The 127,897-nt window shown below is 44.4% G+C and overlaps 3 protein-coding genes across 4 annotated transcripts; 1 reads left to right on the top strand and 2 right to left on the bottom strand.

The window, feature by feature from the left end:
• Positions 1-24,598: 24,598 nt before the first annotated feature.
• Positions 24,599-65,969, top strand: DLEC1 (DLEC1 cilia and flagella associated protein; the record flags this gene model as incomplete). Its single annotated transcript, XM_082014965.1, has 38 exons — positions 24,599-24,631; positions 25,276-25,416; positions 27,069-27,225; positions 27,756-27,866; positions 28,972-29,165; positions 29,420-29,640; positions 29,925-30,006; positions 30,392-30,479; positions 31,288-31,461; positions 32,239-32,375; positions 33,291-33,387; positions 34,610-34,696; positions 35,634-35,796; positions 37,800-37,992; positions 39,302-39,360; positions 39,907-40,081; positions 41,872-41,965; positions 42,200-42,330; positions 42,637-42,795; positions 44,582-44,721; positions 44,975-45,128; positions 46,572-46,682; positions 48,133-48,263; positions 50,305-50,490; positions 50,972-51,039; positions 52,229-52,380; positions 52,971-53,074; positions 54,026-54,096; positions 54,969-55,186; positions 56,224-56,358; positions 58,203-58,325; positions 59,100-59,194; positions 59,286-59,370; positions 59,889-60,089; positions 60,973-61,134; positions 62,341-62,494; positions 63,094-63,214; positions 65,846-65,969. The coding sequence occupies 38 exons, from the start codon at positions 24,599-24,601 to the stop codon at positions 65,967-65,969; spliced, it is 5,031 nt and encodes a 1,676-aa protein (XP_081871091.1).
• Positions 65,970-68,295: 2,326 nt separating this feature from the next.
• ACAA1 (acetyl-CoA acyltransferase 1) lies at positions 68,296-80,260 on the bottom strand (the record flags this gene model as incomplete). 2 transcript variants are annotated; one of them, XM_082015306.1, is made up of 12 exons in its annotated part: positions 78,843-80,260; positions 78,077-78,170; positions 77,723-77,780; positions 76,811-76,890; positions 76,339-76,381; positions 74,046-74,144; positions 73,538-73,618; positions 71,404-71,594; positions 71,128-71,307; positions 70,275-70,330; positions 69,344-69,489; positions 68,296-68,371 (listed from the first exon to the last, which is right to left on the bottom strand). In XM_082015306.1, exons 1-12 carry the CDS (start codon positions 79,188-79,190, stop codon positions 68,296-68,298), a joined length of 1,452 nt encoding a protein of 483 aa, XP_081871432.1. In that variant the 5' UTR covers positions 79,191-80,260. The 2 variants fall into 2 exon arrangements, with proteins under 2 accessions (XP_081871432.1, XP_081871433.1); XM_082015307.1 differs by lacking the exons at positions 71,128-71,307; positions 74,046-74,144 and having other exon boundaries at positions 78,843-80,256.
• A 2,068-nt stretch (positions 80,261-82,328) lies between these two features.
• LOC309402668 (mitogen-activated protein kinase kinase kinase 3-like) lies at positions 82,329-126,212 on the bottom strand (the record flags this gene model as incomplete). The annotated part of the gene is made up of 16 exons (XM_081996528.1): positions 82,329-82,557; positions 83,827-84,004; positions 84,608-84,737; positions 87,399-87,530; positions 88,110-88,258; positions 89,070-89,264; positions 90,274-90,366; positions 92,351-92,418; positions 94,433-94,506; positions 97,254-97,387; positions 104,964-105,075; positions 106,583-106,696; positions 112,729-112,828; positions 113,854-113,897; positions 123,699-123,855; positions 126,148-126,212. The coding sequence occupies 16 exons, from the start codon at positions 126,210-126,212 to the stop codon at positions 82,329-82,331; spliced, it is 1,974 nt and encodes a 657-aa protein (XP_081852654.1).
• Positions 126,213-127,897: the final 1,685 nt, after the last annotated feature.

The following is a 127,897-nucleotide window of genomic DNA, read 5'->3' as shown; positions in this document are numbered from 1 at the left end:
TGATTCCTGCAAACGGCTTAGGGACAAATTCTCCAACCCTTATTCACCGCAGGTAACACCTGACTGGGTCCGAAGCCTGCAAACACTCAAACGTGCCATTTTACCCATATGACCAATCCCACTGAAATCAATGGCACTAGTCACATGAGTGAAGTTATTCATGTCCCCGTGCCCAGGATGGGGGCTGTGCTAATCATCCTATCGATTCCAGCTGGATTACTCACGGAGCAAATGAAAATCGATGTGAACGAGGATGTCAGAATGTGGTCCTGAAGTTAGCAAAGTGCTTTAATAACCAGGAAAGAGGCACTTGAGATAGAAAGGCTGTAGAGTCTCGCAGGAAATGGGCTATGTGATAAAACTATTAATGCACAGGCTGCTCTTCAGACAGTTTTCCAAAATGAATTAATCTCCATCACATCCTTATACAAAGGAGCTAAGGAAGCTCTATTACCACTTCACAGACGAAGAAGCAGGTTGGTTTTGAGCTCTTTGGGGCTGGACCTGTTCTCCCATCACCGCCACATTTGGGAAACACCAGAAGTGGTACAACCCTGATACTGATCATAGTCTCTTTACACCACACTGACACAAATGACATGACAGATGTCAGCTGCTGATTTGCCCAGACTTGTGCTAATTTAGGACTGGAACGAAAATACCTATGCTGGTGATGACCTCACCACTTCCCCATTGCATCATGCACATCATGTAAATTACTCTGTTATGACGAGTAATGCCTGGGCAGTTACATAACAAATAACAAACATCATGTTATGGGGAGATTTTCCCACTAAAGAGGCCAAAGGTTGTGCCTCACTCTGTATTTCTTACCAAGAAGAAAAAAATTAGGTTTATTTTACATGATGCCATTCTTTGAAGAAACACTGTAATTTCACCTTCCCTCCCAGGCTCTGACAGTGAAATTCAATAGAATTATTTTAATAAGAGTAATAACATTATCAAAATATCACTGCTCATTAATGAACTACAATGTCTGTCCCTACATATTCCTAGTCCTCAGCAAGCGTGAGACCATTCAATCCAGGTGAACTCAGAATCAATGAGAGTTTGGAAAAGCTGTAGTTCAGCTGGTCTGTAGCAACGCAAAAACCTTCCATCACTTCTTAGGGTGATGGAGCGCTCAGAAACTGAAGTTCCTGATGGTAAATAAAACTTGAGGATTACTTTTGCACACCTAGTATGAGGAGCAGTGTCAGTGCAGCAGCTGCTTGGAAATGAGCACTACCAGCTACAGCACTGGGCAGTGGCAGCTGTTTGGAAAAGCAGAAAACCTGTCAAGTGACAAGAGTTTAGTGGGTTTCTCCAGCGCTTTTGCAAACCACTGATGTCACCTGTTAAGTGCCTCTGCAGAGGCCCCTTTTGTCATCTCCCATCACCCCATGATTATATCCAACTTGGGTTTTATATCAGCTCTTCAGCAGCCCTGTGCCTGGGATCAGTGTGGTCCCAGCAATGGCAAGCTGTCTTCCAGCTGAGACCCTACCGGAGGAGAGGACAGCAAGGCTCCTTCCACGTCTACAGGGCCCCACCTGCACAGCCTTTCTCTTTGGAGCCCTCTTTTGGAGTGCTTCGCTTCATTCCTGCCCTCTCACAGCCCACCCGTAGACACCCCGCTCTTTCTCCTTCCTTGCCACCTCCAGGACACCACTCGCTGCTTTCAGCTTTATTCTCCCCAGTTACACTGCACGCCCTCGGAAGACGAGGCCTTGCTGCTGGCACAGCAGACCTTTGAGAACAGCCAGTTTCTCACCACCAACAAAAAATGCCAGTGGCTCCTCCACATCAGCACTCCCCTTTTTGCTCCCTCCCGGGGAGTGGGGACCAGGGACTGGGTGCTAAGACCAAAAGCATTGGTGCATCTCTGGCCAAAGATGCTGCTTGTCGACAAGTGGGCACATCTCCGGTGCATGTGGTATGTACGAAGTTCCACCTTGTGGTGACACTGAGAATGGGCTTCTCCACAAAACCCGTGGCAGCATCAGCAAACCTCCTTCTCTTCCTTACATTGGCTTTTCCTGCCCACTCCACTTCCCTTCTAGGGTGCTTGAGAAGTCCTGCTGAGCCGGGGCAGGGTGACCTTAAAGTTTCATATAAGAGGAGTTCTCCCCAAGTTTCATATAGGAGGAGTTCTCCCCAGGTATCGTGTTGTGGCTGCCCTTCACATCACTGCCTAAAACCTTCCTCTGATGGCATGCTGGCGAGAAGCCCATGACGGGTAGGTTTCTGGTGCACTGAGATCACCGCTGTCACCCTGCCTAATATTTTTCAGCCCCACTTTCTCTCTGTATTCTTTGGCTGTTTCATCTTGTCTGCAAATTTTCCGGAAGAAGAACGGTTCCTCCTCCAGCTCTGCTCTGATCAGTCCACACAGCCCAGCCATCTTTCCCCAAAACAGGCTGGCTATGTCCAGACTGCCTACTGAGAAGGACTGCAGGCCCATGCCATGGGGGATCACGCTATGTGCTAGCTTGCTAAGGACCAAAACCATGCTGGGGAATGCGCTAGCAGTTAAATGGTGCAGAGCCCTGGCCCTGGTTTGTACAGACGAAGCCAGGCTGCCAGCTCAGACATTTCACAGACAGTTCAAATTGTGACCTTTATATGTGAAAATCTTCACAAATCTTTCTGCCCGTCTGGGTCACTCGAAGGGAGCTTGGATCCGTGCATGGCACTGGCTGTGACCCATCACAAGCTACTGCCCTGCGCTCTTGACGAAATCCAGGTAAAACACCTAACTGAAGTTCACTGCACTCGGGAACTCAAAACCAGACCGAAGGTTTGGTTTGGTCCTTCCAGTGGTCCCTCCGTCATGGTGCACATAAAGATTTGGCTGCAGAATGAGAGGCACTGAAACAAACACTGGCTTGCAGTAAATTACAGCTTTTCCAGTAGTTGGTGTGAAAAGAGTGGGAAGAAAGTAAGAGAAAAGAAGGTTATCAACTTGATGGATAGGACCAGCACCAACAGCCAGGAGCACTCATGCAGCTTAGTTGCCTAACTCCTAAGTCATGTTTCTGGGCATGTGCTGATGAAAATGTTCTGTTCACTAAGCCAAAGTCAATTGTAGGTGGGTCCCACCTTCATTTTTTTAAGGCCACTTAGCAGCTTTTCTTGACATTTTCTTCAGGAGCTGAAATTTCTTCCACAGATGAAATGCAGGTCACTCTCACCATTCTCTAGCAGGGCAAAATTTGTGCAATAATTAAATTGCACAATTGAATTATGCAAAAGTAGAGGGAAAAATCCTTTTTTTTTTCCCCTAAGTGATTTATCTGGAATTTCAGCACTCTGTAACTTTAGCCAAAACCAGCCAACAAGACTTGTGGTGTGGTATCTCAATACAGGGCTTTAAGAGGTACCCATATGAGGGGCAGCCCGAGGTGTGAGAACTTCCACACACACATTGTCCAAACTGGCTCATTTAAAGTGTGGAAGTATCTTGGTTTAGAATAAACTGTGGCAATTTCTTCTCTACCTGCATAAATAAAAAGAGAAATCTTTGTGTTTGACCAAGGTCTGCAGCCTTCCATTCTGGTGGGCTTGACTGAGTAAGGACTGAGACTCTCCACCCGTGGTAAGAACCAAGGAGACACATGGACTGGGAGTTAGTCTCGCAGTATTTAGGTATCTACTATGCACTCAACAAGGGTCCAGGAGAAGACAGGGTACAATTCACCTGTCTAAGTCCCTGTAAGCCTAAAATTTCTTGCAGATACCTACATTTAGCCAGCTGAATTCCACCCTGGATGACCAAATCACCAAGTATTTGTCTGCAGCTTTCCTTCATAAATACCCGGTTATATATTTCAATCTCCCTGTAAAGGAAATTATGCTTTGCTACCAAATCATGGACACCTTTGGCTCCCAAAGCTGCCTATCCAGTCAGCTGAGTTTCTGGATCTTGCACAAACCATCTCTTCCCCACACACCTCTCCCTCTTGCTTTTCCCTGTAGTTGGGTGTATCCTTTCATCTCTGCCACCTGCAGCAGTTTTCCAAGTGACTGCATTTCCTTCTTCCTCCTCTTTCATTTCCTCATTAAAATCTGTTTTTCCTCAAGCATCCTCTTACCCCAAATTTTGGGCCTGATGTTGAGGCTTTGCACTGGCACCAATCTCAAAACCAACAGGTAGCTTTAGTTTTAGTAAAAGACATTGCTCAGATTGGAAATTTAGCAGCTTTTGTGCCAAAATAAAAAAAAAGGCACAAAAATCATTTTAGTTGTCCTGTCTGAAAAAGGGACCAGTTGCATGTTTAACGCGCTGAGAAGCACCAGTTCTGCAAATTCTCCTGCACTACTGGAAACACTATGGCTCAAAAAACTCCCATTTAACGCATCAGGCACAACCTGCACCAAACGGGGTGTGTGAGGAGCATTTTGTCTGTAGGAAAGGAGAGCAAAGTCACCAGCTGCTTCAGAACAGGTGATCCCAAGTAGCATTATCTCCTCCCACGGAGGCTGAAGCCCAGAAGAAGCCTCCCCAGTGCTCCCAGCTAAGAAGGGCAGGTGGAGATGATTCATTTGTAAATTTAGGTCTAGAAGTTAATCCTCAGGACTAGCTGACAGAAGAAACAAGGAAATGGCCTGTTTTGTAGGATTTTACTATCCCTTCCCTGCTGATTCTCACCCTGGGCTGTGGCAGAGGGCATTCCCGTAGCGGGGCTGTGGCATTCCCTGCACAATGTACACAGTGTCTTGGATGAACAAGTCAGTGTGTAAGAGTAAAGCATGGTACAAATTAGTTATTCTATAATCTGTGCAAGCACAAGGGCTCCCAGTTCAGAAACAAACCAACTTCATGAGGCAAGAGAAAGATTATTAATAGCCCACAGAGTCTAGCAGATTCATTGCATACTAAATATAGATGACTCCTTATAAAATAATCAACAAAAGCTCATCCAGCTAAATCAAACACATTCAGAATAAAAGGCACAGACCACTAAATTGCAGCAGCTACTTTGGCTGTGTGGACAAGGGAGCATGCTCAGTTTTCTTCTCAGGACTCAGATCTCCATCCAAAGGCAGAGTAAACAAAACTATACAAACTTTTCAGAAACTCTCATCTACAGTAATACCCACTTCTGCTACCGAGAGGTATCTCAGGTGTCTCCTACCGACTGTCAGATACTTCACTGAGACTGAACTACGTGCCTGTGGTTAATTCTGACGTGGTAAATACAGCTGCTGTTGTATCTATGCTGGAAAAAAAGAGAGAAACTGAAAGAAAGAAACGGAGTTTCAACGTACAGCCATGGACAAAACATATCTATAAACCACAGCATCTGAGAAATTTCTGACAAACTACATAGCACAAGTCTGATCCTGCTAACAAACCAACATGTGAGCAACTTTTCTTATCTAAGTAGTCTGGCATTCAGAGTGACTTTGGCATTTCTGTGTGTTATGTGTCAAGGAATTTCAGTAAATACTTTTTTAAAAGCTTGGCTCATTCAACACTTGTATATTTTTCTGCTTGAGACAAGAAAATAGATTAAGAAACAGCCACTGAATTCTTCTTGGTTCCTAACCCCAGAAGAATAAATAATATTCACTGAAAAATGACCCACGGGCCAGAATATGAAATATTTTAACAGTTCCAGATGTATTTTTTAGCTTTCTTTCCCCAGTGGTTATATAATGAATGAGATACCTACAAAAAGTATAATGTTAACCTCTGTTTCACCTTCCTGTCAGATTTCTAGCATCTGGGAAAATCAGAGGGAAGATTTCTTGAGCCTGGGGGAATCTTTTCACATTTCTCCTGGTAATGGTAAACTGATTATGTTTATGGTCAATCACTTATTGCTCTATTAGTTTATTTTTGTGTATAGCTCATCTATAGTAAGAAAGCAGCTATCTTCTTAAATAAAAATAAGCACTGTAGCCTTTTGCAATTTCTGTGGGATCACAATATCTCATTTCAGTCTGTAGCTATCACAGCCCTGACTTGTTTCTGCTCATCAGAGTAAGTAAAATACAATGAAGAGGGAACCAAGCAATATATTAAATTCAGGCAAGGGAATAAGGGATATTTCATTACCCTGTCTATCAGACAAGCCTCCCAGTCTTGGTACCAACTGAATCTTCTTAAATCTTACTTGCTGGAAGGGCAGAGGGGATTTCTTTTTTAGAAACATTATTTATTTTGTACTTAACATTTATAGAGTCTTGAGCCAGACCCTGAGCAGAGATGATTTATGCTGTCTTCACCAGAGCCCAGAGAGTTTACTCAGTTGAGCATCCGTCCCACTCTCAGTTTCACCATGAGGGGGAGGAGATTTGGATCAACTTTTCTGGACTTGCAGATACTTATCCTGACAAGACACCCTCCCTACCAACACAGCTAATTAACACTTCTGTTAACAGAGAAAAACCTGTCATCTCTCTCTGTAACACCGATTAAATGCTGCACTACTTCCAAATGAGAGAATGGGGAGGCAGAGGAAGGGGAGAAGAGAGGAGGAAAAATAAAGCTCTTGGACAAGATAAGAGAGCTGAAATGCAAGGACATTTCTACAGACTTACTGTTGCAAGCGAGGAAAGCGCCATTTGATTCCATTGCTGCAAAGCAAGACGAAGTGCAGCAGCAGAAAGGGCTCCGGGAAACAGCTGTGCCCAGATGTTAGCGCTGGCCCGGAGTGGAAGCCAGACCCGCGAGGCTCCCCCTGCTCTCTGCTCCAGTAATCCCCAACGTCAGCTCCCTTCGGAGAGGCCTGCTCCTTCCCCTTGGCTGGAAATGCGTCTTCGCTATGACTCCTCATTTATTTCTCTCCCGCATCCGCACGCCACCGCCTGCCCAGCACACTGACTGAGGCCAAGCGCCTGAGCCCCAGCGCCGCGCTGGCCCTGGCTCCTCCCCACTGAAATCTGGCGTCTTCACCGCTGGCCCAGCCTCCTGCATTTTGCTACCGCTGCAGCTTGACAATGATGCCTCTTTTCCTGTTGCTGGCACATTTTCACGATCCGCTCCTTTCCGGCAAGGCTTCCAGAAGACACCAAGTGCTGCAAATCTGTCCTTTGTGGTCCCCAGATCAAGGAAAGGCCCTTAAACAGATGCCAGTGATCAGAGTCTAGGTCTAAAGAGCTTTTAGACACTGGTAGGGGCATATTTCTTTTCACAAGGAAAAAAAAAAACAAAAAACCCAGGTCAGAAATTGCCAATGTAGAAATAGAAGCTGTAACCACAAATGTTCGCAAAGGCATGAGCTTACAGCAGAAGAAAAGTTACAAGTTTTGCCTTTGAGACAGCGAGAGAGAAAGCAGAAAAAACTGCATTGTCCTGAGGCTTTTACTGAGTGGAACTGATTTCTTCCACTCTGTCCCCTACTCTTGAATTAGGTATTTTTTAAGGGTAGAAAGACAATGCTGGCAAATGGAGAGGGGCAAAGAAAGGAATCCTGTGTGGGAAAATAAAAGTTTCCCTCTACTTGAATGTTTGGGCCAGGTTTTTGGGTATTGTTTTTCTGTTGTTTATTTCTGTTTCTGGTTATTTAGGTTATCTTGATGCAAACAATTGATGGAGTTGCTGGCAGATTCAAAGCCCTTGCTCCTCAGATTGCACCCCACAACTCCTCAAAGTCCCATCCTTCTATCTCACAGCCACCAGCATGGCATAGGGGGGGCTCCTCTCCTGCTAGACATTCTGAAGGACCCACGATGGAGCAACCCTTTTGCAAACAAGGAGACATTGACTTGGGCAGGGGCAAACTGGAAGCAAGGCCAGTTTCTGGCAGGCAGGATAGCAGCTGGAGGCACCCAAGAGATTCCTCATACAACCTTAAAAGCCTCAAGGCAGGGCGATTTCCGGAGGACACCACCGTCCCCCTTGCAGGTGATGGAGAAGAGTACTGGAGGGAGTGTACAAGACGCTGGTGGATGAGTCAGCCAGACTGGAAACTCTGGTAAATCTGAGGTGATAAGGACATTACGGTTTTCACAAAGGAGGAAAAGTAGAGAAGGGCAGTTTGAAAGTGGTGACAAGAAACAGCATTATATTAACTCCTTTGCTCTTCCCTCTATCACAGCCCGTTGCATCCTCGCACTGCCTAACACAAGCCCTTCACTTAGAGACGTATGGCCAGTATCTCTATGCCCTCTGTGGCAAAGAGGGGAGATGTAAGAGAGCTATGTCAGTCCCAAAAACAATGAAGACCATATTCTGGATAGAAGCCCTTCACAGTAGCGCAGGGCACAACAGCACCAAGACATGACCATCGCTCCGCTGCACTGCTGTGAACACCACCGTGATTGCACTGACTGCCTCAGGCTGGACACAGCATCGCCAAGCGAGCAAGACGGAGTTTCTCTGACATCATCCCTTGAGATTTGAAGATGATCCCCTGCATTTACCCCTTCATGTCAGCCCACTGTATCTTCTTGTGCTTCCTTCTTGCTGTGTTGCATTCTCCATGATGACAGCAAGTGGCAGCAGAAATGGTGCCTGTAAGGAGGACTCACAAAACCTTGCCCAACTTTTCACTTTTCCCCATTACACTTAACTGTACCTGCTTCTATACATGTCCAGAAGCATCACCATTCTGGCTGCTTTGAGTGCTTTGGCGCCCTTCTGCCACCCTAAGCTAAGTCATCACTATTCCTAAATCCTTGATGGGCTTGATGTTGTCTGTGTGCTCAGAGCAAGCCTGTCACTCGCAGACAGCCTTGCATTCCTTGCATTCATCAGAAAGTACAACAGTCACCATCACAGCCGATGATGTCCTGCAGCAAACACCCAGAAGCTGAGATTGCACAGCACAGGTGTCATCAGAGCCTTGTTTCAGAAGGCAACAGTCCTTTTAGCTATATTTCTGCATGCATACCATATGCGCTTGAACTCCCTTTTTTCTGCGTTGCTGAAACCAATGTATGTCCAGAATAACAATGAAACCAAAGTGACATGAAGAGCTGGGCTCCTTCGAGCTGCAGAGATCCTACTAGCAAACAATATTCTAAGAATAATACAGCAGTTTAAGAATGTCATATGAATCAAGTCTCTAATCCCCATTTTCAACCACTGCACTTACTGTATTCCTTCCTGGTTTGGATTTTGGCAGATCCTGAAGGTGCAAGGTGCGAAGGAAGATTGCCTTCTGCGTCGTTAAACCAGCATCACACCTGAGTGGCAAGTTTAAAACTGGTGACAGAACTGCAAAAAGTCAGCATTCATCTCTATTCTGTTCTATTGCTACTAATTTCTTACTTTTGATAATAAGTTATTGCTACTAATTTCTTTTTACTTTTGATAATAAAAGTCATTTGGGGTAAATGGCATTTGACCTCGTTTGTGTCTTAATCTCGCTCTTGGGATCATATCGAAACCTCCCCTGACATTGGAGGGAGTTCCAAATACAGCCCCTAAGCTCTATCCAGCAGCTTGCTCACAACCAGTTTTGTGGCTCTTGATCTTTGAGATCAAACCAGGATTTGAAGGGCAGAGTTCAGTATGATTAAAATTAAACAGCACTCCTTTGTGCATGTTGTCTCTACGCACAGCAGCAATATTGCTGCTAAGGGTCAAAGTTAAATACATACAATTTACTCCGAGCAGATGGGTCCCAGCATCCGTAAGGTGGCATTTCAATACCATTTTTAGGCACTGTAGATTTGTCTGCTCTGCTTTAAAAACTAACTTTTACAGTGAGATAACAACAAGACCATAAAATCTTTTATTGCAAGGTAACTGAGCGAGGTAATTGCATACTCTCTGCCCATGCTGATTTAGCTCTATTTATTCCTTGATAAAATTGCCTCCTCCAGGATTTTACAGCAGGCAAGTTAACATGCACTGATTGTTTCACAGGAGGAACACACCTTTTTTAGCAATGAAGACAAAACCTAACAGAAAAACCTGCTTTCCTGAATTCCACAAATATAGACTACAAGGAGGGCTGGATTTATTCCCTCTGGACTCCTGTGTGCACCACTCACAAACAATGACTTCACCGCTGAGCCCAGCTTGTGTCTCCCAGCTTTCTGCACACCGCAGATTATTACATTTAATGGTTCCCAGAGATTTAGGAAGTCGCTTTATTTCCCTGCCTTTGTTGTCATGGATTTTAATCCCCAAATCATCCTGCCAGGCTGAAGAGGAATGTGAGGAATTCCCCGTGGCATCTCAGCCACACCTGTCGCAGGCAACTCCTGTTCTCCACCTTTCCGGTGTTCCTTGGAGTCAGGATCCTGGCTGCCCACGGCTGTACCTGGACGTAAGCTCCTCCTCACTACCTTCCCAAAGGAAGGCAAAGCTGGGCTAAAAAAGTAGGTTACCAATAAAAATTAAAACGATAGGATAAGGGCATGTAAATCGAGGAGAGGAGCAGGCAGTTGTTGTAGGGCTTCTTGGCCTCAATGCACAGGGTTTTTTCTCCCTGTTTGCATGGAGAGGAGCTATAGGATGGGACCCATATGCAGAATAATGCATTAAAGGGAATATTTAGAAATGCCAGTGCAAGAGGGAGAGGATAGGAAAGGACCCAAAGTCTAGGTCACAAAATTTTCTCAGGTGTGAAAAGAAACACGGCAATGATTCAAGAAATAAGCAGCCCGTTATTTTTTGTTCCTTTCTCTGCAGTCTTTCCCCTCCAAGGGACATTCTCCCTTGAGGCTCTGGCACCCAGGAGGGAAGGCAAGCACAGCTCCTCCATCCTGCTCCCAGCTCTCCCCTCCCCATGGCCACAGGAGAGGACTCTCAAGGCTGCAGGAGGGAGCAGGACTCCCATTTCCCAGTTGCCCCGGAGAGGGGTGCAGGGAGGATGCATTTCTTGAGCAGGAATCTCTGAACAGGAAAAGGCCAGAGATGCTGTCAGATCCTCCTTGGGGCTTCTCTTAAGACTACGTGCATATGCATTTGCTGCACAAACATGCCTGTGGCAGCAAGCTGCTCTCAGGGCGGGGAGATGAGGCTCCTGGGAGGTGGAGAGGGGAAGAGAGGACATATTGCAATACATGCATCATCCTCTGGACTATCACAAAGGGCCTTTGCTCAGTCCCGAGCTTCAGGCTTCTGCCAGTGCCAACTCTGGTACCCCAAGATCTTGGTTAAAGGAGGCACAAAGGCCTCACAAAGCCCTGTGCTCTACAGCCCCTTTAATTTGGCTCAGCCACGGCCCAGACTTGGGCTCAAAGACCTCCCAGCAAAGAAAGACAGCGAGAACCGAGCCACACTCTTTGCTGCAGCTCTTTGAGACGGGCCTTTTCCCTGCATCAATTCACCTTCCAGCCAAAGAGACTCAACCACCAAAGTGCACACCATCAGACAAAAGCAATTACATTGCAAATGAATAGAAAATCCCAAAGCTTGCTTTGGGCGCCCTGCTTTTTTCTTGTCCGTACCATCATTTTCTGAGGTGAAAACCCTCAGAAGCAGAGCCGGGGCCTTTCTAGGCCTGGAGACGGGCTGTAGGATTGGCACCGCTTTCCCGAAGCAAAGCTGCCACCTAAAGAGTACAAGGTCAGCGCTTTTTACTTTTTACCAAGGGACAAGTCCTAAAGCCAGGACACACCTTGATTAACCCACTTGCTCTCTAACCATGTAAGTGAGCTCAAAAGGAGTTAAACGCCAGCCAGGCTGGGTGAGGAGCCTGCCTCCCTCCGTCACCCACCCTCCAGTGCAGCATGCCAGAATCATCAGCTGAACTGGAGTTGTGCAAAGTCAAAGAGAGCTCCCTTTTCTCGCACATCTACGCCCCTTTGCATTCTCCTCCTTTGTTTGTGCACACACAGCCCAGCCCAGGGACCAAAGAGCATTTGCAGAGTTCAAAGCCAAAAATGTTCACAGGGTTCAATTCAAAGGCAAAGAATAAATCACAGCAAACCCAAAGCAAAGCAGTTTACCTGTCTCCACTCCGAAAGCATGACTCAAGTGTTGATTTAATTGTACACAGTGGAAGGAGTAGCTTTTCATCTCAGAGGAATGCTACACCGCCCAATCAGCGAGTATTTCCTATGGAGAAGATGCCTCCTGGCTCCCTTGGCCATTTCAGACTCTCACACACACACCCTCCTCGTCACACACAAACGTTCCCAACTCGCCTCTCCCAAAGATAACAGCAAAGTGCTCTGTTTGCTCTGCAAAAAGGAGTCAGGATTTCTGCTGCTGTGGTGCAGCAGGAGTGTAAGAAGCATTTGGGGCTTCTATGGCCGGCAGGGAGCTTTCGTAGCCACATGCTATTTTTTTGTCAGCAGGCAAATTACTGAAACCAGCACAAAAGAAAGTGTCATATTAAATTGAGTTCACGTCATTGCAGAAGCAGGACTGGAATTTTTCAAATGCTTCTGTTATGGTCTGGCTGTTCATTGAACTGTTTTTTTCATGTCTTTTCCCAATTTGTTTACTGTTTTAGATGGGGTGACTTACCACCCTCAGATCATCTGGTCCCTCTGCATCCAACTGTCATGTAAGTAAGTCAATAATAGATGAGGCAGCATAATGTAAATGCCTTTTACATTTTGGGAACTGCTCAGGGCCCTTATTAAGCAATCTAATCTATATATGAGTTTGGAGGGCCAGCTCCAGTCACCCTGCTGACTCACCTCTTGTAATGGTATAAATTACTCTTTTGTTATCAGTATCTTTCATTAGGTGAACGTAGTTCTTGTTGATAACAGGTTGCACTCCCTGCCTATGCAAGATTTGAGATTCAAAGGACTGATAGTGCCACCCAACATTTACCTACTGGTGAATTTTCTCAACACTGCCAGGTTCCTGGCAGCTGCTGGTCCTTCACCTGCAAGAAACACGTTGCAGTGTGGGGAAGAGCAACCTCATGGCTTGGCAGGAGCTGGCAGAGCTCAGCACCTTTGGAAATCAGGTTCCCTTAGGAGATAAATTGGAAAAAGCACTGGAATGGGATTTACAACTCTGCAAGAACAGTGAGATTATTGGGTTTGTGGACAACTCACTGGACAAAGTAATTCACTGTCATTTATAAACTAGGCTGGAATGGAATTAACACAACACAGTATCACAAAGTTCAGCGAATGGGTAGGGCAGCCAGATGTCTTGTTTATCACCACAGACTGCTGTGCCAAAATATCTTCAGACTGAATGATGTTGATGTATATATATGCATTCAAACCTTTTATTGCAACAGTTACTCCCACTCAGGAGAGTGGTACATGGTCACAGGAAAAAGAAGTGACAGATGCTGGGATGTGTAAAGCTAAACCTGCTGCTGGCATAATCCCATTCAAGTCCCATTAAAATTAATGAGGTGTTTCTGCCTGAGCAGAATATAAATTTGACTTACTAAGCCAGAAATACACCTACCTGACTCTGTATATCTTAAAGCATTTGGAGGGCTTTTCCCTCCACTTAGTATAAGGAACCAAGAGCAGTTCTAACCACCAAATAAAGCAATAAAACAATCCAAGGTCACAATTAAAGACTTAAAGAGTTACCAGCTCAACAAGTCTCACAATGATTTCAGACTGAAAAATTGTGTGAAAATAGAGGAAAAAACAAGATTATGCATAAGATTTGAGAACAAAAGACCTAGGTTTCTCTAGTTGTTCCAGAAAGCTCATTATAACTCTACAAATTCTAGTAAAAAGGGAGACACTTTAATAATTTGACCTCTGTCCAATAATACTAGGTATGATTTAGACATCTCACTAATTTTGTATTCAGACTAATTTTAATTTGTGCTGAAAGTTTTATTTCATATTTGTTTACCTAATTTCTGTCACTACAGGATAGATTTATGAGTACCTGAGAATCATTTTTGTGCATTTCTATGCTTCAACAAATTTAGGTTTAAGTGAGCCCTCTAATGTTGAATTCCCTGGATTTACATATTTTGATTCTGGGATAATGCAAATGCCTTTACCAGAGAGCTGTCAGAAAACTGCATGTAGTCTTAAACATTTATTAGCAAGATTTTTTAGGGGAAAGGGACTCCAGGGACTTCTTTTAAAGCTATGAAGAACTCATCCATTAACAGAGAATGAGAAGCTCAAAGAAAATGTCATGTATACATTTCATCAACTTCTCAGTCCAGTGCATCAGTAAACAGCTCAGATCAGCCACACAATACTAGATAACTACATACGATTTATAACTGTGTGAAGGATTTAGTAAATCTGACCGTTAATATGAAATTAATGTTGCGTGAATGAGAAACAATAACCTAACAACTGGGGAATCTAGTACTGTACTAGATTTACTGGTATGAAAACATTACTTGGAGTGATTATCACTGTTAGGAAAGAAGAACAACTGGAGACTGGTGCCAGGGTCCCGCCACTGGTATCCATTAATGGCTCCTTCTGATATATCCCAGATTACAACGGAGCTGAGACACCAAGCTTCAGAACGACTAACATCCAGCTTAGCAAGAACAGTTCTAACCTTAAAAGACCAGAGTCATTAGGCTAAGTCATCTGCTGTCGAATGCTTGACACGCGTCTCTCCTTTCTTGTACCATTGCTGCTTTACAGCCAGTAGCACTGGGGTATACATGTTAAGTACGGAGGAGGGTTGATGATTAATGTCAGAATGGCTCCTTTTAACATACTTCATCTGTCAGCTTAATTTGCTGTAACTGGGATAATCACAACAATTAGATGCGATTGTTCATATCATTACCTAATTGCACCTTTTTTCAGTGTAGCCCATTAATCTGAATTTTAAATGCACAGAAAATACGGAAAGTCTGAATTACACATACATTTTAGAAAGTCCTATTATGTATAAGATTGCCCCACAAGTTTAAACTGCACATGAGGATCTTGTGATTCCACAGAATGCAACAGAGGTAAGTGGTGATGTTACAAGTAAGGCATTTTTATTTCTGATCCCAAAGAGTTAAACTACAATTCACACAAGCTCAGTGACATCAGACCTCGCTCCACTCGCATCTGAACGGTTCATGCAGAGTACAAAAATGTTCTTGAATTGCTAACATCTCCACAGCAGATGTTTATTCAGAAAGTATGCAAGGAATTCCTGTGTCTCCCAGAGTCCTGATGAATGGCCAGCATTTTTTGTGTTAATTTATAATCAGCCATGCTCTTTGAAAAGCCAGACATGAGACGAAGAGAAAGACACACACTGAAATCATTTAGGACCAAAAAAAAAGATCAGACAAGGTGACAATTTACTACTAGATTAATTTTTAGATTAACATATTTCCTAAATAAATAAAAGGATGAAATTGTAAAATCTCATCAAATGTGTTAAAAAAGAGTATTTATAACCTCCAATTTAGCTTCTTTATTATCTAGTTTCATTTCATGAGATGAAAGTTAGGAGCACAGTTCAATAAACTGTCACTGAAAAGAGTGAAGTCTTTGAAAAGAATGAAGAGGGACAAATTAAGATGCTGAAGTATCTCAAAATAGAGTAAATACCCTTCAGAGAGGAAGTGTTGCAAGTCTGAGATCACATGCTATATCTTTATTACAAAGGGAATAATGAAACTCTGCTTTAAGTGCAAAATAGAACTCAAGTTTATATATAAAGGTGCAACTGCTGCTTCCAAAACCTTGCATTTATACTCCTGATAGAATCAAATGCAGCCGCATTTCTCTGGCTGGTGGTGTTATTTGGATTTGTGAAAAGAGAACACCGAGAGGATATCAGGGTACAGAAAGAACGATAAAAGTTGCCCATTGAGGACGTGTTTTATTATTTTTTGGTGCCTCCTCACCAGTTCTGAAAGCCTGGTGCAGCCAAAGCAAAAAGGTTAAGTGACTCATTTCCTTCCTGCTCCTGCTGCAGGGCACCTAAACCAGCAAAGCCTTTACACAGATACGCAGCCCCCCCCAATTGTAGGAGACCTGGTTTGTGCAACTGCATGTAGACGTGCCTGTGGGAACAATACTCGGAAACTAAAACACAGAGCTATCCGATTGCTATTAATATTTACTAGTGGGATCCCAGCTACGAGCTTTTGGGCCATACAAGAACCAGAGAATAAAACCCCGAAGCTGTGGTCTGGGCCTTGCCTTTGAGTTTGTGGCTCCCCAGGGCTTTCCTCACCTGCCTAGTCCAAATGATGCCATCAGCTACCCCTGTGCCCAGCAGGTGATCCTTTAATCCTGAAAACTTCACACTGCCCACTCTCTCTGGCCACTTGCTTGCTGGAGCAGAAGGTGAGAATCCCTATGGATATCTATTTTTCTACAGAAATCGTACTCGTAGCTGACACACTCCTGCTTACATCAGTGGTGGATCTCCTCTAGATGAAAGGTAAAAAGGGCTGCTCTGCCAAGACAACCCGACAAACCAGCTTTGGCTGCTTATTAAACAGTTTCACTTCAAAGTTTTGCAACTGTGTCATGTCTCAGCACAAGAACACGCCGGCTGGACACAATGGGACATGTTCTGTTTTATGCCTTATATTATTCAACCTCAACAAGGATGAAGACCTGATGCTTTTAAGTCCAAGGTGCCAGTTGCATCTCAGGTTAAAATGAGCTTTTGAAAGGTTTTGCTCATTTTCTAATGCATTTCCAGGGATAATTCTGGGCTACACGTTGGAGATGTAGGGGTGTATATTTTTCAGACCAAGTGCAACTGAAACAAAGGATACACCCTTTCTGCTGAATATGAACAAATATGGTGAAGCCATCAAAATGCAAGCATTTCTTCTTGCATTAGGAAACTGGTTGTTTTCAGGTCAAAATTAACACTGTAATGGATTCTATACTAAACTGTAGCACTAATTTGATTGTTAATCTGTCACTGATAGGCTCTGGGTGCTCCTGTGGTGGAAAAGTGCAGCTCCTTGAACTTAACAACTTTAAAAATAGTACTTGGCTGCCTAAACACAGAAGTCTTCATGTCATTTCAAGTGCTGTGGGATGTCCCAGATGGCCTTCTGCTTCTGCTCCAGAAGACTGTCAGTCCCCAACAGATCCTGCATCAATGTCTGCCAGTCCCTGGCAAATGCGTTGTGTATCCTTGGGCATCTTAACACGACAGGCATCTAAATGTAGGCAAGCACAGGCAACGCTGTCCTAAGAGCAAAACCTTCCCTTGAGAGACTTTTCCTTGCTCAGAACCCTAAGGAAGCTCCTATGTTAGAAAAAAGTCCTGAAATGTTAAAAGATCGTGTATTGAGGCCCTAGAATAGCCTGCCTAGAGATATTTTATAATACAAACACAAATAATAAGCTTATTAGAAGAGTTATTAGGTGCAGGTTACAGCAGGGCATAATGGGGAGAAAAACAGTCATTCTGGGACCTCCCCACTAGAGCAATTCCTTGCCCTTCTTTCAGTGCCTAAGGTGAAGGTCAGTTAGATGGCAGTAACGGAAGGTAAATTGAAACAACATGGTTTCCTGGGCACAGTTAAGGGTACTACTGAACACGTCCTGCCGGCCTGGGCGGAAAAGGAGATGCTGATTTTGTACGCAGGTACCAGTTCATCTGGCTGGTGAGCCAAGCTGCCTCCTCACTTTCTTTGATCCACTGCAGGGCTCACATGGAAAAGCATATGCAAGCCTGCTGGTTTGTCTGAGCTGGCCTTATCTTTCCCTACCAGCAAAAATGAAATAATACGCTGGGAAAGTGAGGTGATAACACAGCTGTACATTTTTCCGATGACAGACTCTGCATGCCCTCAGGACACTACCACCTCTTGCACTCTCCCATCCCAGTGGGACAGTTTTTCTTTCTTTCATGAGTGATTCTGTGAGTTCCCCTGACCGTACTGCTACAGACACTATTTCCAGTGACATTGCCCCTTCTGCAAGGGATAGGGTACAGTTTGGAGCTAACTTTGGCAGCAAGAATAGAAAATGAAGCTGGTCCTTAGGAAATCCAAGCCCCTTCCTTTGTGCTTCTGCTGCCAGGGCCAGCTTGCAGCATCCATGAGCCCTCTGTTTCTCTGGAAGTTGGCAGTCACAGACCCCTCTCCAGCAGCACAACCTGTGCCCTCTCCTGGAACTTCAACTCCTTGCAACAGATGACATTGTGTTTGCCTGTGATCAATTTACTTATGTCCTGTCCTACCTTTGCAAGGGCTTTGGAGGTAGGTCTAGCACTCCATATTCATGTTGTCCCAAAGTGAACTGACTCCTTGAGATGATCTTTTGGGACTAAAGCAAGATGTTCTTGTTCAGTTATGCAGCCCTAACTCAGCTGGCCTTCTGGGTCATTTGTCTGTGACCACGTTCCTGACGTTGAAAGGGATAAAAATCCATTTAAACCAGCCCCATTCACCACCCTGAAACACCATAGTCAGGAAGAATACTGTTTGGAGCTTGGCCTAAATTAGCGGTTTTCAGGGAGGTGAAAATAACTCAATGCTAAGGTAAAATTTAAAAAGCTTTTCTCCTGAGATTCATCTTAGAAACTTCTTTCTTACCTGGCCTGACATTTGTATAAGCTTCATCCCCAGTGCTCTCAAGTGGCTGCCTGTAGCTCAGTGTGCTGAGCAAGAGGGAACACTGGATTCAACAGTTTACACTAAATGTAAGCTGTCTGAATCTGCACCTGTCAGGATCCCCATCTGCTTCAAACACATTTTTTCTCATGCTCTTATTAAAGCAGAACCAAGAGCTGAGGACAAATCCAAATGACAAATCCTGAATGTCGGGGTGTTTGGATTCCTTTCTCTTCTGAATTAGGTGGCAGTTCCTCATTGCACTGCACCATACAGAAGGCACATGGTGGGTGTTTTCCATCTTCTACTCCACAGATTCAGACCTCGTCCAATCCTCTACCAGGAGAGAGCCCTGCTCAGCACATCTTCACATTACAGACATGTAGAGCACAGACATGCATGCATGCAAGAATGTTTTGCATTTTCCCCTTTGACTAATTCACTCAATGCACAAACCAGGAGAGCAGGAGAATATCTGTAAACACCTTGTGTCTGAAAGTTTGCTGACAGGAGGCTAAGAAAAAACTTACTGGATAAAGGTAAGAAAAAAGGTGTTTAATTTCTTGTGCAAAAGATTTCAAGACAAGGAGGGAAAGCCTGGTAAAGTACTGAGGCACTGAGAGAGCATAAAACAGGCCCAAGCCATGGTTTTCTGACAGCCACGGCTTGGCTGAATGAGCCCAGCCAGGTAAGTCACAAGGGGGTAAAGTAGTAGCTCTCAAGGGAGAAAAGTAGAAGGAACAGACTGAAAATTTCTCCTGTTCCAAGGTTTCTTTGCGTTTACAGAAATCCTGTCTGCTGTGTAAGGTGAAGTAGGACTTCCAAAAGAAACTGAAACCCAGAAGGGAATCAAGGGAAGAGAGAACCGTTATTTCCTACTAAAAAGAGTCAATCAGTGGGTTATTCCCAGCAGCATATATTAGCCATTGTGGAATTCTGCCATGCCATACTAGATTGCTTCCAGGACAGAGAAAGCTCACACAAACCCAGTCCATGCATATATATCCATGCAAACCTGGAACCTGCAGTGTAGGTATGGGGTACAGACATCAACGCAGTGATGTCCCTGAAGGGTAGAAGAACACTATTAAGAATCAGTTTTAAATCTTTTTGTTACTGAGAAGTCTGGAGAGGTGAAGTCTGTGGTGCACCATCATGTAGACGATGTGCCAAGAAATGGATTAATTTACCAAAAATAGCACTGCGAAGAGCCTTTATGACCACAGGAAAAAAAAAAAACAAACCTGCAGTGTGAAAGTGCTAACCTTATTCTTTAATTTGGGGAACAAAAGCATATCCAGAAGGAGAAGCCACGTATTGGGTTGCGAATATAACCAGAGGGTGCTTTCCTACTTATCTTTCACAGACTCCCTACAAATATCAGTGGACTCAATGAAAACCGCCAATTTTAACAAAACACGTTACTGGGTAAACTCTTTTGGGCTAAATGTAATAGCTTTTGACGAAAGGAGATCAGACTCCGCAGTCCAATAACACTCTCTGACCCAGGGACCTGTGAACATGTTGGTGAACATGGAGTTTGAGCCCCTTGGTCTGCTCCACTTGGGAGTCCCAGTGTCACACCAGCACTGCACCCTCGAGCTGGGTCTCTGTGTGGAGGCGTAGCCCATTTCCAGCTTAATTAGAGAGTGATGTATCTGCCCAGACACTGTTGGAAAGGAATGACTGGCTCCTTTGTGTATGCATTTTCCACATGCTTCTCCTACATGTCGGGTGTGTCTGGTTTGTAAGATCCCATGCGGCTTGAGTGAAATTACAGTGTAAGTATTTCAGCAGAAGTACGGCAATACCCACGGACATGTTTTAGTGAGGGACAGACTTGTAGATACAGGAGAGAGGTGTGGGAAACAAAGCAAAGCCTAAAGTCAGGAAGTGTAAACCTGAAACAAGTGAAAGGGTTGACTCACGTCAGGAGACAGCCACAAAATAACACCACACAAGTTGTTAAGTGACAAAATAATAAAGAATATCCAGGTGCAACTGCCAGTGGCAGGTTATTTCAAACTGTCTCCAAGAGAATTGGAGATGGTCTAAGTACAGACAGCAAGGCAAGATCTGTAAGAAATGGATAGTCTTTAACTAACTAGGACATTTAAAGAAAAAAAAACCCACAACTTTGGCAGGACAAGGAAGCAGTGCAATGTGAGAGGCCAGCTTTCAGAAACTGAGCTGTTTGGCATTTTTCACCTGAAACTGAAAGGTTATTTCTCCATTTTCCATGTCTACAAATTTTATTTGAGTTTTAAAGTCAGGCTGTGCATGCTGTTTTTAGTTCATCTTCAAGATACACATGGGAAAGATCCGCATTCCAGTGATACCTGTTTGGCTGCATCTGCAATAATTATGGGATAATCTATAGTTTTGCCAGTGTAGTGAGTAAACACACTTTACCTAATGCACTGGTAAGAGGATATGCTAGATTGCGCTGGAAGTATTTTTACCTCCTCAGCTGCCTGATCAGAACAAATACTTTCCTGAATACATAGAAAGTGTAAGTCTTTAGTAAGACCACTGGAGGGCAGCAACGTCAAAGTGAATCATTCATCAGCGGCCTTCTGGGAATCGTTTCTTGAAAACCCAAACCCAAGAAGACCTTAGCCAAGAAATACAAATAATTAAAAATAACTTTCTGCTACCCAGATGCAAATACATAAAACACTGCAATTCTTCCGGTGCAAAAAATAGTACTGCAATAGCATTCCCCTTACTTTCCCGCATCTAAAGAATGTCACCTGAAGTCTATATGACTTGTCCTATTTTCAGAAAATGCTAAAAACATCCAAAAATATGTGGAGTCTTGATGCATTCTGAACCCTATGGATTTTCGGGCTTTTTAAAAATTAATGTACAACCTAAGTTTATTTTGTATCTCTCTTTATATACATATATAAAATTTGAATTATATTTACATTTGAGATATGTATAGATACATATTTCCAAACGAATCCATATTGTTGCATTAATATAATGGGGACAGCACGTTCAGCAGAATTTTTAACTTTGATTTTTGTTTTGAAGAGTGTCCTAAATTTAATAATTTCAAAGAAACTTTTCAAATACCAAGTGAGTGGAACCAGTTTAGTGAGTCCTCCCTCTGTAAGGAAGTTCACCAACATTAGTGAAGATTTGGGGGTTGCCATGAAGATAAATGTATGAACTTTTCTGCAAGTGTTTTGATTTAGTGAAGGGATGCTATTATTAGTCCAATATTTACACATTTAAGGAATACATATTGACAATACTTTAAGATTATAGTTAGGCAAACACAGCTGTCCACTGCTTTAAAATATATAAATAAATAGACCAGCTGACTTACAGACCCCAGTCATAACATCCATCTATACTTTTGATAATATATGAGCAAGGTAAATAAAACTGCTGTGGAGCTTGCTATTTTTGTAAAAAGTGTAAGATACAGTTCCACTGTGCAATGTAGTTATGTACCCATCACCTCTTACTCAGTACTTGATCTCCCTGATTGCATTCAAATCACATCTGGCCCTTTCATATACAAATGTGTTCTGTTACTGTCAGTCTTAGAAAGCTACCAAGCAAAAGAAGGAGCTGGACTTGCCTTATCCATAGTGTCATTTGGTACCTGGATGCCTGAACAAACCACCTCCAGGACTGTAAAGTGATTTTGTTACGTTACAAAGGGAAGGACCTTTTCTGAACCTGTTACTACCAGAAGAAAGCATGGTTTTGGACAACAGTTGAACTTTGAAGAGTCCTCACAGGATAAAAAGGAATGTGTGGGGACCACCTGGGGAGTGTAAACAAAATAAATACAGAAGAGCAATACGATCCTGACAAGACACAGAGACTACTTTTAAGAGTGGAATAATCTGGACTTTAGCAGAACTTATTATTCCTCTAAGGTCTGTGACTTAGGCTACGTCTACCGTAGCAAGTAGTGTGGCGCACTAGGAACAGAACTGCAGTGCAAAAAAGTTGGTGCTCAGGAGACAATGTCCACTCTGTAGGCATTTGTGGATGTTTTATTTCAGACTAGCTTTTTCCTGGTCCTGTCCATTGAGAGCCCATTAGCTGATGGAGCACATCAGGTGAGCTCCTGGAAAGCTTAGTTTCAGATTAGTTTCCTCCAGGAGAAATGCTGTTGTGCTCCACACTGCACACAAGCATACAAAGTGGGGCCCTCAGGAGTCTCTTCAGATCCACACACCCAATCCAAATCAAAACATCAGCATAAAATCCAACCTTACATGGTACAGAGGGGAAATACAAGGTAAAATGTCTGGTAGAAGTCATACATGGCAGTTAGATAAAGTGTCTACATTTATATCTATAAATGTAGGCTAAAGTTTCTGTTTAATTTCTTTTCCCCCATTTCCTACATGCATGAGTCTCTCTTCAGCCTCTGGAAGTTAAGTATCTTAGACTGGTGATAAAGAGGATGATATATATGCAAGTTGTTCTTACTGTTCATATTTATGTCAAAACATGAATATATAAATGAATTAAACAGCTTCACAATGGGAACAGTGGCATTTATTTTTTAAGTTTATATGAGTAAATGATGACGGCATAAAAATGGAGATCTAATGAAAAATATACCAGCGTCATATGGGAAACAATTGTGTATCGCTCTGGACTGGTGTTTAAGCCCTCCCTTCTGATCTTGCATTTGACTACTGGGCAGATGGATCTTACCTTCACTTCCAGACTTCATGTCATGTTTCTGGACTGCAGCTGGAAAAAAAAAAGCAGCTTTTAAAATGAGATGATCTGCTTGGCAAGTAACTGAAAGGTAGTAAAGATGAAAGTACAGAAAGTTTCTTCCACAGTCAGTTTTCATGTACGTCTATATACTACTTTTAAAAAAAATCTGCTTTTACTGCTACTCTAAGGCTTTCTTAAAGGCTGGGAAAGTATTCTTTAAAAAATGCTGTATTTTATTAACATTCCAGTTAGCAAACAGATGTTATAATCCATTGTAATAGCACATGACAAGAAAAGTTGGAATTCTGATGGAAACGTGTCAAAATGTCGATGCTCCAACCTAATTCCAAAGGCAAGGACACACCTACGTGGCTGCACAGAAACAAAGCTGTGAACCTTTCCTATCGGAAAACACAGTTACCTGGTCCTACCCTTGTCCAGCATCAGCGATTTCTCAGACTTTCCCTAACCTTTGGAACAAGATAGTGGAGATTTGATGAGCTTTCCCCTTGGGCATGTTTACTTTTCACAGGGACACTAAAAACACAGCAGTGCCTCCGAGTCTAATTTGGTGTCTCATTCCAAACACAGACTTTGGTGAGCCGACGAACTAAAGCTTGTTGACACCTTGTAGCCACAAGCCCCTGTGCCACATGCCAACAAACACCAGTTTCTCAACCACCCCCAGGCTGCCGTGGGGCTTGCACCCCAGGCCTTTTGCTTACCTGCTTGTGGTACACCACCTGTTGGTGAATTGTAATTATTTTGGGGATGATTATTTTTCCACGAAGTACCATCAGAGGGCACTAACCTTGCCCACATCCACTTCCAAGCCTTGCAAACCCCCTTTACAGTAACTACGATGGAGCCCAATGACCCTGACAGCAATGGAGCAGCCCTGTGGCCCAGTCAGGCTCCTTCACTCTAAGCAAGACACAAGGGGGAGGAATAAAAAAAAAAAAAAAAAGAATAAAAGTAGGCAGGACAAGCAGAAAATGCTACTCCAGGATGGTTTCTAAGGAAAATAGCTGTTTCCTAAGGAAAATGGCTGCCAAATTCGTGGCCTGGCACCACAGCCCAGTGGCGGCGGAGGGGCGACCCTCCCGGGAAGCCCAAATCCCCTCAAAAGTTTCAAGTCAACATTTTATTTCGTTTCTTATTAATTCATACAGCTCCGCTTCTTTAAAAGAGCACAAAAAGTACCGCTTCTGACAAGGCCGGGTAGGAGCCTCACCGAGAGGCGGGGTGCCGCCCTCAGCCCTCCAAGAGCGCCCGTACCATGGCATGGCGGCGGGATGGCGGCGAGGGGTTGCGTGAGGGGTGAGGAAGCCCGGGAAGGGGAGTGGGGGGCTGCCCCCCTTATCCCGCTCCGGGGTGGCCTCGGACGGAGCTCGGCCCTGGGTGCCTCCACTCCGCCCCCGGGCCGGCTCCCCCGCCCGGCGGTCGGGCCCTGCCCGGTCGCTCAGCAACGGCGGCGCGGCCGGGCTGCGGCGGGAGGCCGAGGGGGCCGGGCGGGCCGGGGCGACCCCGGCGCCGGGCTCGCCATGGCTGAGCGAAGCCTCTACCGCGGCACGCAGGTAAGGCGGCGGGGCTGGGCCGCACGGGCACACCACACCCCTGCACACACACACAAACACACATAGCCACAGCCTCACACACCCCTGCGCACACACATCCTGCACACGGCCTCACACACAGACACACACACCCCCTGCAAACAGCCTCGCACACACGCCCCCCCCCCCCCCGCATGCACCCTGGGACACACTGGCACACGCCCTGCACAAAGACTGGCACACACACACGTATGCTGTGCAGCGCTTGTAACGCACACACACGTCGTTGTGTCGTCGTCCCCCACCCCGGACCCATACAGACACACCTCTGCATAAACCACGACACGCACACACTGTGTGTCCATGGAGGACCATGTCCGTCATCGTTCACCTACACATACAGCCTGCACAGACACACCGCTTGTATGCAGGCATGACCTTGTGTGCACACACGCACGTATTGACATCCAAACCGCCACACCTCAGTGTTCCCATCCGCACACGCAGCGTGTCCCCTTTCAGGGTCTTCCCGGATACCTTTCCCAGCCCTTTCCCCCCACTTTTCCTCCTCCATTTGCTATTCCAGCTATTTGCACGCGCCCAGGGATCTCTTCTGATCCTACCCCAGGCTTTAAAGCACGAACATCCTCGTTTTCTTTCCTCAGGACATCTCCCACTTGCTGGCTGGCACCTTTGAGGACCTGTACACTGGAGATGTTTTCGGGATCGACATGGAGGCGAACTGGATCACGTCCCGAGAAGGAGATGATGTTTATCATGAGAGTTTTACAGAGGAGCTTCAGAAGGTGCAAGTCAAAACCAAGTCAGAGTTTGGAGCTCTGTTCAGCTTTCATTGCTTCTTCGTAATTTCTAGTTCTTCTGTAAAATAAAAAGGGGGGAATCCTAGAACTGACATTTTAATGGGAATGTACTTGAGCACGGTTTCCCACAGAACCTTTCATATAAGTTAATATTCACCACATGCTCCTTCATGATATTCTCAGCTCTGGATGGCTTTGCAGACACAGAATTAAACCAGTAAAACTAGTAGCCCTTTAAATGCCTATTTACTGGCTGACAACTTTTCCCTGTAACTGCTGGTTGGTGTATTAGACTTCCTATCTTGCAATGAAGTATTCTTACGTGCTGCATTTTGAAATGCTGCAGATATTATTTATATATGCTTACCTTAGTGGTGCACTATGACACATAATCCATTAGCATTTGCAACACTGTTTGGGAATATTGGATTAAATCAACAGTAGAAATGCAAAATACTTGTATTAACCGTTGCTCTGATAGCTATTGTCGGTCTATAAAAGTAGAGGCCATTGCTGGCTCTACTTTGCTGGTGAGCAACAAGTATTTTTTCCATTTTGTGTCATCATACACTCTCAAAGATTATAAGAGCTGAAAAATCTGAAGTTTTTTGTTTCTTTTGAGTCATTTATGAATATACTGGTGGACACAGCGTGTTCTGAGTTATAAATGTGAATTCTTACTCCTGAAATGGGCTGCTTGTACTGTCAGTTGAAATTAATCTTATCCATGTCTAACATGTATGTTACAGCTGAAATAGTCACTCAAGGATCTCCGTATCAGCAGGAAAAAAAAAACAAGAGAAGAAACTCCAGGCACTTTTAGGGCACAGTCTATCTGATCCATTTTAGGTATCAACTTTGGCATGGGTTGGAATTGTATCCTGGATTCCAGTGACAGTGGAGGGATCCCAGAATGATCAGGAGAGGAAGAAGCACCTCATTTTAGCTGAGATGCATCCTATCCTTTCTATTTTAAACATTAAATAGAATTATTTTATTCTATTAAATGAGTCAGAAGGTTAAACTGTGTTACATAAAAGTTCTACAGAAAGCTCAGTTAGGCTGCAGATGCTCTTGAGACCAATGTCTACCCATCTCTTTTGGTGTTGGTCTCATATCTGTCTGTGCCTCTGCTATATAGTCTCTCTTTAAGTTACATTGCTACCTCTTTGAAGCAGGACTTTTCTTTTTTAGTTGTACTTGTAAAGCACTTACCATATATATTTTGTCAGAGTGATCCAAAATCTATCAGAAGTATCACTGTTGGGATATTTTGGAGTTTCAGAAACCTGCCTAGTAACCAGGAGGGAACATTCACTTTACATTTATTCTTACAGTTCTAGGCAAAATACAGTGCAGTAACTACTGTCCACAGAAAGTTTCAGACATTTCTCTTGTCCTGAGAGGGTCACCTCATCTTTCACACATTTTTCTTGGGTAGTGCTTCTTACCCAGCACCAGTTAAATGATAGGAATGATGGTATTTTAGCAGGCCAGTTTATGCTTGTAAAGTAATGATGTTTTACCAAGCTATCTCTAGTTCCCTCTCAAAGGCAAATAGAAACCATTTATCCGTAAGGAGATCTTGACCACTCAAATTACACTCATTTCTCTATGTTCACCCATGCCTGTGACAGCTTCTTGCTGAATATAAGTGCCGACTGACAGAAGCTGACATAGTAGAAGAGAACATCATTCAGGCCCAGGATCGAGCAAAAGCTGAAGAACAAAGGGCCCTAAATGTGCTGAAGGCAGATGCTGGGGATGAATTCCACAAAATGGGATTGCCACCAGGTGAGGATTCTGGAAATGCTCATGTACATGCTTACGGTACCTGGAGACTAATGCAGCATTTGTCTGAATCACTGGTAGGACTGACACTAGACTTAGCGAGCTTTTAGTTTGGCTTTACATCACTAGAGCTACTTTGAAGGATTTTGTTACTCAAGCAGAGTAACATCTGTTTAACACTGGAAGAAACAAAACCAACCAGGTCATTTTCAACGTGTTAAATTTGCAATTAATGGCTTACCACCTAACTTTATTACAAGCATACACACCTTGATATATAGCAGCAACGAACGGAGATTAAATGTTTCTCCAATGGCTGCATAGCTGGGTTTGAACTGAATTTAGAATTATGGAGATGCGTGTCCAAGTCTTGGGATTAAAATACCAGACTCTTTCTCCATCAAAAAATATTACCTGACAGCGATGGGTTATAAAGACAACATTACTCTGGATTGATCAAGATATCAATCTTGAGGGGCTATACTTTTGCATTTCTTTGTGATTTTGTTTGTTTGTTTGTTTTACTGTTGCAGTGGCATCCTCTTTCAGGTGGATTGTGGATAATGAACTTCTCAGAAAAAATCATTTAAGCTGCCCTGATGATTACATCACTGATAAATTACCTGTTACTAGAGCACCAAAAGGTAACTTTTAAAGCAAAAAATAATTTAGGAGTTTTAGAGCATTTTATGAGAGCTGAAGCATTGGAGAATGTAGCAGATCTGAGTGTATTTTTATAGTATTCTGCCAAAGCAGAAGGAACTCCAGTATTACAAGCATAAAATAGCACTAAAGGGACGTTGTCAAAATTAATTTCATAAATTAAAAATTCTCTTCCTCTAGAATTAATGGATTATTGAGTTTAAATGTGCTTAAACATGAAATTTAATGGTGATCACATACTTGCTTACAGTTCTCTCCATCTGACACAAAAACTCTATTAATTGTGACTGTTCTGCCTCTGTTCAATTTTATTAGCACAAAGCTGCAACTACATCTTGTATACAGAGAAGGGAAGTGGTTACATTAAAGTAAAAACTATTTTCAGTGAAATAAAATTGTATTCTTTATTTTGGGTTTAGAATTTTCCAGTTCTGGAAATGTATCAATTTAATTTGCAAATGAAGGTCAGTAAGAAAAATCTTTTGGGCAATGTCAAGACTTCTTTACTTCTTTCACATGTGAGCCAAGATGAAAGGTTTTAGAACCATTAAAATGAAATTTTTCAGTGAAGTCAAAACAAACATTTCAGAGTAATCAATTTAGTCACAAGTTTCAAGGTTTGTTTTTTTTTTCCCCTTGTAAATCCCAACAAAGCCAAAAATCTAACATCTCAGAGTTTCCTTTGAGGTGACAGTTTTGTTGTCTAATGATAGGAACATGGGAATAGATGGTATGTGCTGTTTATGTCAATTTTCTGGCTGTCATAATTCCATCATATAGTTCTTTTTGTAAACTGAACAGGACATTCAAAGTCCCACTCACTTGTAAGGTTAACATAGCTTTCTGAGAGTAATATAACTTTCTTTGTGTGTGGCTTGTTTAATTAGTATTTCTAAAAGCTTTCTTATAAAAGCACTAAGCTTCATTTATGCAAAATAAATTATAAATGTAAATTAAATTCTAGAGGATTTAAAGTGTATTTTTACCATCAACAAGACTAAAGTAAATTCATACACCGCTGCTTGGAATGAATGCTTGTAATTCATGTTTTTCTCTTACAAAATTAAATTTTTCTTTGAATTGCAGGAAAATCAGAACCTGGCTACATCAAAGAGACGTTTAGTTTTAAACAGCATGTTTCTTCAGGCTCGCGGGACCAGATGCCTGGAGAGATTGCACACCTACAGAAAACATCTGGTAGTTTGACAAGTGTGTCTTTATGCACGTTAACTCTGCCTTCAACTCCAGAGTCTAGCTACCAGACTAAAAAGACAAGTAAGGTACGTTTTACAGATTTATTTCTTTTAGTCTGTCAGAACTCTAGGGCCTATTGCTGTTCTTATAACAAAGGGTAAATATCGATGCATTGTTGATTTGGCTCCAGTACTTATTTTATTTGATAAGAAAAGAGAAATACAATATTTCTGTATGAGTTTTCAATGTTGTATAGCTTTAATTAGACGTGTAAATACCTTTTTCATCATCCTTAAAATTGCCATGTTTAATTTTGCACCATGGTCTTTGTTTCTCAAAGAAAACTAATACCTCACAGAAGCTGGCCTGGAGAGATAGTAAGTGCAAAGCAGAGGGAGAAAGAGACTGTGCTTACCTTGCCAAACTTAAGAAAAGGCAGAATTACTTAAAGAACCCCCGCTTTTTCCCACCAAATACTCTTCATGGAGGCAAATCACTTGTCATTTCTCAAGAAAAGGTGGAACAAACCATAGCCAGAAGAAAAGCAGAAGATAATAAAGGGTATGCAGTATATACAGTTCCTTAATTCTGAGCTGGAGCACACAGAGAGCTCCACTATATACTCTCTCTCTCTCTCTCTCTCTCTCCCCCTCCCCCCCCCCCCCCATATACTGTGGATTTGCACGTAGGTATTTTGAGATAAATGTCTGTATGGTCTCTTAGGAAACAACATATGTCTGTATGACATTTGTTTTTGCTAAAGGATACATTTTGCAATTTCTCAATTTTATCAGTATTTAAAGAACTAGGTAGTAAGGTAATGTCTCCTCTTTTTTATCTTTCAGTGATACCTCATTTGTTCCTGTGTTTCTAGCCAATCCACCTACTGTTTTGTTTTCTGATTATGAAGTTGGCCAGGTTTATGAGGTGAGAGCTTACTTCTTTGTCGAGAGTTAATTCTACCACTGAGAAGCATTATATCCTGCCATGATCTGCATATTTCACCCAATCTTTTGGCTTTCTACAGTTTAGCAGAAGTCTGAGTTTCTTCTTTATATTAATTTAATGAGTATTTAATGATAATACTCTTTCACACATGCCATTGACACACTAACCAGTGAAAACTAAAAGCAACCCTTTTCACTCTCCTCTTGGTTTTTGTAGTATCTGACTCAGCCCTTTTTGAATAAACTGAGATTTTTAAGCCAGTTGTGATGGTAAATTAGCTACTACTAGCAGAGCACTAAGGAATTGCAAACATAATGATTGATGATAAATACAATGGAGTATTTTATTTTCTTTTTAAATGAAGACGACTATAGAGCTGCAGAACATCACTTCAACATGTCATCATGTAAGACTTATCCCCCCCTCTACTTCAGCATTTGCCGTTGGGCCAGGTAAGGGTTCTTTTTACTGCCTTTAAGATGTTAACACATATGAGATCTAATTTATCTCCTTGAACAAAAATTTTTCAGAGACGTTCTGTTTGGTTCTGCTATCCATAGTGCTCGTTTCTTTAGAAACTGAAGGTTGACTTATGTCTCTAGGACCATTCACATGCAACTCATAAGCAGATTCAAATGTTCTAATGAGGACTTCAAGAAGACTAACTAACATTAAAGTATTTAAGTTAGATTGAAATGTATCCATGGAATACCTAGATTGAGTCTGATCCGGAATTCATCTAGGAACAGATGTAGTTTCCACTGAAATCATTAGGGGGAGAGGGCAAGAAATAACATACTTCAGTTGCAGCAAGGAAGATTACGTTATAGGGAAGTTAAGAAAAATATCTTTCCTATAGTAGGATAGCCAGGCACTGGGACAGATTGCCTATGGAGATTGTGGAATCTCAGTCACAACACTGGAGGAATATTTAGAAGTTAGATATCCCCATGTAAGCCTTGTTGTCTTGTGGCAGAGCAAAACTGGGTAATGTGTCTGGGTTTCTCCTCCCTCTGTTTTCTGTAGTTATGAGAAGCATATTTCAGGCAAAAAAATCTTTGAGTTCAGTGGTGGAAGATAAGTGCATACACAGATTACACTGGCAGGCTTTTGTGGTCGTTCGTTTTTATCAGCTTGACTTAGGCAGTAAATGGGGAGAGTTTACAGGCACCTTTCCAGAGGGAGATGTGATCATAAATACATATGCCAACTTTGGTAGGTTTTAATTTTTTTAATTCCCTGCATTTTGTTTTTCCCAAGGAAAATTTCCAGGAAAGGGAGGAAAGGTCGCTCCTGGGATGACATGCCAGTATACGGTCCAATTTATTCCTGAATATCTGGGAGATTATGAAGACTGTATATTAGTGGAGACTCAAGTATCAGAACCTCTTCTGATACCAATCCAAGCTCGAAGACCACCTCCAGTGTTAACATGTCAGTAATGTCCAATTCTTAAGTTTCTGTAAAGTTAAATGGACTTGGTTTTGGGTTTTTTTCATTTGACTGTCTCCAATTTTATGTCACACAATAAATGTGGACAAATTTGGCAGTGCAGTTTCTACATTTTGAGATCTATCTCATTTTCACTCATAATAGATTTATTAGTTATTAAAATGTAATCCTGTCATATTTTTCCTCAATTATTTGTTTTTGCCACATCAAGCTCATTTTTTTTCACTGTATTAGAGGAGTGAGCAAGAGCCACTTTTCTAGGTTGGTGTCTTGTCAATTCCTGGACTCCTAACTGTAATTACCAATCCTAAATATTAAGGAATTATGATTTAGTTATAAGTATTTGATGCTATTAATTAATATTTATTGCATGTTACATTAATTATATATAGATATTACGTATCTGCAGGGTTCACCTCACAGATATCTAGCCTCAACTGTAACAACCAGGATTACTTATGCAGAAACTTGCTTTGATTTTTTGTAAATTCACCTTTCCTGTTATACTGAGCTTTTTAAAAAATCATCTTACTTTTTGTTTTCATTCGGTAGAATCTTTAAGTAGGAAGCACCATTAAAATGTAAGATGAATGTAGAAATATGCACCTCATACTGTTTAACTTTCAAATGGAAAGAATTTGAGGATTTTAGGCTTGCAGCACCTAGCATATTCATATGCAGCAATATTTAAGAAGTAGCTGGCTTTGGCAGCTGCTAGCGTTCACTGTGTAGTCTGATTTTCTCTGTTACTCATTGCAGTGCCTCACGTTGTAGACTGTGGTTCCTGCCTTGTTGGAGGAATAAAAGTGATGATGATTTTGTGCAGAAATGAAGGAATGAGCACTGGGAAGTTCTGTGTAATGCCAAAGAAAGCCTGGCCACCTCCTAATTTCAGGGTGAGTCATTAGAAGGGAAATACTGGTCATGGTATGGTATAGGTGCCCTGACATGAAGACCTTTTGAGCTAGTCATGGTATATTAGCACAGAAGTCATAAGGCCTTGCTGGGGATATCGGTATTGTGCCATTCCCTCAGGGATTCACTTTTATCCTCAAGACCAATCTCCTTGGATGTCCCTATCTTCTGCTTGTGCTCTGGCTTGCCTCTGGAAGAAGTTGTCTTGCTCAGTGGTGAGGTAAACTCAGACATAGATCGGGGAAAGGACAACTGGCTGAACTTTAACCTTACCCTTAAAGTAAACAGAAATGCAGTCAGTTCTAGCATTGCTTGAGCTGATTTCCTTCCCCTCCCCAGCAAAGATACCACTGACGTTGCTGCACCTGTAGACCCTGGCGGTCCACTCCAGTATTGCTCTGTCTTTAGCTTTCCATCACAAAACAGGGTCTAAGTGAAGTGGACAAAGGAGATAAGATGTGACTTTCACACTGGCATTTTATGTGCTGGAGAAAAGGCTAATGAGGCAGCTGATGTGCCAGGTTGTCCCTCCTGAGATGCTTTACAGTTCCAAGTCAAAGTGAGTCATAAGCATGAAGAAACAGACAGAGCGCCTATGCTCAGGCATAGCTGTTCTATGAGCATGAATATTAGGGCTCCTGACACTATCATATGTCTTTGGAGACAGCACCTTCCCTCCTGCTTTCACTAAGGTAATTATAAAGCACAGAGCATTTCTTCTAATCAAGCTATATACATAAGCCACATACTTTTGAGATGTGGGAAAAAAAGTACGGTAAGAAGTAGAACAGTGATGTTGTATACTGCCTGTTTTAGGTAAATGTAATTTAAAAACAACCACCTGATCAATTAAATTTATTAATCTTTCTTTTTTTTCTTTTTTTTTTAACACTTAGGTTGTTGCCACTGATGGTTTTGTGATACAGGATCCTTTTGGGATCCATCCTGCTGTTTTTGAGCTAGCTCCAGGGCAGAGTACAACAGTAGAGGTTAGTAGCAACTGCTACAGGAAGTATTTATACTTTACCAAATAGATTAGCAAGCAAGATCATTTTAGAAGATACATCTTTGCAAGATCATTTGCAGATTTGGATTTGTGTGAGCAAAAATGCTCAAATCTTTTTGTGCAATTATGCTGAAATAATTGAAGTTGTGAGTCTTACTGGAGAGTAACTGCAACTTTGAAGCTCTGCTTAGCCACTCAGAGACCAGTCAGATTTTTCCCATGCAAAGAACCCTGTTAGAGAAAACAGGCATCTGAGAACACAGGAGTGCTTATTTCACTCCAACTGGGGCATCAAGTCTAAGAAACCTTTCCTTTCTGAGCTTCCTTGAAAAAAAAAAAGGACATTTTGGGAAAAGAATTCTTTCATTTGGAGCAGCAGGTACAAATCCTTCACTTATGCTGTGCTCTTTCCTGAAAAAGATCCTGCAGTAAGCGTGCATTACTGGTTGCCACCACTGCTTTGTCTGATGTGGGCCACATTTTATTATAGCACCACTATGGGGAGAGGAAGAGTGATATGGGGAGTATGACTAGCCTCCAGCCCTTCCTTTTACCAGTACCTCCTCCTGGCTGTTGATAAAAGGAATGGGTCAGGCAGGTGTGGATAAAGGAGAAACGTTTCTCCTCCTTTCTGTCTCCCCAGGTGCATTGCTTCAGCAGGGCCAGGCACACGTGGGAGAGAAAAAGATTTAGCATGGGTTGGGTTTGCAGGTGGTGACGGGTAACGGGTAGAAGCACCATGACGCACATTACACAGCCAAAAGTTTTGTTCCCTGACCCATTTTTGTTGGAGTGGAACCCCGGCAGGCACACACTGCCCTGCTCATGCTGTTGTAGCCCAACAGGCAGCGGTGGTATTGCTCGGTAGGTACCTGAGGGCAGACCCGATGCTGAGGGTGCAGTTCGTACAGCTAACCCAGTAGACTGCCCTCATCTCCGGTGCCTACAGAGCAGCCTCTGGTGACCGTCCAGATACACGCATGCAAGTTTAGTGACCCAGAAAACACCTATTTCTCTCTGGTCTGTATTAAGGGACTGTGATACTGTCTATTTTTTGCAAATGTAAGATTTAATTACTAATCACTAGAACTGTGAACAATTTACAGTGATTTGTAAACTGTTTAGTGAACAATTACAAATTGAAGTTTATTACTTCCTGGTGAGAAGTCCGTTACAGACACTGCTGTTTCACTTCTGTCTTTCAGGTAGTGTTTTTCCCTTCTTTTCCAGAAGTCTCACAGCAAACATACACCGTTGTTTGTGACAATTGCCAAGTCAATGATGTTACAGTCACAGGTTTGTTTCTAACACCTTTCAGAGATCGCATTTCTAACACCGTAGACATTCAGATAATGTGAGTGGTGGCTGATGGCTTGAAGTGTTGGTAACATTTTATGTCATTGGATTAAGGAAATACTTTGACCCCTCATGGTGTTCAATGTTAAGCATTTTTTTACTACTATTATTACTGCTCCATCCCAGTGCATGAAATACATGGGACTGAGAAAGTACTGAGCTTTTAACCCACTGTAGACAAAAATCCATATGTAAAATGTCACCCAGTAGCAAAAAAGAAAACCTGTTGTCAGGTACAATTCATTTCTTAGACTTTTGGATCAATAAGATAACATGACAAACTATAAAACATCAGCTTTAACAGGGCAGAAATACATTTGGGTGTGAAGCAAATTTGGGGCACATCTTGGATTAGAGTATTCAGGAGAGAGGCAGTATTTGCATTAGCTAATGAAACCAGTTGAAATTCTTGTAAATATTAGCGCTTGTCCTATAATGTAATTGTGAGTGTTATAATACTAGGCTTAACTTGTTGTCTATTTAATCACTTTATTAGAGATATTTCCTTTGGAAATTTTTAATAGTGCATTTGCTGCTTATTGTTATTTTAATATACTCCTCAAAACATCAAGCCATGTTATTACCCATTGCAAATACCCTGCTCACTTCAGTGAAACGATGCTCATGTAAGTGAGCTGAGGTTGTGGCCCTGAAACCCAAATCTGTTAAATTCATGAAGAGAAGATCTTTACTGATACATGTTGATAAACAAAGAACATCATGAAAATATTGTACAATTAACACACTGGAGTTCTGAAACTTGAGGACACAACAGATATAATCAGTAATGGCCATTGCTCGCATTTGCTGTTAATGAGTAATGTGAACAATGTTAATAGCCAGATGGTAAACAGTAATACCTACTTATTTCTTCAAGGAGTTGGACAGCTGATAGCTCTGGAGCTTGTGTTCATCACAGGTGGAGAAAGCAAACCTGAACCTGGTGAAGTTACTGATGTAACAGCACAACATTTCATACGATTTGACCCCCAAAACCCACACGCCACCGAGGAGAAGAAATTAGTTATAAGAAACTCTACGTACGTAGCTACCATTAATAGAGTAATGCTCTGCAGTCTAAACATACTGGTAGGGATCTCATTTGTGATACTATACTCTCTCAAGCTGGAGAAACCTTCATGTACATGATAAACCTTGTGCAGAAGTCTCGCTTCTTTTTGCTCCTTTGTTTAGTAATTAACGTTCAAGGATATGCTTGTAAGAGCAGGGACATTAGACGCAGATCAAACATTACAGCAACCGTTAGCCACAGCATGTGGTTCATACACTGCCAAGGTCAATATATTTGCTTCAGTACAGGTAAATCTACAACTACAAAAGATTCATAAATATGGATGTCTGCAATAAATATTTAACAGGGTCATCCAGATAAGTTTTATGTAACTTTACATGTCTACAATATATACTTGTGCAACCGAGTGAGGCACCCTATACTATTTTCTTTCTTAGTGCATGGAAATGGACTATGGTTCTCCATAGAACATGACATAATGCATCCTGGACTCCACTGGATCTCTGCTGATGAAAACGGGAGCCCAATGTAACTAACTTATATTAAAACTGTCACATGAGTCCTACTATTGAGTTCTAATAGATTTAAATATAAACTCTATTTGAAGTCAAGGGATATGTCCCTAAGTACAGTTACATTGTACTGAACGTAGTGGTGTCCTGATTTTGCTCAAAATTAGTCAGACAATAATACAAGTACACTAAGGTGCATGATTGCAGTAGTTTGAGGCTGCAGACGATCAAAGCAGTGAGAAGGTCAGTGCTGGTTTTAGATACATTAATGTCAATTGTTACTTGCTACAGTGAATTTCTGAAGTTTGTTTTGTGGCCTGGAAACCACACATGCATAATGCCAGAACAGAATGCTGCTTGGGTGAAGAAAGTGGGATTCAGTGAACTGGGTACTGTAAACTGATGAAGGATGTGACTGTGCCAATTTCCACATTTTCTTTGGGCTATAATGACGACAGCAGTCCCTGCACGTCTGGTGCCAGCATTTGTATGAAACAAAGCTGGACAGGCTGAGACTAAACTCCATAGAAGCAGGAAAGAGAAAACTTTCTGCTGCTATTGAAAGTGATACAAGAAATTTTATCTGTGCAATTTTGTTATTGATACCCACTTTCAAACGCCAGTGTCCTTCCTCACTTTTAGTAAGGCAAAGTTTTTGAGGTCAGCATGAGCAAGGTTTTAAAAACCATGAAGACATTCCTAACTAAAAGAGGGTAGGTTTAGACTAGAGATAAGGAAGAAGTTTTTCACAATGACGGTGGTGAAACACTGGAAGAGGTTGCCCAGGGCGGTGGTAGATGCCCCATCCCTGGAAACATCCCAGGTCAGGTTGGACGGGGCTCTGAGCAACCTGCTCTAGTTAAAGATGTCCCTGCTCATGGCAGGGGGGTTGGACTAGATGACCTTTAAATGTCCCTTCCAACCCAAACTATTCTATGATTCTATCATTCCATGGAATACACTTCTGCTGAAGCAACCTGGTTAAGCAACCTTTTCTGGATTACAAAGAGTATTGCAGAGCCCTTGCTATAATCTTAGCTGGAGCCACTGTGTTTTTTGACATGATAAAGACCACATCTTGCACTTGGATTAAATTCAGAGTGTTATGTAGATCATGAGCAGTGATGCAATGCAAATATACTGATATCAGCAGGAATGGTTCTCCTGTTTCTTCTTGAAAGAAGAATTGTAGAGTCTCCTAAAAGTTGCATGATATGACAAGTTAAATAAGGCAAGAAAGTGTTAACATATCTTACATGTTTATATAATTTACTTCCATATATTAGCATGTTCTTTGTACAGTTTATGTACTCTGACTCTATGCTGCCTCATCAGCTTTGTAGCTCACAAAGGCTGGTAAGTCTAACCCCTGTAATTTTTTAAGAAAGGAATTCCCTAAAAGGAAAAAGGAACTGAAAATTTTCTCTCAATATTTTACTCAAAAAATATTTTAATTTTTTAATTATAGCTTTTTTGTTGTTTATTGATCTTTTTGCAGCCATGTAGAACTTCCTTTCTACTGGCAGATAATAAAGCCTAATCTGAAACCATTAATACCAGAAGGAACTGCAGACCTTATGAAGCTCAAATACTATAGAGACACAGAGTCAGCCTTCTCCCTAAATCCTGAGCAGGGGGTTTTGCTTCCCCATGTGGATCATGAGTTTATTCTCACTTACACTCCACAGGAGGTATGGCTTATGATTCCTTCCTATCTACAAACTCCAGCTGTGTATTTTATGCAAGTCATAAAATTCTTGCTGTGCAGCTTTCTAAAGTTAATTTAATTAGCTGGTACTATGCTCTGATAAACAGTGTTCAAAATGTAGAAAGTTACTAAAAGAAAACATGTTTTGACTGCAAAATGTGAGACAGTTTCTGATCTCATGTAATTTTTGGTACTGACTGGACACAATTAATTTTACACTGAAAGTATGGACACATCCTCATAGCTGCAGCTGTGCTGGCTGGTGAAGTTACCACCCTCACCACACTACCAGCTCCTCCAAAACCTCCTGACTCTGCCTCTTCTCCTGAGTGAGCTGCTTTGGTGATGCATCCCATATCTAATGCAGTCTAAATAAGTTTAGTTAGAAAACAGTGATTACTTAAACCATTTCCAACTGTAGCTTTTTTGGGCTGAAATGGGTCCTGTGAACAGCTGTATGGTAAATTAAGGGGATAGTAGTAGCCTTTGGCAGAAAAATGATGGTATGCACCTGTGGGTAAAGAGAGGTGCAGCGATGTTTGAATGCAGCTGTACCAGTGACTGTTGTCTTAGTTTCTGCTCCCCATCTTTGTAAATAAGGAGCATGAGCTCACTGTATTTAAAGAAACTCGATCCAAAGTAAGCCCAAGAGTGGGAATATCCCGTGCTGTGGTGATTGACAGATACAGGAATACCTCCAATAAGTATGGAAGAGAAACTAACTGGGTTTTTTAAATACTTTAATTAGTTAATAGAAAAATATATTGAATTAACATATACACTTAAATTAATATCTCTCTACAAACAAATGAATCTTTTGCAAAGCCCTTCAGATTTAAGGCCTCCTTCTGTGTTCCCCCCCCCCCACCTTGGAATATAGAAGGCATCCTCTTTTCCCATGACAGAGAAAATCATATTGATGGTCAATTAAGCTAAATACCCTGGAGCAGTTAGAAGAAACTTTAAGTTAATACAGCAGTACTGCTCTTAATTTGGGGAGCCTTTGCAGATGCTTGTGTGTACTATGCAATATACTAGGGAAATAATAACAGGCATGTAAAAAATGAGTATTTTTCTTGGAACCGTACACCATGAGATCAGAATCTGGCTTAATATTTTCAGTCAAACATGTTTTCTTTTAGTAACTCTAGAGCTTGAATATTGTTTGTCAGAGCTTAGTAGTCCAATGGTGATCATTCATCCTTTAAATGTAATCTGCTTTTTCATCTTTTTTTCATCCTCAACATAACTGATTACTTGACATTAAAATCCTCTCCTTCTCATCTGTGTAGCTGAAGAGTTATCACAGTGTGATTCAGATGGTACTGAGGGACATCCCAGAATCACCTTGGTAAGCAGAGAAACGGTATTTCCCAGTAGGATGCGTAGCCACATTTTAGCTACATTATTTCATTAAGTTACTGGGATTCTTTATCTTTCTGGTGGTGATGGTCTGACAATTATAGAGGATTTTATCTGTACAACTAATAGTGGTAAAAGAGTGTCTCTGTGAACTTCCCTTGTGTCTGAAAGCATGCCTTAGCCCTACCTAGGGCTGCTCCTCTCACGGAAAAAGATAATAGTGTCACATTGTCTGTTCATTTTCCAGGCTTTCTACTGAGATTTCCAGCAGGTTTTCCTGTTATTGTTGTTTGTCACAGCAGTCTATGACTTACAGACTTGTTCATGAACAGACTGGGATGTCTAGAGTACTTTAAAGAACCACTGGAATTTTTCCAGTTTTTAATTGTCCTCAACCTGAGCTAGTTGCACGCTGGCAGTCTATAGCTGAGAAACTTTTGATGATTTTCAGTTTTGATCTGGCAATTAAAAGATGGGATCCAGTTTAAACACCAGTTTAAAATGCTTAATAATTCTACCATATTTCCTCCCAAAGTTTAGTAAAAGAGGGGATGCTTCAAAACATCCCAGAATACAAAGCAGAGGATGTAATAGCACTGGACATAGAAGTTAAAGGATCGACAGAACCGTTTCAGCTTCTTCTGGAACCATATGCCATTATCATTCCTGGAGAAAACTTTATTGGTGTAAATGTCAGAAAAACATTTAAGGTTTGTTTGCTTTTGACTTTATTGTTATTATGTGCTTTGTGTCACTGGATGTCATAGGTGTATTAGAAGATACCAGACAATCCATGTTATTTTAGTTTTTCTTAAATATTTTTAAAGGAGGCTGTGACTCCAGGAGGACCTGTGCTGAAATCCTCTAGCAGGCTTCCTTAGCCCCATACTCCAGGCAGCAGGCCTTGTTCTTTTTTCATCTCTCAAGTTTGTTACCACGGAGTATTACCCTTCTAAATGTTTTTCTGGGCCACTAACCTGGTGCTTATCGCTTTGTCACTCCTGTAGTGTAAAAGTTTTCCAGTTAGGAGGAATAGCCAATGAATGATTAAATGACTTTATAACAGAGGCACTGTTCATGCAAAGGACTACAGGCAAGCACAGAAGAGCTATAAAAGTCACATTTGCTGCAGCCTACTAGACCTTATTCTTTCCTGCAGGTCCCATAATGGTCAAACAGACATTCTGATAATTTCTATTTGACCATTCTGGGACAGACTGCTGCTGGAATTGTGCACTCAGTGTCCTCTTCACTATAGATCAGGATCCTTTTGATCTTAGGCTCACTTGGGAAAAACATGCCTGTTAGCAAGAGCAGGCAGGAAGACATTTCCCAGTTAATGATCTTCCCACTTTTTCTTAAAGATACTGCTAATCAGCACTTAGATTTATGCTTTCTCTTTCCTAGAAACTCTTTTTCAACATAAGACAGCCATTTCATACTTTCCAGTAATCCAGTATAGCTACACATGTGGTAATTAAGTCACTTACTGATAATATAATGACATTCCCCACAGTTTCCAATTGGTTTTTTAGTCTTAAAAAGATAAGAATTTGAACTGTGCTTAGAGGCAATTGTGCTTCAGAGAATAAAGTTATTTGCTGTAATTTTAAGAAATAATGTCTGAATAGCTCTGAAGAGCAGGCCAAAGATTTCAAGAGCTTACATCTCCCTCACAAACATATCCTTTGGCCAAAAAAGGCTGCTCTCAAAGGAAAGATTTGAAGTTTAAGTTTAGAAGGTCTGTTATATTTTTGAAAAATGGGGAAAAAGTTTAAAAGGTTTAAAATATGGTAATGTTCTTGGAAAGAATGGTTAATGGATTTTCTTCAAGTTTCAGAAAGCACCTTCACCTGTGTGAAGGTAGCCACTGTGTTAAATATAGTGCTTATATAATCTGAGCTACTTGTGGTAAGCTTTCCTTATAGTCCTTGGAGGTCTCATTGGCAGCATCTGGGGGTGATTAATCTCATCCTAGAGGCTCAAATAGGTCGGAGGAATTGCTCCCAGCACTCTCTAGTTGGCTTTATTTTCAGTAAAGGGAATCCTAGGAGATGAGGTCAAGTGTAGCTCTTGCATCTATTTTGCAGACACCTGAAATCCAGTCAGGTGAATCCCAATTCTTCTTGTCCTTGTTTCACATCACAGAGGAGAAGGGAAAGGAAAGGGAGGACACAGCGTTGTCATGTAAATAACAGTAGTTAGTGCATGGCACTGGGGTAGTACTGTTCAAATCAGAGGTTAAATGAAGTTCTATGTCTTTCCTCTATTACCATGCTCAGTTTATTTCAAGATTCAGGTGAAGATGTCGTAGCTAGATTCAAGGCATATTAGTAGGTCATAAAGTTTAGTGGCAATCAGGATATTGTTGGAGTTTGCAAAGTATGTGATGTAAGACTTGCAATACCTAGTTTGCAGTGATCAGTACTCTCAGCAAATTGGCTTGTTGCTATGAAAGCTTAAAGTGCATTAATGGTCTTCTTGATTTTAATTGTTTTAGATGTGGAATAACAGCAAATCATTGATCAAATACACATGGGAGAAAATCATGCTCTGTGACATCATGGAAGTTGAACCTCATACTGGCATCATAGGTAAAGTTTCTGTGACTTGCAAGCATCAACTAATGACAGAAATATTTAAATTGGTATGAGTAGAAGAGAAAAGTCACAGAGCAGTATAATGCAAGCTGCAAAATAAGACCCGATCCCCAGCCTGCTGGAGCCAGCAGGAGGCTTAATTTGGTTCCAGGAGCTTCAACAACAGGCTTGCAGCAGGTGGTTTCTTTGCAAAAGGGTGAGACAGGACACTGACTTTTTCTTTTCTAGATATGAATAAATGCTGTGAGTTTGAACTGGCAATTACTGGAAGCAAACCTGGGTGTATCAGTTGTAACCTGCAGTGCAAAATCGAACACTGTCCAGAGCCAGTTGTGTTGCATGTTGAGGCTGTCTTTAAGGTAAGGAACAGTTCAGTGCTGCAAGATGACTAGCTGTGGGGCCTGGCCATTGTCCATCTAAAGCTTTTTGCCTCTTAAAGGCATGACAAATCTAAAGCAGTTACAAACAGGAGGTATTTTTGCTGTCTAGTAACTATTGAGGCAATGTTGTCCCATGACAATAAGAATTTTTCTGCATTACACACAATGTATTTGTTTGCTGCTATTCTCTGTGAAATCAAATGTTACTCTTAGATAATGTGTGCTTCTTAATTAGGCAATTTTGGCAGAAGTGTCCATTCTGACATCTGTTTCCTGGTGTCCTAGGGTCCACTTCTTTGTATCGATGTTCCGTCACTCTGGTTAGGTTTGACTAAGCAGGGTGAGAGTGTGTTAAGAACCTTTGAGATTAGAAATCTCTGTCAGCTTCCAGCACAGTGGAGAATGCAAGAGAGCCAGGTTTGTCTAGCAGAAAGGAATGAAGAGGTAAGTCGCTGCTATAGCTAGCTATGCTCCCTCTTTAGCCATTTTTTCCATATGCTTAGGAGTTGTAATATTCATTCCAGATGTCAAAGTTCTAATTGCTGTGACTACTTATGAAGCTGTTTGTGCTAAGTTCCTTAAGTGCATGAGTTCTTTTGAGACTGAATGCTTCTTTGCAGTTTTTACTGTGTTTCCGTTTATTACAAATCCCCTGCCAGCCTGATCCAAAGGGACATGGACTATTTCCTTTATGACAGTGATTTCAGCTGCTGCTGCTATAAATAAGAGGGTAAGACTTTATCAGAACCGAAGCTGCTACACCCTCCTCCCACACACTCACATCAACATATCGGACGAGAATCTCAGCACTGAGTTGGGCCTTTTGGCTTTAAACAGTAACTTTGAAGCACACAGGTGTGTCCCAAAATAACTTCTTACCACAATGAATACTCAAACTATTATTTAGTTTTAGGTATCTAGACTGTGATGTGTCAAATGCAGTCCATTCCAGTCTTTGACTTCAGGGCTCATTCCACTATTTCATATGAAATAACTAAAGCAGCTTGGAGGTAATACTGGCGGCAAATAATTGAGGGAGAGCTGCTATCTGCAGACCATCACATATTCCTAAAATTTAAAAAAAAAGGCAAAATACATATTTTGATTATTTGTGGCACACAGTGGGCTTTGTAGCTAGATTTCCCATTGGTGTTATGCATTAAAGGGAATTGAGGAAATCCAGACTCTGGGATGAGTGCTTTTTGTTGTAATGGAAGGCCAAATTCTGCCTGTAGGGCTCATTACGTAATTAGCCATGCAAAGAATTGAGTTCACTTGTTTCATGGCAAAATTGGTCTAAATGCTGTTCAGATGTTCAACTTTCTGGACAGACTGGCAGTTTTGCAATGGAGAGAGGACCTTGTTAAGCGGGAACTTTCTATTGACCATCAGGACATGGTAGCCTGTGAGAAGTTGCACGGTATCCCCATGAGTTCTTGAGCTTTATTTTATTCTCTATGTATCATGTAGATATCTCACCAACTTTGGGTGAAAGTTGATTGCAAAAAGAAAAGATTTATGAGTGGTGGTTATGGCAGCCTTGCAAAACCATTGTGTGTGTGTGTATGTCTATCCCTTTTCCCCCAGAAAAATTACAATCAGAAATCCATGATTGGGGATAGGGGTGCCCTGGAGGAAACCCTGTCCTCACAGTCCTCGTGCCCTTACTTCTCACTGTTATTCCTTTGTCCCCTGCTGTTCCCAACAATTCCCTGAACCCCAGAGAGATTTTAGTCTTAATCTCTTGAATTTGTTATCCCAGAGCTCATTTATATCCCAGTGAAGATCTTAGATCAAATGCTCCATTCCTCCTGCATAAGAGCTATCCCTTTTCTTTCCTGAACCTCTCCAGCTCGCACCCCACACTGGTGCTCTTTCTGTTTCCTCTTGCAAGGAGGCACTGCTGCTGAATGCTTGTCCTCCACATTCCCCCTTACTCCATGCACAGGCATCCCTGTTATGCCCTTGGCTCTGACTATCCTTCTCTTAGGTCGTTGCCTTTTTGTTAGCTGTCCCCATAAAAGCAAGTCCTGCCTCCTTGTCTAGCCAGGTTTTCACAAAGCTAGCACTGTGTTTACTGAAATCAACCCAGGTGGGACTCCAGGGACAGAGAGAAAGAACATATCTGAGGAGAAACTAGACACATACAAGTCCTAATTAGATTGTGTGCCTTCAGCATTTTACACTTGCTTTGCAGACGTCAAAGAAATTTCTGTTTCCTCTCTCCCAGGTATCTCCCTTTACCATTCGGCCATCTGCTGGAGTAATACCTCCTTTGGGTATATGCAGTGTGTCAGTTCAGTTCACATCATTGCTGTGCCAGCGTCTCCAGACAGTATTGGAACTAGAGGTAGAAAATGGAGAAGGAAGGTAAGGGGGAAAAGTGGCCTTCAGCTTTGGTTTTTTCCTGACATCCACATGTGATTTTCATTTTAGGTGGTTTTATCTCCTAAAACGAAAATATGTAGCAGGAACTCAGTGTGGGGTTGTGTAACATATCAATGAACTATCCAATGGCTAATATTGCTAAATAAACATGATCATCATTCTTTCCAGCATGCTGTTTTATGTCTAGCACATTTCATTAACGATAACAATAGACCATCTGTGTGTTTATTTCCAGTCATCTTCCTGTTTTTGTTGAAGTTCAGACCCCCCAAGCATGCCTGATATCTAGTCATCTAGTATTCACTGAAATTTATACTGGAGTTCCTGCCAAAGCAACCAGCAAACTTTTTAACCAGACGCTGCTGCCAGCAAAATACTTATGGGGAAAGGTAAATGCACTTCTAATGGATGAAGCATACAGCAATGATGGAAATTGCAATTTCTATTAAAATACAAGTAATACTACTACTTTTAAAAGCTCTTCTGATGTATCTTTCAAGTAGTTTACTGCTGTTTACTGGCTTATGAGCCAAACTTCAACTTGAGACCAGCCTTTATGAAAATATTAACTACCAGCTGATGTCAATATGCTCTTACTGTCTGTGGATATCCCCAGCAGAATGGGTGGGCAGAGATGTGAGGGGAAATAGAATGTAAGTTACCAGAGTATTAAACAAAGTACCATGGCAGTTTAGGGTTTGCATTTAATTTACTAGAGCAAAGAAACAATGGTGCTTTTGAATGGTGTCTAAATTTTGCTTAAATTTCACGTTCTGGGTGGGATTCAGCTTACAGATTAGGAGCCCAAATTTAATGTCAGTATGTAAGCTATGATCTGAACTCTCTTTTCAGTCAATGGAAATCTGAACAGGAAGTCAGTCGCCAGAATATATATGGCTAGTGTTGTTTTGGGTGCTGTAGAGTGGTATTCCAGACCTTCAGGTGTCACTCAAGAAGTGTGGTCTCTTGGAAGTCCTGTCACACCAGTCAGCCATGCACATATGGCTTGGCTACCCTCTGTGCCTGTGTTTAGGCAACTGAATCCTACCCCATCTGTATAGTCAACGAGGTCCAGAGAAGTATTCATCTCCTCCTAAAACAGACACCTACTTTGGTCTGCAGAGTGTTCTCGCTACAATGCTAGTGTTGACACCCACTACACATACACTTAGGTGACTTAGTCCATAAGATGAATCGTACTGTTAGTGCCTCGGTCATTCAGATCTACTCTAACAGCTCAATTGCCTACATAAAAGCATCCAGGGCCATCCAAGATGTCCGTAGGTGCCCAAGGGATCCTAACAGGGCATGTGGATGGTACAGGACTGATAGGAAAACCTTTTGGAACAGCTGGAGGGATACCCACAGCATTTTGCATGGTACCTGATGTTCGTGCATGAGCAACTAAGTTGAACCCCTGGATTCATGCCACGTGCAGGTAGTTGCTTAGGGAAGGTGCCAACACTAGGGTTGTCTCTGTAGGCCACCTCAGTGGTCAGTGGAGAGAGATGGGGCACCTCGAGGATCCTACTCCAATATCAGATAGATTGACTTCACCCAGGAAAAGCTTGTGACTGTGAGAGGGACAACAGTGTCTCTGCTCCCACCCAGTTGCCTCAGTTGGGCACCTGAAGTCATTTTCAATTAATGTAGGCATGAGGATCTTGTCAACCATGGGGGAATTGTAAAGCAAGCCTCAACAAACTGTATATGTTGCTACCTGAAAGTGTCCTAAAACTGAGAATAACTCAGTCTTTATTGTCCTCTTTGATCTGAAGAGAAAATCTGAAAGAATTGGAGTTAGCTGAATGTCTGTCCTTTCTGTTTGGCAGCTCATTGGAAGTCAGGCAGCTTTCTGCTCTGCTGCTGTCTCCCCAGCCAGTGGCACCTTAGGCCCAAATGAAGAAAAAGAATTCTGCATAGAGCTGTCAGCTAACATCATGGTAAGTTTAAAAACTGATGCAATTTTATCAAAACAGCAACACTGGCATTCTCATCTCACCTCCATCTGGCAAAAGGAAGGATTTTTATGTACAAAACATAATGCTCCTTTTTCTGTACAATATGTCTGAAATTGCTGTGCTTGAGAGGTACCATGGTTGAAGGCAAGAATTAAAGCAGTCCACATGGTGTGCAATTTTCTACCCTGCCTCTTTGTTTCTCAACTGTTCTCGTTTTCTTTCTTTCTTGATTGCCTATTCAATTACTCTTAATGCTTATCACTTTTCTTGGAGATTACAGATCCCCAGTTTGGATTATCCCAAATGAAATGGAGCAGACTGGAATATATAATACACATTCTGTTTTCTGAATGCAACTGGGCCCATTTTGATATTTGAAAAGGGGCTGATGGGACTGAGAGCCTGCAAAATAGGGTGTAGACTGCAGAGTTCACAAACTTCAGGAATTCATCCGCAGACTTTCTAGGGACATTCAAACAGCTGATTTAATGCAACTAAATAAAGAAGCTTTCTGTAGGTATGGTGTATTAGTTCCCATTACAATCACTGAAGACCTAAGTTTCATTAATTCACTTAAAAGTAGGTGTTCAGTACTATCAGAGATGCCGTAGCAGATCTCAGATACCCATATACATCTGACATATGTGGCACAGGATCCCAGTAAACCTCAGCCTTCTTCATGAAAGCTGGAAGCTCAACAGGACACACTGGGCATTAGGAGGGGCACTTCTGCATGTGGCCGGGGAACTGAATGCCATCCGAGCCACCTACAAGAAAGGTTGTCTGCATTGTAGGTGAGCTAAATGCCCAAGTACCGTTAATGAATCAGTGGAAATTTAGAGCTCATATTTGGAGTTCACCTTTATAGATGAACTCAAGGGCTCACATCTAGAGAGTTATATTTAGAAGTCTGAATCTGGAGCCAAATCCCAGTTTATTATTTTATGCAGGTTGCACTGATTCATGTACTAATAAGGCAAAAAAGACTAGTAGTGTTGAATTAGCCAGAGTACTGGTGGTACATAATTAATTCTACAAGTCCTGCTTTAAACCCAGGTAGAAATAAAACCTTGGTTTTGGAAGATTATTTAAGCATGACTAGAAGCGATTAATGCTTGGAGCTTCAACACTTGCAGTGTAGGAAGCGTGTCAAAAATCACTAACACAGCAGTTTTAGGCTTATAGACTGATGAAGGTACAAAGCCAAGAAACAGCCGCAAATTTTTACCTTGGTACTGCCTCCTAAGCAAATCTGATGTTGGCAGAAAATGCACTTAAAACAATTCGGTAAAACTTTTCACGGTTCTATTGTAGTTCTGATTTTAGTCCAGTGAAGTTTATACAGCTTTTCTAAATCAATTTCTTAATGAGGCTGCCTTTTCTCTGTGGTGTTTGCTTCAGTCACAAGGAAATTTGAATCTTCTCCTTTCAGGGTGAGCTGAAAGACCTTGCCCTTTCCTGTAGCATAGAAGACTTGATTGAACCCCTCTTTCTGAGCATTTCTGGAGAAGTGAAAGGACTGCATGTCACCTACTCAGTACCTTATGACAGTGGAGTTGCCAGGTAAATCAAGGGTTTACTGCTGAACTGAACAAAAATTACTTCTTCCCAAAGCAAAAACATAATAGAGAAGGGGAAAAAACACCTATCTATGGAAAATTCATTCCTCCTCCTGCTATAGGCAGCAAAGACAGTAAAATGTGCTGTGGGATAAGTCACTGAAGTTGCCTATGTGAGGAAAAGATACTGAGTCGTGGTGGGTTGACCCTGGCTGGATACCATGTGCCCACCAAAGCTGCTCTATCACTCCCGTCCTCAGCTGGACCGGGGAGAGAAAGTATAACGAAAGGCTCATGGGTCGAGGTAAGGACAGGGAGAGATCACTCACCAATTACCGTCATGGGCAAAACAGACTTGACTTGGGGAAAATTAATTTAATTTATTACCAATCAAATCAGAGTAGGATAATGAGAACTAAAACCAAATCTTAAAAACACCTTCTCCCCAGCCCTCCCTTCTTCCTGGGCTCAACTTCGCTCCCAATTTTTCTCTCCCTCCTCCCGCCGAGCGGCGCAGGGGGACGGGGAATGGGGGTTGTGGTCAGTCCATCACACCTGGTCTCTGCCGCTCCTTCCTCCTCAGGGGGAGGCTCCTCACCCTCTGCCCTGCTCCAGCACGAGCCTTCCCATGTCCACGGACTTCTCCAGCATGAGTCCTTCCCATGGGCTGCAGTTCTTCACAAGCTGCTCCAGCCTGGGCCCCCCACGGGTGCCGTCCTTCAGGAACAGGCTGCTCCAGCCTGGGCCCCCCACGGGTGCCGTCCTTCAGGAACAGGCTGCTCCAGCCTGGGTCCCCCACGGGTGCCGTCCTTCAGGAACAGGCTGCTCCAGCCTGGCCCCCGCGGGGTCCCAGGTCCTGCCAGCAAACCTGCTCCAGCCGGGGCTCCTCTCTCTCCCCACAGGGCCACAGGCCCTGCCAGGAGCCGGCCCCAGCGCGGGCTGCTCACGGGGTCACGGCCTCCTTCGGGCATCCCCCTGCCCCGGCGTGGGGCCCTCCCCGGGTGCGGGTGCAGATCTGCTCCCCCGTGGAGCTCCATGGCTGCAGGGGGGAACCTCTGCCTGGAGCCCCTCCTGCTCTGGGCTGGGGGTCTGCAGGGCTGTTCTCACATCTTCCCACTCCTCTCTCTGGCTTCAATTGCTGGTTTGGGGTTTTTTTCCCTCCTTCTTAACTCCAGTCCTCCAGAGGCACTACCACCATTGCTGATGGGCTCAGCCTTGGCCAGCAGCAGGTTCGTCTTGGAGCCGGCTGGCACTGGCGCTGTCAGACATGAGGGAAGCTTCTGTCCGCTTCTGACAGAAGCCACCTTTGTAGCCCCCTCACTACCAAAACCTTGCCACACAAACCCAATACATGGGTTAACACTCTAGCCAAATTCAGTATCTTCAGAAGCCCAGGAGAAGACTGGAGAAGAGCACTGCTCCACTCCCACCATTGTTTAGCTGAAACAAATTAAATTAACAACTGTGAATTCATTAATAGTAAATCAGTGTGAAGTTAACTGCATGTTAGTGAAACTCATGTTCATGTGTTGTGTCTGTTCTCCCTTGTGCTCCTGGCTATTCTAACCTGCCAGTTGTCTTGACACTTTTGTGTACAGAGAGCATGAAAAATTACCTTTCTCCCTGGTAACTGAAGTGTGGGACATCTGCATTCCCTCACATGTTTGTGAATAACAACTATTTTCTGGACTGCCAAAAATTTGCAAGTTCAACTCTTAGATGTGAATTTAGAATTATAGAATTATACCCAAGATCCTGTATTTTGGACCATTAAGTTTTGTTGTTGCACTGAGACACATGATATTAAAGAAAGATGAATATACTTTTCTTTGACTTGGTATATCCCAAAATAAATCCTTATGTGGATAGAAGTGAAAAAAAGAAAAACAGTAAGTGCTGATGACAAAAATTACAGGCTGCATGGTCCTTTTACACTGGTCATCACAACCACATTGCATATTGCACATTTTAAAATCTACTGAAATTATCTGTGGCATAAGAAAACAAGACTGATGTTTTAATACTAATGTAATTTTTTCTGACAGTGATGAAAGACAAAGGTTACAAAGCCCATGTGATCTTCTTTTGGACTTTGGATCTGAAGTTGCCTTCAAAGACATAGTAAAGCTTCAGCTAATTCTTACCAATCACACTGGAATCAGTGCTCCATTCAAACTAGAAGCTGAATATTTTACTGGCTATTCACTTACTCCAGAACAAGGAATCTGCCCGTAAGTCTTGCTTTTCTGCATAATGACTCAAATACTAATTTAGGTCTGTATTAAGTCTGCAGTCAGGACAAAGTGCTGTTGCCTCTGTCACGAGATACACTTTCTGCAGTGCTCTGGTGGGGTGTTTTTAAGCTCTTACTCTTGACAGTGGTAATGAAACCTGCTGGTGAGGTTTCCTGCAGAAACAGGAAGCTTGCAATGCAAGGATGGAAGGTTTAGCTGGTGGAAATGGCAAAACACTCTTGTTGCCAATGGACTTAAGCTGATTTACGCTCGCCAAGGCTCTGTTGTGTTAGACTGTACACAGTCTTACAACTTTCAAGTTGATTCACTCTTAAGGTTTCTTTCAAAAAATGCTTTGTAAGCAGTCCTTCTTTAAGGTTATAATGGCCGCTAATGTAGGATTCAGATAGAGCTGTTACTTTAGCAGAGTTTCTCTCATGTCACAGAATTGTCATTGTGATTTCTTTATTTTTCCAAGCTCCTCAAGCTACCTGGTGAAAAGAAGAGGGCCCGTCACAAAACATGCAGCCAGAAGAGCACAGTCAGGTATGAGAACAGCTGTTAATCCCCTCAGTGGCGAGAAAGCAAAAGCCAACTTACTACTGTATTCAGCATTAAATGTGCCAGTTAGGCACATCATTTCATTCTTGGAGTATCTGGATAAGTCTATACTGTTAAATGACTTAGTTCCTCGGTTCATTCTTGAGTTTGAAAGCCCACGTTGCATAAGCATTAGGTCGATCTCTCTCTTCCCAGTCCCTCCCCCCTCTTTTTTTCTTTCTCTCCCCCTCTCTCCCTTTCTCTCTCTTTCCTCTCTTTTTTTCTTGAAAACAACAGTCTGAAACAAAAATGGGTGATTCTGGTGATAGTTCACTCCCAGAATCACTCCCAGCACAGAGTATGGATGACATCCACAGCGTTTGGCTATTTCCCTCTTATACAGTCTTCCAATATCATTGCAGCAGGCTTTTCTCCCTCAAACTCTGTTATATATTCTCCCCACTGTGGAAAGCTACAGCACAGCCCGTCTATCATTTCTGATGTGTTGTGCTGAAAAATAATAATAGTCGAAGCCACATGAGACTTGGGAGGGAGGAAATGGGAGCAAAAAGCTATAAAGTGTGGATGTGTCTTCTGTATCCAAAATAAAACTTGAACATATTGGTATTTTGCCATAGTGTTTGGTATCTGTTACAAAGACAGAGCTTTTCAGCTGTTGAATTAGTACTTAAGATTGGAAAAATGCTGTTCTGACAGATTCCATGCAAGCTTTTTGATTTAGAAGGCCAGGTGACTCAGAATGTGGAAAGGCTTTGCTCTTTGTAATTCATTCTTTGTGTTGAAGAGCACACGGAGGTAAACAGGCAGCTGCTAATAGAATGATAACCAGTTAGCACAAATTCCAGCTTATTTTTCTCAAATTGAGGGTGTGTTTTCATGTAACTAATTAGTGCCTTGCATATCCCAAAAAGTCCTGGATCAGGTTTTTGGAAGGGAGTCCTTCTATGAAATAATCTCTGCAAGAACTCTCAAAAAAACAGATTAAAACCCACTGCAGAAGGGAACTTGTGTAAAGTGATATAAATGTGGGTTGTGTAAATAATTCCAGGTTGGTTTTTTTTAAGCTAGTGAGGTTAGACCAATTAACACCAGCTAAAAATATGATCCTTTGAAAGACTAACTTTGTTCTGTTTCCTCAAAATTCATCAAATGCTTCTTTGCTGTGCTCCTTCAGAGTTTGCAGCAGCAGTGCTATCTCATGGGAAGGGAGTAGCTTTCCATGTACAACCTTCCACAGGAACTCTGAAAGCCTTCCAGCAGCTAATCGTAGAAATAACAGCTTACAACAACATGTGGGGAGAGTACTGGGATGATCTTGTCTGTAAGGTAGGTGAGGGTTCAGTTTCGAGTGAAGTATTGCTATGGCAGGTTTTAGACCAATTATATTTCCCAGATTCCTTTTGTTAAAAATACTTTTTCAGTTTGTTAGGATTTCTGTAAAAAATTAGGATAGATATTACTATACCGCTACCTCCAACAACAAATAAGTTGGATTGTTTGGAGGTAGCGGTATAGTAATATCTATCAATAGATTGTTTGGAGTGATTGTTTGCTCTTACAGTGCGTAGTTTAGTTTTGAGGTAACATATTTATCCCTTGGGAAGTTTTCATGTGCCTTTAAAATGAGTGGAGCAGTTTATATTTATAAAATCTGTTTAGTAGCTGGCCAGTGCACTGCTCTGCTCTATCAATACAATATATTGTGTTGTATGGAAAAGCTGCAGGAAGGCTGATGAATGTATGAGGTATTGCATTCTCCTGCTGAGAAGAGCTTTTGTTAGCATATGAATTAGATGCTGTCAAAAGAAACCAGTCAAAAATATTTGAAAATCCAACCAGTTTTCAAAACACAATTTTGTAACCCAGAGAACTAAAGTTTTATCTTGATTTTGATAGCAAAAATTCATTTTTAATAGGTGGGAGACTTACAACCTAAATTAATTCCTATGCAAATGACTGTGAAAGGCTGTCCAATCTTCCTACAGATGACAGGACCACAAACAGAGCGACCCATAATCAGGTATAGCGCAAAATACCGTCAGAGAAGTCGGAGAATTAAATACCATTAGACTACAGCCAACATACACACATGTTCCCATCTTGTCATGATATCATGAGAAGGTCAGCAAAGCGACTGTCAAAGTACAGTACCTGCTTCTGTAACACCAATACATTTGTCTCTGCCAGCATAATTAGAAAAGAATCTGCATACAAGCCTTCTCAGGTTTACCAGCAATTGCTGTTCTGGGCTTGCAGTCGCAGGTGGTCACCCAGTCCAGCCTCGTCTGATTCGGTGGAGGTGGACACTGCTGCACGGTGGCAGTTCTCCTTATCATCCACAGTTCATTTCCCCCTGTCCCTTTACCTGGACTGGGAGAAATGCAGCCCCAAGGTAAATAGGGGCAGAGGAAGGTTTAAGCCTTCTCATACAGCAAGTTGCATCTGCACATCTGGGTGGGGGTAAGCGTTGGTTTATGGGGACCACAGCACTACACACTCAGCCAGCTGCCATGCAGCATGACTCTTTCTTTCTGACTTCAGAGGAGTTAGTGTTGTGTATCATACTGCAGCCAGGAGCATTTGCAATGTTAGCTCTGTGACGGGGCATAGAAAATGGATTTCGCTATCCACCATAAAAAAAAACCCTTTTACACCTGGAAATCTGCGTCTGACACAGGTCACTCTACTGCTGTGTAGCCATTTGCTGCCACTGCCAGAGTGTTCCACAAAAGCTGACTTCACGTGTTTACCCTGAAACATCTGAGACAGCTAAGAAAACTGGGAAAAAGAGACTGATTAAATAAAGCAATATTGTACATCACAGTATAGGCCATGCTTTACCTGATAGCCACCCTTAACAGGCTGCCACCAGGGCAGCCAGATAGGTTTCCACTTTTAAACAAATCTTCAATGATATCAGATGTTCACTTTTATTTTTTGTATGTACTGATAGCAAGGTTCCCCCCCTCAGGTTTGGCACTCATGTCTCTGGAGGGTCTCCTGTCTTTCGGAGGGTCCAGCTCAACAATCCCACTCCCTTTGGTAAGAATGACTTTTGTACAGCAGACATCAACACTTGCATTCTGCTCCTTATGATAATTAACATGTTAATGGGTCCTTCTATTTTTATTAACAACAGGCCTACTTGTTTCCTAATCGAGATAGTTTTTGTAAAAATAATACTAGTACATAAGAGAGTGTCTAAGCTGTTTTCTAACTTAGCTAGTACAGAACAATAATACATGTTGTCAGGTCTTTATATGCATAATAGTATTTATCATTGTGGCATTACTGCCGTGAATATTCGCTTGCTTTTCATAACAGTAAAGCAGGTTAGCTCCAGCCAGAGTGCAGTAGAATATATGTAATTGACTCAGTGTGTTGTTACTATGAAACGGCACATCCTATTCTGATACGTCTGGGGTTTTGCTCATTGAAATGATGGGAATTCAGGATTTTTCCATCCTGTTTTTGTAAATCGCTCACAGCACTAACCCTGGTCAGTCAATCAGATGTGCTGCCTGCTTCTTAGGGGCATCATCTCCTCTACTGTGTTTAGTCTTTTTATCTCTTGAGTGAGATTTGAAGTTCAAAAGTCAATCACCGTTTTTCTTTTTTTTTCTGAATGCCACCAAACACATTTGCTTAACAAACAAAATACTCATAATTTATTTGAATGTTATTAAAAGTATAGTTTGGGACCTAGAGAGTGTCCAAGCTATAATAAAAGCATAGCACACATAGTCTTAAATATTTTAGTTTACAGCAAACATGGAGAGCTTAAGATGTGCTTTAATACAAATCCAGTTGTTAGACACAAATTCGTTACTTGATATTCTGGTTCTCTGATACCAATTAAGCGGTTAGTCTTCTTAATGATCAGAAGGAATTTTCCTTTCTCCTTCTCGATTTAGACATCCGCCTGGACTGGGAAATTTACAACCAAGAGCAAGATGATAAAAAGCTGGTGGACCTGTTGATGTTATTTGGAGACCCTTTTCCTCCTAAGGACATGGATGAAACTGAGACTGCATCAGTTGGTAGCACCTCAGAGTCAGAGATTGTGTTAGAGTTGGATCAAACTGTCATTCCCTGCGGAAGCATTTATCCAGCTTCTCAAACCACAGATGAGGTCAGCTGTTAGTCTGTTTTTTATACCGCTGCTGAGATACATGATGGGTTTCTTGGCATGAAAGGTTGAAAACAATAACACACGATACAACTTGTAACTAAGAGATAGATTGTTAAAAGAAATGTCAGCTCCTCTCACAGTCAAAAAGCAATACATGGGTAGCTTGCTATTGGTATCAGCAATCAGTTTCCAGAATGAACTATAAGCAAATAGTTCTTCAGCTTCTCCTTTTCTTAAAATTGTAAAAGAAGCTGATGAGATACTTTTTGAAATACTGTCATTGAAAAAATAACGCCATTTTTACATGAAAGTGTTGTGATAACTAAAACTCCTTAATTGGGGTTTACTTTTCTCATGAGTGCTTTATGGTGTCAGTGTGCTGTAATCAGGGTGCAGAATCTAACATGCAAAATTCAGATTGTAGCTAATGGTATGGAGGTATTTATCCCAGTGATAAAGTTAGATCTGTTCTGTTACTCTGTTAGAATATGGTAGCATCTATTACACGTGAAGTTTGATTATAATATGGCAATTTACTGTCTTGAAGGGCTGGGAGTGACAGGGAAAAGGTCACATCAACAAATATGTATATATATGTACAGGATACATATCTTTCTCTGGCAAAAGCTTTACAGGAAAGATACTGAAATCATATTTTCTCTGCTTCAGCTCAGAAGGCATAGTTGTTTTGAATACACCTCCAGCCTTTCTTGTGCAGCGAGGGAACATTACTGCCCTAGAGTGCTGGTTTGTATAATGGGGCAGCGATGTTATGGTTGAGTGCTTCTCCTGGTAGGACAGGACCCAAGCATGCACATTTTCCAAGGAGTTTAGGAGCAGTTTCAGTAGACCGAAACTATGCATGAAAATAAATAATGTACAGTACACATCCACATGTCCAGCTTTTGTGCCAGAAAGACAGAAACTGGAGCTGGCCATGCTTACTGACTAGTGCAGCAGTTCCCTGTACACTTCACTTGCATTCCTCCTTTGCAGCGTAACAGTTTTAACCATTCTCCACCCTTGTGTCCCTGCAGTCTTCAGGCTCTGACAGCAAAGAGAAGGAAATCATCACTGAAGAACCTACAATACAGAAAATCGTCTCTGTACTTATACGACCTCATGAAGGGATTCCTGCAGATAATCCCTACTCCATTACTCCAAGACAGATAGTAAGCTTTTACTTTTTCTTTGTGCTTAGGTTTAGCATATTTTCTGGAGGACAGAGGAGGCAGAGGAGGAGGATGGGATAGCTTTGGTTTAGGGTAGAGACTACTGAACAGGGAAACAGTAGGCTGGGAGGCTTTGGAGTCTTGAAGATGTCCATGAGAAGAGTTTGCAAAGTCAACAGAAAACAGGAGGAGTCCCACCTACGTTTAAGCAGTTAACTGATGACTGGAATTAGGTGTTCAGATGCGCTAAGCTCTCTAGAGTGGCATCTCTGGGCTTCTCACTTGGGTTGCTTCTGTGAAATGTGTGGCATTAAGTGGGAGGCATCCAGCCTGAAGCTTTGGAAGCATGTTATTTAAGCAGGGTAGATTTGTTAAGGAGGTGTGGCAAGTTGGAAAGCAGGCTGCTGGGAAAGGGGTGTCCTATAGACAACTCTTTTGAATGAGCAGTTTTAACCCACAAATCTAACTGGTACAAACAGGGGCCACAGTGTCACAATTCCTTAAGAAGAAGATAATGCAGACAGCAGTGGAAAGATCTAACTATGAGTGACAGTGTTGCCCAAAATATCAATGGGTCAATTTTGATTCTTAAATATTAGCAAGCTTTTTGCCAAAGGGGTTCAGTTACAAGTTAGAATGAGCTAAAGATTACATAAAAGAAATAATTACAGAAGTGGCATCTCAAAGCAATAAAGCCTACAGTCAGCTCTGGGGTAGCTGAGGCTGAGATAGTTCAAATGAACAAGTGCCTCATCGTGGAGACAGCCTCTATCAGTTGTGGCCAGCAGTGAGCCTGGCCCGTGTGGAATGGAGTTGATGCCTATGGAGCCATTCAGGTGTTCCTCTGCAGAAATGTTCTCCTTGTTTCTACTATCGCTCCAGGAAGGTCTGTTAGCTCAGGTGTTGTGCAGCACAGCTAGCCAGACCTGGCTTAAGTCCATGTCTGAGCAACTAAGCTCTCTGTGACCACAATGCACAGACCCTGCAGTGTTGTAGGACATGATGGAGCTTACTATCTCTGCTCTAGCCCTGGCAGACCTTAGGCAGAGCTTTCTTACACTCCTCACCACTCTGAGCAGGGAAATGCAGTGCAAGGAGAGCTGAGCTAGTTTTGCTTCTGCTGAACATAGGTGCAGCAAGACCAAACACTTCACCCTGTGATCACATAAGTCAGGGAGTTTGTGTCTGCACAGCATGAGCCTGAAAGCAGTACATACCACACGGCCCCTGAGCTTACAAACTCAGCTAGACATGAATTGGCTCTGTAGGGAGATGGCAAAGGTTTTTCTGCAGCAATAGCAGGATTTAACCATAATGTACATAAGGCACCTAAAGAAAGCAGAATCTGTTCAACCCGTAAATCCCAGAAAATCCACTGTTAGCTGCATTTGGTTACATTCCCTGCTGTCACGTAAAATAAAAAAATACCCAAGAGTAAACCAAAGTGTAAAATGCTCTTAATTCACACACTTGTAACTCTTAAAAAAATATTTCTTGTATCGGTGAGTGCTGGCAGTTGTGGGAGAATCATCCGAGTTAGCTGTGGAGTAAGACTGGGCAAAATGGGGTGTTTTTAAAAACAAACAGATACCTACATAAGTATGTGTACTTAGGGAGTTGGTCTGTGATTCTGTTGATGCTCAAGAGTGGCTACAGTGATACTTGCAGCTGAAGCAAGTCAGTTTTGTTGTCAAATGTCATTTTAGTGCATGCCTGAGGGTAGCCCATCCCCAGGAGATTTCATGCTGCTTGTGCAACTCAAGTTCTAGCGTCTGAGCGCTGAGGATGCTTGTGCAATCCCAGGCAACTCCCTGCACTGCTCAGCAGTTGTCTCTGGCTTGCAGGTGGTTCCAGGAGGTGGCAGCATCTCCGTTTGCATCTCCTTCACCCCACGGGTCCTGCCAGAGGCCGTGCCTGAAGCGCAATGCAAAGGGTTTGTCCTGGGTTTCATGAACCTAGACGACAAGGTAAGCTCTCGCAAGGCTAAAGGTAAGCAAGGCTAAAGATGACTAGAAAATAATCGTTTCCTTTCCTGTAATTTACGTACAGGTTGCTGTGTACCTGGCCAGTCTGTATAAACTGTCCTGTACATCCTTGCTTCACCATTTGTTTCATTTGTTGCATTTGCCTTTTAGCTTGGAAGCATTCCGGGGTGGGAATGTCACCATCTTCTCACATTGTCTGGTGCAGCAGATCCCAGACAAAAGCCCAGGGTTTGAAACACTGTCACAACATCAGGTTTTGTTGATAGCAGTAGTTAACAATGGGACTGAGACTCAGGACTGCCGAGATCTGTTCCTGGCTCTGCATCTACCTTCCTGTGTGAATTTGGACAGCGTATCTCTCCTCTGGGAAGCTTCCTCTTCAGCAACTGCAAGTGCAGCTCACAGGCTGATGTGAGGCTTGAATAGTGTTTTATGAATTTCTCTGCGATTCTCTGACATGAATCATGCAAAGGTGCAAGGTATAATGAATGAATGAGAATAGAATATTTAATAAAACACCCCTAACTTTCCCAGCTCCTGGAGGAAGAAACATCTGCGTCTGTATTAACCAGCCGCAGCCAGAGTTCAACTACTGCTTAGCTTTTGCTGTTCCTTGCATGTTGCCATCATGTCTTACAAACAGGTGTTGTCAAAGCAGAATCCTATTTTTGCTAACAGCCTCTCGGGCTAAAAGTAGGATTTCAGGTTTTAATGCTACCATTTTATACATCATTTCTGTTTTCATTTTGTTGTCAGCTTGCGAAGACAGTGCCTAACAAAGTGCGTCGCAGACATGGCTATGAAGCTCCACCGTTCCGAATAGACTTGCAAGCTTTCATAAGGCATGCTCTGTAAGTACTGTCACACTGCCGGCTGGTTCGCTCGCAGAAGGACTCAGCCTGGAGGGCAGGACTCTGACCAGCTCTGATTCTTTACACGCAGGTTAAAAGTAGACATCGATCATGACAGAGAAATGGTGTTTTATTCAATGGCAAGTGATCTCGTACCAGATCAGTCTCTGCTAGGAGTAAGTATCTCATGCAGTGATGTATTCAGCTGGTTTGTACCGCTGTGCTACTGTAAGAATTCAGAACATCTTTATCACCTGTAGCCTCATGTTGCAATTTTCCATATTGCACATAACAAGATAGGTAAGACAAAAGGACTACAAGTACTTATTATCCAGGAATAAGCAAAGCTGAGCTTAGACAATGACTATTTTATATGTCTTTCTTTTTGAAGAGGAGTTCATAAACAGAAAAATTAGTACCTATTTTCAGGACATAAAGGTCTGATAGCAGAATGAGTCACTTAAAGCAGTGTGGTCAGTTTCTGTGATCCTTGACATTCAAAGACTTTTAAACTGTCTTACATGATTTTTATTTTGCTATTTTACTCAAAGTTTGAAAAACACAAGTAAAAAATTACTGGGCTGCTTTGGGATAAAGTCCTTCAGATCCCTGGTGGTGCTGAATGGCCAGACAGACTGGCACAAACCTCTCAACGGAATTAAAACTAACCAGTTTTGAATCATTTCTCCACCAGGTTTTGACAGATTCAGTAATGACTCAGAGTGTGAAGCTCATCAATTGCACTAAGGTTCCTCTGTACTTCAGGCTCCTTCTGTCTACGCCCTTCAGCCTGTCCAGCACGGATCCCAAAAAGAGCACCAAAACATTCCACAGCAAGAAGGAGGAAAACGAACAGCAACCGCAACTTGTACTTTATCCACAGCAAAACATGTTGGTAGGCTCAAAAATAATAACCCTGTGCCAGAATAGATAGTTTAGTAATTGGTGTGTTAGCATGGCCCAGATGAACCACAAGGAAAACCACAGCCAGTATAGAAATCTCCCAATTTCAGGGGAAACAGTGGTATATTAGCAAATACTAATTACAGCAATTTTGCCTGTTATTGTGGGTACAAAATACTTTTCTGCAGTGGCCCTGATGCAGAAAGTCATCAACTCTGACCTGTTGCAAATTCCTGCAGAAAACCCTGTGGTTTTTGGAGCTCACCTAAATCAATAGCCATATTTATGCTGGACAAATTAAAAGATTTCGAAGGACTGCAGTCCCTCATTTCCTTAAATTAGATGCAGGCAGTGCAAACACAGAAAAATTTGGTTCGTTTTGGGTGTACACAATGGCATTAAAGGAAACAAAGTCTTGGAGTCACGAATTAGCTAGGGTTGCAAAGAATGAGTAACAGTTGCAGTTCTGAAGTGTGCTTCTCGTTTTTCAGTGTTCGTTTTGACAGACACACACATGGCTTAATTCTGCGTGTGTGGGAAGAAAGAAGACTTATGTGTTTAAGACACTTTGGGAATATGGTATTTGTAACCTCGGGAATTTAGAACCTTTGTCTTGCTAGAGACTGTTTCTCCCCTGTGGTTCAGAGATTAGCTGTTCATCTTTACACTCCATCTCTGTGTACTGGGTTCATAGGAAATAGCTGTGTTTTTTCTTTAATTAAATGCTTTGTTCCAGTGGGAATTTGGTTGCTGGCATGACACCTTTGGGTTCCAGTGGGAAAATGTGCTCCTGGGCTTTTGAGCAGTGTTTACTTTGGATTTCCTGCACACAGTGTCTTCTTATGTGATGGTCATCTGCATTCCAATTCCCACAGGTGAAAGTGTCATTCCGCACAACTCCGGAGTTACTTACGTATCAACACTTGCCAGATACCCAGCTGCTTCCTGGATTCCAAGTGCTCCAGTTTGCGAATGGAGAGAGAAAGCTGAAGTTTAATCAAAATCTGGTCATCGAACACAGTAACCGCACTACCCAGGTAAGATCAGAATGGGATCTGTGGGCCCTGAGAAAGGGCTATGTTTTATCAGCATCTCTAACTCAGAACGAACATGCCTTAGGATTTACTTGTCTTTGATATACACTTCTAGAGTAACTTGTGTCATCCAGTTAAAGTGGGTGGCCACAGATTTCCAAAAGGAGATAGCCCTCTTGAGATTGCAGGTGACTCTGAGATGGACAGAGCGGTTTTGGGTCGGCACCCTGGTGCTCGTACCCCAGTTCTTTGCACAGATCATAGCATCATAGAATGGTTTGTGTTGGAAGGGACCTTTAAACATCATCTAGTCCAACCCCCCTGCAGTGAGCAGGGACATCTTCAACTAGAGCAGGTTGCTCAGAGCCCCGTCCAGCCTGACCTGGGATGTTTCCAGGGATGGGGCATCTGCCACCTCTCTGGGCAACCTGGGCCAGTGTTTCACCACCCTCATTGTGAAAAGTTTCTTGCTTATATTTAGTCTAAGTCTACCTTCTTTTAGTTTAAAACCATTACCAGACCCAATCACAGTGTGACTCTCAATGTCCCTCTGAGACATGGGGTCAGGGCTGTCTCAGCGAACATGCCAGCAACTGAGTCACCAAGCGTTGCCTCCTGCAGTACCCAAGCACTTCTTGAAAGTCTCCTAACTCATGTGGTATGGTCACAGCTCACACACATTTAAAGACTGATCTCTTCCAGATGGAAAGCTATAAACCCCACACCCCCAAGTATTCAGCAGTTACAGTACACTGCAGGCATATTTTTTTTTTAATACCAGGTATTTCTGAGGACTGATCTGCAAGATCCAGGCACCATCTCTAAGATACAGTCAATTTAGTAATAACCTTGGGCAATCTGTACCAATCAAATGACTCACAGTGGGCCATATACAGTCCTAAGGGACTACAGGATGCTGTAATGTCTGCGTCTCCACGGAAAACCCCAATAACAAATCAGAATGTTCACTCTCTGTTACTTCATTAAGACCACAGTGTCTGGTTTGAAAACCTATCCCAAAACAGTAAAACAAGCAACAACTTAACTCATTCAAAAGCTGTAGAATGGAGAATTGACTCTATTACAAAAGAACACAGAACTTCTGATTCAGTATTTGAGGTAAGAATGATCCAGCTGTAACATATATTATTAAAGCACTACAAAAATAAGGTGTTGTTTTTTTTTTTTCTCCTTTCCTCTGTCTTGCAGCTGGTCCCAGTGACAGCATACCTCACTGTCCCAGTTCTGGAGCTGTCTTGCAACACGGTTGATTTCAAGACCTGCTTTGTTGCACAGACCAAGACTGAACACATCTTCCTGTGTAACAGGAGTGGCTGTAGAAGTTACTGGACTGCTCTGCTGGGTATTCTGGTTTTGTAATTGGATTCCCTTGCTATATAGTTTCACTATTCAGTGGTTTTATTTAGTAAGACTGCATCACTCACTCAAATATATAGCCAATATATGATCATCTTGGCTGCAAATGTATCAAATCTGCTTCTGTTCTCACTCATGTGGGCTTTTTCTTCTTTTTTTTTTTTTTTTTAACACCAGCCATCTCTACTGATTTCAGCAGTTACTCCAGTTTTAACCAAAAGATTGAATCAGCCCTCACAAGTAGTGGACATGCTTTGCTCATTTATAATATAATCCTAAGAGGCAACAAGAAGCAGCAGCTCCTCACGAGTTCAGTTTGAGCTTCTGCCTAATGACATTAACAACAGATGGGCTTCAAAGGAAAGATCAGGGCCTTTTTATTTTGATGTGGAGGCCATTGATCACTCCCCTTGATTAGAGGATGAAAACAGAAACTGGCCACATGCATAGGAAGCCTCTGAAGTGCAAGACATGATTCATTAGCTGGCTAGCAAGAAGGCGCATTGTTTTGAGTGCTACACGCTGTATAAACTTTATACAAAGGGTCTGGTATTGTTTTGTTGGATATTTGCCCCTTTATTGCAGATGAACAGGAACGGCAGAACGACCTCGAAGTGTTTGCTGTCTCCCCTACTAAAGGCATTTTGGAGGCACGTGAAGGGGACCCACCTACCAAGGAAGTTTTGCAGATCAGCTTTACTGCAAGGTACAGTTACCAGGACTGAAATCTTGCTGTTATTCCCTGGCAAGCCGCGACTTACGGTGTGAGTCGTCACTGAAAGCAGAGCGCCATTCTGCTCAGTTCTTCTGTTACCAGGCTGCTTGTTTTGCTTCTAACACTTGCCGATCCTGGGCTTCCAGCTGGTAATTTTTCCATATAACCATGTTCCCTACACTGTTCCCAAATATGAGATTTCTTTTGGAATTGGCACCCAGAATTTCAGACTTTAGATTTACCCACTCGAAATCATGCTGTTCCAACAGTTGGCTTGACACACTGACTCTGTACCACTGGATAAAATCCCGCTCTTCCGGGCAATGTCTTCAGCAGAGGGCAGATCTCAGGCCTGCAAATCAATGTAGCGGTTGATATGACAGTTGAGTCCAGCATTTTATTAGGACAGAGGGAGAAATGTGTCTGGAGTAGCTCAGAATTCTAGTAAAGGATCTGTTTGTCATGCAGGAAAGCGCAACATGTTTTTCAGTCAGTCTCAGGGATCCTTCATTATAGTTTATGTGGCTTCTCTCTAAAAGAAGCTTTTTTAAATTTCTTCACTTCCCTACATGTATTCAGAGTTCCTCCTGATGAAGCAAATAGAGCAAAATGTTATTCCAGTGCAGTGATACAATTTGTTTTACCTTTGCTTAGCCTGGTCCAATGTTTAGCCTAACAGTTGTGTCGATGTTTGATGAGAAAGAAAAAAAAAAAAATCAATGTATTTCTGTTGCCTCCAGTGCAGACATTTTCTACACAGCAAAGATAATGTGAGCTGCAGGCAGATGACTGCAAAGAACAGAAGCAAGCAGTTGAAAATTACTTTGTCCTATAAGCGTCTAATACTGTTTTGTTTATGGACATCTTGTCATAACCTTTTGTCAAGGCTAGAAATTAGTTGTGAATGGAAGAGGCAAAGACCCAAAGCCTTTAATTTCTTTGCTCTAATTAGGGAGATGCAACTCCTGTAGCAAAATTCAGCTTCCATTCCAAATTATTTTCTTGGAAGTTATCACATAGAATCATAGAATGGTTTGTGTTGGAAGGGACCTTTAAAGGCCATCTAGTCCAACCCCCCTGCAGTGACCAGGGACTTCTTCAACTAGAGCAGGTTGCTCAGAGCCCCGTCCAACCTGACCTGGGATGTTTCCGGGGATGTGGCATCTACCACCTCTCTGGGCAACCTGGGCCAGTGGTTCACTACCCTCATGGTCAAAATTTCTTCCTTCCATCTAGTCAAAATTACTCCTTTTTAGTTTAAAACCATTACCCCTTGTCCTATGGCACCAGGCTCTGCTAAAAAGTCTGTCCCCATCTTTCGTATAGGCCTCCTCTGAGTCCTGGCAGCCGCAATAAGGTCTCCCCGGAGCCTTCTCTTCTCCAGGCTGAACAACCCCAACTCTCCCAGCCTGTCCTCCCAGCAGAGCTGTTCCAGCCCTCTGATCATTTCTGTGGCCTCCTCTGGACCTGCTTCAACAGGTCCATGTCTCTCCTGCGCTGAGGGCTCCAGAGCCGGACAGATGGTGGCAGAAAGTTTCAGACAGACGGGTCTATCCCAGTGATTTCAGTGAATGCTGAACACTGCTGACGGAAGTTTCAAGCAGCAACCTACAGGTGACAGGTTACTGACCTAACTTCACGCTCCCTGGAACACACCTTGAGATCTTGAGCCTCCAAAACCTGAGTGCGATGAGGCCTTGAGCAGCTGCTCTAAGCCATCCCTGCTCTGAGCAGTGCGGTGGACCAGAGACCTCCCCAGGCTCCCTACTGCCTACATTTTTCTACAGTGCTTGTGAATATGCCTGAAGTGCTGCTTTTCATTTGACGACAGATACAGTACTTAACGTGCCTGAAAGTACCGGAGAGCAAAGATACTGCTTGTAGAGCAGCCAGCTTAAGCTCCAGATGAAGAATTCCCAACACAGCAGAGCTCAGGACTAGCGTGGCATTAGTAAATTATTATATGCAAGGTGTGAGGTGATTTTAATTGACCTCCCTAAATCAGTGGTCTTCCTGCAGGGGAATTTTGCGTAAGAAGCAAAAAATAATAGTTGTCTGGCAGAACAGGCTCTGACCTCAGGCCTCTACAACAGCCATCTCGGACACAGCGAAGCCCTTCAGATGAAGTGTCTCAGGGGTGTTAGGTAGCCTTAGGCAAGTCATGCTGTAAGACTTCCACTTACAGCAAGGGTAGTTTTATCCCTTGTGCTAAGGTTTGGAGGGGACAGAAACTTTTCTGTTTCAAACTTTCTCTGTCACAGGGAGGAGTGTTCACATCAAGGCAGTGCAGGCATTTGCTCCCAAACACTAGCCCTCCGCAGAACTTCATTTATTTAACTAAAACAAAATTTCACAAGTAGGAGGCCACTCAAGTTGTTCTTCCAAACATAGTTAATACAGACTGGAGCATTCTTTTTGAACATCCTCTATGTAGTTGTGGGAGACGACACTATTGAAGTGACTGTCACCTGCCCTCTCAACACTAATGGAGGAGACCAGTACTTGCAACTAGGAGCAGTTTATGTCTTAGGGCACCATTCTCCCTTTTTTCCTCTGCAAAGTAACTTAAGCACAGAATTGCATCTCGCTGTAACTGAACTGCCTTTTTGCTCTGCATTTTAGGAGTGACACTGAATATGAAACTATCGTGACCATTACAGGAATGCTGGGAGAGAAGCCTTGCAAGCTACAGCTCAGGGGACGAGGAACATACAATGGGAAGTATGAAGACCTGTATTTAATTTAAGCAAGATGCTGTGGGACAAATGTCAAGGTAACAGGTTGGATGCAGATGTGTCAGCATTGAGCTCTTCAGTTGTTTTAATATTGAGTGGAATTTTAGCAGAATGAAATTTTAAGTTATGAGGGGGAAAAAAAAGCTCATGGTACTTTAAAGAAAACAGTCATAACCTCATTCTGTGATATTACTTTTATTGCTGTGACAAGCTTACCATTACCCACAGAACCAGGCTCTGCAAAATAATTAGTTTTAAATTGCAAAGCAGCTATTGTAACAGGCCAAAACCCCTTTGCATATCACAGTATGCCTCAAATTACAATTGAAGACTGTTTGTACCTTAAATAGCAGCTTTTGTTTTGCCTTGTTTATTTGTTTGACATTAAAATGGACACTGACACATAATAAAAGCAAGAGCCAGCATTCCCCCAGCTGTTTGCTCAATGCCTTACATGAAAAGGGGAAGAGCCAACTTTCCCCTGGACTCCTTGGAAAATTACCAACCTGCATGTTTTATCATGCTTGGGTATTGAGAACATCCCCTTCAGCTACAGAGGGAGGAACCCTTCTTCCTCTTAATTCTTTCCCCCCACATGGTTCCCATTTACTCACACTTCTCTTTAAATGCTTTTAGTATTACTTTAGCTAAAGGTCACTGAAATTCCCACTTCTGAGCCTGTTAAGTTTTCCACTCCCATCATAGAAAAGGTTTTTGTTAAAGGCAGTGTGTGTAGGGAGGAGGGGGCTGCAGGCCACACTGGAGGAGAACAAAAGATGCATGATAGCCACCTTCTGCCTAGTACACCAAGACGTCATTTTATACACAGGAACCTCAGTGTGAAAAAAGGACCCTTGAAGGTGCTGCTGTCCCTCTAAACGATTTGATCTTTGTGCTCTAAAATGGAGCACCACAGCACTGGAGGCTACAGCACCAGAACATGAGAATATCACAGAATCACTAGGTTGGAAAGGACCTTTAAGATCATCAAGTCCAACCATTAATCCAGAACCACCATGTCCCCTAAACCATGTCCTGAAGCGCCACATCCACACGTTTTTTGAACACTTCCAGGGATGGCGACTCCACCACCTCCCTGGGCAGCCTGTTCCAATGCCTGACCACCCTCTCAGTGAAGAAATTTTTCCTAATATCCAACCTAAACCTCCCCTGGCGCAACTTGAGGCCATTTCCTCTTGTCCTATCACTAGTTACTTGGGAGAAGAGACCAACACCCTCATCGCCACAACCCCCTTCCAGTCATGACCTTCAAGTAACAATCATCATAAACAGATAAGAAAGATATTGCAAGAACCCAGTTGTATTAAGTGCAAAAACAAGAGCCAGGACAAAGAACTTCAGTCTGTGTTACAAATTTAAACTTTTCTAACATGTCAAAGATGCTGAGTACGTTCCTTTTTCAAGCCATTAGCTCCGACTTTCAGTGCTCTTCCTGCTCGTAAAAGGAAGAACAGGTAAGGCAGAACTTTACAAGATGAACCACACATTTTGCTGATGTTCCTCTAGTGTGTGCAGTAAGAGTAATGCTGAAATCTGTTTTATGTTAGCTTAAGTAAGTATTATTAAGCATAAGCTTGTCCTCTAACTTAGAATCACACAAGCTGGTAGTTAGAAATGTGTCGTAAAAGATGGAATGGTCACTTCCAAATTCCTGGCTTCTAGCAAACCATCAGAACCTTTCTATTCAGGCACCTCAACAGTTTGTTTGCTTCTGTGTCAGTAACAGTGTAGTCCTTCCAGTTCCCCCAGTGGAGCCTTCAGAGCAGCAGAAAGCTAAAGCACATTCTCCAGCACAAGGACAATTGAAGACATCATGAACCTGTGGCTTGGATAGGACAGAGTTGTAAAGGAAGTGATGTTAAGGCTTTGTGCTGCTTTCAAAAGAAGCTGGTCTGCAATCTTTTAAAACAAGCCTGGAAAAGGCTTGTGTTTTCATTTGGAACAACAGTTTTAGATGATTTATCATACAAAAAATACTGTACCATGAACTACTTATCTCTGATAATATTCACAGAATAAAGGGATCAATTAAATTAGAAATACTCATTCATAATCACCACAGAAAGGCCTGTAGTTAAGCTTCAGATAAGAGAAATTAGTTTCTCATGTCAGGATGCCATTTGCCAGTTCTGCGTTCTCCCACCTGCTTAGTAGATCTGTACTATTTATTCTACTTTGCAATTCATGCCTAAAATTTGTAGATCTAGATCTAGTAACAAATCCCTGAATCCACTTGATTTCACAGCACAAGTAATTTGCTATTACTAGAGAAGGCAGAGAAGTAGCTGTTGCGTTGTTTCATCAGTACATTGGCGTTCAGTTCCCTGGGTACTCAAACACTGCCGCAGCACCCATGCCAGTTCCAATGCACATCGATACAACGCCGTATGCTCTGAAATGAAAGAACAGGGGGAATTAAGACAGATCTGGTTTAGACTCTCTGGGGGAAAAAAGCAATACAATAAACATGAGCTACCCGCTGCTCTCCTGCATCACCAAGAGATTCTAACAGAGCAGGTCCCAATGCCCTGGAGTTCTTGCAGGGTGCTGTTTGCAGAACACGTGGACACACGTTTCTCTGCTCGCTTTCAGGACAGGAGCAGTGCGCCAGCAACGAGCTCCGTAGCCACCTGCCTCAGACACAGTAGCAGGGAGGTGGAGCTAGAACTGCTTTGAGTCAGATGGGTTGAAGAAGAAACTCTTCCTTTCCTGCCTCCTACCACTGCCCTTCACATGGCTTTGCTATGTAAAAGTTCAAGGTAAATTTGAATAGTTGGATGATGTGCAGTAGGATTTGTGGAAAAACAGAGCGGAAAACCTGATTTCAGAGCAAGTTCTTCCACTTCAGCTTGAGGTGATTTATTGTTACTGCCCAGTTTGCTTGGCAAGCTATTGAAACACCATCACTCTTATGCTCCCCTCTAGGCGAGGGCAGAGCTCACCCTACAGTGCAGTCCAGCGACACTGAACGTGCCAGCCCCGCAGGGAGCAGCGGCAGAGCAGGCAGCAGCAGCTACAGGGGTTCTTCCACACCTTGGGAAGAGCCTGAGTCCTGGGACCAAAACTGTTGCAAAGCCCAATGCAGCCCAGCCTTGTGGAGCCACCAGCTCTGACCGCTGACTTGCTGCGCTAATGCTGCACAGTGGAGAGTTCCACCCCAGGGCCCCGCACCACTGAGGACCCACAGAGACCCTGCATTCATGTGCAGCAAGACATTGCAGAGCCCTCCATAAAAAGAACCATCAGGAATTCATGTTCAAAGCTATCAAAGGGATGGAGAAAGCTTAACCCAAACTGATGGTTACTTCTGAGCCCAAGTCACTTACATACACGTAAGGCATTAAGGCTGTTACTCAGTGCTCACCTTTTCCCTCTGCGCTTCAATTCATTGAGCAAAGTGACAACCTGACGAGCACCAGTACAGCCCAGCGGATGCCCCAGTGCTATTGCTCCTCCCAGGGGGTTGACCTTCTCCATGGGAATGCCCAGCTTTTCAACACAGTACACAGCCTAGAAAGACAGAGGGAATGGCTTCATGGAGATGCTCTTGCATCTGTTAGTTCTCAGCTCTCCTGCAATAGAGGGCTCCAAAGACCGGAAAGAAGACTGGTGATCCCATCTTTACGCAAAGAGGGACAGGAAACCATCCCAGGCAGCTCTAGAGGCTTCAAAAGATTTGTGCTCAAAATGAATTTAACTCAAACTATGATTGTTATTACACAAAATCCACATTGTGTCAGCTGCTCTTAAACAGCTGATGCTTGGAGGCCCGACTCCAGCTAGGGCACGTTTCCCAGTGGAAAGGGGTGGAACTACATTACAAATCCCAAGCACAGAAAGTGAGCTAAGCCTGTCAACTTCATCTCAAACTGAGCCATGGTACTTTCTGATGGGCACATTGTAGGTTGGTGAAAGACAACAGCACTGAGTTTCCACCTTTCATTAAGGAGCTCCAAATTGGTGAGTGCAACATGTTCACACTGACACCAGCTGGTAACAAATTAAAGCCCTTGTGAAGCAGAAATTCTGCAAGTTGTTACTATCATATCCTTATACCAATTACATTCTTATTCAATGGATATATTCTTCTGATTTTTTTTTTTTAGCTATTAAGCTGTATAAGCAATGCCCTGCTTATTTTTAATTTGAAGGAAAGGGAAAACAGTCTGTGCATGTTATTAACATTTGGCTGAAGATGTAGTATGTGGAACAAGTTCAAATCTTAATTTGGAGACCAAGCTGAAATGCATTCAGTTACCAAGGAATGTAGCAACTCAAACAGGACGATCACTCACCTGGCTTGCAAAGGCTTCATTAATTTCATATATATCAATGTCATTCAAAGTCAGACCTACGGTTCAGAAAAGTCAGGATTTCAAAGGAGGTATTTTTGCCTTATGACTACATCAAAGAGAATAATTAACTTAAAGCCTCCCTTTATGGATTTTAGCTCTACTCCACTAATGACAGTAAGAGGGTGACCTTGGCTCCATGTCAGGTGTCTATACTTGTACACGTTTATGTGTACAACAATGTCTAAAAACTGTGTCACAGTTGTGTGTGACCAAGTTCCATGTCACCGAGTTTGCCATGTTTCCTTAGATTAAATCTGACTTCTTTGCAGAGGGGTTAAATATTGAAAGGTGTTTCAAGACTGAAAGATAAAACTACAGGTGAGCATGTGACCATAGCAGCGACAGGCAGACACAACAATAATGATCAGGTATAAAAGCTATTTAACCTGATGAGTATTATAAGAACCCTGAGGAAAGCCTGTTCTACTGGTCAGATGCCAAAATTGTGAAGAAACCCCCAAAACAAATACAGAAACACCACCCTCACAGGTTGGTCATATTAAGGAAGAAAAACCAGCACTAAATGAACACGAAATCACTTGCCGTGTGTTAACTGTTCGTTGAGACTGTGCAGAGATTTAATCCTGAGCTTCTCAAAGGTGAGTGAATGACAATGTATACATGAGTGCAAGTGAAGAGCATTACAATAATCCCAGCTCTTTTAAGGTTTTGAATTTAGGTTCACTGTTCCTATGGCTGAGCTGCACATGCTTGAATAATATCATCTCAAATTTCAGTCCAGAGTCTGCTTTGCCTTGCGCCAAACACTGTACAAACAGCGAGCGGGTCTTACCCGCCTTCTCCACAGCAACAGGGATTGCGTAGGCTGGTCCTATGCCCATAACATCGGGTGGGACTCCAACCACAGCAAAGGACTTGAGCACCCCCAGCACTGGGAGTCCCAGCTGTGCTGCTTTTGAGCGTTTTGCCAGGAGAACTGCAGCTGCTCCATCACTGACCTGGCTGGCATTACCTGTTGAAGAGATTTATTAACACGTTTCTTGCCTAAGCATGTTCTATTACAAGGTAGGTAAACCACAGGAACATCAGAAACTTAACAAGAGCTGACCTGCTGTAGTGCTACCATCCTCTTTGAAGGCAGGCTTCAGCTTTGCCAAGCCTTCCAGAGTTGTGGAGGGCCTAATCCCTTCATCTTGGTGCACAGTGATTGTTTTTTGGTTGCCTTGATTATCCAGAACAGTGGTCTTCACTGGAACAATCTCAGTTTTAAACAGTCCCATCTGCTGAGCTTTTGATGCTCTGTTAAAAGAGGAGCAGGAAAGGTGAAAATATTCTGGAGGTGAATTACAAGAGACCTAGTGTCAAGGGAACCAGTTAGTAAGAGAATGAACTAAAGTGTAACTTGGTACGCAGGTACATCGTCACCAGTACAGAATGGGAAGGCAGGAGAATACTTCTTTCCATTCATGGGAAGACAAACTTGCCTCTACGTTTCGGGAAATACATCGCTAACGTTATGGGCATGCTCCCCAAACCCGGGTCACAGGACCATGTGCTTCTGAGCAAGATCCCCATCCTGTTCCCATCAACACTTTTGTGACTGACTGACTACCACCAGTCCACAGCATGAAGTTGTACTTGTCCAGTGGTACAGTCACATCACAACTGTAAAAAAATAAGAATTGATGTTTGGACATCAGAATTCATTTAAACAGAGCAAGTGGTCTAAGCCTCCACATAATGCTAGTAATTTCTGACAAGTTAAGGAATAGCTAAAGCTACATTCATTCTGGGTTTTGTCCTACTAAAGACAAGTTGAGCTTTAGACCACAGACTTCAGGTTTAATCTTCTGGCATTTAAACAGAACTTTTCAACCCAAAACAATTGCAATGTTGCACAGTTCAGTGTGACTACGTAGAAGGGTAGTACTACAGCTACCCTTAATTCAGCAAAAAGGTGCTTACCTTTACCTTGCTAATTACACTTAATTCAGCAGTAAAGGTGCAGTGAAGATGGGGTCTCATCCTTGAGACATCAGCAGTTAGCAACAAAGAACAACTGACAGGACCACACTGATATATGTAGGCAGAATGCAATTAGCTCAATTAGAATTAGCTCAGGACACACAGTTTTAATCTTTCCTATCAACAAGGTATTTAAAAGCCTCCAGAGCCGAGCTGATATAGAAGATTTACCTTCCAGCAGCAGAGCACCCTTTACAGGGAATACAAATTGGAGACCAAAAGCTTGTTTTACCCCCTCATCACTTTACACTTTTACTAATAAAATGAAAATATTTAATACTCCCAGGTAAGCGAGAGTTACAGCTAAGAGCTGAAGGACAGGTCAGTAACTCCGCAGACATCCTGAGACCGAGGCCAGAAAGTCACCCCCTTCCTCACGTGAGAGGCGAGGATCGCGTTCACATACCCTTTGGCGTTATCGGCTCACTGTCAGTGAGAAAGGCTGGCATGCCAAGTTCCCTAGACAGAGGGCCAGAATTTAAAGGTTAACTGGCCTGTGCAGTGGCTTCCTGTATTAGATAAATAATTGGACCGGGGCAATGCTTAAACAGAGCTCTGAAAGTTAGTTTAACCCTTTGACAGCAGCAACTTTAATGCATCTCCTGACACTGGGCTGCCAGTACAGCCCCATGGATTCCAGGGGTCAGTTTACTTTGGCAGTCATCTTGCCCAAGAGGAAGGTTATTAGAGGTAGGACTGGACTCACTTGGTGCCAAACACCTGCAGCAAAGGCAAGCCACTCTTCTCACAAGTTTGGTGGTTCTCTAGAAACAGAATTTAAATACTGTGCATTTAAACATTCCCCCTGTGAGGGAACGTTCCTTCTGCTGCTACTCCCACGTTTGGTTTCAAATGAAGCTGAACTAAAGCCACTATGAAAATACTGCACCATGCATTCGTTTCAGAAACCTCATGGAGGTTGTATCCTTTGGATGCTAAAAGGCACAGGGCCACTCGCTGCTCAAGGCTGGCACGCCCAGGGATCTGTGCGCAGGACTGATCACAATCCCCAGTGCAGCTCTGGGCTCGGGTCTCTGTCACAACCTTGGACATGCACAGGTCTTCGCTCTGTCCATCTCAAGCTTCTTTACTCACTGTGAAGTTTTCAAAAGCAACATGAAGGCTGCATTTAACCACTCTTGGGAAGTAGCAATGCATTTTCTATCTGTATTTATTCCCTAACTAAAGGTTTAAAAAAAAAAAAAAAATGCATTTACTTTTGTTGGGAAGCCAGGGCAAAGGCATCTTGCTTCTTTCGGGAAACTCCGAACTTCTCTGCCACATTTTCTGAGGTTATTCTGGGGAAAACAACATCACAGAATTAATCCAATGACACAGCTAATGGAGCTGCAATCGGCTTCTACTAAGACAACACAAGGTACAAGCATCGGCTTGAGTCTCAAAGCTAACTACTGCCTTCTCAACCTAGAACTGCTTGACAGAAGCAGATCCTGAATTAAATCCAGAACCAAAACAAGGTTCAAATCCACTCTCAAGTTTAAGCTCAATGGCTTAATGAGCAAAAGAGGTAAGACAAGGAAGTCTTTCACCAGAGCTGCCGATCTTCCCCACATTTCACACAATGAATCCTCTATAACAAGCAAGGAGGATGCTGGCACACGCAGATCCAAGCTCACTGGATTCAGATCGATTTGAAAGAGTACCGTCACCAAAGAGACAGAGTATCTAGAAAACCCTTAAACTTTGGGAAGAGGAAACACTTACCCCATAGGAATAAGGCAATCTCGAGCTTTGCTGTTCTCCATCATGCTGGAACTGATATCACCAGGGTTATTTGCACTTCTGAGGGACATTGTTTCCACGCTAAACACAGAAAAAATTTGAATTTGCAACCAGTGCTTTCATACTACATTTGTGGTAATTGCTCCATTAAGACTGATCAAAACTCAGTATCTTGACAACATGCCTTCCTGTTATCCTCTAGAAACGCAGCTCATAATTAAGAGCTGGCTGAGGCAGAAGCTCTTCAATCACCAATAGAAGAATTACCAAGAAATGAAAACAGTTTGCTAGATTAAATTGGTCCTTGTTTCACTAAGAACAAGATACCAATGTCAACAGTTGATTTTTCTTGTTTCCACAGCTAGGAAGGAATCACTAATGATTCTGGCATTTTTGTCCTCAAACATAACAAGAAACCAAAGGTCCTAGGACTGGAGTTTCCAGTGAGACTGTCAACAGCCATAAAAATGCCACTTACAGCTTAAGAACTGGTTGGCAGCATAATAAGCATTAAGCAAACCATTATGCCATTTGTATTTCGCAACACAAAGAATTTAAGACACGGATCCCAGAGGCTGCAGTCTTTCACCTACAAACGAGTTAACAGATTGAAGATACCCAGTTTTACTGCAGAAATAAACACAGCCACCACTTAAGACTAGTGAGCTTTTGTAAAGTCAGTCTAGACCGTGAAGCCGACGATGGGAAGTGGGTTTGAATTCTATGCTGCACCACACAAATACACTCCAAAAGTAAATAACAAAGAAACTACTCCTAGAAAATGCAAGACAAGCAGAAAATAAGGCTTTTCCCCAAGCAGCTTTAGTAAGTGCTCTCAGGAATTTAAACTAACTCTAATATGGGACACTGCATTGCTTGACTTCAGCTGCATCTACTCCCTGAAGGAAGGTATAGAATCACGTTTTATGTAAGAGCAAACCACAGCTGCTACGTTTTCTGTTGTCATCCAGCACCTCTCCACCTACAGAGTTGGCAAGTCCACTTAGGGGAAGAGCATGACTTGGGATAAACTCAGCTCACAAATGCCATTCGTAACATACAGATTATATACATCTCCAGGAGGACCCTGCAGGGTAGAGGCCAGAAAACTTCACACAATGAAGCACAGTGGCTTGCATACCCAAAGGTGCAAAGGCTGGACCCCAAACCCTTTGAGCCTTTCAGTACCTTTAAGCGTATCATTTTGATGCACACTGACAAGCAACTTCTTGGAATGAGCGTGTTAAAGTGAACAAGTGAAAAGCATCACGTGGTCAAGCAGAAGCGTTCCCTGTGAACACCAAGTGCTCAGCCTAAATCAGAGGAATGTGTCTGTCTTGCTGCGCTGTTTTGCAGCAGTCTAAGAAGGGAAGAGCATTCTCAGCATCGGCTCTTGCTCAACCAGGTGCATGCAAGTGTTGAGAAGTTGTAAATATAAACAGTTTCATAAGGGCTACTGGATGTCTGTGTACAGTAATAATTCAAGAAAGACTGAGTTACCAAGGTAAAAGAGAAACCCAGTATTTTAGTTTCAGGATTACTGAATACTTGTTTTTAAATTTGTTCTTCTGAAGTGAATGTGTATGTGGTCACTAGTATTTCTCCAAAGCCAACCTAACATTTACACAACCCTCTAAAAATAAACACTTCTTACGATGTTAGGACTGAAGCAAAGAACATCACACCTGTCCACTGTAGAACATCTCCTGTAAGCCTGCAGAACAGTTATTAGCCGAGGTAGGACATCAATTTCTTTTATCCAAGATAGCTGCTGGTATTCTAAGACACCAGTTAATTGGAGATTAGTTAAAAAGCTAATCAGGGCAGGCTCTTTCAGGCTGTCCGAGCTCCGCAAACAAGTGGTGTCCTACAGCAGGGCCAAGACCCTAATAAAACAGGTTTTCTGCACACTTTTAAGAGACACTCAGCCTCTTCCTGCAACTCCAGCAGACATGTCACCAAGACCAAAACTTCCAGAGGAATTAAAGGATTTTCAAGCACCCTCCCTCAGACCCTTTAAGATGACCCTATTTTCTGTGAAAGTACTCATAAGCCTCTGGAAATACATGAATTGCATCTGCAGCCACCACTTAAATTAACATCCTAATTTTAGAGTTTATTCACCCATTTGTCAAACAAGGACAGCATCCGTTTCCTTAGGAGGGACAGATCTGGTTGGAAGGGTTTTGTAATTCCTTGCACAAAAGCCACGGCAGAGGGACAGAGTGCTACCTCCAGGAAGCCTGAGCAAGCACCATAAAAAAGACTTTCTTACCCACAGGCCAAGCCAATGTCATACGATCCATTTCGGATGCCACCTGTAACAGCAATGCATAAACATCCTTACCATCATTAGGAGCAAAAGCACTTCCATTCCATCTGTGGCTTCATGAAGACCTGAGGCACCCATTACAGCCAAAGGTCTGCCAGAACATCAGCCGGGTCAAGGCTGAAGACTAACTATGACCCAATACGCAACCAGAGAGGACAAGGAGGGATCCTTCTAAAAGCTGCCTGAATCAGAACTGGTGGTAGAAGTCATCCTCAGAAAACCAAGTTACTTCTCTAGGGGTAAACTCTCAGCCACTCAAGGATATAAAAGCATTCAACCAACACCACACTGGAATTTCCTAACAGCAGAAGACATCATCACTATTTTTACTGCTCAGAGAGACTGGAGGACAGGAGAAATGAGCACTTGGGGTGGGGCAGGCACTGACTCTGATCTGAGCGCCCACAACACTTACCAGCTATATTGATAATGGCCTGTAGCCCAGAGGAGCACTGCCGGTTCACGCTCGAGCACGGCACTGTCTCTGGAATACCACTAGAAAATAAGACAGCATTGGTAAAGACTCAGCGATGAAAGCCATGCAACAAACCAAACCTCTAAAGAGAGCGTTAAGCCACTTGATTAAACTTTAACCCTCAAGTTCAAGACAGATCCCTTTATACATTTGTTGACCTATTTGGTCCTGCACCAAGAGAAAGCAAAGTTCACGGATAATTTCCAAACTTGATGTGCAAGTGGCTCCGAGTGCTGTTTACCTACAGGTCTGTCTTCAGAAGGTCCTCTGTAAGCAGGGCCCTCTCATGTGCCTAGTTCCCAAGCTCTGACTGGGGCCAGAAATACTGAAAAGCTCTGCAATATTCATAATTACTGGCGGGCTGTGTCTGCACCTCTCCAAAGTGGTGGCTGTACACTGATTTACAGAAGCAAACATCACTTGACAATAGACACTGGCTGAAATATTTAGAAGCTGGGATCCAGATCAATACGAGCCATCAGCTGCAGCACTGGGAAATGAACAGAAAGGCCTGAGGCAACGCCATGGTTTCAGGCGCCTGTAGAGCGGAAGGAAGCGCAGCTTGCAGTACGGAGAAGCAGCAAATAGGGCTGGGAGCCCACAAAACAAAGTCTCCCATTCAGAGGCTCAACACAGGTGGCACAAACAGATTAATCAGCCTCACCTCTGCCTGGCTGTTCTTTACCAGCAGGGTTCTCCAAACACTCGATCAAAGTCTAATTTCTAGGCAAAAGGTGATTTGCTGTAACTTCTAAGGAGCGCACCAGCCTCACTGCAACCTCTGACCCAGTGCTGCTCCGTAGCCAAGGCCTGAGAAGGAGAGGAGGAAGCTCGATCTGGTTGAGAGTTTACCTTAGAAACTGTGCAACTCTTGCAATCAAAGCGCCAGCTCCAGGCTGCAGCACATTTCCTGAGTGCAAAGATACAATTCCAGTCAACCAGTTGTATTTCCATGGCTATTTGCTGTGGGCATTGAATGGATAACAACATCACCATGGCTTGGTACCGTCTGGCACCCAGATCAGCGCCCCACCACTCAGCAGAACAGTTGTGAAGGACGTACAGATTTCATAAACCCAACGCTACGCAGTAGCCCCTTAGAACCCTACAAACCTTGCAAGTATCCCAGGGGACACCAGGAGCAGCCTGTCCCCGAGAGCTATCCAGACCAGGAGTTTCACGTCTGGATGGAGGTTGTTCACTTACCCACACAGATGTCTCCCAGGACCTCAGGACGAAGATTGACATCTTGAAGGACTGCTGTCATAACAACAGACAGCAGTTCATCAGGTGTAGTATCCTAAAAGCACAGGGGATTAGTGCTACTCAGTGAACACCAGAAATTGCCCTGTCACCAGTTCACCCTCAGACTGCTTCAGAGGGCTACTACATGATGCTTTGACGGCTGTACTCCACTTCTCAGGTTGTGATGGTTGTCATTTTCCTATAAAAGTTGAATTCTTCTGTATGGCTTTTACCCTGGGCATCTTTCAGGCACTGTTACGCATGCCATTTCCCTACCTAGCTCAGTTTTATATATGAGCACACTTTGCAGGGCCTTCAAAGCCAAACAACTATGGTGGGTTACATCGCAAGACTCAGCAAGCAGAGCCTCTAAATTCATTTTGTGAAAGAAACGAGGACGACTAGACCTATTTTGAAGGATGGCAACCAATACGCATCCTTTAAAGCCATCCTGGCACCGAGTTCTTGCCTCGGTCAGAGCCCCAGTACCCGACCAAGCTGGGCAGGCAAGGGTTCTGCACCACAGCACCGCGCCGGGGCGGAGGATGGGGGCAGTGGGCAGGCGCGGGCCCAGGCCCCCGGGGTGGCTGTGGCGGGGAGGCAAGCGGGGTGTCCCCACCTCGCTGTGGGAGTGCTCAGCACCTGCGGTGGGGCCTCCAGGCCGAGGGGGACCCCGGCCCAGCACCCGGGACGGGGGCAGGCGGGCAGGGACGCCTCCGGGCCGTACCTTGAAGCCGCCGCGCTTGGCTCGGCCGATGGCGGTCCTCCGCCCGTGCACCACCACCACATCGTCGGGGCTGGCGGCCCGCGGAGAGACCCCGGCGCGGCTCCCGCACGGCGCGGCCCGAACCCCGGTCCCGGTCCCGGTCCCGGTCCCGGGGGGGAAAGCGGCGAGGTGCCCAAGCACCAGCTGCACCCGCCGCACAGCCCCACCGCTCGGCCCCGCCGCCATTTTGTCACCACCGCCCCCGCGGGCGTGGAGGCGGTGGGACGCGCCCCCTGATTTGCATGAACCCGCCCTCTTTCCGGAGTGGCCCCGCCCCCAAGGCGTAGGCCAGGGTTTCCCTCCGTGCATGGGGATGGGCAAAAATACATTAAAATAAAGACGTAAAGCGTAAAAAACCCAACAAACAAAACAAATAAACCTGAGTAAAAATAAGTAAGTATTAAAACAAATACGTATATTTAAAATAAATAAAAAATTAAAGTGATAAAAGAAAAAAGGAAAAAGGAAAAAGGAAAAAGGAAAAGAAATAAATAAAAATAAACAATAGAAATAAATAAAATAAAAGAAAAATAATGGAAATGTTTTAAAACAAAAATAAAGGCAATTTTGAAACAAATATAAGTAAATTAAAAGAACTTGAAATAGATTTTAAAAATATAAAACCCGAGCGTTTGGAGCATTTGAGCAAAGTGGGACGCCAGGGCAAAGGGACGGGCAGAGCCGTAGGGCCTGAGAACGGCACAGGTTCACCATTTCCAGTAAAACCCGCGAACCATCCCAGCTCTGTCCCCGCCTTGTCACCTCCCGGCCCCGCAGCCTGCGCACGGCTGCTGCCTGCTGGGAACCATCCTACGGGGAAGGGACTATGCTGGTGTGCAGGGGACAGGCGACCTCCCCCCCAGAGAAAATCACTTCTCGATGGATACGTGATGATGCAGCGCACAGGGAAAGCCACCGAGAATTACTACGGGCAAAATAAAAAAAAAAACACCAACAAAAAAACAACTTTACATGGCATAATATTACATTCTCTTTTCCTAGTTTCATTCTGTACATCAGAACACTGCAAGGGTTTTAAAAAATGAAAAAGGCAAAGGCACCTGAGGAGTGAGTCGCACACGCACACACGCACACACGCACACACAAGTGCGCACAACTGCACACGAGCCACATCCATTCGCGGGAGGATTTGGGTGGTTTGGGAGCGGCTTGGGGCAGCCCCAGCCCAGGGTGGCCAGGAACCCCGTTTTGCTCTCAGGGTTTTGGAAAGAAGGAAAACACCCTCCCACCACTGAAGGGCTGAGAAAAATCAAACAGATTCAATGAAAGAGGAGAAAACAGCTTAAAAATGGTTTGGTTTTTTTTTTAGCTTTGGTGAAAACACACTTTGTCACCCTCTTCTGACAAAACCCTTCCCAGCCAACACTGAGGTTTTTTTTCTTGTAGTTTTTTCCATCCGCCCCGTACTACTGAACAGACTGATGGATTTGGTCCTACTCACAGAATAGAACTCTTGCACTGCCCATCACTGCCGTGGTCGACTGGCACAAACTCCCGGTGCCACCGCGCTGCAGCCCGCAGCTTCACCAGAGCCCAGCCTGCACAATAACTAGCCTCTGCAGCTTTGCAGGCAAATTTATAGGGAATCCTTTTAGCTATTGCTTTTAATTTGCCCTAACCAGTGTTTTATTTTTTTTTAAACTGAAATAACTCTAATTCTTGCTTCTCTTTTCAGAGCTGTGGACAAGGAAACGCTCCCACCGCCAACACCAGCCATGCAAAGTCTTGATCTCTTCCATGCAGAAGAGTTCAAGGATGTGTGAAGTCACACGAACAACCAACTTCTCAATTTCCTCTTCAGTCCAAGCAACACTTTTCATTTTCAATAAAGAACAATATTAAAATAAACCTGTGTTTGATACACTGGCCTGACGATGGCAACCTCCTGGTAACTGCTTATTTAACACTTTGCTGAGCCGGCTGGAAATAGCTAATGCAGCAGGGAAGGAGGAGGTGGGATGGTGCAATTAATTTGTCCCAAATAACCAAGATCTGATTAATTAATTCATTTCCAGGGACTCTGTGCGTGCTCCCTACCCGGGTTTTCCCAGCAGGTTAGTGCTGGTCAAAGAGGCTGTAGGCCAACTCTGCTTTCAACTGGCCCATTTTCTCCTACAACTTCAAATGGGGAGAAGAAATCTACTGTGGGAAGAAATCTGCTTCCAGCTGCCCTCGACCGACGCAGCTCTGCTCTCCTGGTCTGAGGCTTCACGGTCCTGCAGCTGCTCCCTTGGGCACCACCGTGGAGGTGACGTCCCCCTTCCCTGCACCCAGGGCTGTCCAACAAGGCAGGGAGGAGAAGGCTCCCTGCCCTCAGCAGCCCAGATCTGCAGGCGCTGGTCCTCTCTGCCTAATTTTAGGCACCCGCTTGGGTTTTATGGAGACCCACTGGGCTCCTCCTGTAGCTCCGCTTCCAAAGCGTGTTGGCACCTCTCCAGCTCTAGTGTAGCAGCATGGGCACAGGTTAGCAGGGCTACAGCTAGGAGCAGAGAGCCGCCCTCGCCAAGATCGCCTCCAGCTCCCACCTGAACCCTGATGGTTCCCAGCACGAACTGTGGGGTGCCCAGCTCTGCCTGCTGCAGGCACCAACAGCTTTTAAACATCTCTCTGCATGGCCCGTGGCAGAGGTCCCAGGCATCCGTCTGTGGGTATACCCCGCAGAGACCTCCTGCGCCCCAAGAAGACCCCTTCTTCAAAGATTTGCACACACACGTGTACACACACACACACGCGCGCGCACGCATGCACAAAGGCAAAGTCAACACGGCTGCTGCATCATTGAACCTGACTCTGTACTTTGTGCCAAGTCGAGCATCACTCCTTGATTGTAACCGCTTAAGGCACAGAACAGCATTAAACGCCGCCCCGCTGGAGATGCTGGCTGGTCCCACGACCTCCAGGAGGGTTCAGTCCCCTTGTGAACAGGGACACCGGGGTCCCCCCAACTCTGCGGTCTGAGGATCATCTCCTCCGGCTTGGCTGAAGCCCATGTCTGTTCCCCTGCGAAAGGTGGTGATTGCCACTGAGCATCTTATTCTTCTGCTGCTCCCGGGGATGCTGCCAGCGTCGCTGTCATGCTGGGGACGGACAGATCCCATTCTCTGCACTGTCCCCAAGAGATAAGTAACACGGCAAGGGGGGGCGACCCCAACATCGCTGGCGGCAAGAAGGTCACTTGGTCCAAGGCCAGCAGCCGCACAGTCCAGGAAATCCCTTGCTCTGAATTCCCGGCACCGACAGTCCCGAGCGCAGCTTGGAAATCCAACAGCGTGGCGGGTGCCAAGCCGGTGCCGAGCAAGGAGGAGCCCGCGGGGGCCACCGCCAGGACAGCCCAGGGCGGAGGTTTGAACCGCAGAGCGCAAAAGGCCACGGGTCTGGCGGCCACCCCCCTCCCACCGGCGCTTCCCCATCCCCACTGCCAGGGGCTCAGAGCCCACAGTTGACGAAGGGGTGTCTCAGCAGGTCCTCGGCCGTCGGCCTCCTCTTCTCCTCCACAAAGATCTGCTTGAGGAAGTTGCGGCAGGAGTTTGAGACGCCATCGGGGAGCTGGGGGTTGGTTGGCTGGGTGGCGATTTTAAAAATAGCTGCCATGGCTTCGAACTCTGCCCATGGTGGCTTCTCCGTTAACATCTCCACCACCGTGCAGGCCACGCTCCTGCAACAATGCCAAACACACAGGGGTGAGACAGCGGGTAAGGGACGGGGGTGGCTGTGCATTTGAAGTCTCATCAGCTCTGGGATTGTGCCTGCCTTGGAATGGACTGTGCGAGGAGCAAACCTGCGTGAGAGACGGGCACATGTCTCTCGTACGTGTGGCCCCCTGAAGCTCACTGTTCACAGAGGTCCTTGGCACAGGGCTCTCCGCTCCCACTAGTGAGAGTGAACTTGCAAGCCTTGCCCTAAAGCTGGTGGCTCTTCTGCCTATGTTAACTGGTAGATATTAAGTTTCATGAAAGCATGTGAGAGACCTTATTGGAGCATCCCCTGAAGGGAAACCCAGGCATGAGTTTAGACACCACAGCTTCAGCAATAGCATGTAGTTCCCCAGGAAGCTAAGCCAGAATGAAACAAGTTTGCCTACATCCAACTTCATCTCCAACGTGCATCTGAGAAGGAGCACATCAGATGAGCAGCAAAGAGCCTGAGAGGTTTCGCTGTGCTTGCTGAGGACCCTTCTCTGCCACCTCCATTCGTAATTGCTCCTAAAGAATTGAATGCCATTTCCCTCCCATCAGCCAGAGCAGGTGGTGCAGGGTACATGGCTGCCTCCTAAGGACTCCCTAGGTTTCCCCCGAAGTAGGGCTCTATGGGAGGGACCCATTTTTGTTGACACTACTTGCTTCAGCACCCAATGGAAAGCACACTGTGAAGACAGTGCTTCCTGCTCATTTATTGAGAGAATTAGTAGTGTTATCCCAACTCTTTCAGGCTCCAGCTAACATCTTCCACAGATCAAAACATTCACAAGCACATGATGATTTTAGTTGTCTTCACACCTGAGCCACATACAAACATGCAGCAGCAGATTGAGAAGCCGCACAAGATCGTCCCAAGCCTCTGAGCTGGGTTTAGCTAACCTAAAATCAGGGCCACCAAAACTCAACAGCTCTTTTAGCAAACTCTGTTATCAACCTGCTTTCCAGAATTAAAGAGCAGCTATGGGGTCAAGCTGCACATGACCCTCATACATGATAAGAGCTTCTAACAGCAAGCTGTGATTCTGAGTGCTCCTGATTTGGGACCTTCAGCTACAACATGCTCCCTCTGGGCATCTGCATAGTTGATCCTAACATTCATCTTCTATTTCCATCCTTTGCACTGTTCCATTTTCCAACTGTTAGCTTTACCTGTTGCTCCCATTCCAACTTCCCAAAGAGATCATTTGTTTAAGTGGCAGGGGTGGGGTTTCTGCTGTACTCCTTACCACACGTCAGCTTTCCTTCCGTAGCCTTCTCCACTGATAACCTCTGGGCTCATCCAGTATGGTGTTCCTGTGACAGATTTAATCCCAGTCCCTGACATGCAGATCGTCTGGATGCGTTTGCTGGCCCCAAAATCTCCAAGTTTCACATTTCCAGCAGAATCTCTCAAAATATTGGCACCTGGGGTGAAAAGCAAAAACAAAAACTCCAAGAGATGAAGCAGCAACCTGAATTGAAGTGGCTACAATGAGGAAAGCAGATAGGGCACAGGCAAAGAGGTGGACATGAGGGAGCCCGAAGGGCCTTCGTGGGGCTGGACTCGGCATTACGTAAAATCTCTCTCTCCTAAGGCAACTGCTCTCTGAGAGGGTTGACTCCCACTGGCATCTCCTCACTCAGCAGGTTTCCCAAAAGCGAAAGGGAGATTACAGATCATCCTCCCCACTCACAGACAGCAGAACTGAGCCTCAGATTCCTTTGAATGCCAGGGACTCCCAGTTCCTGGGTATGTTACACCAGGTTTTTAGATGTGTAAGGGCAGTTAACAATAATCCCTCTCAGGAGTACTTAATCTGGGCTTCCCAGGCAGGAAGACAGCACAAGATTTTGGCTTCAGCTGCTTGTTCAAGATTCTCATGGTTCAAGATGGTGAAGTCCAGGGGCAAAAATACTTTAAATACCGGATCCCAGCACTATGTTTTGCACACGAATTTATATTGGGGCAGGGGGAGGTTGGGTTGAACAAATCCAAGTGAGCAAGAGGCCTCTGAATTATCTACTCACCTTTAATGTCCCTGTGGACAATCATATTGCTGTGTAAGTAGAAGACTCCCTGCAGGATCTGCCTCGTGTACTTCCGTGTGACGTTCTCGGTCAGAGCACCGTAAGCTTTTAGCTGGTCCTTTATTGAGCCCTGTTGCAAAGAAACAACATGCACCAACCGTAAGGACCACCAGAACCATCATGTCACAGTGACTTTTTAAACTTTCCTGACCTCTCTATCTTCCAGCTCAAAAAACCCCCACTCTGCTGTAGAAACAGAAAGATAAAAATCCACTAAGTGCTGAATGGAGCAAAGACTCATCCTCAATGTCTCAGATCCCAGTGGAGAAAAAGATATAGTCTCTGGTGCATATCAGTGTTACCTTCTGCCAACACTACAGAACTTTTTCCCCCTCTAGTGGCTGGATGTCACCAATGGCTTATGGAGAAGGACCAAACTGATGAGGAGTTACAACTCAAGTGAGAGGATCAAGTCGACTGTGTCTTCAGGGCCAAGCTGATGAGTCAGTCTTCGATGAAGCCTCCCCCCACAAATTCTCACAGCAAGGAGTACCCACTGCCATGAGGCAGACAGACTCACGAGGGACATGAACAGCCCCACATGGGACTGCTTCTACAAGAAGACCCAAGGTAGACAATCTGTAAGCACTTAAATTTCTGACCCAGGCATGCAGGCGTTTACTGGTTTGATTTTATAAAGAGGAAAGGAAGCAGGGGTGCAGACATCTATCATCTGCAAGAGGTGGACCCCCTTGGTTTTAGCTATATTTTCTGTCCTCTTGGAAATGGGTGTTCCTCACTATGCCAGAGCTGGGTTTTAGCAGGGATGAACCAAAGGTAGATTTGGGGTTCAATCAGAGAGGTTGCACCCAGCTCTACCTTCAGTATTCAGGTTAGCTGGAAAGCAGGAGGAGAAACTCATCCTGTTTCTGCCTGTCCTGCAGCTCTGTGGTTGATCCAAGATTGCCACAGTCCTTCTGTTCTGGGAACAGTGGGCTGCTCTGCTCCAAGTCAGTCACTCAAACTGTATCAGTTTTTCCACATCCACCCACCTCTGCTGTTGCTCTGCCCAGCTACTGCTTTGGCCTTCTTTTGAGGCTGGTGGTGATCCTATGGATGGGCTTCTCCTTCCCCTTTCACAGTGCTGCTGAAGTAACCTGAGATGCTCTGAAATTACCCCCTTGTACAGCTTCCCTCACCCACAACTGAACAAGCTTTCTTATCCTGGCCTCCCTCACCAATGGGGGGGACATCGAACAAGAAGAGGAAACACGGTCTTCAAGGTCTATGGTCAAATAGACCACTCTATTTTCCAAGGATAAATTAAAAAAAAAAGTTTGTGAGCACGGCAGGACAGAAAATACAGTCAGCTATTTAATGGGAGCAATCATAAGAATGCCAGGCTAAGGGTGCACCCAAGCTTAGCCCCATGAAGATTTTGCCAAGATGGCCATGTTAAATCAGAAGCTTGGCCAGACCCAGAACTGCAGAGCTGCTGTCCTGCAAGATTTGGGAACTCATCTACTTCCACTGGCCTTGGAAGCCAAAGCCCTGAGATGCTTTTGTGAAATGAGCCACTGTTGCAGCACAAAACTCAATCTGTATTTGGTCAGAGCTCTGGTTTATCATTAAAAAAAAACATTCAACTTCCATCCCTGCTGGACACTGCCCCAGCATCAAATGTTGGTTTCCTGGCTGCTAATAAACATCGGTACGCTGCAGAATAGTAGCAAGGGGACTGCTGAAACTCCTCAGGTTTACTCCTCTGGGTCCACGCCTTGTGGTAAAGCCTGAAAGTGAAATGCCTGTCCAGAGGGAGAGAGGGAGGACAGGGCTTGGAAGGGACTCAAACACATGGAAGTCCACCTGATTACTCACATGCAAAATGCGTTAGGAGACCTTCTAGCACATTTACTAATAACCAAAATCGTTTGCAACCAGATGACTTAATAGTCCCTTCTGACCTTACAAATCTCTGTATAAACAAAGGTTTATTCTCCCACACTCTGGGGAATGAATCCAGCTGGACAGGCGGGACTTAGGAGAACAGATCCTCCAGCAATGCAAATAGCATTATGCTGGTTTATATCAACCAATGACTTCGTCTAGGTGGCTGATGTAATTCACATAGTCGCAAACAGGGAAAGAAATGTTCAACTAATCTGCCTGTATTCTTCAGCCCCTTAGACTCTCTCAAAGCCTTCTTATCTTCCTTTTCCCTAGAGCTATTTCACCCTGTATCAGCAAAGGCACAAACTGAAGCCACTCCTGCATGAGAGGATAATGCTACCAACAAAAAGTTCTGTCCTGAACAGAAGACTTACAAGTGAGTAACACTGTTTGTAACACACATGTGCCGAAAGCCATAAATAATTGGTGACAGCTGTGGGTGGACAGTTGTACTATTAGCTTTTCCTGCAGGGATCTGCAATAAATCCTTAAGGATGGGCTCAGGCCACAGTGTTTGGAGCCAGATCTGGATCATGTCCCACATTCACCAAGTTCAGATTCCAGACTGTGAACACACCCTGTACCAGGATTCAAACCTAAAACCTGCCTCAAGGCTTTTGATTTCACCCAGTGCGTGTGGAGGGTCTTCACCATGACATCTGACTCACAACCTATGCTTTCCCAAGCCTTAGGGATGCATCCACTGTTTTGGTTTAGCTCATCAAATATAGAGTAGCTCAGCTGAACAGTTTAACTCCAGGTCCAAATTTCACCAAAGTCCAGAGCAGTCTAAATCTGTTCTCTGTCACTCAGGACAAACTTTGGCAGGAACCACACTTACCCCTGGCATGTATTCAACAAAGATAGACAGCTTCTTCTCCTCAGGATCCCGCAAGCACCCGTAGTACTGCACTATCCTGTCGTGACGGAGAGTCTTCAACAGCTGAATCTCACATTCTAAGGCATTCACCTCCTGCAACAAAACAGACATGCTTGGTGATGAAAGCGAATGGTTACTTTGGGAATATTATCCAAATGTTGCTCGATGCTGAGTGCTTTTTTTCACAGCACCTGTGAAGCTGCTCATGAGGACATCGGGCTCAGAAATGAGGAATGCTGCCCTAAGAAAAAGGTAAAGAGAAAGACAGATGGGATACACACAGGCTTGGCTTTGAGACAGGTTTACTTATTTACCTGTGCTCAAAGAGTTTTTCAGAAAGTTGTGAATGAAGACACCAGCAAAGCTAATGCAGCGCCCAGAGTGGGAAGAAGGTGGATGGTGCAAGAAGGCTGAAAGTAAGACAGACCTTCAAGAGATGATACCCGAGACAGAGTGGGCCAACGTGACCATGGAACTGGGAGGTAGAGAGGTCACCAGAGCATGCTGCCTGGTGCCACAAGCCATTGGGGACAACTCTGAAGAGGGCAAACACCACTGTCTCCACACGCTGCCTTCCATCAGGGGCATGGATCTCTCTGCCACCTCTATGCTCAGCCTCCAGCCCACAATCCCCCAACATGCTGCAGAATGCAGTCCTGCCCTCATACTCACTTTACTCGTCTCTTGACTGTCAGGGTCGAAAGGCACCTGCTTCACTGACAGCTCCCGGCCAGTGTCAGCATCGTAGCAGAGATAAACTTCCCCAAAAGCTCCTCTTCCGAGCAGCTTCCCCAGCCTCCAGTTCACAGGTGCCTGTAGGGCTACAGAAGAGACAGGAGGGCTGAGAGAAGAGCACAGCAAGGAGACCTCAGCATCAGGGTCTGTCTGACCCTACAGAGTGCAGATCAGGCTTGCAATGAGCTCACTAGGGCAGGCAGTGAGCCACCCTTTCCTAGGGACACCACAACAAACCACTTTGAATTGCACAAGTACTACTGCTGTGTGTATGGGATCTCTCTCAGTATGCATTAGTATAAAGCAGAAACGGTCCCAGAAAAGTCACATTTCTTTAGAGTCCTTCCTCTAGAAACTGCTTTCTCAGCTAACACTGAACTTTCTCTCCTCAGCTATAGGAGTAGTTAGCAGGATACAGCATGGCTGAACAGCAACCCAGGCAGGGACCAGCAAAGAGTTTTATCTCATGAGTCATTTCTGTCACCGAACAGGCCCAGAATGCACCAATTTCTATAGCATGGGCAGTCTTGCAATACCAGAGCAGCCTGCAACATCTCTGGACCTATTTGCTCCTGTATCCCGAGTCTCCTGGAATACGAGCACATTGACAATCCAACACACAAGGAATTTTCTGCAACTCAGCAAGTGATGAAGAGCAGCTGACCCCATATGCACCCTCAAGTCAAGCCAAGGTAACACACAGTGTGTTGTATTAAATCACCCTCACTGAGATGTAAGCTAGCACCATGTGCCTCGTGGTGGGGATGGAATCAGAGCGCATTCACATACGGTTAGCTTAGCTGATGCCCATTAACTCAGCAAGTGACAGTAACTCAATTTTGTGTCAAGACCCAGATGTACTGAGACCTCAGACACTAGTGGCTTTGATTCACTTACAGTTCCTAGCTTTCGTAGGGGAGGTGCTGAAGACCTGCAGACCTTTTTCACAATTGTTCCACCATTTGGGCCTGTACTCATCATACTGCAAGGTGCTGAGCTTGCTGTCCCCATTAAAGCTCTTGGTTCGACTAGAAGGGACAAGTTGAAACAAGTTCTCCTGTGGGAAGTAACTCCTGGGGAAAGTCCTCCGGCCTGTAGGAGAAAAGGGGAGAGTTATGGCAAGAACGCACACACCACCTTGGATCTACCTGTTACCACCTTCTCACATTGCTGCCCAGATCCAGTGAGGCACCTCCTCAATTTAAACAAAATACGTTTAATGAAAATGAAGCAAAGCCCTGTGAACATTTTAAATTCAATTTAAGAGCTGTTAACAGCAGGCATTACATGTAATGCAGAATGTTTCCAGAGGGGTTTGCAAAAATTTAATTACATTAGGGTTTTTGTTGGTTGTTAATCACAACTAAACTCTGACCAGGCAGGGATTTACATTGCAAATTCTGTCTGGCATCCCTTAAGACCACAATACAAATGACCACACAAGCAGCATCAGATCTTGTGATAACTGCTTTCACACGGGTAGTGTCAGTGAGAGACAAAGTTCATCCTGGAAGGCTCAATATGCTGTCTGCATGTCCTCAGTATTTTTTTTTTTCCTAAGGGAATTTAATTCTTATTCAGTTTTGTCTCGCACCACTTGCAGTCTTCTACAGCGAAAGAGGGAGCAGCAAGGAGGTGACTGAGTGGTCCCAAAAGCTCAGAACTCACAAGCTTAAAAAAAAGACATGAACAGATACTGCTACCCTGCACTTGCTAGGGGATTTGTTACAGCTCTGTGAGAAACCTGCTGTAAAGGTCACAAACCAGCATCCTCAAAGGCAAGCGATTCAGGGGAACAGAAGGGTTGATATTGCCAGGGATGAGAAATGCCATCCATCCACGTGGCTAAGTTAAACCAGGCGTAAGCAGAGGAGGAGCTGAGTGCTGACTTTCATACACGCTGTAGATGCTCAGCACATCCCAAGAGCAGACCCGCATGGTCTCACAGAGGATGCTCTTCAGAATACACAAGTGAATCCTAAATTACTTGGTGGTTCTCCCTTTATTATCTTCCCAAGTCTCTCAAGTCCTAGGCACTGTCACCAGCCACCAAGATCCTGGACCAAGCACCTCCCTCCCTGCCCCTCCATCATTTTCTTACCATCACTGTAGTCCTTGCGACTTTGGGAGAGGTGGTACTGCCTTGGGAAGGTCCCACCTTTCCCAAATCTCTCACAGAATGGGATATCGAAATCTGTCAGGAGGGAAGAAAAGACATGTTTCTGAGATCAGCTCAGTATCAAATGCCCAGAGCGTTTCTTATGGGAAAGCATTCTGGTCTTCACGCCGAACCACAGGCAAGAACGAGGTAACAAGCTGTTCATTTACATGACCAGATATTCCCCAAGGCTCACCCTGAAATCTGACCAGTGACACACTCCTTAGTGGAAAATAAGGGTTATACACACTGGTCTTGGTCCCCCTAAAGTGAACAGAGGTTTAACCACTGACTTTATGGACCCTGGCCCACACTGTTCAAATACAAGGCAGGGGATTGACATTGACCATGCCTGGTTTCCAAAACAGTGCACTAAACATCTTATTTGTACATGGAAAATGCCAAAATTAGCACGGAAACAGAACTGCCAGGCAGGGTCAAGCCCAGATCCATCTACTCCAAAACCTCTGCTCTGATATCAGCTATTTCCAGGGAAATGCAAAAATCCAGCACTTGGCTAACACCAGACAATCCCTCTTCTATCTCTTCTCAGATGAGACTCCTGAACTCTGAAAGCCAGAGACCAATTTATACCCTCAGAGCCCCAAAATTTTATATTTACTTGGATTAAATGCTAGAAAGAGAGACTAGAATATACAGAAGGGATTAAAGACCATCGGAGTTTAGATTAGACACGAGATTAAGAGAGAGGTGGATGGACATGTGGGATAAGGACATATTTTTTTAATAAAAAAAGCACAGCAGAGGAAGCCATTGCTGGTAGCACTGAATAACTTGAGATTAAAATATCTGTCATTTCCCCCCCATCTTTCACCTCCTGTTTTTCTTCCATCCAATTCTAATGACACAGTCCATTCTGATTGTTTGTTTGTCTTAGCCTGGGGCCAGCAGCTGCTCTTTGGAGACCATTCCTGGCCTCAGCCGCACTTCAGCATGACTTCTCCATTACAGCAGCGCGCAAGAGGAGTACATAATGGCTGAAATACGGTCAGCGAGAAAAGCAACAAGGACAGGTCAAGAGTTTCTCAGTGAGCCATGTGTGAGCAACGATGCCGAGTGGTGTCTCAAAGTAAAATGCCTCCCCTACCACTAGGGATGTATTAAAACCTTCAGCGACGTGGACTGACTGCAGCTTCATCTCAGCGGTTCAATCTAGAAATCCTGCCTCGGGCCAGAAACGAGTTATCATGCCACAGGCTGATCGCCATTTGTTCATTTTTAATAGTGAAAGTCATTACAATATTACCAAGTTTCCATGACTTAACCAGCTGGATGTTTATAAGTGATTAAGCAGTAACCTATGATCCTTGAAAGTTACCAATACACTTTCTCTAACAGCATTTGCAGTATTACTGCATTAATGTAATACTGCAGTATATTAAATAATACAGTATTACCGTATTATTAATACTAATCCACAGATTATTATTAATGCAAATGGAAGAGGTATAACTCCCTAGAGCGTTTGGGATGGGGGTTTTGCTATGTAGGAACTCAGGATCCTGAAAGTGCAACTCCCAGAAACAAAAGGTGATGCCACAAGGCTGTTTCCAGCTTCTAAGCACCCCACAGTTGTCTCCAAACAGAAGAGCAACGCCCCCTCAGCACCTTCTTCCAACACACCACTCATGCCTGATCTTTCAACAGCTTTATTTGCTTTCATCCACTTGTTAACCAGTTTAGACTGTTGTTGCTGTAAACCGATTCCCAAATTAGACCCAAAGGTTCTTCAGTGCTACCACTATTGCCAAGAAGGGTTAACGATGACAAGAGCAGCCCTGCCTGTGTTCAATGCCCTGGGTCTTTTGATTTTAGAGAACGTTCATGTTTGATCATTGCAGGGTCATTTTTGAAGTGTAATCTAAGCAATGGAGCTGGTTTTCTTGATTGTTTTTAATTACTTTTCATGCAGCGCCACCCCTCTAACAGCCTTTATCCAGTTTCGTTACTACATGCATTTTATATTTTTAAGCAAATATAAACCTCCAAGAGGGCTTACCCATGCAATCAAGACTGTCTTTGGGATGGCTCTTCCTTCCAGGAACAGGGGTTTGGGTAAAGGGAGGGCTGCAAAGGGATGGAAAAAAAAAGGAGGATACATTTTATTATATCAGAAAAGATGTGGAATTAATTAGGAAGTGATTACACACAGAAAGGACAGGCTATACCATAAGACGCAGTGATCACTCATCAACCCTGTCTACCCAACTGAGCTCCCATTCTCAACCTGCGCAAGAATGAAGACTGTTTTTTTGCTGGATCACAGCTTGTTCCTGTGGCAAACCAAAGGGACGCTGCAGAAAACAATCACCAGGCTGAAACAAAGCAGCCAAAGACTGTAACACCTATGCACAAGACGGCACAGAAGAAGGGCTGCAGATTTCTCTTCCCTCAACATCAAGTGTTCAACCATGCAACTCCGCATTCTGTGAACATTGCTTTGTTGCTGTAGATGTACACACTGGAGTCCTTCAGTCACTCTTGATTCATGCAGGTGTCCCTTTCTCTGCAACATCATGCTCCACCTTCCTTGTGCAGGAAGGTCCGTACCACCACTGGGCATGCACACTCTCCCAGGAGACCAGGAAGGAGAGAGTGAGCTTGGTGCTTCAAGGCTCAAGGTCTTTAAACTACATCGAGAGAATGATAAAGCACTGCAAGGGGATCTCAGCGGTCCCAATTTCACCCCAGCCTCTCTAAGGGCCAACAGGGTGATCTGGACAGGATGCTTTTCCACTCTCCCTTTTAGCAAAATAGGCACAGTAGTAGAAACCTGCTTTGTAAAGTGTTCTGAAATCTACTCATATCAAAGCTGATCATGGCAGGTTCGCTACAGTGAAGAGGAATTTGTCATGTTATTTCTTAGCACCAGACTGATCACCTTGCCTGGTGACTAGATTACTCTCTTGAGGCTTAGTGCCATCTCAAGTAATTGGCTGCAATGGCTCAGCTATGGCTTTGTAGGAACAGTCGTACTTACTCCTCTTTCTGCCTTTGAAGAATATAGCCCTCCTCAGGCCTTCTCCAGCTCCTAGACCCCATGACTGAACACAGCTGCCTGCTTCTTTGTATGTGAAATCAAGCCATGCTACCCTCTCGCAAACATGCCTAACGCTCTTCTCTCAGTTCGCAATAAAGTGTTACAACCGGGCTGTGCTCCTTCTGTTGTTCTTCCTAGAAAAGTCTTTGCAAAAGCAAAGCTGGGGCATAGAGCCTGGAAGCACAAGGAATCCAGCTCCAATACAGCCATAACAATGAGAAAATACATCACAGGAAATTATTAAAAGCCACAAAAAGGAAATGGACCTTGATGGTGAGACAGTTCCAAAGTGCACAGAGCTGCAAACCTGAAGCATGCTACACAATCAAATCAACACAACGCAGACCTGCTGGAACACAGCCTTGATGCTGTATGGCAAAAGCAACGTGGGGAAAAAAAATAAAAACCTTTGATGCAGATGGAAAAAAGGACAAAAAGGACACTGTGTCTTATACATAGCCTACTGTGCACAGCAGCAAACGTACAGTTTCTGCGCACGTGTGAGCTCGGACCAACCAGCCGCACCAACTATTGAACTGCAGCCTGTGTTAGTACAACATGTCCTAGTTGCTTCCTGCTGAGAAGCTAAACTTAGTCCTTGCTCATCTGGTGTCCTCAGCACCTTCACTGACATGTCTGTGGCTGCTGGCAGTGCAGAGGGGCTGCCGAATTTACAAGTGGTCAACGGAGAGCAGACAGCATGCCCGGGGAGGAGGAGGCATGGGGAGGCTAATGGAGTATTGACCCGGTGACTGCAGAAAGCCAGAGGGCTAGGAGCGGGATCTGACCGAAACAGAAAACCTGGGCACGCAAAGCCAAGCTGTCCACAGATCCCCAGCTATTTTGTCCAGCTCAGATTACTGCAATTCAAATCATACCATCATACAGATGTCTGTGCTAGGGTCTGGTTTTTAGCATTGAGGACAAATTTGTTTTTCTCAGGTGCATCCTCATCCCAACAGGAACCTTAGGGGATGCCACGGACCCCACTCATCTCCTGCTGTGGAGCTGAGGCTGCATTTCAGCTTGTGCACAACTCACCTGTCCACAGATCTGTCCAGTGACTGGCAGCTCCCAGACAGCGACTCATCGGGGCTGATGAAAGCTTCAAGCATCTGACAGTGAAAGAAAAGGGGAAACAATAAACTATCCACTGTAGTTCTTCAAGCTCCAGTACTAGCAGAGCTCTGCAGGGTCAACAAAGCTCCACGAAAAACAACTGATTTACACCAGTTGATGCCAGCCCCAGCAAAGATGAGATTCGATCTACCAAAAGTTTTCTTCTCAGTGGAAATCCATTTATGCTGCCCTCTCTGTTCTTATTACTGTTCTTTCCAATGGCGATTTGCTAGTAGTGAAACTGAGGCAAAGATTAGCACCCTGCACCCTGATGTTCAAACCATGCTGAGAAGTCAATGAGAAACAAAGTGCTCAAAGTATTTCTGGGGGGAAAAAAAATTAAAAAAAAAAAAAAAATCAGGATACAAATGATGTGCTCAAGGCCAAATGAATATCGTGCACCACAGCCAGGACTGCAGCCCCAGACACCTGACTTCCCCAAGCTGCTCTGGCACACAAGACCAGCTTTCCTCTCCGGTGATAAGCGAAGCATCATCAGGGCTTTTGGCTGGAGGAACTGGCTTGGCTCTCACTAGCTCAGTGAGTCAAAAGCTGCATTTGTGTTGCTTCCTGGATGAGACATTGTACTGGATGGGGTTATTTATAGCTGGTTAGTAACAACAGAGGTTTTGTATTAAGTGGCAAACCTAGGGGCTATGTGCACTTCTATGTAGAGCAGAGCTTGCTCAGGGCCACGCTGTGCTGCAGTCAGTACGATGCTTCCTCCTGGCTGCAGACCTGTTGTGGACACTCACCAGCCCCTACTCCACAACCAGCCCCAAGCCCAGCTCATTCTTGGGAAAGCTGAGCCACAAGGGTTAAACACCACGTGGAGTCACCCACGTCGCTCCTCCTTCCCCCTGTACAGGAACAGCCTCCCTTTCCATGCGCTGTTTCTGTGTTAGACGTCTTCAACCAGTTGTCATAACACCTTGCATTATTTTGGCAGTGCCAGTTGGAAAGTGAGATTTTTATCTGCTTCCCAGTTTTTACCGCAAAGCCTCATCCTTTAAAGTGTACCAACCAAAGAGGAGCAAGCCCCCTGCTAGACCCCACTTCCCACCTCTGCCAGCCATGCCAGGTCTCTCCCAGCAGTTAAAATAATGCTTCAATGGACTTATTTCGCCAAAGCATAAAATTGGGATCCAAGCAGGCTCCATACTCAACCTCTGTCCATCTGCCAAGCTGGTCTTAAGGCAAAGACCACAGTTACATCACAGGCTTGCACAGGGGCATCCCCCAAATGGCAGCAAGCACTAGCTTCTAAGTGGTTTTCCATGAGGCACATGGAAGCTGCAGCACGAGGACATTCTGAGGGTAAAGCCCATATGGGGAAAAGCACGCCTGCTCAATGAGAAGACAGAAAAAAACTTCTAAAAAATCCCCGAATCCCTTTTTTCCTGCATTTAACTTGCCAGAGAGGGCAGCAGGCCACCCACAGTGTGATGCTGGAGAAAAGCGAGGATAACATCTGGGAACCTTCACCAGGAGCTCAGCTAGCGCCAATGAAGCTCCATTAAAAGCCAGGGGAGCTGCACTGATTTACACCCAAGAGGGGGTTCACGTGGACCCTCCCCCTGCACGCACACACAATTTGTCTTAATCCTACCAAACGTGTTTGGAAGGCATGTGAAAACAATAGAAAGCCAACTTTTGGCTGCAAGGAGCACAAGATACATCTGCACTCTGATGCTGCCAAGACTCACCCGGAGTGACTTCTTATTTTATTAATGGCTGTATAATAAACTGTTGAAAACACAACTTTGCCATGGAAACACTGGCACAGCCTGCACACAAAAGTGGAGCTGGTGGGTGCTATTCAGTGTAGGAAATGCACATCTCCCTAGGTAAGATCCTTGGGGCCATCACAGGAGCCTGCTGGTGCAAGCTTAGTGCCTTCCAGATGTCCCTCCTGCACAGCCAGCCCTCCTGCAAATTGTGGATCCTGGTCCTGCCATTCCAAGAGCTTTGCAAGAATGAACTGTGTGCCCAGTTAGCCCAGCTGACTTCACAGGACCTATACTAAGCTCTTTGGAGCTATAGATTGAGCAGAGATGTAAATGGAGAGGGAGGTGTAAGCTGCCCCCGCTCTAGTCCGTTGACACTCCAGAGTTTCCCTGACTGAGGGTACCAAATTGACCAGAGGAAGAGGTACTGCTCATCACTGTGCTGAAAAACTAGCTACTCTTATTACTGAGAGACTGGAATATACAAACTCCCTATTAAGAGAGGGCAAAAAAAATATATGGGGGAGGGACAGAGAGACAAAACCACAGAGGCTGTGGGCAGAGCCAAGAACTGTAACTGGAGCTCAGGCAGAAACAGCACATGGGAAGCAGCAAGAGATGCTGACATCCCGAGGCTGTTGCAATCGCAGGCAATCAGTTGCTGTCACACTCCCTCGTGGTCCCTGGGATCTGGGAAGGCCAGATCTGGGAAGGCTGTGGCCACGAGGGCCCAGGAGCTGGTGTGCACATGTGCCAGATCTATGCTCCTCCAGAGCTACCTGAGGTGCCCAGCACATTGCCATCACTACTGCAGCAGGCTTTCAGGGTTCCTGGAAATCGGGCCCGCTGTTTCTTGAGCATGTCAAGCCTGGGGGCACCCATTCCTGGAAAAAGCTGGCCCAAGCCCCATGAGCAGAGCCTGCTGGGGGTTTACTGGTAGGAACAGCACTCACAGCGCAGCCTCCCTCATGCCTGATCCCATCCCGGTTTAACCCACATGCCCCGGCCCCACTTACGTTTTGATCCATGGTCTCGGGGATGAACTCGCCCTCGCTGTTGATGCTGGTATAGGATCCCTGGCGAGCAATCTGCTGCTGCTCTTCGGGAACGCTACCTGGGGGTGGAGAGCTCCGGCCAGTGTGCAGAGAACCTAGGACATGGGAAAGGCATGGGTCAAGGAGAGAAATTGCCACATCCAAGTTCTTCCAGAGATGCTGTTCCAGTGATCACAGACCTCCTGGAGACGCTGCTGGGTTTGAACTTGTGTGGAAGGGAATAGAGGAGCTAGAGGTGTGATACTGTTTACTGGCATCCTACAAAGCTTTTGCAATAGGGACAGTTTGTTACTGTGGGGCCACACAACATCTAGCAGATTTGGCCTTCAACTTCCCCTGGATCCTAAGAGTTGCACACTGTATCCAGGAGCTCTGTTGACACCAAAAAGAAAAGGGCTCCAGAGTTTTGTTGTGATACAGTCAGGCAATCTCAAAGCAAAATGCAAATCCAAACCAACCTCCTCTCTTTGACCACCAGGCATTTCCGCCCTGGATCACATCACTGCCTCATTCAGCAATCTGGGAAACAGCCTGGGTGAACTCACTGCAACATCACTTAAACACTTCTTACATGGAAAACAAATTGCACTCAAATACCCCTCTTCTCTCTTCCTTCCTTATACGAAAGGAAAGGGGAAGGAAAACCAACTCTCAAATCTAACCATGGGCAGGGGAAAGACCTATGGGAGCAGCTCATCCCAGCTCCTGCCAAGGGAGGGTTGCCTCCCCTGTCTGTAGCCCTAGAGGTTCCATGCCTGAAGCTGGCAGAGCCTCCACACCAGGCAGAGTCACCTGGAAACCCCTGGGGCTTTGCAGTGCGCCGTGCACATCTCGGCACAGAGAACAAGGCGTTTGCAGGCAGCCCACCAGGGCTCTTTAGCAAAGGGGGTTTCTATTTTGCACCTGGAAGAGAACTCTGCAGCTTCCTTATATCGACGGCCCATTTCTCCCCATTATTCCCCAGTTCCACCCTAACCAATTCCCTGTGCCTTTTCAGGATTTAGGGAGTGTTGCCCTCACTTGGTCCAGATGCACAGGCTTGGCTCCACTTGTCTTTCTGCAGTCCCTCCCCTCCATCCCTGGGCTGTCATCACTTCATGGCAAGGAATTGCTGACGGAGGTCTGTGCTGCTCCATGCTGGAGCTTTAACCAGTTGGTATTGTGCAGTGTAAGCCTTCACACAACACAACAACTTGTTTTTAAGCTGACTTCTAAAAAGCACACATCCTTGAAGAGTTAGAAAGCACATGGGAGATGCGCTTCCTTACACTTCTTACCCACTTTTATGGCACTCTTGCCAACTCTTTGGTTCATCACTACCATTTGGTAACAACATGCCCAGGCTTAGCACAATATTGCAAGAGAGAGGTATCGGGAAGGGGCCTATCCCATTGTGAAAAGTCAACACTGATCAATCAGCACAACTTTTGCTTTTTCTGCTGCTATTCTGCATCACAGTTACTGTGCCAGACTGATCTCTGGCATAAAACCATCAGCATGATCAACACTTCAAGTCTGAGTCTCCACCTTTCACTTAAGCTGATATGTATCAGGAGCTTCTAACATTAGCAGTGTCATACCAGCACCAAAGGTCACTAAATCAGGATTGGATTTATACCAAATACATAGATATCTCTGTCCCACGGTACATGTCCCTCCAGACTCCTTGCTCGCACTGTAAAAGTAAAAAGTCATATGGCTTCAAGTTACTTTTTTTCTCCTTCCTATTTTCTCCTTCACAGATTTCCTGCAGGATAAGAGCACAGCAAAAAAAGTCCAACTGAAGTAATGCCAAGATCAAGGGGAGAGAATCTCTCGAGTGCTGCGGCGCTCATAATGAACTGGCTTTCCACCAGCCCTAAAAACAAAACCAGTTGGGAAGTATGGCATCCCCTCTTTGAAGATAAATAAACAAATGTTTAACCATTTAACGGTTCGGACGCCCTGGATAAATCACTGCGTTATCATCTCCTTGTTTGCTTAGCAGATGTCAATCCAGAATGCCGCATAAAGACTGGTGGCTCTTGCTCCAAAAAGCTGCTAGAGGATTTGACGTGGTGTAACCACTGTATCTTAGCTCTGTTGAGCGTTTTTGTTACTGCTACTAGGAGGTGTGGGTCTGCTCACGCAGTGCTGGGATCTCTTGCTGCAACAACCCACCCACTGCCCCCGAAGTCTTCAACTCAGATTGTACAAAGAGCTGTACATGCCTGGTTTGATTTTGAACCCAGGGAGTTAAATGAGATTTATCACAAGCGTAAAGACTTTGCATGATCTCACATTAAGCCTTTGCCTGTAACAACTACTCCCAGTCATCAGGTCAGTTGTGTTTGACCTTCCAGAGTCACATTTCCTGCCAAAAACTGTAAAAGGGGATAAGACACCAGCCATTTCCCAGCAGGCAAGGAAGTTAAACAAAACGCTCAGGCTTTTGCACGCCTGGAAACTGCTGGATTGAACCAGATCCCTTTCAGCAGACTCTTTGCATAGAAGAGCTGCTCAAAGTAATTTATGCAGCTTCACACTCCAGGAACGCTGCTTGCTGCTGGCTGCGGCTTTGCATCCACGCGTGCCCATTTGCCCAGGAGGAACACGGGCAGGTGGCAGGAGCAGAGCCCCGGAGCCCAAGGTTGATTCCACTCTCCAGCCCTATCCTGCCCCCATAACAAAACCTCAGGCAATCTCAGTGCTACTGGGGTGGGGGAAATGGAAAATAGGGGCCATGGAGAGAGAGCAATTGCGGTACTCAAAGGCAGGCTTAATTCACAGTGGAGGCAACACGAGGCATAGTGGATATATTAGATAATGCTGCTTTACCTGCCCAGACGCAGAGGAAGAAGCGGACAGACAAGCCCAGATGTGCCCGTTTGACACATCACGGATGCTCTTCACACTTGACCTAATACTCAAGAAACAGCAGCAGCACTAGGCAGAGAGAGGAGACGCCCAAGGAACTGTCCTCCCCGGGTCTACACGATTACAGGTCAGCTCCAGTCCTCAGACCCAGTGGGGATGGGGCAGGCTCTGAGGCACATCTTTATAAGCCAAATGCTGGCTGGATCTCAGCAGCTCTATTCAGGATTCCTGAACTCAGAGAAGCTCTGCAGATTGGCACCGATTGAGCATTTGACCTCAGTTACCTTTTGGAGCAAGGTGCTTTGGGAAGGAATTCCTGCTCCATGTTACACGCACTAATGTAAAGCCATATATTTGAGACTACAGCACAGCATGTCCCGAGCAGGATGAACCAGGCCAGTACGGAGACTTACAGTAACTGCTGGCATCTACTGGGGTCTTTCATGTTCCCTTCTGTTATTTATACTTAAGAAGTGTCTTTCATGCAGTATGTGTGGAGTTCATGGTGCTGCACGTACAGCCAGCTCCCCTGTGCCAGGCTTGGCTTCCCTCCACCTCCGCGTTCCCTGGCTTCACCCTTTCCCTGCCCTGGCAGGTCCTTCCTAAAACTTCATCCATCACCAATCAACATCAAGCAGGGGTCCTGATGGAGAATAGAAGCCCCTTAAAAGTCAGAGCTGGGGAGGGTTTGTTGGCGACCGCCTACGCTCACAGCTGCAGCCACAGAGAGCCCAGCCCTGGGCTGACGTCGCCACAGAGCCACATGATGTCAAGATGTGCCGTTCCTCCAAGCCCTGGCAGAAACACGAGGCTCAGGACGCAGCTGTACAAGAAGAAATAAACCTGCAGGAAATTTATCACTCTGTGACTGTTGAAGGGAGGTGTGAGCAAATGGACCAAATCGTGCTAGACTTCTTTTTTAGTGGGACCCCTACCAGTCTCCCTCCTCTCCATGCTGATCCTCAGAGGATGGATTCCTACCTCTTGATTTAATGCAAACTTTAGGGTACTTCTATACTAATAAGCAGGACAGAGCCCATTTCTAGCCCTCAAGCAGCTGTCATGATGCACACAGCCAAATTCTCTTCCTCTTCTCAAAACAGATGGGGTCTCATCCATCCCAACTCCTGCCACAGATCCCTAGTCCATACTACCCCAGTTTGTACCTGGACGCTGCTGTGGTGGCAGTCATGGGTACATGTGCTAATGATTAAGCAACCCCATCGATGGCCAGCCTGTGCTCGTGTCCTGGCCCTGTGAATTTAATGGCACAGATATCACCTCTAGGCCTCTGTTTCTGGCCAGCCTGTGCACCAGCGAAGTCTTTGTACTGTCCCTCTCCGGAGATCTGCATTCAAATCCTCCCAGCGTGCTAGCAAGGGTTAGATGCTGCTGCACACGTGTCCAGGCACCCATGAAAACCTGGGTACCATCACTGCGGTGGCAATTCTCTGAAGCAAAAGTCCTGCTGTTCCCATAGTTGGTCCATATTTGACAGCACAAACCCAAACAGCATTCACTCCTGGTCTGGAGAGGGCTGGCAGGCACATGATGCCACAGCTCAGCAGCCTGGTTTACCACTATACGGGAGGAAAAAAAAAAAAAAAAAAAAAATTTGGCAAATGTTTCCACTGAAATGGCGACTCTAGAATGGGGCTCCTGAATAATTTGTGGATAATGTTCTGAAGCATGTATTTCCTCAAAGTAAATAAAAACAACCCTCAGTTATCTGAAAATCCAGAACCCAAATAGATTTTAGCCAAAGTTTCCTGGCACTCAGCTGAACAGTTGCAGATGATAGTCACCAAGAGACTGGAACATTTTCCACTTTGCCCCCTCCCTCCCCGAAAAAGGGGTGTGGGGGGATTGCCACTGAAAAAGTTTATGGGAAAAAAAAGAAAATATTGACTTTGCATAAGGTTTTTCAGGGACATGGAGCAAAGACATTTTCTGTCCAGCAGAAGCAAAAATAGCCAAATCTTCCCCAGAACATCTACCCCCCTTCCAAAGTGCTTGTGCCAACAACATGCAGTTTTATTATTTTTCACTGCTGCTAACATGGCAGAGTCAGCAGAAAAACACTGAGAACATGACCCTGAACCACCTTTTTCATGAAGTCACTTTAAATTCCTTTTAAATGTAGTTTCAAGAGAAAAGCTGAATTAAGAACCCCTCCTGATGGCAACCACTTTGATGACACCAGAAGCAAACACTGTGAAGTACCTTGCAACTGCAAGTGAAGAACAGTTGCTCCTACAGAAATCCCAGCCTTTTGACTATCCACCAAGTTCAGTGAAATCCCCAGTTCAGGAAACCATGACACAGGATCATCTCTGTCTGTCTATTGCCTGATTTTCAGTTTTATGCTCCATTTGAAACACTGCTCTCCTTTTCAGCCCACTGGAGTTTCTGCTAGATTACCCAGTTCTGACTCAGGAGGTCAAAAAAATGAATTTGCTGGATTGCAAACACCTCCTAAGCAAGGCTGTAATGGCTTCATACAGACCTCAGATAACTCCAAAGAGAGGTCTGGTGTGCTGTTACCATGCAGAGGGTTTGTTGTAACCTCTTTTCAAAGTAAGAGCAAGATTGACATGGAAATGCATGGAAAAAAACAGAGGGATGACTGTAGCATGGGCTGGTTACCTTTGCTACCTAACTACATAACATCGCCGAGGACACTGGTTTTGGTGCATTAGCAATTGGAATGCAGGCCTTCCTGAAGATCCCAATGTTAGTACACTCTGCATCCTACATCTGGTGCTGCCCATTCCTCCTCCTCCATTATCTAGATTAAACCAGCATGTTATACCCATTCCTCCACTCTGTTATTCAGGCATTCCCTCAATACCCACCTGTACCTCAGTTTCACACCCTTTCAGAGCTGAGGTCTCTTCCTTTGTCTGCCTTATCTACAGGATGCTCTTCAAGGAAGGGACACCTCACAGTCAGCAGGGACATGGTCAGAGACTCTCTTGGTATTACAGCAGCTCCAAAACAATAAGGGAAGGCCAAAGCATGGCATAAAAGCTAGTAGAAAAGTCTAACTTTGCAGGAACTAATCTTCTTGCTAGTACAGCTACACATGGGATCAATTCTGCCCATCACGCTTGGTTCACACATCAGTGACAGCTTCCAGTGCCACAGCTCTTCCCTGGCTTGTATTAACAGCTTAACAAGTGCCAAAAAAGAGCAGCAGAGATGTTTTGCTCAAGCACAGTTTCTGCTGAGGTTCTGTGCCTTACCATGTATTTGTGCGTGCATTTCATTCAGAATCATCTAGTGACTCTGCCAGACTCTGGGTAAACTCTGACGAGCCGTGTGAGATAGGGAAAAAAACCAACAAACCAACGCACAATAGAAGAAGGCATCCCTGGCACACGCAAACAACAGACCCAGAGAGAGCTCTTGTACATGCACCACCCACCCCTGGCTTCAGTAAGAGTTGGGCATGGCTGCACAAGGGGCTATATTGGACATGCCCTAGAAGAATTTCCTACATATCATTGTCTGAGATGCAGCAAACCACAGGACATGTTACCAAGGCTGCACAGCCTATGAAACAGAGAAAGGACAAATCCTTTGAGAAAAATACTTTTGTTGCACAGAGAAAAGAGTTCTGAAGTGGTTACTGCTGTATAAGTACAGAGGATCTTTGGAGGATGAAGCATATGTTCATGTATAGGAGGATCCCACTTTATTCAAGGCCTCTGATTCAGTTGTTGCTACAGTTGTCAAATAATTATAGGAAAACAATAGGGATCTGTAGAAATTACTCTGCAACCAGCACCCAGACACAGCAGAGAATATTCACTGTATTTCAGGATCATTGATCCTGCCTATAGGTTGTAATATGAATAATTATACCCCTGTATAAGTCCTATGGGCTGCTTTACCAGTTCTGCACAAGGCACCCTGCTCTCTACAAAATCCTACAAGGTTCTTCACACAAGAGATCCTACAGTCAGCTTATGAAGAGTACTTGTCATTTCAAAAAGCTCAGAGTATTTTAGAAAGCAAGAAAAGCATAAACTCAAAGCACAGAAAACCAAAGAAAAGACCACACAAGGCTATGAAGAAACTCTGGTCCCTGCGGGGCTGCAAGAAGAGACTAGGCATTTGCCAGCCTGGCTTCAGAGGCTGCAGGTATCCACTCCCAGCACCTCTGAGGGAAGGGGATGCTCCACTTCATCTGAAATGTGACCACTGCAAAACACTGCACACATCCATTCTCCTGGGAAACCACAAAAGCAACTACTGCAGACTTCACCAACAAGAACAGATTGGTGGCATGGAGACACATATTCAGACCTTATGTGGTGAAGCTGATACTAGCTCAGGAGCTAAGGAACCCAAGCCCATTTCAGCTACCTTGTTCTACTGACTTGGGAAGGGGGAGAGATGCTGAGAGCACGATAACAGATGTTTAAAGGAATAAGTCTGTCAAGGTGTCAAAAAGCCTGGGCTTTTTATAAATCCTTACTCTTCACTTTGATGAAGCACAGTAGCATCAAATTCACTGGAGATTTTTATCACTGCATTTCCCCTCTCAAATTACACCTCAGATCCCCTGCTCTTCTTAGCTTTCATGCCCAACATGACTCTGCTCAGCAAAACCTCATCCAACCCATGCAGGTTGCAGAATCTGTTCCTCAGGCTGAGGATAATCAGCAACTGTACTGAGCTACTGGTGGGAGACATCAGTGTGGCTGTCCAGACTGTAGCAGCTACAGAGTTGTGACAGGAAAGAGGAAGGGGATGGTGGCCAGCTTGTAATAGCACAAATCACCCCGCAGAGCGTTGCAGTTCACTGACCTGTTGAATACTTCCGTGTCCTCTCGGAGTCCTTGTACAGGGATCCCATGATATCACCCATGGATCTGGAGATCCTCATTTCATGCTGTTTACTGTTATTTGGCTGAAGGAGCTGGTAATCAGACAAAGGGAATGATCAGACTCTGGCAGAGCCCTTGCAGACGCACCATGTGAAACCCTGTATTTGGCTCCCCATGACCATATTACCCAAGAACCAAAAAAACCCCCCAAAAAAGGCACGTAATCTAGGGTGATCCAAAAATCATTCACAAATAATTCACATCTGTTATTAAAATACTCTAATAAGACAAGATAGAGCTCCAGTTCATAACGATAAATACAGATATTTGACATAAAAGACTGTTCCCACACTGACATTATTTCTAAATAGATACAGAGATTGATCCCTGCCCTGAAGTTTGCAGTCCCAAAATCACAGCCTCTCCTCCACGCTCCCTAGACTTCAGTAGCAGCCTAGGACTGCAGAGGTTCCTCTGTAACAGAGCAGAAGAACAGAGTGGAGGATCAGGCTCTGCTAGGGAAGACAGGTAAGGGGGAAAGCAAGGAAATGACAATCCAGCTGGTAACTTAAATGGTAGTGGCCGAGTCTTACTAAGTTAACATACTACATTACACTCTGATTTTGTCATAATTCTACATATGACCTTGGAATTGTATGTTCTTGCTTGGTTACATGCTTCAGGAAGAGTTGGACCTACTCTCAAAGGTATGCATGAAGCTACCTGGCTGCCCTGCTCTTAGTAGCTGACTTGCAATACTGCAATGTTCCTGCTGTTGCTGGGTCAGATTGCCCCATTTCTGACCAAGGTTTAGGAAACTCTAACTGATGGCTCAGTTTTCCCCTGGCACTCTGGTCCCTGCACCTTTTGAGAGCCTCTCAAAAGGAGTGGAGAAGTTCCAGGAGCTGCAAGCACCAGTGGTAGCATGAGGACAAGCATTGTGAGTTTCAAGACTCCCAGTCTCCCCGGTACTTCTAGGAAATACAAGGAAGAAACAGAGTTGCAACATCTGTAAATCCCTTGTTTTACAGCCTGTGCTTGGGGCAGCACGACATGTGCTTTGGCAAGACGCTCTGTGCAGGCGAGGTCAAACTAACAGGCTTAACTGCAAAACCACTGAGCTCAGGAAAAACAAATAAATAAATAATGGCGAAAAAAGACAGTCCTGCATGAGACTGATGGATTCTCCAGTTTTCTCACCCTTGCCTTTAGTACGGCAGCACCACACGGAGGGAATGGTCCCCACACTGCCACCCAGCATGGCATCACCCTGTATATGGAGGAGAGGCTACAGAGGAATAGTGACAGCATCCCTAGGCAGAAAGCACAAGGTGTTCTCTTGGGGTTTAACCTTGTTTGAGGATCAGTACAGTATTTAACCCTTCACAGGTTGCAGGAGGAGCTAGATGGAGCTGCGCTCAGCCTCTGGGCTGCCATCACAGGAGTATTTCCAAGCAGCGAAGCCAGAGCAGGGCTGACCCCTCTCATGACCAGCTTGTCCTCTGCTCTGCATCATCAGGAGACTCATTTCCACTCCCCAACACAATAACAAGGCATCTCGCTATGGACACAAAAGAGCAGAGAAGGTGAAGGACTCACATTCGCTTTCTTTGGAGCACTCACAAGGATCCGCAGGCTCTTCAGGGAAGGGCTCAGCTCCAACTGTTCCATCGCTTTGTCCAAATCTTCCTGGGATTTCAGTGGGATCAGGAGCTGGAAGGGATTGAACAAACACCGGAGCATGGCAGTGTCACACTTTTGGGTAAACAGAGGAAGCCAGATCCTTGCAGTGAACAGCTTGGGAATCAGGGGATGAGGGAGGAACCCGAGAAGGCGGATGGAAAACAGAGCCCTCATGCCCTTCAGCTTGCCGAGCTCTAGCATTTTCTTCCAAGTTCTCATCTACCAAGGAACAGACGCAAAAAATCACAACAAAAAACATCTGCGAGGAGAGAGCTTAAAGGTCACATCATCAATTCACAGCTAGTGGGAAGAGGAGAGGGCAGAGACAAAATCTTAGGCTTGCTGCCTGCTATTCTGGGGCTGCTCTGATCTTGGAGTTTGTAGGCAAGACCTGCTGCTACCCATCCCCAAAACAGCCCCACACATTCTTCCTGGGAAGATGGTCATGCAATGGTGCTCCACCAAAGCAGTAAGCTGCACCCAAGGATTTACTCTGGTAGATCCTTAGTGGCCTTCCCTACTGCTGCAACCTGTGTGCCTGTGCCCTAGTGTTTGGGCAGCAAGTGAAATCAGGGAACATCTCACAAATAAGAGTCTCTTCCCTTCTGATGTGAAAGGTGTACACTGCTCTCCCTCCAAGAACCCCTTCTTTGACTCCCAGCAGGACAAATTCAGCTTCTGCTCTTTATAAGGTAAATAGAACAGAAGGCTACACAGTGTCGTGTCTATCAGGCAGCTAAAGGTCCTGATGTTTTCCTGGTAAGTGGCAGACTATTGCCCTCCTATCTTCAGAGGGAATTTGACCCTCCTGACATTGCTGTGTGGTGTACCATGTCCTCCAGGCAGCCTGCAAAGCTTCCAACGCCCAACACAGCTGCACTTCAGAGGGGCTCTGTGGCCTTCTGCTGCCCTGGGCTAAGATAAAATGCCCCTCATCCTGGGGCATTCTGCCTAATCTCATAAAAAACAGACCTCAGCCTCTGTAGGTTGCCTCGGGCATTGGCACTGAATCCAGCCAACACAGCACATGTTATACTCATGCCTGTGCCAAAGTACACAGCAGTTCCACCTACCAAAGGGACTGAGTGACCACAGCTCCCAGTATGCTCCCACTGGTCTTACTGGGAGCCATAGCTGCCCAGAACTCCTGAAAGGCAGCTCAGCCCGCTGGGTGACCAGGGTTCATGCCACCAGCCACAGCAAATGCACCTCAGATCAACTGCTCCAGAAGACGACACTCAAAAGCTGCCTGTGTCTACCTTTTTGATCCCAGGGTGTTGCCAAGGGTTTGGCTGTTGGCCCTTAGGTAAATACACCTCAGACTGTGTGCACTGAGGCTAGGACTTTGGGGATGACCAGGTCAGAGGAAAGCTGTGGGCCCTGGCCAACAGAGATGAGGTTTTGTCTCAGGCAACTGCTACAGTCACCTCCTCCACCCAACGACCACAGCCTGAGCCCACCAAGCTCCATCTTAGGTGTCCGCATGGCTGCTGTTTCTGCAGTGTGAACACCTCAAGGTTTGGATTGAGTTTCTCCTCTCCTGTGTGATAGGAAGGTTATCTTTCTTCCCCGCTTTGCAGACAGGGCACTGAGCCATATGCAGGCCACCTATTTCAGATGTAAAATATCAGGCTTAACATCATTATCCCACCAAAAGAGCCAAGCTCCTGCAGCTGTGGATAGCAGGTAGTCCTGAGCTTATACCTAACTTAGGCACCCAGCCTGGAGATACTAAAAGCCAGGTCTGCAAAGGGGCACCGCCATACCTAAGCTTTATGCAACCTGCTACTCTCAAGAGTGTACAGTCTGGGTCCAGACCCAGGACCCCTATAGCACGCACAGGAGAGTCAGCTATCCAGAAATTGAACTAACAGGTAGGAAAAGAAAGCTGCCAGGTGTAATTGCGGAAAGCAGTGGTAATTGATAAGGAAAGACAAGGCCAGTTCTCAAAAGGTATTTAAGCAACAAACTCCAGGCTGAGCTAGGAGTGGTCTTCTGGTGTAAGGCATACAAAAGTGGTTGAGAAATTTCTACAAAAAGACAGAAGAAGAGACTCTAGAGCGAAGCGTTTGGCACATTCACCCAGCAACAGGGATAATCAGGTTGTGAAGCCTTTGTCCAATAACTATTTAGTTATTAGTGTTTAGGAAAAAGACTTCAAAAGAAACTCTTGAGAAAGCCTTGCCTCAGGATGTCCCACAGCCTGTCAAGGAAGGGACTTGAGTTCTCAACCAAACCAGATGGGGAAGAGAAAAGTTCAAGATGTCCCTTACCTCCCAAGCAAGGGACCTAACCAGCTGCGGTGTTTACAGAGAACACCAGCACCAGTGTTGTGTGAGCTGAGCCTCACAAACGAGACTGGAAACAGATTCCCAATCTGGGACAGGGCTTGGTCGTGAATGAAAGAGAAGTACCAGGTAGATATCAACTCTTCAGGGCTTGCAGTAGGCCAGTGGGGTAAATGGTTAGACCATAGTTCATGGTTAAACTTTGAGGTCTGAATGAATCACTTGTGGCCACAGCAGGTACCAGACAAAGATGGTATTGAATACATCTCCCAAATACTGTGCAGCTGTCCTCACAGTCTGCTTCCGTAAGCAGCAGAGCTTAAGGGATATTCTCTTAGTGCACTGCGGAATACTCTAGAAGTTCACAAGGGCTCCACAGGTGCATCAAGCAGAAAAGCCTTTTCTCCTCTACTCACCCAAACAGAAATGAGAATGGTGGAGAGCTGCTCCCCCCGCAGCTTCAGCACCAAGCAGAATTTGACTCTGAATTGTAAATGTAGTCCCACTGCTCACCCATCCCTTTACTGGGCTCCTCACAAGTGTTCAGGGCTGCAATCCTTCAGCCGCTGCTTTGAACAAAATGTTCTGCAGGTCACTCCATCTCATTCCAGTATCACAACATTAACACGTTTGCGTGCCTACTTCAGAGGAGCCAAAAACATCACGCAGAAATTGCCCTCCTGTAAAAAGGACTGGAGCCAGTATTTAGCTTGGCTTTACCTATTACCCACATCTGGCAAGTAAATTTTGCTCCATTTACCTTCCAGACTGTGGCACATATGGATATCAGGAACAGAATCTACTAGGTGCAAAACTAAATATAGACTCACGCAGAACCACGGAAGTAATTGCCAGGGTGCATTTCCAGTAACTGGATTTCTTCTGTCTACAGAGTGAGCAGCCGTGATGAACAGCAAACTTTACCCACACAGAAGTTTCACTAAATAGAGCTTATTAGATTTTCTTCTTGCTTTTAAATAGTATACTCCCATGGAGCCTAATGTTTTATTACAGGACTTGGTAGTCAATCCGCTACAGTCTAAGAAAATGAGTGCAAAGGGTGAGTTTTCACCGACTACAACAGTATTGCGAGACCTCACTCTGTAAGACACTGCAGAAAGCCAAAGAATAGTAGGAAACAGGGTTGGGGAAAAATCTGAGAGGTCAATTAGTTCATCTTCCTGCCCAATGCAGGACCAACTGGCATCAACAATTCTCGACAAATGTTTGGTAAATATGCTTTTAAACAACCCCTCTCCCCCCCGTAATGGAGCTTCTACCACTTCCCTAGGCTTTAACTCCCCCTAACCTTCCAAAATGATGCTAAGGGACAGCCTCAGAGGATGCAAGCAAGGGGAGGTCAGAAGGGAACTGGTGGCACACCGAGGTTCAGTGTTCTGCCCAGGGTCACAAGTTGGTGATGGAGATAGGACAAATGACAAGGTAACACTTAGTCACACCTGTAGAAGCTGTTGAGCAGTGCCCACAGACCAAATTCAGACAGAGAAGCTGTAGAAGCTGTTGAAGCTTCTGCTGTAGAAGCCAGTCTTTCAATCCGTAACACAGCCAACTGTCCAACAAACACCACACTCTGCTGTCCATGGACAGGCCAGATTTTGTGATCCCACTCATCAGAAAGATGAGCCCAGCCTAGTACTAATGTGCAGACATGCCCCATGCGGTACACCCACAGCCAGGCCCTGCTCTTATCTATACCAGTCCAAGCCCGCTGGTTCCATGGTCCCACCAGGATGTGATTCATGCGTGCCCCTGCTCCACCCAACTGGCATGCTCATCTCGCTCATCTTGGTTTCAGGACTCCTGTTTCACCAGGACAGTGACTGCCATTTAGCGAGCTTTTGTAGGGGCCTGTTGAGCTCAGTGTAATTTTGGTCTATGAGGTGCTACTGCAGGATGGCATCTGATGGCAACAAAGAATTACTGCACAGTTCCCTTTCAGCATAAAGAAAGGGTGAAATATTTAATTGTAATGAATCTGTGGTCAGGCTACCTCTGAGGCTTGCAGTCACAAGACTCAAAAACCTGACCCAGAACATGCAAGGAGCCAGATGCCGGGGTGTCACCATGAGGACATGTAGGCTATCTCCTCAAAGGTCACTTTTGTCTGTTTATAGTGTTTCCACAAAAACAACCCTGAATTACTAGTGCTCAGACCTTTTCCCAAAGGTGTGGGTTCTTACAAAGAGGAATTTTTATATATAGAAAAACAAAACATTGAAGGTCCTTCTCAACCCTAAGAAGTTAGGACTACTCAAAGGCCTGCTCATGTGCTGTGCACATGCCCAGGAAGGCAGTCTCTCATATGGGATAAAATGCATTATTTAAGCTTCTGTTTGCTGTTGCTGGAAAAAATTCCTCTTCCAGTGGAAAGAAACCTGGAATGAAATGAGTCATCCCTGGAGAATTCAATGGCAGGCTTTTCCCGGGACGGCTGTCAGAGAATGCCCAAGATTAGAAACCTGACCGCATTCAAAGCCAAAACCCAGCAGATACTTTGGTATCATGAAGTACCTATTATAAAAGAATAGTAACCTTCTTGTGGATCAAATATCCACTGAAACAGAAGGAAGAAAAAAAAGAAAAGAAACAACAAAAACCAAAAGATAGATCTCTTCATGACCTCCTTCTCCATTCATACTTTAATGAAAGGCTGTTAGTCATTTGCAATTAATACTTGAACAAGCAAGCTGTCAGGACAGATCCAAAAGAATTGGTGTTTAAAAGCCTACCTATTTGTCATCTGGCGCTCTCCTCCTTCCCAAAGCCAAACCCATCTTATGAGTCCAGTGGCTCCAGCTGCCTGCCCAGCCCATGGCAAGATGCCTCACAAGAAAACACTAAGCACACCAAAACAGATTCCAAGGATTGTCCCCTTCTAGGTAAAGGCCCTCATCAGTACCCTGCTTTCAGACACAGTGATGGGCTCAAAGAAAAAGTTGGAAAACCACAGTGGCCTGTATTATGAAGAAAGTTGGAGGTCTTCAATGCAAGGATCCTTAAAATGCAAGGATCACAGAGGGAGGGGTTTTTTGGTGCCTGTATGTGGCCACAGGACCTGCTAGAGGAATCTACAGTGATGCACGTTTCACTGCAGACCTAACCACGAGAACATGCACACGGTTCTGGGGTTTTATGGTGAAACAAAGTCAGTGATGGATAAAAGTACACTGTGTTAACAGTGCTGTCCCTCATGCTCTGGCCTTCACTATGCTCCTGCAATGGCCCCCAAGATGGAAAGGCTTCACATCCAAACCAAACACACAATAGCCTACAGTCACTTCGTGTGGCTCTCGGGAAAGTCATTTGGTCTCAGCTGTTCTCCTCTCTGCCCTGTGTGCACTCTCACCAGTCAGATACACTCTGAAAGTTGATCCTATTGCCCCAAGGGTGTTAAGGGGAAAACACCTACTGCTGCCGACTGCGTAGCTGAACTGACCATGTCTCCACCATCTCAGTTACTTAATTCCCTCCCTTTTTGATTTTGAGTTAGGGGGAGTTTTTGTTCTGGGAGAAAGACAATGTTCCTGTGTCACCATTTAATAGGCCTTAATTGAAATAATTTTGAGAAGAAGAAAGCCTGGCTTGGAGTCTGAGAATCCAACTGAACTGTATCCGGACAACAGCTCACGAGCTGGGAGCCACAAAGTAAGATTTACAACACTAAATTAGGGCCTTAATAACAAACCACTACTCAATTCTGAAGTGGCCACCAGGTACCCTAAAACTCTCCCGTAGCAATAAGGAGAAGAGTACCTCATTGTTTACACAGACTAAGTCCATCGTCTGTCCAAAAGCATCTGTGACCTTCTGCACCACTTCTTTGAATTTGACTGGTCTTGGAAACTGGATAATCCTGTATGCACAAACAAATACAACAATAGTCTCAATTTAGTAGAAGCAAACTGGAACTTGGGACTAAACTGACAGTTCAGAAGAAAGAATCTATATGCTTCTATCTTGAAGCATAAAGCTTGCTCCTTGCTTTTGCACTCCCAGAAATACTGCTAGTCTGCTACGCCCAAGAGAGGACTTGAGCCACCCTGCAAGAATATCTACCAAAAATGCTAGTGCAGCTCCTCTACTCCTTCTCCTACTATGAGATACAGGTGGAAAAGGAAAAAGTCCAGCAGCCCTTCACTGGAGAAGACCCAGGATCAGGCACTGGTCAGAGATTTATCAGCTCCATTTTCAGCAAGTGGCTCTGAATAGGGAGTAGGGATGGGAGACAGAATAATGCAGTTTGGCATCCTGTGACTCTCCTGTACCATCACATGAGGCAGCTGCATAGGTACATATCAGCAGGTACAGTCTAGCCCTACTGTGACATTACTTAAATTTTCTTTCGCTTTAACATGCAACTTGGCCCATCAGCCTGCGAGTTTCCAGCCCTGTGTCCTGCCCTGCCACAGTCACCGAGCAGAGGTGATTCCATGAAAATGTCAAGCAGGGAAGGGCAGGCAAGCTTTAACTCCCAGCTCTATTTTCATGGGACCCATGCCCAAAATCTGGTTATCTTAAGTATCATAGGCTGCTAATCAAAGGACACATTTCTGTAGACTTGCAGCTCAGCTGTGGTTCAGCAGGGCTCAAGAATTAAAAAGAGAAAAGGATCCAAGCATGCACTCTGCATCCCTGGTAAGAGGCATTTAATGACTTCCAGCTTGTAATCACTTTGCCTGTGTGCAAATCCCAGGAGTGGGATGGGGCATGTGGCAAGGGGATGATGAGGCAAGGCTCTTACATATAAAATTGTAGTGGATTTTAGGGGAACGAATGCTGTTGTGAGCTCATCTGCAGCTGGCTGAAGTCAGTAGGACAATGTTGAGTAAAAAGGGTAATTTGTCCTTGTGCATGTGGGGGACTGGGTTGGGTACATACCTTTTCTCTCCTTCATATTCAAACTTGATCCTGACATTTCGTTGCTGAAAGAAAAAGCAGAAAATGGTTAGGTCCCAAACTGCATCCCAGACTGACACACAGATCCAAAGCTGACAGCAGTTCTCAGGGAGACTCCCCTAACTCCAGTGGGCACCTGGTCTATTTAGGGCCCAGCTGCCTGATGGACTCATGGACTTTGGGGAAACTCCACATTGCTGGTAAATGTGCTTGTCAAAAAATAAGGTCTTCGGTAAACAAGAGGACACCGACTCATCTGTGTAACTGTTGTTTTAATAAAATGCATTAATAAAAGTGGAAAATTTTGAATGCTCTGAACTCAGTTTGGAACAAGGCACTATTATCAGAAGCAAACATGTTAAGTGTCAGATGTCTGCCCATCTTCAGTGCTTCCCATGGTTTTATCCCAGTATTTTTCTGTTGGAAACCCAAAAAGCAAAGTTCAGAGAATGTTTAATAGAACACAGGAATATTTGGGGCAATGAAGAAAGAAGTAAAAGCAAGTATGCTATAATGGCAATGGAGAGACAGTCTTGGATTTTAAAAGTCAACAGTGCTGGGGTGGTGGTGGGGTGGCTGTTATTTTCTTAGGACATACAAAATGCAAAGTAAATCAGGCACCACTACACTATACACAGTAAATGCCCACCCTGAACTGACCCATTGCTGACCTCAAGAGAAATCATTAAATTTGCCCAAAGAAGAGCCAGCGGAGTCATGGGCAGACTGAGCACACAACTGTGCACGGACTAGTAAAAGCCACTTCTCCCATCCTTTATTTGTGCATATTTAGCAATGATCAAGACCACAAGGAGCCTTTTCATTCACATAGCTTCTCAGACCAAGTCTGAGCCAAGCATCCCTCTAGCATCCCTTGGCTCATACCAGGACTTTCCAATGGTGTCCAAGGCAGATCAAAACTCTCTTTACTTCCCAGACCAGGTTTAGTCACCCCAGTTAACCAGGGCTCTGTCTCTACTAGTGCACACAAGCCTCCTCAAATAGCGTTCTCCTTCCCATGGAGAAAAAAGCACTCACCACTTCTCTCTGAGGTGTAACACCAGGGAGGGCTCGGTCCCACACTGCCTGCATCTCACAGGGATAATCCCTGAATGGGTGGGTGACAGCCCTTCCTGAGCAAGGGCCTTATCTCTAGCCCTGGATTGCTAGCGTGTGAAGGCACACTTTCCATCCTCTCAGAGGGAAAGCAGAGCCACAGTGAAACAGCTTTGCCTCTAATGGGGAAAATGAGCTGGACAGGCGTCCTTAGGTTTATTTTTAAACTGACAGCTCCTCAAGTTCTGCAAATGCCCATTGAAGTTCAGGAAGTCATGGCTGGAGGTGATTCGGTTGAAAAGCTTAAAAAAAAAACCCAGCAGCTTCAGGGTAAACATCTTGGATCATCTGAAACGCATCCTTTTTATCTCTGCTTGTGTCATTTTCTGTGTTTCCAGAAAGGCTGGGAAGAACCAGTGCCGGGACAGTCACCAAATGGGGCACTCCGGCACTGTTACCAGCCCGTGCTAAATAGTCACTTACATCACCTTGGTGTCTGCAGCCATTTCTCCAGACCCACAACATTTGGACAAACTCCAGGTTCACTTCTAAAACCAGGCCCAACCCATAAGAATACCAAACTAACTCTAAAACCGTCCAAAATTCAAAAGGAAAACAGATGACCATAACCAACCTAGAGTTGAAGGTCCAAACCATTCTAGAGACAGGCAAAGACAGGTGGGATTGCCACCTTGGATTATCTCTGTTGGAAAAGAAAAAAAGATACAGGCTCTTTTATGCCAATTTTTATTTGCGTGTGCCTCTCGCAACAGGGCCTGGCTGGTTCATTCCTCCTGGATGCTGGCAGTAAATCAGCTGGGGTGGGTTCACTGCATGGCGCTCCACAAAGTCCTTCTCTGAAGTAGGAGAAAAAAATAAGAGCAAGGAATTTTTGAGGTTTCTCCTTACAAAGGAGCAGGGCATGTAAAGGGAAAAGCTCATGCAGCTCCAGCCTTGCTGCAGGAAACCTTTCAAAACACAGGTTTCACTTTCAGTGCAGACCTGAATGCTGCACCGAGCTGGGACATAACACACGCTGCCTGTTTATGCTGAGCAACACAAATTTCACAGACAAATCAGTTTTGAAAAACAGTTCATGGCTGGAAAATGTCAAAACACTTGTATAAAGCTCCAGAGAGAGAAGGCAGGGCGGGGGGGGAAGCCACGACCCTACTGCATCCTTTTCTTCCACATCAACAACAGGGCTGATGCGCTGTGGCCCGAAGCCAACAGAAGTAAGCCAGCTGCCCCACGCTGCTTCTGAGCAGAGCAACAAGTACACTGGCTGCAACAGGGGAATGAAAACCCACTTCATTTGTTAATTAGTTTATTATTTATTCTTTTTGCTGATATAAAACCCACTACTTCTTGCCTCTCTCAAAGAAATGAAGACCTTAAACTTCTAAGCATTTGCAAGAGGGAGAAATATGTATATACATATACACACGCATAATCTGAGAAGTTGGTTATAGTTTTATTTTGCAATTTTCCCTTGGCTTGCTCATGTTTTTGATCCAGAGCTAAAGCTGAATTCATCACTGCTAATCAGCAACAAATACTTTTTTCCTTTAAAAAAGAAAAAAAAAAAATTGGGCAGTGCCCAAGGCACTAGGAAGTCCCAGGGGGATGCAAAGCACTTCCGAAATGCTGGAGCAGGCTGTGATTTTTTACACCCATAGAAATCTGGTTTGGAGCAACTGGTTTGAGATTACACAGGGAGTCTGGGGCACGCCAAGTGCTGGAGCAAAGTCTCACATGAGTCTGCACCCAGCATCTCAAACACTGGTCCTGCCTTTCCCTCAATCGTGCGTCTTCTCCGTAAGGACCTCAACACAACATGAAAATTCCAGAGGACAGGTCATGGAAGAGGTGCGGGTGGTGGAGACTGCACGGTCCTACTCTCCTTTGCAACTTTGTGAGGCATGAAAACAACAGCGACTCCTCCCTGCACAATCCAAGTCCTGCTATTTACCCTCCCTGCCACCAGATGTCAAATGGGGTTAATGGCAGCCTTGTTCTCCCCACAATCAAGAGGTCATTAGTTTGTGAAGAACACCAAGAAGGGCGTGTGTTAAATATGGTGGAGGCAAGGGGTAAGGCCATGCCACAAGGCACCAGCTTTCAACAGTGAGCTCTGGCAGAGGATCTCAGTGATGGTTTCATGGAGAGCTGTGAAAGCTGAGGCAGGTAACGGAGCAAGTAGGAGAAACTGAGGCATGGGCTGCTTTTCCTAAGGGTGTGAAGAAAAACCCCAGCCTGGGGAAAAGAAGTCTCTGAGGAGACCTTAATGCAGCCTTTTGATATAGAAAAAGGGCTTTATAAGATGGAGAGAGACTTCTTCCAGGTCCTGTAATGACAGGACAAGGGCCAACGGTTTTAAACCAAAAAAGGGTAGATCTAGACTGGATATAAGGAGGAAATTTTTTGTGATGAGGGTGGTGAGACACTAGAACAGATTGCCCAGAGAAGTTGTGGAGGCCCCATCAAAGCAAATGTTCATGGTCAGGTTGGATGAGGCTTTGAGGAACCTGATCTAGTTGAAGATGTCTCTGCCCATGGCAGAGAGGGTGGACTAGATGACCTTTAAAAAGGTCTCTTCCAACCCAAGCCATTCTGTGATTCATTCTATGAAGCAGAGTGGCAGAGCCAAGCACAAAATTTAGATGTTTGATCTCCTGGGTCATATGTAGTGAGCAACCTTCCCCTCTCCATGTGCATTTCCGTACGACGGGGCATGGAGGAGCCCGCGTCTTGGCTAGCGCCTGTAGGCCCTGCTGCAACACGAACAAAGTAAGCGACAACCCTGGCAGGAAATACCACAGTAATTCCCTTCGTTTCTCCAATAATTTCTTCTCCGAGATACTTGTACCAGCATTTCCTCCAGCCCTGCTAACAAATGGTATTTTATTCTTTCTTGCCATCCGCCTCAGAAAGGAAAAAGCAAAGCCACTGCAGTGGCCACAAACCCATCACCATCTTTCCAGGCTTTCCTTGAGGTATTTTTAGCTCCTTCCTCAAAACTTCTAATTTCACGAAAAGACCACAACTGCCAAGCTTCAGAGGAAGCGCTGACAGGAATCGGGGGAAGAAAAGGGGGCAACTGCTTCTGCCCACTCGGTGCTAGGCTGGGGACCATGCACCCCAGCGGGCTTGGCCAAGCTCAGCCCCCAGAGCTGCAGCAAGCAGCCCTGCGCACTGGTTTAGATTAAGGAAAATGTTGGAAAAAAGTGGAAGAAGTGTTTCCAAATGAGGTGAATCATGATCTTATACAGAGATCCCTGAAGAGCTGACTGCTGTTTGTAATAAAAGCATACACGGAGAGCAGGAAAACATTCAGTTAGGCCTAAAATGGAAGTAGCTTTGGAGGAACAGGAGGTGCTCCGCACCCTCACTGCTGAACACCCAGAAGGTCGATCGGATCAGGGTATGGGTCCAATCTGAGCAACGCCATGTCCATGGAGAAGGGTGACCGATGGCACAGGGACACCCTCGCTGCATCGCCTCAATGCCACTGACTGCAGGCCAGGACCTCCACATCTGCCCGTGCACTAGTGTGGCACCAACAGCTGAAGCACCTAAAACTGCCACACTGCAAAATCCCAGACAAGCGCCAAGTTCAAAGACTCCCCCCGTCATGTCCTCTCCTCCTCCCAAATTTAGCCACTGTCAGACACGGTGTTTTGGGTGGACCCCACCTCTGTGGCTTGCTTTTAAGGCTGCTCTTGTCAAACCTAACCAGAGGACAGCTTTGTCCATACTGAGACACCACGGGGACACAGCCTTTGGATCACTCCTTCCACCTAAATCCATGGTTGCCTCACAAACCACCTGGGACAAAGTCTCAGACTCCAGCATTAACCCTTCTGAGGTCAAGAAAGGCAGGGAAAAAATCATCACAAGGGGTCTCCTCCTCCCTTCAGTGCTGCACCAAGTAGGGCTCATTCCAGCTTTGATCTTGCCCACCCACGAGACCCTGAGCATCTACTTTGCCTCAGTTTTCCTCCTGTGTAAAAGAAGGGCAATGAAGAAGACCCACTTCTGCATGCTGGAGAGTAAGCAGAGGGATTATTTTCACTTCTCTTACTTTCTACTTTGTTGGATTAGGAAACAATGAAAAAACCCTGCTGAGCATTAGTGCTCTAGTTACTCCTTTGTACAAAGCCACAAAGTGGTGGGATTTCTCCTCGACTTCTGGCTTTGGCTAAGAAAAATGAGCACTGCAGGGCCAGGCCAAGGGGACTTCTGCATCTCCTCGATGTGCACGTTGTTTGCATTAGTCCTGTGCTCACCCCTGCTTTTAGCAACAGGACGTTCATTACAAGCCAGACAGCTGGACTGCGTCCCTAAACCGCAATAGGAGATGACTAATTCGCGTCATTAGGAATTATCTGCACAGAAACCCCACGCACTTCGGGTTATTCAGCAATCAGACAGAAAGGGGTTTGTCTGGGATTGCCCCCTTCTCCTCTTGAGGGGTGGAAGCTACGAGATATCCTGGTCCTCCTGGATCCTTACAGCTCTTTTCCTCTGAAAATGCAAGCCCAGCACGTGAGCAGCTCAGAGGCCAATGGAAAGATGATGTCTAGAGGGTTCACTGCTCCTTGTTATAGCTATTTTTGGTTTATACAGCAGCAGAAATCACAGGCTTCAAAATGCTTATCCAAAACCACCTACCTGGAAGGGAATAGCTTTTTTTCCAGCTGGATTTTTCCTTGGTATTACCCTCTTAGCACCCAAGTCAGCTCCACACACAGACAAGGGAAAGCCTCTTCCCAAAATCCTTGGGACTCCACTGCCTCTGCCATCTCCAGCCAAGCCTTTCCCAACCGGTGCTGCTGCCCTCTTGGTCCCTTGCTTCTGCTCCCCAGGTAGGGCAATCCCTGCAGATCTCCTCATAGAGACTCCCATCTTCAAGGTGATATTTACGGACCCTCATCATATTCCCCAACGGTAAAACAGAGATGATAAAGCCAAACTCCTTTTAGGCTGCTTGAGGACCTACAAACAGAGAGCCCTAGAACGTGAGCTGTATTTTATTCTAGATATGAGCAAGCCTCGTCCTGCATCCAACTCGCCAAAGAAAAGACAGTCCAGAGGTAATTTACTAAAAGGACAACCTTTAGGTCAGTCTGACATTTGTTGTGCATGAGAAAGCGTTCCTCGCAAGTACTGGACTTTAGTGCCGTGGGAGAACTTGCAGTCAAAATTAACACGGCAGAGGCATTGCTAGCTGTCATCAGCCACGATAGAGCCCCACACCAACGCCTTGTCATTAGACCGAAGCGCAGCACTGACAACCAACTTCATACTGTGAGTTGCCAAGCACTATTTATATAAATAAATGGATGTGTGCATAGACAGATGCAAAATAAATGTTAATATAGTTGCTCCTTTCTCCTCCATGCTTTTGTTTGGTATTTCTTTGTGGTTTCCCTCCTTATCCCACTCATCTTTTTTCTTAGTGATCACAATGCAGGTCTTTATTCTGCTGTTTCCTCCTTCCCCTCTTCAGAGCCACTGCTGTAAACAAACTCCTTTGTCTGTTCAGTCCAGGAGACTGCCTGAAAGGACTCCTTCCAGCCATGCCAGAGAATGCATGAGGAATAACGGAGTGATAAAAGGAATAATGGAGGAGTAATAGTGCAGAGGATGCACTAGGAATAACGTTAGGATGACCCCTCTGCTCCCCAAAAACGGCTCCATTTTAAAGATTGTAACTTATATGTGGAAGGAAAAGGGTGTCCATCTCTACCCCTCTCTTCCCTGTTTTCTCACCAGGCAGAAAAGCAGCGTAACTTAGTGACTGACACCTGACCAGGGCTCAGGAGATTCAAGCTCAGTCATCACATCTGCTGCCAGCAGCCTGAGCAATCTAAGGGAGGAAACTCAGCTGCACTGTGCATCAAGTATTGCTGTTCTCCTTTCCAGCTTTTTCTACCATGAGGCATTAGACATCCAGAAACTCAGCCTTAGTCCTAAACTCATTTGTAAGGAAAGCAAACTAAAATAAAGATTTTTAAGCAGTTTGCCAAAGGGTAAGTTCATGTCATAAAATGATCTGCAGCAAAACTCTTGATATTTTCGTGAAGAAATACTGTGTAGCACACACCACCACAGACTACTTTCTTGTGTGGCCCAGGCCTACCAGGAATATTATCTGGCAGGCTCCAAATTTCAACTTCTGTCAAGAGAGCACTGAGGAACTCCTCCAGGACACAGGGATGAGATAGCACTTTGGTTGTGTTTCTTTGTGGACCAAAAAATTGCTGCAAGCCACAAAGGAACAGGCTAGTTAGTCAACACATTCTTGTTTAAAGTGTTTTTCACTGGAAATTTGGAACACTGACTAAAGGATTCCCATGCCTCAGAAAAGCATTTTTCCACTGAATTTTTTTTTTTTTTAATCTAACAACTGAACAACCAGACCCAAGTATTTCAATGTGAGCATGTTGCTGCAGGGCCCCATAAGAGACACCTACAATGAGATTTCCAAGAGGAAAATTTAGCATCTAAATGGCCCATGCCTCACTCTCCCTCTCCCAGAAGGGAGATTGTGCAGTGCATCCTTCAGCCCAAGCAGCTAACCTGATCACAGGAATAAAAAAAAAAAAGAAAGAAAAAAAAGGGAACACCAAGTACCAAAGGAAGAACAAATCACATGCATGACAACAGCATTACCAAAGCAATCTTCCCCCCATCAATTTCTGTGCTAAAAAACAAGGAAAAAAAAATAAAAGTGACCCAAACAAGTCCATTAAAAGTTTCTGAGCTGCAAACATGAACCAAGTCCCCACTAATTCCACCTACTTTGGCCACTCCCCACCTCACAGACTAGACTGCCGTCGTCCCACAAGCCAGACTTGTTCCAGCTAGTCCAATTTAGTGAAGCAACAATTCAACATACTCCAACGCCCTTCATCTCGTGGGGCCCGTTGGTCTGAATCCTCAGCCCCGGATGTGTGAGGAGAGCGGGATGCTGACTATTTGTGCCTCCTCCATCAGAGAGCTCTGAGTAACTATGAGCACACAGCGACAGCTAGTCCGCTTATGGATAAAAAGAAAAATTGTAAAGGAGGCAATGTTTTTTCCAAGCATCAGTGTTGTAATTGGGAAGAACAGTTTGATTCCTAACAAAATAAAATGAAATGCAAGTAGCAGCCAACAATTCTAAAGCTAATAGTAGAGCACAACATAACTCTACTGGTGATTTATAAATGAAGATACGGAGTGGATGGGCTGTGGATACAAATTTTATGAAACTTTTGCAAGACGTCAATTTTATGAAACTTTTGTAGATGAGAATTCAGCCAATGAAAACTATTATCTTTATTACTTTTGACTAAATATCTGGTTAACTGTGTATCTGCAGCATTTACAGCAAGTTTTCAAAAATGACAGCAGGGATTTTCTCCCATTGTGAGAAAACAAATATGTTATTTAAGAGAAGTCTGAAAAAGCTTTGCTATCCTGAAAGCATCCCGAGATGGCTTGGTATGGTCTCCACCCATCAACTTGCTGAAAATGCTACCCTTGGAGCCATCCAAAGCTGTGCTGGATTGTCTGCTTTGCCTGCAGCTGCAGAGAGCCGGCTCTGAATTTCTCCAGTCAGTTTTGTAAACATCTTGGACTTACTCCAGCATGAGCTGAACACAAATCCAGTGATTCAACTTGGACAGCTGCTACCACCAGGACACACTTTAAAACAGACACGCTACGTGCGCACGCGTTTTCGTCTGCATGTGTCTAGGAAGTCTAGAGGGATTCGGGAAAGGATTTTTCCCCTCTGCATCCAGAGTTCTTTGCTAGTAGCACAAGTGCCATTAAAACATGCATGATGACAGTAAATGACAATTTGTTTTCTTCCTTGCTAGACATTCAGCGATTGCAAAGTTGATTGCAAGCTTATCCTAAGCCATAGCACTAGAAGTTGAATTCCAAGTGGATTTGCTGGCATGCTTCTCCAGCAGCCTCCTGGTCCTCTTAATTATTTTTCCCCTTCTTTTATTGTTGGTCTTTTGACAATTGAATTCCTTCTTCACAACTTTTGTGCTCACATAATATTTGTTCCATACACAAACAGGCTATTAAATTCACTTCAGCTATTATATCAATGTCAGCAAATAACTTCTGACATTGCTCAAGGGACAATGTTTTTGCTCACCAAATCAACTCCGAATGCGCAACAGGGACAAAACGTTTGGTTTTAGGAGCTTAAAGATAAACATCAGTAATTAATATTTAAACACTTTATGACATTATTCCTCCCAAAAGAGCCTGGGTGTCTACAGCTCAAAGTTGGCAGTCTGTCTTTCAAATATCTGAAGTAAAATGAGCACATGATAAATACTGTATTTCATCAACGCTGTCAATAGAAAACATTTGACTAATCCAAATCTTAAAGCTGCATAGCCTGTAACAAGTTCTACTACTTTCAGTGCTAAGCAAGAGAAACAAGTGCCTTGGGGTGGGATTTGAGATTTAAAATCAGTTTCATGCTCTATTGCTGTATTTGTGAATGGCTTCGGGTATCACTCTCCTCTGCTCCTCCATTGCTCCTCTGTTTTATGGGGATGCCTGCAGCTTCTTTTCAGCTCTTCAAGAATTGATCCTAAAGCTTAGGCCTTGGTAAAATTACGTTATTTCTGATGTGCTGAGCTCCTGTAGCACTTGTTAACTTCACTTCTAACATTTAAATTCTGCCCAGCATGGTAAGCACCATGCCCACCTCTTTGGTTTACTGCAGTTTGGGGTGGACTCAAGCAATGCCTTACCTGTTTGCTGGAGTGAACACTGTTTTTATTCCTGTTGTTGTCCAGCAGCCCCCCACATTTGCCCAACGCTGCCAAATCCTTCATAATAGAGTTCAGAGCTTCTTCTTCATCTGGAAAAGGAGGAGAGAGAACTGAAGTGTGGAAGGTAACCTTGCCCCTGGAAGTGCAGAGTAAAAACACAGCATTGCAAATACAATCTTTCAACTCAAATGGGTCAAAAGACACGATGCCTAGCCTCCCTATTGAGAGACAAAGACTACACCACAGTCCTTCCAGGCCCATCGTGTCATGGAAATACATCACAGGTGAGACAGATCCTCAGAAAATCCAGTGGCTGAGTGTGGATAACCACTGCTCCTACAGCTCCCACAGCTCATATAGCTCATAGCCCATGTCTGCTGCCCACGGAGCCCTTTGGAGAGGGACCCGTAGGCTGGATGCACTGTCCAGGGGCGCTGGATCCAGTTTGTGAGGTGTAAGATGATGGGGAGAGAGAGAGGAGAGAAACCTTTCCGGACCCAGAACCTTTCCACACAGCAGGTGGAGTACAACTCAGTTTTTCATCTCCTCCTTCCCTCCCTCTTCATTGAAGAGTCTCAAGAGCCACAACTGATTTTCAAAACTAGAGCCAATGAAAAACCAAGGGAGAGGACAAGAACCTCAATGGAAGTGACAACAAACTCGACTATCCAGGATAGAAGAGAGACACCCTGAGAGCCTGTACGGTATTTCAGATTTCTTCAGTAACGAAAGAACTTTGATGGACCCATTCAGTCTGAAACCAAGCTCCTCCTTTTCAACACTTTTACATCTATGGTCGTGGTCTCTTAAAGCAGTTCTTAACTATTTCATTGCGAAATACCAACCACGAGCACTAAAAGCCCTATCAAAATCTAGGGCACCACATACCCGTTCAAAGGGTGCAAAAACCTGTTGCATGCTGCCGTGTTCATGATACAGACAAGACAGGCAGTTATTAGGCACATGGAGCTATTACTGTAAAAAATACCAATACGGCTACTGCATTTTGTGTAAAACTGACTGTCCCCAAGGACAGAGCCACCTCTGCTCTAAGCCAGCCTGCAGATTTAACTCAAAGTTTGCAAAGATGTGAAAGGTGACAAAAACGATATGAAATCACACAGGACTGGACCCAAACATTAAGGTTCTTTCCCCGGGGAGGTATATGTGCTGGATCCTCATGCGCAGATCCAGTATCACCTCTTTTCCTGCCTCTCCTGCTGGTTTGTATCAGGACTGAAGCTGTGAAAAAAAGGTGTGAGAAAAAGACTTCTCATGCATGCAATGGCCTGTGCACCCAAAGCCATCTCATTAAAGAAATCACAGAATCACAGACATAAGGGAAAATTGGGGAAAAATGTTTAAAATCCAGTGTCACTTTTATTTTAGAGCTCAGAAATGAGCCCTAATGCCTACACCAGGCAGGCATTAGGAAAATGCCTACATTTTCCTGTAGGCAATGTGTGTGTATATATATTAAGAATATAATATCAATATATCTTTCTAGATCAATATTAAATATCTAATTAATAAAATAATAAAATTCCTATGAAAATGCAATGTCTCTCCTTTTCCACATTTCCCTACCCACTGAAAACACAGGTATCTTTTTCCAGAGGGGTGGCAGGGAGTGTAAACTGAAATGCTACAAGAAAACATTCAAGAAAAAAAAAAAACAACTTTCATTTCTAGTTCAGGAAAAAAAACCAAAAGAAATAGAATGTTCCCATAGTTTGGGTTTTGGTTTGGTTTTTTTGTTAAAAGGGACCTCTGGCAACCAGCACCGTTTTCCAGATAGATTTTGTAGTAGGAAAAAAAACCAACACAAAAAAAGAAGAAAAACCCCTTTTTTGTGGAGGAGGAAGGGAAGGGGGGGGAGGGACCAGTTTAAAAAAAAAAAAAAACCACCACAAAAACAAACACCCCCACACGCTGCCCTCCAGGAATTTTCCACCAAAGCTGTAATCTCTAAAATGCCCCTCTCCCCTTCCGTTTTTTCCAACTCGAGTGACAACAAAAGTTTCCTGAACTCGCCAACACAAAATGCAGTCCCTAAAGACAAAGGGAAAGAGGACTTCAATGGGCAGTGGCAGAGCTGGGCTTTTGCTAGCAAAACCACCCGATTTACCACTGCTTCCCCACCTCCAAACCTCCCTGGATGTGCCTGGCAGCATCTGCGAGGAGATGCATCCCTGGTTAATCCACCAGTGCCCTGCAAGAATATTCCAGAATTTATAAGAGTCATCACTGCCTGTGCCAAGAAGGGACAACAGGGTTTGCTGGAGGTCAACAGCACTACTAATAAAAAAAAATAATAAACAAACAAACAGGGACAGAGTAACTTCAAAGTTTTCTGGAGTGACTGTCAGCTGTTCTCACCACTCTTCCCAAGAGAAAGACTTGCCAGCCCCCAAGAACTGGCCCATACCTCTCAAAGACCGTATCACAGAGAGCTCCCACCACATCCCATGGGTACTCATGAGCATTGACCATGGATCCGAGAGCAACAGCATGAACCACACTTTTGCAAGGATACCTGACGAGCACATAGCATCACTGAAGACATCGAGAGAGAGATATCTTTGAGCTGAAGTGGATCTTATCCCTATTACCACTAGCAATGAGTATTCAGGGCCACTGCTTAAGTGTTATTCCTACAGGGTAGGTTACCTTGTCCCTCATACAGACAGTAGTCACAAGAGATTGCCACAAAAGTTCACTAGAAGGAAGCTGGAAGTGAGCAACCCTGCAAAACGGAGTGACTGCGATAGGCAATCACCTCTGCAGGGCATACAGAAAACCTGGATGTCTTCGCTGCTTATCCTACCACATGGGGCTTATGGTGGCCACCAAGTCAAGGTATTCAAGCTAACTTGTGACAAGTTGTTTACAGATCGAGAAAGCAAGGAAGGCCAATTTCCCATGGACTTCTGTCTTCTTAAACATCAAGGGGTTTCCAATGTCCAGGAAAGGCTGGGTCTATATTACATTGCCCTCAAAGCAATAACAGAGTCTTCCTCCTCTACCTACCCAGCAATTTTGTCAAAACTTTTTGCAACACAGTCTGAGTCCATCAAATATAGGTTTAAAAATTCCTGGTGCTGCAACCCCATATGCATGATTGTGAAAGTCACATTTCCTTAGAAAGTCAGGCTATACAATCTCTGCCAGAAGCATCCTTTTGCATCTCTCCCAACATAGCACAGCAAGAAGCACCCACTCACTTTGAGTAACTGCTTACATTTAGCCCATTTTCAGAAATATCCAGCCATCGACTTAATCAGCCTAGAATCAGTGGTGTAAAACTGGGCCCTAGCTGTCCTGAATCAAGTACTAGGAAAAAAAAAGAAGGAAAGAGAAGATATTTCTAATATTTAGGCTGACAACTCAGCATTTTTATTCCTCTATCTACTAAAAAGCCAATGCGAAAGAGCATTCTGAAGACCATTTGAGAATTTTTTTCATCATAAAACATGAGTGTTACTTGCCAAAAAACCAAAATACACATCCATGCCATCCCTGCTACAAAATAAGGTAAGAAAACTTCTTCCTATATGAGCAGGAAAAGTTGTTTTCTGCTGCTGAAGTGTGAAAGAACATGACTTAAGCACAAGCAGAAATACATTATTTCCTTGAAGTATTGTATTTTTATGTGCTTAAGTAGCTTTTTAACTACTTTTAACAGTGGGATTTTAGGCCAAGAGAACTGCAATTTCAGCGGGACTATGACCAAAGCCTCAAATGTTCAAAACAAAGCAAAAAAAAAGCCCACACCATGCTCTGAAGCAACTTCAGAGCAGGAGCACAATTTGCATCATCGGTTGCAAAACTGATACTTCCCAGTCCTCTCCATGACAGCTTTGCACAGGGACTGATGCTTTCCAGACTAAGCCTCTTGCCCATCCTAATTACTGCTCTTGGGGTCTCCGAGCTGACTCCCAAGAAGGGTGGAGAACTTTGTTCCATGGAAACAAGCAGCCAGCTCAGCCAGTTCAGTCAAAATTCAAACAAGCACTGAAGCTTGTTGGATAATTAAATCCAAATGCCACTCCCAAGCTTCTCCAGTGAGAGAGGCGTCACAGGCTGCTCGCTCTCTGGTTTGGCTCGGTTTGAGCGAGGAGGGTGCAGGATGGATGGCTCTCCCCAGAGGATAATGCCAGAGAATCGATAGGAATCCA

This window comes from Phaethon aethereus, assembly GCF_964289735.1.
Source record: "Phaethon aethereus genome assembly, chromosome: 2".
NCBI classification, from domain to species: Eukaryota; Metazoa; Chordata; class Aves; order Phaethontiformes; family Phaethontidae; genus Phaethon; species Phaethon aethereus.
This window is presented reverse-complemented; position numbering and strand designations above follow the sequence as displayed.